The sequence below is a fragment of the Felis catus genome, chromosome C1 (assembly GCF_018350175.1).
Source record: "Felis catus isolate Fca126 chromosome C1, F.catus_Fca126_mat1.0, whole genome shotgun sequence".
NCBI lineage: Eukaryota > Metazoa > Chordata > Mammalia > Carnivora > Felidae > Felis > Felis catus.
In genome coordinates this window covers 16,501,152-16,627,158 of record NC_058375.1, presented here as the reverse complement: position 1 = coordinate 16,627,158, position 126,007 = coordinate 16,501,152, and the positions used below count along the sequence as shown (strand labels likewise).

Here is a 126,007-nt window from a genome sequence, read left to right as displayed (position 1 = left end):
CCGCACAGCCTGCAGGCGAGGTGCAGCTAAGGAAACTGAAGCAAAGGAAGACCATCGTCATTCGCCTTAGATCACACAGCTGGTTAAATGCTAGCGAGGAGCTCAGATCCAGATCCACTGGACTCTAAAACCCACTTCGTTTCCGTGCATCTTTCTTCGTTATAGAAGGGGGGAAGATAGCTCAAGGTAGGAGCCCTTTCCTAGCACCAAAAGCCTCAGACCAACTGCTCAGACCACCTGCCTCAAAGATGTAGTAAGCCCTCTGTTACCAGGAGCATTCAAGCAGACACTAGCTAAAAGCCGTGCAGGGATGCCACGAAGAGGGGGATGTTGGGGTAGAGGCAGCAGATTGGACTAGACTTGGAGAGGCGAACTCAAATGCTCACGTGAGACGGGCAGGCAGCCCGATGAAAGCAGCTAGGGGAGTCTTTCCAGCTTCAGCCACCATTGCCGCGGGGATGGGGGCCTGATTTTCTGTGTTTTCAAGAGAGGTCTCATAACTGGAATTTTTATGTGGTTATCTCCCAAGGTACAAATCTGGCAGTGAATGCAAACCTTTTAATAACAGCACAGTGTGGGCAAACCCGTAGGTGAAGTGGCCACAGCTACCAGGGCTCTAGATCTCCCTGCGGGGCACCCCAGATGGAAGAGTTCGTGGCTGGCAACTCGCTCCTGGAGCACGGTGGGGAGTGAGCAAGGCAGGACCGGAAACTGCAGACAGAGCGCAGGATGCAGTCACAAGCACCTGTGGGCATCTCCTACCCCGGACCAGGGCTCCCAGAAATATTTGTTGATGGGAGGAGGCTGGGGTTCTGCATTTCCAGGTCGAGGTGGAGCCAGCCAAACCTGGGTCTTGCCCATATTGCAGTCTTCTGGAACTGGGGGACCTTGAAGGACCGGGTGAGCGTGAGGGGCCATTCTCTGTCAGGCAGGGGTGTGCTCCATATTCCGAACCTTCTCTAGCAAGATTAGAAATGTATCTCACCCGTGTTCCGTGGGGGGTAAGAGTGGCTTGTGTTCGGTGGTCTCCTCGCCCTCCGAAACTCCCAGGGTGTCCCAGCCCAGGTGTGCCCTTTCCCAGGGTCTCTCCCTCCCACGCCCTCCCCTTCCACCTGTCCTATGTTTCCAAGTGGCAACTCGCCCACCCACCAATGGGAAGGAAGAAGCCACTAGACCCTTCTTCTAGAGAAGTGGGTGTCTCAGCAGAACCTTCGGGAAGAGGGGGCCTTCCTTCCTCTCCTGAGTGGTCAGGCAGGCAGGGCAGCTGGGGAGGGGCCCTGGGTGAAGGCAGGGGCAAGGCTCCCCAGTGTCATGATCGCCGTCACCGTCACCGTCAACGCTGTCATTCATTGTGCATCTCCCAGGCTCGACTCTGCATCCCTTCTCTCACGCACTCCCTGCTTTCTCCCCATGTTCAAGGCTAGGAGAGGAAGACTCTGGAGGCCCTAAGGATGGGGTGGGAAGCTCTGTGAAGTGCACCGGCAGGACTTGGGATGCTTGTGGCTGGTGCGTCTCCCCTCCCTGACTGGATTCTGAGCCTCTCGAGGGCAGCGGCCACGGAGGGTCCTGGCTGGGTGCTCCGGGAACGTTTGCTGAGCGAGTGAATGAGTGAGCAGCCGGTCAAGGGGCCCACACCCCGCTGGCCAAGTGATTGAGGCCACGGTTGCTGAAGGCCATGCTGGGCTGCAGGACAGCTTGCTTTCTAGATCGCTGTGCAGGTGTGCTAGCCAGGCCTGCTAAGTGGGCTTGACCTCGACTCTCCAAAAGGCGAATCTGAACAGCGCCCAGCCTTGTGCCAGCACGTGGGCCCCTTGGGACCTTGCTCTAAGGGACTGGTAAGGTGGGGGTGGGGCTCCGCTTCTGACTCCTTCCCCCACTTCACGGCTCCTCCCCCCCACCCTTGACTTTTCCATCTAGGAGTGGGAAGGGGAGTTGCAGGGAGCCTCACACAAGCCCCATTATATTCTCCATTTCCTGGGAGAAATGCCCTCTCAGAAGTACTTCTCACTTCACCTTTCTGAGCCTCAGTTTCCCTCTCTGAGGATAGTGGGGATGTGTACCAACTCGAAGGGTTGCTGTGAGACTCATGTGTAGTCACAGGTGCAAACACGCGTGGGAACCTGTAACGAGATCTGAGATGGGGCGCCTGGGTGGCTCAGTCAGTCGGGTGTCTGACTTCGGCTCGGGTCACGATCTCGCGGTTCGTGAGTTCGAGCCCCACATTGGGCTCACTGCTGTCGGCGCGGAGCCCGCTTCAGATCCTCTCTTCCCCCCGCCCCCCGCTCCTCCCCCACTCATGCTGTCTCTCTCAAAAATGAGTAAACAAAATTAATAATAATAAACGTTTTAAAAAGAGATCTGAGACGGGAAGGTGCTAACCGTGTTTTAGAGGATGGGGCTGGCACGGGGCAGTCCTACAGCCAAGGGGAGAACTCCACAGGGCACCCCTTCCCGCGTAGGTAGGAGGGATGCTCTAGCAGGAGGTGGGTGGGTGTGAGTGTTGGGGTAGGGGCAGTGGAGAGTGGTTAAACCCCACCCTAGCCCCCCGCCCCGGACATCCTGTTGCCCCCAGGCCGTCTCCCTCAGACTCCTGATGAGAAGCCCACCCCACGGCCCCTTCTCACTCTCCCTGGGTTTACTCTGTGAGGGGACTGGCTGGAGGGTGGAGCCTCTGAGATCTTAGGAAGAGCCGGATTCCTAGCATGAGGCCCCTGTTGCTTCCTCGCTCGGGGCCTCAGTGTTCCCATCTGTAACGTGCCCCCTCTACCGTTTTCTTCCAATGGGCATTTCTAAAGGGCATGAAGGGCTCTACCGTTTCTAATGGGCACGAGATACGGCCCTGCCCAGGAAGTGCTCACAGGCTGGAGGGGAGACGGGCACCGGGGCACGCGTGAGGAAGTTCCTTCCGTTACATAGGGAAGAGTCACCCGGACCGCGGGCAACGTGTTGACGCTTTGTCCTCTGCCTCTAGAGCCAGGGCAGGAATGCCTAAGACAACCCCAGCAGATGGAAAGGTCGCGTGTGCCACCTTTTTTTCGCTTTTCTTTTCTGGTAGCCGTGTGACCAAAGTGAGAAGAGAAAGAAAAGAAAGAACGGAAAGAAAAGAAATAGGCCAGGTTAAATGGGATAATGTTTGTTGAGTGAATGTTGCCTGGTATGCGATAGTCATTTACCAATCCGTTCGCTAATTCCACAGCTCCGTCTTGAGCACCTCCTGGGGCGCCGCGCAAGGTGCTGGGATTAAGACGGTGAACCACGCAGACGTGGCCCTCCTTCTCACAGAGCGTCAGCCTAACGGGGAGGCAGATAATTACACAGGCAATTACAAAATCCCTCTCCACATAAGGGAGCATTTCAGAAACGGTAGGCACCAAAACTTAAAATAAAATTTACAATTTAAAACATTTCAAAAAAAAAAAAAAAAAGAGTCCTCTTTAAGCAGAAAATACCGAATGTAATTTAGCCCTTGCTCAGTGGCTCAGAATCGTCACTGTGAACAAAGGATCATTGCATATTGATGTGGGAAAGGGACTTTGAGATGAGTTAGTTCAAGCCACTGGTGGTGGGACAGCGTAAGACAGAGGTGCCTTCAGGACCACGGGTGGGGGACCTGCTGGCCCTGTTCACTACATGCCCCCGGGGCTTCTCTGCTAGAGGGTTCCGTGTCTTTCTTCTTTCCCTTCCTGCCCCTGACAGTTCCCACCTGTCTCCTGAGTTGCTGCTCCTAGTGTGGACTAAGAAAAAATGAACGCTTATTAGAATTGTATGTAAAGTAAGACTCAGTGGGCTCTAAGTGAGGGACCTCCCTGTTGGTAAAGACTGAGTTCGGTGCCCATGGCTGTGGCTGCTCAGAGGTCCCTTCGCTGTATTTCTGGCTGTTCTCAGGATATTTGTTCTCAGGTTGGAGGGTAAATGAAGTGTTGTTATAAATACCTAAGAGGCTTATTAATGGCCGGGCATGCACAGACTAATTGCTTCCTCCTGTTTCCACATAATCAATCACTTCCACCGTGTGGAGCCACAGGCGGCAGCAGAACGCGGTGGAAGGCAGACGACACCGGGATGGGCCTCCGAGCTCTGGGCTGCTAACTCCTTGTGCACAAGTCCTTCCTGTCCTGGAAAATCAAACCATGCCATCCCCTTGTGCCTCATTCCCCTGACCTGGGCTATCTCCCTCTCTCCTCCCCCTCCCAGGAAACTTCTTTTTTTTTTTTTTTAAGTTTAATTATTTGGAGAGAGAGACAGAGAGACAGACAGAGAAAACATGAGTGAGGGAGGGGCAGAGAGAAAGAGAGGGAGAGGGAGAAAATCCCAAGCAGGTGCCTCACCGTCAGCGCAGAGCCCAGCGCGGGGCTTGAACTCACGAACCTTGAGATCGTAACTTGAGCTGAAATCAGGAGTCGGATGCTTCACCAACTGAGCCAGCCAGATGCCCCCACCCCCACCCCCAGTAAACTTCTTGAAGGAATCGTGTCTTCTGTGGACCCCACTGCTTTCTCTTTCAGTCTCTCCTCATCTCGTGTCACCTCCGCCACCCCTCAAACTCCACCTGCCCCAGACTCACGCCCCACGGCTCTCTGCCACGTGCCTGGCCCTCACCCAACATTACTGCCTACCCAGCTGTACAAGTCAGGAACCTGAAGTTGGTCTTGTACCTCCTTCTCCATCGGCCGAGTACCCAGGACGTCCCAAACCCTTGGGTTTTACCACCAAAACATACGTTGCCACCTGCCACGGCCACCAGCCTGTGAGCCTCTGAGCCCCCATCACCTCTCACCAGGGCGACTGGCCTCTGTGCCCCTTCCCTGGGTCCCTTCAGTCACACCCCCCTGCTCCTTCCCCGCCGCTGATGAGAGCCTTTCTAGAGCCTTCCCCTCTTCTCTCTGGACAAAAACCCAAATCTTTATCACGCCCTACAAGGCCCAGTTCAGGTGGTCTGGACCCTGGCACCTTTCCAACACTTCCTCTTCCCTCTCGGTGCTTTCTTGAATGTGCCGTGCCCCTTCCCACACGCAGACTTCATCCTCAGTTCCGTCTTCTGGAACATTCTCCTACCTCCATAACTCCTGTTTGTCCTCAGGGAGCCACACCCGACCCCTGGCCCAGGTCAGCTCCCAGAGAACCAATTCTGCCTGCACATATGTGATTCCTTGATTCAAACCACCTTCTTATGAGAGCAGGGACTCCCTCTGCCCTTGCTGGGCACCAAGCCTTTGACACTTGGCACACGGGCAGCCTTCTAGAAGGACGTTTTTCCTCATCCCTGGCTCCCTTTGTGAGGCCTGGAGCTGGAGCTAGAGTCTCTTTGCCACTAACTGCCTGTGTGACTTTAGGCAAATCTCACGACCTCTCTGGGGCGCTGCTCAGCCTGGGGGAAGGTCTCTAAGGGCTCCCAACATCTAGGATGATATGTCGCAATATTCACTCTGCTTGTTAAGCTAAACAACAGCCCTTTGAAGTAAGTTCTGTTATTATCTGTACTTTATATATGAGAATAATTGGGAGCGGGCGAGGTGACATATTTGTCCAAGGGGCCACAGCCACTAAGTGGCAGGCTCAGGATTCGAACCCAGATCTGTGTTTCCAGAGCCCACACGCTTAGTCGTGAGGCAGTGGGAGGGCGCAGAGCGGTGGCTGTTCAGATGAAGGGAAAGTTCGGAACTTGGGGTCGGTCATAGGGAGGGAGCAGATACCACGGGGGCTACTGATCTGTGGGTCACCGGGTGGGTGTGCTGACCCTTCCCCCAGACTTTTGGGGGAAGATAAAAGGAGCTCATGGCCCCGAGGGGAGGCCACCGTTAGGCCACCACAGGGGATGGGACAGGGAGGTTCTGCCACGTCTGGTGTCTACAGGGCCTCGGCCCCTGTCAGAAGGCTGGATTACCCAGCCAGGCCCGGGGCCAGGGCCAAACTGGGCCTGACCTCTCAGCCGGACAATGGGGTGGAGCGGGGACCCTCCCTGTGGAGCCTCAGGATAATGGGCTCCTGGCAGCAATTGAGGGAAAGTCTCTAAATGTGTTGGGAGGCGACAAAGAGCTTGGGCTCTGGAGTCAGACCTGCTGGAATCCCGGGCCTGACCCTTGCTGTGTGCTCTGTGGGCTTCGAGAAGCCACTCCCCCTCTTTGAGCTTCAGGCCCCGCCCTGTCGAATGGAGACGCCACCGCCTGCCCTTGTATCCTGAACGTTAAAAGGGTCCCTGGCACCCAGGGGGCCCTCCTGCATCTCAGCCTTTTGACACCCCTCCCAACATCCCTCCCCCGCCTCAACTGCCCCCAACCCGAGACCTCCCTCAGGGAGCAGGAGGGATCAGGCCACGGCTCATTATCAGAAAGAGGAGTATTAATATCCCTGATATTAAAAAATAACCTTATCATCATTCTGCCTTGTCGGGAGGAGATGAGCCCACATCAGCATTCTGACAGATGGGGAGCAGCTCTCTGTGTTTTCGGGTATTTGCGGGAGAGAGGGAGAGGGAGGGAGGGAGCGTGCGAGCACACAGTGTGTGAGAGAGCGAGCCTGGGTGACAGTGACTTGTGGATGGGGAGGCCGGGGTTTATGTGGGTGTGAGTGCAGGGGTGGGTGGGTGGGTGGTGATGGCACCTCTCCAGAGCAGAGTTTTAGGAGGGTGACTTGGTAATACCCATTATTGAAGGTATTGAAATGCTAAGCAGCTCTAAAGATCTATGTCTGATTTTCATTAAAGCTGCTGAGGCAGAGGGTGTGCTGGGAGGGCAGTGGCTGCCTGGGCAGGTCTGATGACAGGAGCCAGAGCCGGGGTCATGACCACGGCGAGGTGCCTGCCGCCTTTCCCGGCCCACCACTATTATCGTCACTAGTCACCGCAGCCCAGGGGAAACCCTGGCCCTACACGAGGACGTCTTGGTCACTGAGCTGGCCCCTGCTAACCGATGGCTGCCCCCCCACCCCCCCGCACTCCATGTGGGCAAATCGCCCTCCCCCACCTCTGGGGCCCACGTGCTCCTCTGTCACATGGCCAAAGAACCCCTGTCCTGTCTCCATCTCGTTCCTTCCGTGCATGTTTTCTGAGGCCGGGCAGTGTTGGGGCAGGATCCGGGGCTGCTGGGAGCGGAGGACATGTCCACTGCTCTCCGGAAACTGCTAGTCTGACGGCACAGACAGATCCAGAATAGGCCATTTCCTGGCGGTGGGTAAGAACTCCTAGAAGCTAAGGGAGGAATGCTAAACAGCAGGGTGATGGTGTGCATGTGGGAGGGAGGAGGAGAATAGTCACAGGCCCAGAGAGGGCAGCTGACTTCCCCAATGTCACACAGCCAGCAGCAAGTGTGGGATCAGAACCCAATTTCCGGGGTCCAAGCCCAGTGCCCTACATGAGACCACCTCGTGAGAGCAGCCAGAACGTGGAGAAAGGGCAGGGCTATGGGTTTGTTCACGCCTTGGGGCGAGGCACCGTAGGGGAGCCTGTGTCCTGCTCCCCAGCAGGGCAGGAGGAAATAATCAGCCAGAAGGGGTCGTCATTTGTGAGGCGTCCACGGTGGGCTGGATGGTTTGTAGTTCTCCCTCCAGTAACCCCACTCCAGGGCCTCTTACATTAGGCCCCCAAAAGACTCAGAGCCGGAGAGCAAGCTGTCCAAGGTCACCCAGCCAGGAGGCAGCCAAACTGAGATGTGAACCCAAAGGTATCTGACCCTCAAACCTGGGTATGTGTCCCGCTCTCGGCCAGACAACCCCCTGGGGGCAGGTTTCTTGGGAAGGAGACAGAACGTAACTTGGAAGCTGGAGACACTCAGTGGCTTGGGGTCACCTAGAAAGGAGCTCCCAAGGGTCTAGTTTGATTTGGAACTGTCCCCAGAGCAGATTTACTCCCTGGGATACAAGTGGAAGAGGGGCTGAGAGCCCCGGGCTGCTGGGGGCCCAGGCTGTTTGAATTCTAGCCAAGCTGTTCCCGTTCTGGCCCAAGGTCATTTGTTCGGGGAAGAAAGCTTCTCCGTCCTGCGAGCCCCGCCCTCTCTGCTCTGAGCTGGGAGCTGGGGGAGGCTGAAGGACAATGTTCCCGGTGGAAGCAGATTACCCCGCGAGTGTGAGGGGCCGGCTGGGCGGGATGGCACTGTGGTGACAGATCCATCAGGCGCCTCTCCGAGGGGATGTTTCCTGGGGCTCCTGGTGACAGCCTCCCGGGCTGTGGAGGGAGTGCTGATGAGGTAGAGGCAGCCTGGCCCTGGGGCTGGAGACAGTGATCCAGCCCCTGGCCTCTGGGCAGGGCCTCCTCCTGAGAAGCCCCAGAAATCACCCAGCCACCAGCCTGGTCCCAGCTCCCACCAACCTTTCATTGCATCTGGCCCCTCTTCAACTCCACCCCCTCCCCCACTCCTGCCCACAGCCTCCCTGCCTCCAGGTGCCCCACCTCCAATCCTGCTCCCGCCCACTGCCAAGGTAATCTTTCTGGAACACCACATGCCCCTGCTCACCTGCCTGCAGCGGCCCTACTGCCCCAGCAGAAGGCTTAGCTCCTTGGCCTGCAACGCAAGGCCCTTGGCGGACTGGGTCTGGCTTCTGCTTCTCTCTGGGGCTCCATCTCCTACTCTTCTCTCTCTGCTCCGGACCTTTGCACATGCTACTCCTTCACCCCCATGGGGCCTAAAGTCTACTTCTCCCTCAAGTCTCAGCTTGGACTCACCTCCTCCTTGAGGTCTTCCTTGACCTGAAACCCTGCAGCCCGGGTTGGGGTGCGGGGGGTGGGCAGGTCCTCGACACTTATCCCTTGTCATCCTGGTCACTGTCACTGTGTTCATCCTGACAGCTGGCTGCAGTAGACTCCCACGCCTGCAGGGCAAGTGCTAAGTGCCCACATTGCCTCGCTCCCTCCGGCTCCGCCCAGAGCATGGTAAATGCCTGTGTGTCCATCTCACCCACCAAACTGGGGTGCCTTATGTGTACCCCCTTTATAAAGAAAGAAACAAAGACTTGGAGGGGGAGTGATTGCTCGAAAGCACCAGCAGGGAAGTGGCTGAAGTGAGTCAAGAGTTCAAGGATCCTGACTGCCCACACTCGATGCCGGATCCCACCCGCCCTCGGTATCTCAGCTTCTGGGGGCTGTTGCCCAGTTCTGGCTGGAGGTCAGCCCTGTTCAGCCGGACTTTGGCAGGGACCAGCCCCCCCACCCCCAACCCCAGCAGCCGTGGGCCTCTGGGCCCTGACAGTTGTGACCAGCTTTCCATGGCGGCTGGAGGTGGGGGTCGGCCGGGGCAGGGAGGAGCTGAGGCTTCCAGGGCAGCCAGGAATCCAGAGCCTCTCCTCTCTGGCCCTCCTGGCCCCTCAGCCCCTCAGCAGACTCCTGGAGCTCCTGACCCCACCCAGTCCTGACCTCTGGGCTCCTGGACCCTGCCTGCTGCAGATGCCATAATTCCGTCCTCGTCCTCGTCCTCGCATTTCCCACGGCCCTCAGCCCCGCCCCCCACCCCTCTCCAGCTTGCGGGCCGTGTGGTGGCTGGGGTTGGGGGTGGGGTGGGGAGAATAAGCATTTCTGACCCTGGATCCTGCCTGAAGCCCTGCCCCCAGCCCTCAGTCTGGGCTTGGGCTTGTTCCGTCAGCCTGTCCCCCCCCCCAACCAGAGCTTTGAACCCCAACATGGAGCTTAGCACTCTGGCCCCACCTCCTCTCCCTACCACTGCTGAGGGGCTGGGGGGGCGGTGGGGGCTGGGGATGATGAAGTCGTCTCGGAAGGAAGAAGCTAAAGATGTAAACGAGCCCGTGAAATCCCCGATGACAGCCGTGACCACTGTGGCTCCCGCCATTAAACACGGAGCTTTAACGGCCCCTGAAATACACCTGGGGCACTTGTCGGCAGCTCCGGCACATGCGGGCCGTGCACACAGCGTGCAAACGCGTGCGTGCACACACGGTCTCGGTGAGCACCACAGATGGGGAGGATAGGGGACCTCGGGAAATGGTTCCAGTGGTCCCCTTGGCCGAAGGATGGGGAGACCGGGGTCCGGGTGGAGGCCCAGGCCGGCTTCCCTCGAGGCAGCCTCCTCTTCCAGACGGCACTTTGTGTTTGCACCGCGCTCACCCACCCCCCGCATCCTTCCCGGAGGCTTCGATGTGGGTCAGCTGCTGTTTAATATCCATGCCTCCTCCGGCCCCACGGCACAGCCTCCGAACGTGCAGCGCGGGGCCGGGCACACAGCAGGCACGTGAGGGAGGTGCCGACGGGGTACGTTCGGCAGCACCAACCATCAAGGAGAATTCCCGAGACCTGAGACCTCCCCGCGGTTGAGTTGAAAGCTCTGGCTGGGGGGCCTGGGCTCTGAGTTCTGGCCTTGCCACTAACTCCTCTGCGTGACCTTGGTTGGCCTCCCCCTGTTTGGCATCAGTTTCCTTATCTGCAGAGTCCCCGTCCCGCCCCGGTCATTGGAGCATCGAACCCGTGGCTCCTGCAGCCTGGCCGGGAATGGCGGCCCCAGGCCCCTCGGGGCTGAGGAGGCTCCGTCGGGGCTGCTTCCTCTGTGGGCAATCATTCTTCACACAGAACTTAGCACAGGCACGTGGAACGGGAGGGACGGTTGGTCTGAATGTCGCCAGCAAATCCCGAAAGGGTGAATTTTCAGGAAGCATCTGGGAACCTCTTCTGTGTCAGTTCCCCACCACGAGAATTCTGTTCCTGGCTCTCGCTTGCCTCTCCAGGCGAGGGTCTCGCCACCCCCACTTCCTCACTCAGAGAAACAACCGCTCGGAACTTGCAGTCTCCCCCCTCTGCCGCGGCCAGCAGACTCCTCTGCCCTGCCCGTTTGCCTGGTGAGCTCAGCCTCGGCCTGCCCAAACTTCTGGTCTCCAGAAAGCCCTCCCTGGTTCCCCACGTCTGGCTCGGGTGCGTCTTCGGGAAGCTCGGCCTCCCGAACTTCTGCCGTCACAGAGCTGAGCACAGCAGCACGTCCTTGCTGGCTGGGCCGTGTCTCTCCAGGCGCCTGGGAGTGTGAGAAGGCGGGCGTGGGGTCGCCCCCATGGCTGGCCCCAGCGCACGTGGGCATCGACACGGCCTTGCTGAAAGAATCAATGACCCAAGAGTGGCTCGGGCTGGCAGGTCTCTGGTTCCCACCTCATGACTGTAAAGCCCACCTGAGGGCCTGCCACACGTGGCCGTTTCTGGGGCCCAGATGCCTTCCTGGGCTGCCCGTTCCGGAGAGCCCAGGGCTGCAGTCAGTCTCGGCCGGGGACCGTCCTTAAGTGCCGGGCACAGGGCCGGCGCGAAAAAAAAGCCAGCCGCTCTCTCCCGGGCACCATTTCCTTCCAGGGCCGGCCCCTCTCTCCGGCTCGCCAGGGCCTCAGGGCCCAATCTGCCGTCTGTCTCACTTACTGTCGACCTTCCCAGGGGTCACTTGTTATAGATCACAGGAAGCAGGGCGCCAAGGACTTTTATTTGAAAGTTCTTGCACAGAAAGCTGCCCATCCTTGCCTGATGGTAGCTTGTGACAAGACCTAACTGCAGAGTATTATCTGCGGTGGAAAATGTCCGGCAGGTGGGGGACAGGTCATGGTGGGAAAGCAGGCAGGCCGTGCTGGAAAGCGTGATGGCTCCGGGCCAGCGGAGAGAATGGCGACAGGCCCTCGTTCGGCAAAAGCCACGTCCGCCAGAAGGGACGGACACGGGGGCGGGCAGAGGGTTGCCAGGGGAAATGTAAGTGCAGGCGGCTGGCAAGGGGCAGGCTCAGGACAGAAGTCTGGACCCCGGGGTAGGGCACGCTGTAGAGTGTGTAGAGGGCGGGGGGGGGGGGGGGGGGAGGGGTGGAGACAGTAGGTGGGGAGGGGCTGTGAGCAAGCCACTTAACCTCTCTGGCCCCCTGTCCTCATCTGTAAAATGGGGACAATAGTGGCTTCCCCACACGGGGTCCTGAGGATGAACCGAGTTACCACAGACACAGCTCAGAACGATGCCGGACGCGGAAGTATTTGCCGTGCCCGTGATGACCACTGCCAGCACCCGTGCGGGCTGCTGTTACCGCCACAGAGACGGTGACCCCTTACCGTGTGTGCAGGTGCCACACAAGTGACCGCTCACTTCACCCTCACACCCTGTGTGTACAAACTCTCGTCTGGGCTTGCAGAGCGGGCCTAGGGTGGTGGTCGCCTTCCCTGGGTCACCCAGGGAGCAGCAGAGAGACAAGGACCCCAAAGCAGGGTCTGTGGGGAGCCCACACTCAGCCCTCTGCCCGGGGCCTCCTCCCTGACCCTTAGCTCCTGGTTCCCAGCAGCTTGGGGCTCGCTGGCGCCCCGTGGGCAGAGGCTGGTGGCCTGGTGAGGCTGGTGGCTGACCCAGTGAGCGTACTCTGAGGGAGCCCCCGGGGGTGACCACTGGAGGCGGGGCGTGTGGGGAGCCCACTCCCAGTCCCTGGCGTGGTGGCCCCGTCCACACCCTCTGGCCACCATCTCATTTTAACAGCAATGGCCAGCTTGCTAGGGGACTTCAAAGAGAGTATTTGAGGAATTTTAGCAGCTTCAGCAAAACTCTAATTTGAATTTCAGGCGCGGGTGTGTGATTTCCTCGGTGACAGCTCCGAGGAATGCTTGGCTCGGCTGTCATCCAGTGGGGCCTCCGCTGGCTGCCGCAGCCGCCTGCCTTCCCGAGGAGGAGAGAGACGGCAGGCTGAGAGGAGCTGGGGCCCCACTGGAGCTCAGAGAGGGGAGGCACACGCGAGTGACAGGGAGAGGGCGGGCGAGGGAGGGGACCCGAGAGCAGAGACAGGAGCACAGAGAAGCAGGAGGCTTCGGAGGAGAGAAAGGGAGTCCAAACGGGGGGAGGTTGGGGGACCTGGGGGGAGGAGGGCCTCGGAGAACAACAGAGGCGGGAGGCGGGGAGATGAAACCCAGAGGGGAAGAGGCAAGAGAAAGGGGGGAGGAAGACAAACTGATGGCCAACATCCGGACTGAAGGAGCAAGAGAGACCAGACCGACAGTGGAGGAGAGGTGGAGGAGCCCGAGCACGGAGGTGGAGATGGGGACACAGGAAGACAGCAGAGGGCAGGGAAAGACAGGGAAGGGAGGAGGGAGAGGGGCAAACTGAGAAGGATGGGGTGGTGAGGAGACCCTGCGAAAGATGCCCTCAGCCAACCCCCATTCGCTAAGTGAGCTCAGTGCCAGGCCCACAGGGGTTGCAGGGGGATCTAGACAGGGTGGGGGGGCAGTGAGTCTGTCCCCCAGCGCCCCCCAGAAGCCCCTCCCATCCTAGCTGGGGGGCTGTTCCAGGGGTGAGGGGCGCTCCCATTGAGGCCGCTCAGAACTGCCTTCCACCTGCACCTGGGCCCTGCAACGCGGACCTTTGGGGCCCTATCCTAAGGCTGTGAGCCAGATGGGGCTCATTTCCCATGGAGCCCTCCCTGACACCTGTGCACCCCCCACACTGACACACGTGTGCACATACACACGTGGGCACACACTCACCGCCACCCCCAACACACACATACACACACACACACAGCATTGGGAAGGAGAGAGGAAAGGGAGGCACAGAATGAAAGAGGGATCTGGGAGCAAGGGAAAGGTCAGTCCATCTCTCTGAACTGCAGGTTCCTCCTCTGTGGAAACCCAGGAGAGAACAGCACACGTCCCGTGGGGTCCTTGGGTGGTGAGATCAGATAATCAAGCAAAGGGTTTAGTCCAGCGCTGGCTCAGATGATTCTCAGCCGAGGGGACACCCATCCAAGCGCAGGGACCCTGGGTTCCGAGGTCTACTTTCCCCGTGACGTTGCTCCTCCTGGGGGGAAGAGGAAGGCAGCACCCCTCCACCTTCTCCTTCCAAGCTTCCAGGCAGCTCCACAGGTCTCCACCAGCCTCAGAGCCCCTGCGGCTGCAGTCCAGGGTGGGGAGGGACTACGAGGGAGAGGCAGCCCGCAGTCCCCGAGGGGACCAGAGTGCTCCTGGGTGCCTAGGAGGGAAAGCTCGGGCGCAGGATCAGATGGGAGTTCCAGCCCGGCACTGTCCAAACCACTGTGCTAAGCAGCCTCTGGCCGCGTGTGGCTATTGAGCACTTAGAATGTAGGTGGCCTGAATTGAGATCACTTATTATGAAAAAAATATAAACTATCTCATGAGTATTTTTGTATCGGTTACATGTTAAAATGAAAACAGTTTGGATGCATTGGTTAAGTAAAATATATTAGTCTCAGCTGTTTCTCTAAAAATTTTTTTTTAACATTTTAAACTTATTTTTGAGAGGCAGAGAGAGACAGAGCGCCAGTGGGGGAGGGGCAGAGAGCGAGCGAGGGAGACACAGAATCCGAAGCAGGCTCCAGGCTCCCCAGCTGTCAGCACAGAGCCCGACATGGGGCTCGAACTGACAAACCATGAGATCATGACCTGGGCTGAAGTGGGATGCTTAACTGACCACCCAGGCACCCCTAACCTGTTTCTCTCTTTTAATGTGGCTATTAGAAAATTTAAAAGTCTACGTGGCTCATATTATCTTTCTATGGGACTGCACTGTTCCAGAACGTCTAGACATCCAAGACTCTGAACCTCCATTTTATTAACGGGGAGACTGAGGCCCAGAAGGAAAAGGACTTGCTCCAGGTCACACAGCTGCAAAGGGGCATCTAGAAGATTCATGCTTAGGTCTCAGGGGCAGAGCTGGGGAGACAAACACTGGCATCGACAGACCACCAGTTCATCGGCATAGTTCTTGACCGTTCCAACACCGGCAAGGAGGGTGAGGAGCTTGGACAGGCTCCTGCTGGGCAGTCGCAGGGTCCCTACCTGGGGTCCGGGCCCTCCCCCAGCATGGAGGCCAGAGAAGCGACGATGCCACTGTCACCACTGAAGGAGTGTCCTCGCTTAAAAAGCGGGAAAAAGGAAAGGCTGACCCACGAGCAATTATGAAGGCTGTAGTCTTTACCTGCTTAATAAAAGGCAGCAGGGGCGCCCTGAAAACATGACCCGTCCCTCGGCTAACACCCTCTGGGGACCCAGCAGAGGGCTGTGTGAAGAACAAAGCCCGCGTCCCAGACCGAAGCCGGCTGGGTGACCTCGGGCCACACCATTAGCCTCTCTGGGTGCCAGCTTTCTCATTTGTGGCCTGGTGTCTAAGAGTGCAGGCTTTGGAATCGGACGAACCTGGCCACCAGCTCTGCCATTATCCATGACCCTGAGCCAGCCACTTAACCTCTCTGGGGCCCCAATTCTTCATCTGGAAAGTGTCTGACTCCTACCTCAAAGGATCGCAGGGAGGATGCGCGGACGACAGCCGGGCGGTGCTCAGCCCCTGCCGACACACGGGAACAATGGTGGGGCACCTGCATTGTCCGGGGCCCTGGGGATCCCACAGCGAACAAGGCAAGTCCCCGCCCCTGCGGTGCTTATGATGCAGGTGAGGAGAGAGGCCAGTGGGTACTTGATCAAAGTTTCGATCGTGATAAGTGCTGTGAAACACCAAAGGCGGGTGGAAGGTGGACGGTGGCGTGGGGCTGATCTCGGCAGCGTGGACAGGGACGGCTCTCCGGGAAGGAGGCCTCTGAGCTGTTGTTCCTATCAACACGATCCGAGAATCCCGGTGTTGGAGAGGTCTACAAAGGCCGCTGACCTCACAGCCCCCCACCTCCCTAGCCCCCCCACCCCCACCCCCCAGGAGCACTCTCCCAGCACAGCCGAGAGGCTGTGACAGTCTCAGCCCCACCTCCCAGCAGCTGCGTGATTCTGGGCAAGTTCCTTTACTTCTCCAAGACCCCGTTTCTTCACCTGGATAATGGGGGACACCCGCAAGGCTGCACTGGCTCCTGGCGAGGGGCCCTGAGGTTCTCATTCCACCCACTGATGCCGAGCAGGCCGGGCGACAGCCGTGGGTCCCAGGAACAGGGAAAGGAGAAGGTTCAGCCGAACCACAGAGGACAGATGGGCATTCTGACCCAGGTTCGGGGAGCAGGGAGGGACTCCTCCTTCTTGCCCCAGAGGTGGGGCTGGGCAGAGTGGTTGGCAGGGGCCATTGGCAGTTTGATAACCAGAGAGTGACAAACGAGGGAACGGTGAGTAATGGAGGCTGGGGAGGCCGGCAGAGGCCAGGTCTCCGAGGGCCCTGCCTGGCTGACTGAGCCTCCAGGACTTTCTCTCAGGTGCTGTTGCGGGTGGAGCCAGGGCACCGCGAAGTCGGATCCCTCTGACAGTTGAAAGGCCTGTGAAGACAGCTTTAGGGCCCCTTGGGCCTTCCCTTTTCTGGTTTGGGGTCTCCAGGGCCTCCTCCGGCTGCCCCCCATCCCACCTCCTCAGTGTGGCCTCCACTTGGAGGTGGCCCCAAGGACAGTTAGAGATTGTGGCTCTTGGATGGACAGCCAGGGCCACCCACGGGAAAGCTGAGCACAGAGGGCCTGTTAGGGCCCATGCATCTGCTTTCCTAAACCCACCCCTACCTGTGTCTTCTCACCCCACCCATGCCTTTCAGCCGGTGGGTTTGAACCCACCCGGCTCTTCCACTTACTATCTGTGTGACCTTGGACAAGTGACTTTGTGCTTCAGTCCCTCACCTATAAAATGGGGAGATGGGGTGGAATCTTCGTGTGTGTGTGTGTGTGTGTGTGTGTGTGTGTGTGTGTGTAAGCTCACATATCTAGAAGCCATGACCCATGGCTTCTGTGTGCCTCCCACTTGGTGAATACTGTGTGAAGAGGAAGGGGGAAGGGACTGTGCTATTTCCCATTTTAGAGACAGGGAAGCTGAGACTGGAGGGAGGTGGTGGCCTGCCCAAGGATACTCACTCAGCACATCAGGGGCACAGCTGGGACCAGGACTCAAGTCCTGTTTGGGCACATGGTCTAGAATTCTTTCCACCATGTCAGGTGTCATCCAAAGCAATATCTCGAGTTGAGGGATGAAGCTCTAATGGGGAGATTCCAAGCATCAGCCAGTAGCACAGCATTATTCTGAGGACATGACAGAAAGATCTTCTCAGTCTCCCCTAAACCCATTCCGCACCCCACCTACCCAAAGGAATCACTCTACGTAGGCATCTGCATTCTCTGCCCCTAGACAGGATCTGATGGGCTGGCCTTGCCCAGAACTGTCTTATCCACCTGCTGAAGTCCCGTTTGGCCTAGTCTCTGGAACCTTCCTGATGCTAGGGCCCCACCTCCACTCCCTGCCCCTGGCATGGCCCTTGTCATCGGGTATGATGATTGCCTATTTTCTTCGTCTGCCCCTTACTAGATTGTGGGCTTAAGGGCAGTGTCCTTTTGCTTGGTCACCTCTGTCCCCAGCACCAGAACTGAGCCCTCTATTATTGTGTGGTCAAATGAGTGTGTGCTCTAAGCCCTGACACTCCCTCCCTCCCTTAACCTGGTGTTTCTTACTCTTCTATTCAGTACTGTTCCCCAAGGAGCCTTGTAAGACATTTTCTCCCCTAATCTCCACCCCTATGGAATCAAATACTACAGATAACACTGCATGCCTGTGTATGCACTCTACACGTGTCTGCAGTTTACGTAGAGAGTATGATTTTGTCACCCTCCCACAGTCAACTGCCAGCCCTCTCAAGCATGCACGCTTTAGCTCAAGTCACCTGTGAGTCCTGTGGACGGTAAGCCACCCTGGCTAGGTTGACTGGATTGCTTCAACACTTAATCACTTCCGGGTGAAACATGAAGAGGGCAAAATGAACGTCAGGGCGCATTTGCTGTTCTGATGGGTGTTCCGGGAGCAGGGAGCTCCGCCTGAGCCGTGGGGGCCCAGCTCAGAGGAGGGCAAGGGCAAGCCGGCCTCGCTGGGGTACTGGGAGGTCTGAGTTGGTGAGTCTCTTGAAGGTTGTCTGGTCCAAGCTAATTTTACCGATGGAGAGACAGACGCCAAAGAAGGAATGTGGAGGCCCGGGGGTGAGAGTTTGTAACCAGCTTGTGAGTCTGTTGAGGGGACTCGTTCTTGGGCCATCAATGGGACCAAGATGTGCAGGGCATGGTGGGTGGATGAATGGATGGACAGACTGACGGACAAAGGAAGGTCAGGCTGATGCCCAGTCTCCTCCCCGCACTGAGGAGGTGAGAGTCCCAGCTGCAGCCCAGGCCTCTGGAAAGCTCTGGTGATGTCAGGTGCCAGGTAGGCCTCCAGAAACAAAACAGGAATGCCGGACAGAGTGACCTCTAACTCCCCTGACTGCAGACTCTTGCTTCCCCTGCCTCCTTTCCATCTCTACTCGGGCATTTCACAGACACCTCAGACCGAGCCTGCCTCGAAGTCAACCCGCCGTCTTCCCTCTGGGACCTGCCTTCTTGTGGTTCTCCCCATCGCAGCACACAGAAATCTCATGAGTCACCCTTGGGGGGGGGTGTCTCTCTTTTCCCCTGAGACCCCACGTCCGGTCCATCAGCAGATTCCACTGGCTCTGCTGTCAGCATCTGACCCCTCTCCACCACCACCCTGGTCAGGCTGCCGTATCTCCCCTTGCCTGGCTGACAAGCCGCTCAGAAACTTACTTAGGTCCTAGCCTCATTTTCATTTTCAAGTTTCGAGCAACTCTGCTGTGATGAGATATGGCAACAGCCCCAAAGCAATCTCCCAGCACTCACCCTTCTCCCCATACTTACTCTCTACCCACAACCGCAGCACCGCACCCAAAGCCACCACCACCCAGATCCTTGACATCACCTAGAACGTCCTACATACTCCAGACCCCAATTATTTTTCTAGCTTTATCTCCCACTACTCCCCCACCGCCCTTGCCCACTCTGCTCTAGCCACATCGCCTCCTCCATACTCCTCAGACAGGCCACGTGTACTCCTGCCTCAGGGCCCTTGCACTGGCCCTGCTGGGGGGCGGGGTGTCTCCCCCAGACACACAGCCAATCCCTCAAAACCATCAGATCTTTCCTGAAGACACTTGTTAAGTGAGGTGGCTTTTCCTGGCCTCCCTCTCTAAAACTACATTTGCCTGATGTTGCCAACACTCTCCGTGACGCTTAGCATTATTTAGCATACTATATACTTCAATTATTGTCTGTCTCCCATACTAAAATATGAGCTCCATGAGAGCAGGGGTTTTATTCTCTTTTGCTCACTGCGGTGCCTGTAGCACTTAGAACACTGTCTAGCCCTTAGTAAGTGCTCAATTGATGCCTGTTGGAAGGAAGGAAGGAAGGAAGGAAGGAAGGAAGGAAGGAAGGAAGGAATTCTGGCTTAGGGACGGAGAGCAGTGTGGAGGGGCCATGCCTGTCTCAGGAAGCCTCTGGCATGGCATGATCTTTGTTCTTTGGCCTCTTTACCTGCTCTTTTTACTCGGTCACTCAGTAGAGGCCCAGGGCTCTGTGGAGGGTTAAGACACGAACACAGACCGATACCACACAATCCATTTCTGTGAGAAACACAGACTAATTCATAGACAGGAGGCACAGAGAGGTGTCCGGGGCCTGGGAGGAGGGGGGCTGGAGTGAAGCTAGCAGACTTGGGGCTTCTTTGGGGGGTGCTGAAAATGTCTAGCGGGTAGAGTTTCAGTGCTGAGAATGTTCTGGAAATGGATGGTGGTGACAGTTGCGCAACAACGTGAATGTATTCAATGCCGTAGAATTTTGCCCTGAAAAATGGCTAAAATGGTAAATTCTTTTGCTGTACTTTAGCACACACAAAAAAGGCAATAAAAAAAAATGAACAGAGATTACCACATGCTCAGAATCGTGGGCTGCAGAAGGTATCAGATGAGTCCGGAAGGCACTGTGGCTGGTGTGACCGGGGGCAACTTTGTGGAGTGGGGGATATTTGGGATGGGCCTTGAAGGACGGGGAGAAGGAGGGTGGGAAGATCTGGCAGAGGACGCGGGTGGGGGTGGGGAAGAGGACGGCCAGGAGGTAAGTCTGGCCCTGTGTATGTGTGCTTGGCTGGGGGTACACGTGGCCCCACACGGGGGACCCTGAAGCCCCATCACCTCCCCCTGCCCCCTGGCAGCCTGGACCTGAGCTCCTGGAAAGGCTCATGGGGAGGCTTCTGGCCAGGAAATAGGGGGCAGCCCACGGTACCCAGGGAATCCTAGGTCCTCGGGCCTGCTGAGTGGCAGGGTGAGGACGCCCCCACTAACGCAGGGTTCAGGGCTTCTTCACCCGGCCAGGCTGGCATACCCTGCAAGACTCTGGGCCTTGGGCCCAGACTCCCCCTGTTAGTGCCGGGGCCACGATGTCTGCAAGGTCAGGGCCGAACGCCTCGCGTGGACGCCCTCCTCGCCATTGCCCTGTGGGCACTAGAGTCCACATGACAAAGCAGAGTCTCCTGCAACCGCTGCCCTTTCCAGGCTCAGGCCCAGGGGAGCTAATCACAGCCACCTACCGAGTCCCTTGTCTGCCGGCACCGCACGGGGGTCTTCATGGGTATTACTTTATAATCCCGAGGGACGGACAAGTACTGGTACCCTCCCCATTTCACAGGCAAGGAAAATAGGGCTCAGAGAGGCTACATGGCCTGCCCAAAGCCAGAGCACTCGGGTTGGCATGTGACCGTCTGACTCTCAGTCCCTGAGCTCTGGGCTGGCTTCAGACCAGGGCTCGAGGGATGGCTTGGCCACTGTCCCTGTGTCCCACTCTCCTCCTGGGGCAGCGCCTCCCCCCAGCTCTGGAAAGCTTCCTTCTTCCTAGGCCTAGATGGTTTTGTCACCCGTCCCTGCCAGCTCCTGGGGGGCACGGTCTCCAAGGCCCCAGCCCTCCCGAGGTGAGGGGAGGCAGTGCTGCCCTGGACGGAAGCTGCCGCAGGAGGCTCCCATTGGTGCCACTCTCAGCACCTGCGCCAGCATTTTGGCCCAAAGAGGACAGGTTTCCCCTCCCATTGAGGACAGGAGTTCCTCCCACGTCTGTTCCCCACGAGTGGTTATGAGGTACTTCGCTGCATGCTTGCCCCAGGCCAGGCTCGGTGCTCACAACACTGCAGGAGCAGCACCCGCACAGATGAGGAAACCGAGGCCCAGGGAGAAGTCGCACAGGTGCGGGTTGCAGAGCGATGCCCGGGACCCGGACTGCCCCACTACCAGAGCTGTGCAAGGAACCACAGACTGCTAGACTGGGGCCCTTAGAGGCCGTCTGGTCCAGTCACCGGGGTGGGGCCTGCGGCTCGTGGGTGATGATGCATCCAGTTTCCCTAGGACTTCTGTTCTACATACATGCTGACACGTTGCCACAAATCTTGTTAGTTCCAAGATAAACAAAAGTCACGTGTAAGTTTACGGTATGCTTTAAAAAACTGTTTAATTGAGGGGCACCTGGGTGGCTCAGTCGGTTAAGCGTCCGACTTCAGCTCAGGTCACGATCTCGCGGTTTGTGAGTTTGAGCCCCATAGGGGGTTCTGTGCTGCCAGCTCAGAGCCTGGAACCTGCTTCAGATTCTGTGAATCCCTCTCTGCCCCTCCCCCAACTCACACTCTGTCTCTCTCAAAAACAAACATTAAATAAAAAAAATTTTTTAAATGTTTGAGGCAAGTACCTTCTACTACGGTAGCCGTCACAATGCCACCGACACAGGAAGGTGAGCCTGCCCTCCGAGAGTGTGCCTGGCCCCCACGGCTCACTCTACGTGGACATTGGCTGGCGCCCGGGGCAGCACGCTCAGTGTAACCGTGTCCTCTCAAAGATGGGGCAGGCAGAGGGTTTCCTGGCTGCCCCTGGGGCAACTTCTCATTTGTTTAGCTCTGGTCTGGACTTTGTGTTCACACCAGGGTGACCCTTCCGGCAAAAGCTGGCTGACCTCAAATTCCTCCACCCTGTTGAGCTCCAATGTACCCACCTGCAAAATGGGCTAAAAGTAATGTCACTAGAGAATCAGCATCCCCGACGGGGCAGGGAGAGCCCCTGGTATCGACGCTGACTCGAATGACGGCGGAGGAGGGGACAGAACGGGGATGGTGCGAGCCTTAGGCGCATACGGCGAGGGACACCCTTAGTGAACAAAAGGAGGCACTCCTGACCTCGCTGACACCGTCCACCGCTCAAGTGCCTGTCCCTCCTGGCACTGGGCACCAGTGGAAATGTCACAGGCTTTGGGGACAGACTTGGGCTTGAATTTGGGTTTAGCCGCTTCCTGAATGTCTCTCACTGAGCATGACAGCCACTAGCCACATACAACTATTTAAAATGTAGGGGCGCCGGCGTGGCTCAGCCAGTTAAGCGTCAGACTCCTGATTCCAGCTCAGATCGTGATCTCACCGTTCGTTGTGAGATCGAGCCCCCCATGGAGCCTGCTTGGGATTCTCTCTCTGCCCCTCCCCTGCTCACAGGCACGTGCTCTCTCTCTCTCTCTCTCTCTCTCTCTCTCAAAATAAATAAATATGTTTAAGAAATAAATTAAAATAGAAAATTCAGTTTCTCGGTCACACTAGCCACATCTCAGGGGGTCAAAGCCACATCTGACCAATGACTCCCACACCAGGCAGTGCAGCGCAGACCGTTTCCCTCATCACAGGGAATCCTACCGGGTAGGGCTCATCTGGTGACCCGAACGGGATGCGATGTCTGCGCTGGGGACGACGCGCATACGGCCCGGCCCGAGGCAGAGGGCAACGAATGGAAGTACTCAGCCCGCCCCGGCCGCGAGTGCTGAGCAGTGCCTTTCCCTGCAAAGTGCACGTAATACTGGGTCGGGCTGCTCGGATCGCCGTCCTGCTGCGGACTTACTGGGTGACCAGGTGAGGTCGCCTCCCGGAGCCTCAATTTCCTCATTTGCAAAATAACAATTCATGCTCTTTTAGCCCCAGAGCACTGCTGCCAGAGCCGAGCAAGCAAATGATTCCAAATGCTCTGAAGGATGGGGGCCACGGTGACAAAAGGGACAGCAGCCCAGTGGAGCGGGAAGAGCCCACGTCTGGTGCCAGACACCTGGACGCAACTCCACCTCTGACCAGCCGAGGACGCCGGAGCCCAGAGAGGCCGCGCCTGAGCTCCTTCGCTGCAAAAGCAGTAACGACGAGACTTAACCTTCCGTGTTGCCGTGAGGCCGGATAACGACCCGAGGACACCAGAGCGCCACGAAGAGTAGGGCCTTACGGGCCTGCTGTTACCCGTGCAGGGAGGCCAAACACTAGGGAGGCCACGCCGGGCCAGGCGTTTGCCACCTGGTCTCCTCGCTGCGCTCCGCCGGCCCGAGTCCCGCTCCACCGGCCGGGAGCCCTCCCGCTGCTCCAAGCCGGCACACCCGCGGGGGACAGAACTGGAGGCACCCAACGGACCAAGACACCCTGTTCTGCTGATGCCAGAACAAGAGGCCACAGGGCCAGGACCTCGGGGTGTGTTCCGAGCTGAGAAGCCGGCCTGCGGTTGGTGGCACGCCCCTGGGCCGCAGGCTGTAGCTCCAGGCGGCTCGGCGGTGAAGCGGGAAGCAGCGGCAGGAGCGTGGCTCCCGGGCATCCAGACCCCAGCTCTGCTTCTGGTTTTGCGGCTCACCTAGCCACTCAGGTGTTTCCTGAGCCCCGGCCACGCACGACTCCAGGGGAATGGGGCACAGAGGGGCGGCTGAGGAGGCCCTGCCTTCCGGACACTCTGTCCAGCTTGCCCTCTTTTCCCTCTTCCTCCCCCCCCCAGAAGCCCACTTTGCCTGAGCTTCAGAAGTACCAGTGGGGTCTCTGCATCGGGGCAGGGACCACTCCAGAGCTCTGGGGCCCCTGTTAGCATGAGTTGAATTTTTTTTTAAAGTTTATTTATCTTTGAGAAAGAGAGAGAGAGAGAAGCAGGCAGAGAGAGAGGGAGAGAAAGAATCTCAAGTAGGCTCTGCACTGCCAGCGCAGAGCCTGATGTGGGGCTCAAACTCATGAACCATGAGATCACAACCTGAGCTGTAATCAAGAGTCGGATGGATGTTTAACCGACTAAGCCACCTGGGCGCCCCACGAGTGGTATTTTTTTATTGAGCACTTTCGTTATATGTGTTACCTTTAATCTCCATAATTACCCTAAGAGTTTTTATTACCTCCATTTACAGACAAAAAAAAAAAAAAAAGAAAGAAGAATCAAGCTAAAGAGAAGCTAATACCCAGGGTCACACATCTAACAAGGGACATAGCAGAGTATTGAATTTAGATCTGAATAGCTCGGAAGGGTGGCTCTGAACCACATTTCATATAGTGTTCTAATGAGATACTTTCCAATAACTTTGGCTGCTGTTCTGGAAAACATTTATCTTTTAGGAGCCCAGGATTAGGGGAGAGGTGGGGAAGTCAGAGAGGCCAACATGCTTCCCGGAGCTGTGTGGGTCCAGGAACCACCCTCGCATACCTGTGCCAGGCTGTGTAGGCCTCTGCTGCTCCTGCGGGGCTCAGGCTAGTCAGGTGACTGTCCTTCCACGCTCCAGGGATTGGAGTGAGCCTGGACTGAGGTGGCAAGTATTGACTGAGGGCTGGTGAAGCCGGGGTGGGCCCTTGGCCACAGACCAGCTAGTCCCAAAGCCAAGGCAAAGGGCATGACACCACATTTTTAGCGGATAAAAGCGGAGGTTTAGGCCTGACTGGCCATCTCGGGAGGGATGGGGGGAAGGGAAGGGAAAGGAGACAGCAGGCAGGGAGCCTTGCTAGGCCCTCTGACAACAGTCCGGGTAGAGCAGGCCGGGCTGTCAGGGACTGGTAGTATAGCTGACTGGATGTTTTCTGGCCGACTAGGTATTAAGCAAGAAATGCTTGGCAATTTTTTTTTTTTAAAGGTTTTATTTTGAAGTAATCTCTACACCCAACGTGGGGCTCGAACTCACAACGCTGAGGGTCAAGAGTCACACGCTCTGCCGACGGAGCCAGCCAGGCGTCCCAGGCGAGAAGTGCTTGGATACAGCGTCCACGTAAGAAAAAGCTCTGGAACCCCTGCTCACCAGCTCTGTCGCCCATTAAGTGACTTCTCTGCTGTTGGTTTCCTCACCTGTAACACGGGATAACAGCAGCGACGTCACAGCGCCGGGGAAGTAAAATTACACAAAGCTCTGTGTCCCAAGCGATTATTATGAGAATATTTCAAAAAAATATTAACCACGCCTATGTAAAAGAAAACAGAGAGAGAGAGAGAGAGGGAGAGAGACAGAGAGGGAGAGAGAGAGAGAGAGAGAGAGAGAGAGACAAACACAGCATTTATAGGTACTTCAGGTCTCGGTCTGGACCGGCATGGATGCTTTTGGTTCTCGCTTCTCATAAATAATCTTTGTTTGGGCAACATGACTATCGGTCCCCAGCACGACCCGACCTCTACAGCATCTGGCGTGGGACGGACGCCACAACAGGACCTCAGAGAGCCCAGAACTCCAGGGAGAACAGACCTTTTGCCATCAGGCACCAGAGGTGCCTGGTTAACTGTGTGCACGTGTGCGTCTCTGTGTGTGAACAGAAACGATGATGTACGGTTCTTGCCCTTGAAGGGGTCACGTTTTAGTGAGGGAGGATCTTAAGTCACCCTGTGACAACCTGATAACCCCATACTCCCAAACCCACCCTCGCTCCTGCCTGACATGTCTCAGCCCATGGCGTGCGCGTGCACAGCCGCCCTGTTCCCCGTCTTACCTCCGCTCCCTGGGCTCGCAGGCAGCTCCAGCCCCGGCCTCTCTGCAAGCGCTGGCTTTGGTCTGGACCCTGTGTCGAGCACAGAGGTTCCGACCTTAAAAGGAATGAAAAGCTGTTCGGTCGTGCGCCAGCCCCGTGGGCCCTCTTCCCACCCCCTGCCCATTTTTATCAGACCCTCCTGACGGCAGGTCTATGAAATCTTCCCTGGAGGGGGCTATGGGTCCCTGGACTGACCTTGTCCTGATGTGTTTGATCAGCTGTTTCTGGCCTACGCTGGGGGAACCAGTGCGAGAAGAGTGGCAGGAGTGGTGTTTGATCAGAGCAGCTGGGGAGCTCTGGGCCTGGCTAGCTGCTCTGAGCCTTCTGCTAATCTCTCCTCGGAGGACAAAGGAAGGAGGATGTTCTGATAGACCAGCCCTCAGGTGGCCCGGGGAACAGCCTCGCTGGCAGGGGGGAGATGTGGGAGGGGGTTTCTCCCCGAGGGGCACGAGGGCAAGCCAGACAAGCAGCATCTACCAAGCACTTGAGTGCACCGTCTGGTGCGCTAAGTGTGCAAACAGACGCAGGTGTCTTAGTGGGCACGCGCTGACTGACAGGGCAGAAGATGGCACCGGGGCACAAGAATAAAGCCTAAAGAATGTTCACAAGAAGAAATAAACCTCCTTGTGGGTTTTTAAAGGTTTTATTTTTAAGTAATCTCTACACCCAACATGGGGCTCGAACTCACAACCCTGAGGTCGAGAGTTGCGTGTTGTACCCACCAAGCCAGCCAGGCACCCCCGAACCTGGCTTCTATGCCCATGTCCTAGACCCTCTGTTCTAGGTGAAGCCTTGGGTACTGGAGTATTTCTCAGTGAAGGGTGAAGCCCTTTGGTCTAGGACAAGTTCACACAGAGGCAGTCAGAAGCTACATTTCTCTTTACACCCAAACACATCCCTGAGCATAAGCGTGGAGGGTAAGAGAAACAAGGAACAGGAACACTCCAGAGGCAGGGTGGGAAGACCAGACATCATTACATACTCCGTGTTCCAACTCCCTGGTTCTCACTGGGTGCTGCCCCCACCTGTGCTCAGACAAGATTCCTCGGCTGTGCTGCTGAGGGGCTCCGACAGTCCCTGCTCCACTTGGGATGTCCTGTCCCCCTCTAATCCCCATTCACTTGGGTCTGGGACAGAGGCCCCGGGATTACACGGTACGGCCCAGAGAGGGGAGTCTTACCTTGGTCTTGGGCACCCCGGCACTCTATTCCAGGCCCTCTACCTTAAGGATGTGTTGGACGTACTCCTTCTTGCCCTTCTCTGCCCTCTCCCCTCAGGCTCTTTAAACGTGTTGCAAACATCATTTCCAAAGCATCTATATGCTGGTAGAAGTTTAGGAAGGCCTTGCCCAAGGTCATTCGTCTAGTTAGTCCATGCCCTTCCCACTGTGCTGCTTAGCTTCCTACAGCAGCCCCCAGGCCCAGGGCGGAGATAACTGGACTGTCAAGGGATCACTCGGCCCATTTCCCACCTCTGCACACATTCACCTTCGTGGCTGGAGCCCAGGGGTATGTTACCATTATCCAGAGCCACCCAGCACCCTGTAAGGATTATGGCTTACAACAGAGGGCTCCAGCCTCTCTCCAAAGACCGCTTAGGCAGGGGCACTCCTTCATAAAGGCCCTGTGGGCTCTGGACAGGGATCCACTCGAGCCACTCCAGGACTGTCCCAGGAGACGTGAACACAGAGCCACCCTGCCCGCCCGCCTTTCCCCAGCCTCAGGGCTGACCTGACCTTAGAGGACCCTCTGGATACAACGCGCCTCCCTTTGCCTTTCACGCTGATTCTTCCCGCAGAAATGAGGTACATCCTGCCCGTGTGCGGCCTCTCGGTTTCCTCGTTGGCTGCCAGCAACGTGACATTTTCAGCTATTTACCACAAAAGGTTTCTGCTTATTTTATACTCATCCGCTCAGCACTTTGTGCTTTGGGGCAGTTGAGATTCAAGAGATAAATGAAAAGTGGTGGGTGTTAGAAGGTTCCCCGAGGGTTCAGAGAGAGAGAGGGAGAGAGAGAGAGAGGGTGGGAGGGAGGCAGGGGGAGGGAGGGAGAAGAGAAACATGAAGGTGCAGGAATGGACACCCGCCTCAGTGGCAGCCATCGCAGGGACCGGCTGACCTCCACGTGAAAGACTTCGCGAACAATTACCATCTCAACGCTAAGCTCATTAAAGGCAGACCTGGAACCTCCCTACAGTTCGGTGCGGCAGTATCCCCCATTATAGATGGGAGTGGGGAGGGGGGAGGCTGAGAGGGTGTCTCCCCCAAGGTCACACAGTCAGAAAGTGGCACAGCTCGGACATACCCAGGTGGCGCACCTACACCCATCTCTGAAACACCGCAGCACACTTGCTCCCTGGGAAGAGGGCTTCGGAAAGAGCCTCCACCCGCCCCCGCCCCCCCCCCCCCCCCCCCCCCCCCCACTGCAGGCCAGGCCATGCTCACGTGGCCTGAAGGCACAAGAGCCCCGAGGACACCAGGCCTATCAAGCCGGTGCCCATCTGACAGCTGGCCAGAACCAAAGAGGAAACAGGTCTGTAACATCACAGTCCATTTGAAACTCAGGCAGCACAAGATGTTCAAAGTACGTATTTTATTTATACAGAATAGTGCAAGTTAAATGAAAATAATGGTTTGTAATCTAATTTACACAGCACCAGGTGCTGGCTAGTTGTCCTGACCGTGGTGGGAGGCGTGGCTGGCCTTGGGAAGAGAAACGACGAACAGTTCCACGGTTGGGACGCAATGTGAATTAGCCCAGGAAATAATTTTTCTCAACGTGATCCCCAGAACACAGGCGGCTTCCCTCGTCCTTAGAGGCACAGCTGTATGCGCAGGAAGTTTCTGAGTTCTGGCTGTGCTTTGAGCCTTTGGCCCAAGTCCTACCAGCCCCAAGGTTTTCCATGACAACAAAACAATCATCATCAACTTGCTTCCGATACCCTCTTCGACCCACAAATCTTACTGTTAATCCCATTTCTTCCCTACAACTCAAGGGACCCTGGGATACACTGGACCAAGCGGAGCAGGGCTGAGGCTGCTGCTCTTTCTTTGGGAGGAATAATTAAAACATCCCAGCAATTTCTGTCACTGTCCAGCTTTCCAGTCCCGATTTAATAAATGCTGCTTGTCCCCTACAACCGTTCTATGCGAGGTTACCAGTTTCTTCCATCCCTTAGGCAATTCATAGATCTCAGGCACATTGAGATTTAAAGGCACAGCCCTCCCATCTCATTAATATGTCATCAGCCTGTGGAGACCGCGACATCACCTGCAGTGAGAAACTCTCAGGGCCCATCTCATCTTTCTCGATTCTGAGAGTACACCTGGTTTATTGAAAACCGTGAACAGAGTAGGCCACTTCCCCCACCCCCCACCCCCCGAACCCATTCGCCCTGTCGGACTGGACCTCATTTTGTCCCTCAGCACCTGACCATCAGAGCTCTTCCCTGGGGCATGTGGCCAATGGCCGTGGTTGGTGGGAGAGGAGGGTCAGTGTTTCCGCACAGAAGCCCTGGACGGATCACCAGGATTCATCACGGAACCCAGGATTCACAGCATAGACCCCGGCACTCGCCGGGCTCAAAGGCTTCTAAACATAAAGCTTCTGAGACAGAAGAGACAGGCTCTTTGCCTCAGCCCCTCTGCTGCCCTGCCGGCCCCAGGTGCTGCTCAGGTACTTGGGACAGTCCCATCTTCCTCGGGCAAGCCTTGCTCTTGAATCTCCTATTTGTCGTCTCACTTACCTGGGATGGCAAATCCCGTTCCATAAATGATCCCCATTATTCCCACAGAAGCAGACTCCAGCTTGGAATCTGCCTGCCTTTCCACTCCTCACCGGCTGCTCCACGAGCTCTGGAAGCAGAGAAAGTCTGCGGTCCTACTGAACGTAGCCGGGAAGCCCACAGGCTCCTCCACTCCACCGCAAATGCGCCAGGGTTCAGCCTGGAGGCCAGCAGGGCGCACCCCTGGCAGACACCTCTGCCATAAGAAAGCAAGTGACGGGGACCAAGGAGAGCACAATGACCATGTCCTCTGTGGCAGACATTCAGAAGGTCTCTTGGGCAGCAGTGGGAGGAAAGAACAAAAACAGCAGAGCTAGAAAAAGTCTTCCTACAATTAAAATCCACGCTTAGGCATCTCTGGGGAGGGACACTGTAAAATCACCACCACGCAGTGCCCTGCAGAGGTCCACTCGGAGCAATGACTAAACTCAGGATGCACCTTTCCTCACTGTCAGAAGCGGCACAGGGTCCGTGCCTCCTGCCGAACGGGCCACGGGGCAGGCGCGCACCTAGCACAGGTCCGACCCCTCTGTTTGCTCCCAGCCAGTGAGCTGCGGGTCTGGCGATTCTGGAGGAAATGTGTGGCCGTGCCACAATGTGGGGCTCCACCGGAGACCTGAGAAAGGATTTCTCGGTACTTGAAAAGATCTGGAACTTGGTTTCAAAACTTCAGCTTTCCTTCATCAGGAGACTTTTTTAAAAAGAAAAATCACTTTTCCCTACAGGCCCTTAGCAATTAAGTTTCTATTTGTTTTTCTACTAGAAGGGATTCTGACGGCGCTGCAATCCCCAGCCACCGCCGAGGCTCGTGAGGAGCGGCACTCTTATCCGCCGAGCTGGCCCCCGTGGCCCTGTAGGCACGGGCCACTCCATTCTCTCCCGGAGGGTTTCGTCTGGTCCCAAGGGGCGATTCGGTGCCACTCTGCCAGTTGCAGATCGAGAGCTCTCCCGGTCTGACAGCTCACAGGACCGCAAAACCTTCAGAAGAGACCACCGTGGCAGGAGCAGTGAGGGCTTCACGTGGAGGCCACGTCTTAAGGGTTTGAGCACCATCTTCTGGTCAGGTTTTGGCTTTTGAGGACTTGCCTTTGAAAACTTCATTTACTCCACAATGGGAAGATCCCTGAGCCGACAAGCTCAAGTGACTTGCATATCAAAACGAGGACACGAGTGGAGGCAGGAGCAGTTAGCTGCCTGGTGTGCACAGGCCTGCGCTGGAGCTCACCGCCCGCGCTTGGCCAGATGGCCGCAGCGAACGCCCTGGTCAGCGGCAAGGCTCCGCCTTCCACCCTTCCAGCGGGGCGCGGAGGCGGTGAAGTCCTCACCGGGTCCCAAATTGACCCCCTGCCCCTGCTTGTACGGGGTGACGCGAAATGTGCTCGGCGAGGAGGCGTGGGCTTGCGGGGGGCCGACGCAACTGGGCACTAGCTCCGCGGGGGTCAAGCCCCTCACCGTGGCAGGGAGCCCTGCCTGCTGTGTAAACACTGCACTAGCAGACTGCGACCTCCTGGCATCGAGGAAAGGAAGACAAATGCTAGTCGTTCCCTCCAAACGGCGGGAACCTACATCCATCTAATTGCACTTCATAATGGATTCCACAAACCATTAATTATCAGATTATATTTTAGGAACCGCACATAAAAAACTTGGTGAAATTCAGACTCCAAAGGCTCACGACCCTGTGGTAACAGCGGCAGCCTGGAGAGTCGGACGACAGGCCCCTCGCAAGGCAGGGGGAGCGTGGCCGGAGGAAGAGCCAGGGGCAACCACGGGCACCACTGCACCCGGCCCGGCACTGGTTCATTGGCCGTAACACCAGCTCCAGAGTGAGGGAGCCAGGCTTGCGGGCCACGTAGGCATTTCCCGCTCTGACTGGAAATAGGGGTGAGGGGAATGCGGGAAGGCTGCGGGAACCAGCCTTCAGGTACAGAACACCACGGAAAACATCGTGGAAAGGCAGGGATTGTCTTTGCGGCGGGACGGCCCCACACTGACTGCTTCCCGCAGAAACACGGCAAGGCCTCGTTTGGGGAAGGGCTGACGGTCCTGACGAGGTGGGACTCGGCATGGAAGCGAGGCCTTCCCGCGTTAACACGCCGCTCCCCACCCACCGGGAGTGGGCTGGGCCTCCGGTGCAGATGGGAGGATGACAGGGTGAGGAAGAGGCCAGTGTGCACCAGCCTGGGGGTCTCTGGATGGTCCGTTGTGCTTTGCTCTCATTTTTAGACGGCCAGAAGGCACCGGAAGCCCCGATCTGTGGGCCGCTGTCCCCCACATCCCTGCCATTCTGCACAGGGAAGGCTGCCCCCGATACGTGACCACCGTCCCACAGGCACCTGCCATTCTGCAGGGAAGGCTGCCGGCACACAGCCCCTCTCTGGTGCCCTGGCCACCAGCTCCCGTCCCACTGCTCATCACAGAGGCCACTGCAGTAGGCCCGTCCCCTCTGAAGGGCAGCGGTGTCGGTGCCGATGACTCCAACACTGTTGGTTCTATGAGACCGAAGTGAGAGTGTTCCGGTTGGTGGAGGCTAAGATGCCCACTACTCGGGCCAGCCGGGGGGGCGGAGGGCAAAGGGCAAAGCTGCGGAGCGTTCTCTCTGCGGCAAACGCAGGGCCCTCCCCTGGATGGGCAGCCGCTCACTTGGCCTCGCCACAGATGAGGGTCACGGTACCATCTAGCAAATCCTCCACGGTCACCGCCACAAGCTCAGAGCTGGTCTGAGATGTCTGTGAATCCGGCAAGGTCACAAACACCTGTGACCCAGCAAGCTGGGTCTCCTCCAAGGTGATCACCTGCTCCGTCGGGGCCGCCGGCTCTGGGGTTTGGATCACCTGAAAGGGAAAGACCGCGAGACCGCTCTGGGCAGTGTCCACAGTGGGCTCCCCAGAATTTACGTGGTTTTCGTCTCATGCTGTAATGATGATATTTATGTTTTCACCTGAGGAGAGCAATTACATGTGCCTAATGGGAAGAGGCAAGTCTAACACAGCAGTGATGCAAAAGAGAAGGCAGGCAAACAATTTAAATAACTCCGTGTGCTAAATTGCTATAATTTAGCTCAGTACGCCATCTCAGGGTGCCCGGGCTCTATGATTACCCACCGGTGAACACGGGCTCAGTTTCTTACACTGGGTTTTCCTGTCTCGAGGATCACGCTGCAGAGGGGAGCGCCACTGAAAGGAATGCTACTGAAGGTGGCCGGTCTCAGGCTTGACCACAGAAACGGAAAGACTTATCGGAAGCCTTGGCTTGCCAAAGGCGGTGTCTCTGGCCCTCAGTCAGGCAAAGAGCCTTCCTTGGAGGCTGTGTGGCTACAGAACTTGGGAGCAGGGACGAGTGGAGGCAATGTGACTTCCGTCAGCTCCCTCGTGTGGCTCCCCAGGCTGGCAGCCCCCCCTCCAAGGCCACACGGACTTCTTCCAAATCCGGGTCACCTGTTCCAGACGGCCTTCCCATCCCAGGGAGAGCCAGTCTGTGGCGAAACACCCATTTCCCGCCCGGACCTCCACGCTGATGCTCGTGGCCTGTGGAGCTCGGGACAGCTTGGTGCCCCCTGATACTCTGAAACCAGAGAGCCCGTAGTGGGCACAGCCGCCCTGGCCCTTGAGAATCAGCCCGGAGTGAGGAGCAGAGCGCTAGACCTGAGGGGGGGGGGTGGGGGGGAGGAGGCCAAGCTCAGTCACCTGTCTGTGCTGTGGGGGTGAGGGGACTAATTCTGAGGTCTAATAAAAAATTACCCGGGATAGCAGTTTTCAAACTGTTTCTCCTTATTCTTTAGCATCAGAAACCTTTTTCTTCCCCCTCTTCATAAGACATCATAACTTACCAAGAATCCTAACATATAAAAAAGATCAAAGCAGAGCCATCCTGGGTGACACAGCAGCAGGGACTTCCCTGGAGCCTGCCCACCTGCCTTGCTCTCTGCTCGCACAGAGGCCCGTAAGAACACGGCTCACAAAGGACTCATCTGTGGGGCCGGACAGCAGGACGTTCAAGCAGTTAACGCTTCCGTTCCAGTCCACCCACAGACGATCGACAGAACTGGGTTTCTTTTCCTCCTCTACCCACCCTCGCTGGAGAAGACAGGAAGAGCAGGAAGAGGACCAGGGACACAGACAGGGGCTGGAGCAAGCTTAGTTTTGAAACATCAGAAGAGGCGAGCTTCCCCCCCGGGAAAGGTGAATGGCCTGGACACACCCAATGTGTTTCGAAGGTGTCTCTGGCCCTGAAGGTGGTTGGTCTCAGGCTTCAATGGCAGGGGTCCCGACAGAGAGCTCACCCCCTCTTCTCTGAGGCCTCCCGCAGCTCCTGCCGTACCCCAGGGTGTTTTGCAGAAGATGGGGAGTGTGTGAATGAGGAGAAACCAAGCTTGTTGTGCTTTTGGAAATTCTCGTCCCAGGATCCCTCTACCCAGGGGCCATCTGCGTGTGTTCGCCAGGAGACTAGAATTTTCTGTTCTGTTTGCTTAAGAGGTTCAGAGAGACTCTTCTACAAGGCCCTCTTGGTCGTGAATATAATTACTCATGGGACCCTCTGGGAGCCCGAGAGAAAGGCCGGGTGGCATGACAGAGCTGCCTCTAGAGAAGCCTTAGGAACCCCGTGTTAGCACCCTCGTATCCGAAGGCCCCAGCATCACCTGCCCCACCTGTGAGGCTGCTGCTTGAGTCTCGGAGCCCGTCACCTTTGGGTGTTCAGATTCCAAGTGGCCATCAAGCTGGGCCTGCGAGGTGAAGAGCTCCCCGCAGAGCTCACAGGGGAAGGTGCTCTCCGACTGCTTGAAGTGCTCCGTGGTGACGTGGTGTTGCAGTGCTCCCGGGAAGCGGAAAGTAGCCGCACAGTACAAGCACCTGAACGGCTGCGACCCTGGAAGAGGGGGACACAAGGGACGGGCTGGGGGTGGAACGACTGAGAGAAGGAAGAGCAGGGACAGGGGAGAGGCCGCGCGGCCGGGATCAAGGTGCAGACGCAGATGTAGGTTCCGAGGGGCCTGAAGCTTGTAGCTTTGGGGGATCCTCTTTAGGAAAAGCAACGCAGCGTGAAAGATACAGGAATGGGCCCCACGCAGGTGAGAGGCTCTGCAGCACAGCACCAGCACCAGATTCAGGCTCCAAGTGCCTCTGCTGAAGCCCATTCTTCACTTAACTGCAGGTAAGGGTGCTGCTGATACTACACTTCATCAGGTCCCAGAGGCACATTTTAACATCCCTGACGCGGAGCCAACGGCATCTCACGACTGCTGCGGGCCAGGCGGCGGGCAACGTACAATTACCAACGGCTGCACGGGGACGGACGTCTGAGGTGGCGGCACCAAGCCCTGCGGAGTGTGCGTCCAGGGCTTCGAAGGAAACCCCCGAGACGGGAGCAGCGCACGTTGCTAGCTCACAGGAACCAAATGGCTGAGGAGGGACGCGGTAAGCGGTGGACGCTCAGCTACCTCCCCAGAGCAGGACAAAGGGGGCTAGTTTTCCCTAACGCTCCGGGGACCAACACCGACGGCCTGCGTGTGTCCGTCCCCGGTGCTGCTGATGCGGAGCAGACATCACGCACGACGACACACGCCCTGGCGGTCAAACTGAGAGCTACTCTGAGAAGCGGCTGCTCACCGTGATTTCTGTCTACCTTCCTCCCGACGCGCACACACAGGAGTGGGTACAGCCTACGTCACATTAAGTCCCAAACGGCACTGAGAATGGCCTGCAAATTCTAAGTGACAACTAAGTATAGTTTAATTGGCAGCAGTGTTTCTTTCTTAATGGCTCATTAAAAACTAGCATTTCAGGTTTGATGAGACACAGCCCTGACTACGATAACCACAGTGGCGCTTGAGGGATGCTCACCGGGGTCGCGCCTCCCGTGTTCTCTGGGTACGAACACATTCAGTTTGCAGTTACGCCGTGAGGAAGGAGGCACTACGATTGTCCCCGTTTAATAGATGAGGAAACTGAGGCACACGTTGATTAAGGGTCCTGGACCGCACACCGCACAGCCATGGACGGTGGAGAAGAGCATCCCCGGGGCGGCGGGGCCCAGGAACATCGTAGAAGGGGCACTGACCTGAATGCTGGCACTTGATATGAACCTGCAGCAAAGCCGGTGTGGGGAAGAGCTCCTTACACTGGTCACACTCGTGGAACTTCGTATCTGCGGGGCACACAAGGAAAGAGGTGCTGGGAACGAACAAGAGGACGGCCCTCTCGGGCTGGAGAGGCACAGGGCTGGGGGTGGCGGTGACGGCGAACACTTAGCCAGCGTCTCCCCGGGGCCGGGAACCTCGTGCCTACGACCTGTTAGTGCGGTCTAGCGTAAAGAGCACCAGATCGGAACGGGCCGCCCGGAGGAAAGCAGGGCTGCCGTGAGAGGGGAAGGAGAAGGCACCCACCAGAGCTCAGCGTGCGCCTCGCACACAGGAGATGCTTCAAGCCCGCAGTGATTACCCCGCAGGCTGACCTGCGAGGTAGGTATTAAGAACTTTCCGAAGAGAAGGAATCTGGCTCAGAAGAGAGCGGTCACCGGCCGAGGTCATGCAGCCGATCGGTGCCGGAGTCAGGAGCCCACCCAAGCCCGTCCGCCACTTCCCGGGTACCATGATGAACCACTGTCGCTCAGGGCCCCGTAGGAGCTTACGGTGCTCCAGGCCTCTGGGTTTGAGAACCACCGCCACTCAAGCTGCTGCTCACCGTTACCGACGGGCCAGTGCGGTGGCGTGCTGGGACAGAACGAAGGCAGTTGCCACACCACACCACAGCCCCGGAAGCTGGGGTCATGGACAGAGCTCAGGATGCTCTCATCTAGCCACTCCACCCGTCAGCTCCCACCCCGTCTACAGGCACCCGAACTTCACCTGCATGCTCTGCTTTGATGTGCTTCTTGTGTTCAACGGTGTTGGAAAAGGTCTTGTCACAGGAGCCGCACTGGAGCGATGAAAATTTGGAAGATCGATGATTCTGAGCGGCAAACACATCAGGGTGGTGGGTCCGGTTGTGGTACCACAAACCAGACAATTGCTGCAAGGAATACGGCACATGTTAAGTCTTGGAACGTTCCAACAAGCTGGAGAGTTCACCAGGCCCTCGTGAGACCAATGAGCTTATGGGTGTAGACCCACACTCTTACCTGTCACACTGAGAGCCCACGTGAGCGGAAAGGCTGGGGAACAAGGCACCCGTGTATTTGCCAAGAGGCTACTATGGGGCAGGGCTCAGCCTGGCCCTTCAGAAACTTTTCACCCCTCACAACAAGCCTATGAGAGAGGGGCCAGACTTTTCTAGCGAGGTGGAAGCTGAGGCACAGAGGGGCTAAATGATTTGCCCAACATCATATGATTTAGTACAGAGCAGGGCCAGGATTCAAACCCTGGCCTTCCACCTGGAGTGTGTGGGCTGTATCCCACTGCCTCCCAGAGGCCCAGGGAAGCAGCAGAGACCCTCCTGGAGCAGGAGCATTTGTCGTCCCTGCTCCATAAGCAACTGCTACTCCTTTCTGGGCTCCAGAACAGCCCCGAGACACTGTGCCTACAGTTCCGCTTTCCTAGAGGCCAAGCCCAGGCCTTACTCAGCTCTGTAACCCTGATGTCACAGCACCAGCCCGGCACAAAGTTAGCGCTCCATTTCTGTTGAGCTGAAATTAGCTGCTGTGCTTCTCTCCGTATACCCAAATCTTACAGTTGTCACAAGAACCACAGTTTTCTCTGTAGTTTTAGAGTTGAGTTTCTCGTATGTGGTTTCTTTTTAGTTCCATATGGGGTTTCCCTTCAATCATATACCAAATTCGAAGGTGAAAAAGCAGACCCCCTTCCCTGGGAGCTACACAACAACCACCACCCAGTAACTGTGCTAGATAAGGGAGTTCCAGGCAGTGTTACGCAGCCATCGTCACTCTCACATCCCTTGACACACAGGGTCAATGGGTTCCACAGAGTGTGAATGTCCGCAGGGAAAAGCAGCATTCGGTTCGTGACAAGGCTGAGACCTGAAAGGAGAGGTGTAGGAATTCTCGGCAATTAAAGCTCCCAACAGCATTACTCTGACCAGATCACCCTAGAGAGTCTGAGTAATTACAAGCTGCATCCTTCCCGGGAAGCGGCCACATCAGCATCTCCAGGGCTCCCAGCAGATCGAGGGGAAGGCAGCCTGGGGACAGGGGGAGGCGCTCCTGGCAGAGCCTGAGGTCACCTGGTAGGCCTTGTTGCAGATCCCGCAGCTGAAGGGCTTCCCCCCGACGTGGGTCACCATGTGCCGCTCCAGCATGGAAGGGGCGCTGAAGATCTTCCCGCACGTGGGGCAGGGGTGGTACTCCTTGGAGTGGACCTCGTGGATGTGCTTGCGATGGTCCTGCAGGGTGGGGAAGCTCATCCGGCATTTCTTGCAGTCGTAGGGATCTTCTATGTCTGGTGCCACGGGCCATCGTGAGAAGAGACGGAGGGGAAAAGATAGGACAGGCAGCAGTGAGACGCGGGCCATGTGCAGCTCCAGGTGCCAGACTCCATTCAGACGTCAGGCACGGCCGCAGACTCTGAGGACCAGCGGCGAGCGCGGTGGTCACCTGACTGCCCCCTACCTTCGTCCCGGGAGGAGGGACTCCCCCGAGGCCTCTGTACTAACCACCTCTGCGGCATCAAGCGGTTCATCCCGATTCCTCACGTTACACCCTACAAGTAAAACTCCGCGTAAGTACTTTGCACGGAGTAGTGCCCTTGCTCTTTCCCTGCTCGTGGTGGGCATTTCTGAGTTTTCTCGTTTTCTACAGAGATTTCCAGCAAACTCCCCGGAGCATGCCATCTCCTTAATTGTCAGCACATGACTGACAGGAAGAAGGCTTCCTCGCTCCTCGCCTTAGACTCAAGAAAAAAAACATTTTCAATGTTTAATGAGTGCCACGCGACAGGCATGTGTTAAGTGCCTTACACATATTAACTCCCTTTATCCTTCCGATAATCCTACGAGTGGGATCTATTATCATCCTGTTTTAGAGATTAGGAAAAGCAAGGCTTACAGACTGCCTGCGCAGTGACACGAGTGGGAATGGGTGAGCCGGGTGGCAGTCCCAGCTCTCATTCCCGCGGCCCTGCTCCGAGCCACCTGCTTAACTGGACATGCCAACCCTGCAGTGAGGCCTCACAAACAAGAACCAGCACCGATGCAGGAAACGTGTGCTGTCCCTTTGGCAGGAAACTTCAGTTTATTTTTTCGGAAAGCAACAGAAAGCAGAATGTTTTAATCCTTTGCCCACGAGCCAATCCTACACGTGCACCGAGTCAGATTAATTCAAGGATCTGGACGCGCAGCAGCACTCGGTGTCATCAACTAGTTTCCCTGTGGACGTGAGCCCTTGAAATCTCAGTTTACGCTGCTGCCAGGGCGCTCTGAAGCGGTTCTCCGCAAGCCACGATGCGGGCCTGTGACACAGGTCAGGAACAGTTCAGGAGAGGGGCCTGGATGCTGGCCTGCCACGGGGACGCTTCCTAAGACCCAGAAGTCTTTGGGGGTCCTCTGAGTCCTGACAATTGACCGGTCCCGCCCTCACCCCTCTCCCCGGTAATGCTACCAGGAAAAGGAGACCAGAGGAGCATGGCATTCAAAAAGGCAGAAAGAACATAAGATGATGGCACTAGATCCAAGCCAGATCTCACTCATCTGGGAGCCTCACGAGCTGGACGTGGGTACCCAGGAACACCTCGGGGGAAGGGGGCAGCCCTGTGTATGCCTCCTGCATCGTCCACAGTGTCCAGCCCCGGGCTGGGCACAGAGGAGCCCCAACAATGTCCTTTGCCAGCTGGCAGATAACAGATTTGCATGGGTCGACATTAAGTACATGTTTGTGAGGCCCTGTGTTTGTCGACAGCTAGAAACTGGTGTGTGGGAAACAGAGGCGGGGAGGGGAGAGGAGAGGGGAGAAGGGAAACAGAGGTAGGGAGGGGAGGGGAGAAGGGAGAAGGGTATGCAGGGTGCATGACGTGCTAGAGAGACCGGCTTTGACGGTGACAAATGGCATCTGGGAGGGCTGCTTTCATCCAGTAATAACATCTGGCATTTAGCGAGCATTTCTGTGTCACGCTTTACACGGGATACCTCACTAACTCTCACAGCGATCCAAGGTGGCGGCATCACTTTCTCTCATGTACAGAAGGGGTACGGGAGGCTTAGAAAGGTAAAGAAATCTGCTTAAGGTCTCAAGGAAGAAAACGGCAGGGTCAAGATTCAAGTCCAGGCCCGTGTGATTTCAGAGCCCAAGCTCCTCCTAACTCCCGGGGACACGGTGTTGATCACACGCCTGCTGCTGGAGAAGACGCAATGTGGCCAGCCACACACCACACTGGCCATCTCCAGAGGCCGGAATGAGGACGGAGTTTTCTTTACCTTCCTATGTGTGTGTCGAACAGTAGCACGTCTTTGTATAGTGCCAGTAGAAGGGGACAAAAATGGGGGCAGACCCCACTGACCAAGTGGCCAGGGGAGCCCTGGAGAGAGAACGCGGGGCAGAAGGCTTTCAGGGCGGTGTGAGCAGGGACCATGTACAACGGTGTGCGTGAGCTCAGACAGTGTCCGGCCGCTCCTATGGGGAAGGCGGGTAGGGCTATGAGATGAGTGGGGGCGGGAGGGGGCGTGGAAAGAGAAGCTCGGTGGACTAACGGGAATATTCTGGTGCTCTGCAGCCTGTTATCAAGGATCTCCTTCAAGCATAATTTGCCTCTGTCAGCCAAGCAGTACTAGGTGGGCTAAAAAGGAAGACAAGGAAACAGCGTGGACGTTACACGATGACACGTTAAAATGGGATTTTTCTTGGAATAGGAACAAGGGACTCGGTTTTGCAGGAGAATAGGGGAGGGGAAGGCAGCAAACGGGGCTGGCTCTGGTGGAGTGTCACTTTCTGTCATGACTGCTACGAGCCCTCTCAGAGCCAGAGCCTGACATCCACTCCACAATCTCGGTACGTACTGTGAAAGGTGTGCAGGTGGATGGACAGGCCATTGGCTTGCCGGAAGCCCTTGCCACAGTCCCTGCAGACATATGGCTTGTCCCCGGTGTGGGTCCTCACGTGGCGGGACAGCTCAATGGACTGGGCGAACACAGCATCACAATACTGGCAGGCATACATTTTCCCTGGAAACATACACGAGTTTACCCATTAGAAACAGCACCAGACATTTACGGCATTCCTAAAACAAGCTCACACTGCAAGGCACGTGGTGGGGAATATGATCTGGGAGAGGACATTAAACCACAAGCAATTTGCAACACACCGGGTGAGAGGTCTGAGCCCCTCTATCAGACGGCGGCACACACACACAGCTGATGGCACAGTGTGGTCTCTCTCCCCTGAGGAATGAGGACAGAGTTCTCATCACACAGACCACCCATCTGCTAACCAGGCCACCCCAAGTATGGAAGAGCTCATTCCACTCCCAGGAAACAGATACATCCTCATGCGCAGAAATTCTCATGCCCAGATACATCCTCATGCCCAGGGTCTGGATCCCTTGCCACAGCCACAGTGCAGAATTGTGACTTCACGTAAAGGTGACAGACGGGGACTCAGAGAATGGAAGCCTTCTCCCGCTGACTTGCTATAAACTTATTATAAATCATTTGGCTTCTCTATTTCCTCATGCACATTATGAGAATACAATGACCAGACTGCCAAAGACTGTTAGAAAATACAGGTACAGAGCAAGGCTCGGACGCCGGCATCTGTAAGCCACTCGACCAGCTGTGCCTCCAATGTCCATTATGGGCCAACAGAGAAGTGGAGAAATCAGTGAGGCCAGGGTCCAGGTCCCCCAAACCCTAGGGCCTGCTTCAACGAGAGCAATCAATGCCATTTTCATTGTTCACATGTTGGGCTTTGAAATAAGATTCGTTAGGGAAAAAAGGGTTTCTTCAATCAAGAGTGGAATTATTAAGAAGCCCAGGACTCAGCCCTTGGCCTTCCTTATTCACACTTTGTAGAGAACCTTATCTCGGAGCTCAGATGCCATCTGTACCCTGACGACGCCCACGTTTTTGTCTCCGGCTCCCAGCTTTCCCCAGAACTGCGGACCTGCACATCCAACCGCCCATCACCCTCCTTCTCCACCTGGAGGTCTAACCGATACTGCAGACACAGCTCCCAATTCCCTGTCCCCAGCAACCCCAGCAACCCCAGCACCCCCCACCCCCACGCGCTCCAGGTTCCTCACCACAGTGAACGGCAGCACCATCTAGTACTCAGTTGCTCAAGCCAGAAACTCCAGGCCGCCCTAAACTCCCCCCTCACATCGGCACCCAGCCCAGCGTGGGTCCTGTACTTCTGTGTCAACAACGCATTCTCAAACATGAACATTTTACAACCGCTCCTAGCACGGCTCCAGCTGAGCGCCTCATCACCTCCACACCAGATGACTGGCCCACCTCGCCTCCCTGGGCACACTCTTGCCCTATTACAGCTGACAGGCTGGAGTCGCCAGAATTAACTCCAAAACCCCTAAGTCACATCCTAGGGATCGTCTGCTCACAACTGTCCTATGGCTTCCTGCTGTAGAATCATGGCCCTCAAGGATGTCCGCGTCCTAGCCCCTGAAACCTGGGAATGTGTCCCCTCACATGACAAAGGGGGCTTTGCAGATATGATTAAGTTAAGGATCTTCAGATGACAGGATTATCCTGGATTATACCAGCAGACCCAACATAATCACCAGGGTCCTTGGAAGAGGGAGCAAGGAGGGTCAGAGGAGGAGGCGGGATGAGGGACACAGAGGTTGCAGCGCCACGGCCACGAGCTGGGGAAGGCAGTCAACCTCTAGAAGCTGGGAAAACAAGGAACGAGCTCTGCCCCGAGCCTCCAGAAGGAACACACCTGCCAAATTTTGACTCTATGCTCGTTAAAACTTCTTTTGGCCCCCTTACCTCTAAAATGGCAAGATAATACGTTTGCATTGTTTTAAGCCACTGTGTGTGGTAATTTGTTACAGCAGCAATAGAAACTAGCACTTTCTGCATAACAACCAGTCCCGACCTTGACTTACAAGACCCTTACAGGCACCTGGGTGGCTCAGTTGGTTAAGCGTCCGACCCTTGGTTTTAGCTCAGGTCGTGATCTTGCGGTTCGTGAGTTCGAGCCCCACATCAGGCTCTATGTTGACAGTGCAGAGCCTGCCCGGGGGGGCGGGCGGGGGGGGGTCTCCATTTTCCCTCTCTCTTGCCCCTCCCCTACTCGTGTGTGTGCACACGTGTGCTCTCTCTCTCTCTCTCTCAGAATAGACAAATAAACTTAAAAAAAACAACTTAGAAAACAAAACAAAACAAGACCCTTACGAGACCTGGCCTCTGGCAACCTCTCCGGCCTTACCTCTCACCCTCGTCTCGTTTACGCTGCTTTGGCCCCTTCTAGTTTCCTGTGGTCTCTCAAACAGGCAAGGCTCATCCCCACTTGGAGACGGGGTTCTGCGCCTGTGAGGCTTTTCTAGATCTGCCACCGGTTCCGGCTCTCACTTCACTCGGGTTTCCACACAAACCTCATTTCATCGAGGCCTTCTCTGACGACACAGAGGGCGCCCCACCCCAGCCCTGCCGCCCTCCTGCTGCTCACCCTGCTTTACTTCTCGTCAGGGCAAGTACTACTATCTGACTGTATATTACAACTTTGTTCATGGTCTCTCTTACCCAGTGGGATGTAAACTTCACGAGAGCAGGCTGTGTATAGTGACTCTGCCCCTGCTACCTGGAATCGTGCTCAGGAAAGTCATTCAGTCAGTAAGCGTTTACTGAGTGTCTATCTACTCTTGCTAAGTACTTTTCTAAGTTCCAATAATACGCAGTGGTGGGGGGAAAGACTAACAGCCCTACCCTCAGGGAGCTGGCATTCTGACAGGAGGAGACTCACTAGAAACACAGTAAATTAATGAAGCAGATAAGATAGCCAATGACAAGTACTGTGGAGACAAGCCACGCAGGGGAACGGGGGGGGGGGGGGGGGCTGGGGCTGAGATTTCACACAGGGCGGTCAGGAAAGGACTCACGGGAAGAAGTGTGAATAAAGAGCCGAAGGAGGTGGGGAGGGATGAAAAGCATTCCAAGCAGCGGGAAGGACAAGAATGCAGGGCCCACGGCAGGTATAGCGGAGAACAGGGTGTGGGCAGGGGAGAGGTCCCAGGGGACCCGGTCACACGGAGCCTGGCAGGCTATCGTTAAGGCCTTCAGATTTTCCACCAAGCGAGGCGAACAGGCTTCGCACACAGGTTTTGAGCAGAGAAGGGGGAGGATATGGTTTAGTTTTGAAAGGATCCCTGGGGCCTGTGGACCGAGAACACAGTCCGGGGAGAAGGGGAGAGCCAGGACGCCAGTTGGGTGGCTATTCCCGCAGTCCGGGTGAGAGGACGGTGGGACCGTCACTTCCACAGAAATGTGCCGAACGATGCAGAGAATCTCCCGAGAAGCCTTCTCTGACAACACACCTCCCCTCTGACTGGACTAGAAACCCCTCCCTCATTCCTCCATCTCCCTGGTAGTGTTACTCCCTGTTCCAACGGCACCCGTCTCTTTCCCAGACACACCCTAGACCGTCAGCTCTGTGAGCACAGGACGTCCAGCTTCATCACTCAGCCCCTGCCGCTGCGAGCGCCACAGCAGGTGCTAAACCAAGGTTCTTCTCCCGCTTGAATTCCACCTCGAAGCCCAAGGAACCCCTGGCTTTACGTAGATTCCAACTATGAAGTCACCAGCCCAGGTGAGCCAGCCTCCCTTCACAAACTCTCACCGGAGCATTTTGCACACCTGTGCACCTATGTACTCCTGGTCATCCGTGTGCCCACGGGCTGCACGGTCGCTGTTTGTAAGCTACCTGAGATCTTTATCGTGCCTAGATCCACGGGTTTTTAGGCAATTCATACAGTTAAAGTTGGCAGGGAAAATGAAGAAATTCTCCACGCCTTGCCTTCCGAGTGCTTCTTCTTGGTGTGGTAGGCCAGGGCAGAGGCCTGGGTAAAGGTCATGAGGCAGTGCTTGCACATGAACGGGCGGTCCCCAGTGTGAAGGCGAAGGTGGTTCTTCAGGGTAGAATTGGCCGCAAACTTTGCCCCACACTCTTCACAGGAGAAAGGCTTCTCATCAAAGTGCTCTGTCAGTTTGTGGTACTGCATGCCTAGGGACCAGAGGGACACCAGTAAGCAGCGTGATGAAGCCAGCAGGAGGACACGAGAGCACTGTCTGAGACCGGGCCCCGAGAGGAAGCCCAGCACGAACCACAGGACAGCAGGCCACGCTCCCTCCGACCTCACACAGCCATGCTGCTCACCCACCCACCGCCCAGCACTCCAGAGGTCACCTCGGTCCCACCCGTTTGGTTCAGGCACGAAGTGTTCTGGGTTTATCTTTCCCATCCCCTCTTTCTCTTAAATAGGACCTGCCACAGAGGAACAAAAAATCACTTTACGTTTCATTAGGTTTCCCCGACATCTGGGACAAGGGTAAACAATTTTGGCTATACACCCCACGGTTTCTGTGACTTACTTATTATCGAGAAACAAGTAACAGCATGGAAACCTAAGAGTCGAGTGTTAAATAGCTGGCTGTTATTCTGAATAATAATGGCCACAGTTCACGAAGTCCTAACTCTGTCGTAGGCACTGCACGTCAGGTGTGTAACCGTATTATCTTAAATCTTGACAACAATTCAAAAAAACGGGTGCTATCAGGGCGCCTACTTAACAGGTGGGGAAGTTAAGAGAGCTGACGCCAAAGCTCATGCTCTTCTCAAAACATGACCCTGCGTCTGTAGGAACCCGCTCCGTTCCCCAGGCCGGTCCACGGCCCTCACTGCATACGAGACACAAGGCCTGGAATCCACACTGTGATGTCCAGAATTATCACTCTCTTAAGTTACCTCGCCCGCCTCAAAGTACCTGAGGCGTGGGCAAATTCTCTCCCACAAAGGTCACATGTCACTGGAAGCCTCTTCTTCTTCTTCTTCGGGGCATCGGGCTCTCCTCCTCCACCGTGGGCCTCCAGCTGATGTTTTTCCAGCTCCTTCTTAGACTCCTTGGTCTCACTGCACTCCTTACACTGCACCTGTTTGCTCTTGGCCACCCGGCAGCGCTTCATGTGCACCTTCAGACGGCAGTAGAAATGGAAGCTTTTGTCACAGGCCTTACAGACGAAGCTCTTCTTGGCAGGGTCGGGGGAGGCAGACGTGTTTTTCGCTTGTGGCTCTGGCAAGGAGCCGGTCTCTCCTTGACTGCTCTGCTTCCCAGACCGGCAGCCTTCCTCCGCTGGCTCGGCTACCTTCTCATCTGTTCTGTCGTTGGCTGCGCGGGGAAATTTACTGCTCACTTTCCACCTTTCCTTCTCTCCACCTTCCTGAGTAAGGAAGCCTGCATGTAAGAGAAATCACATGGCTCTGGAAATTCTCCTGTGTTTCTACTTTGCTTCCCAACTTTTCTTCTTAGGATACACTGGAGACTACTTGAGACCCTCCTCAGACTCTCAAGTGATACCCTTGTCATCCTGACTCGCCGATACACGTAAAGAGCATCGCTTCACACGTAGCCTAGGACTCCTCCAGGTACCGAGAGCATACAGAAGGAGTAGGGCAGCAATGGATGAACTCTTGTGCAAACTACTGCCTCTTCTCTCTAATAGGGAAACCACCCGCGGGCCTGACAGGACCCCCACCCCACTCTGTTCCTTACCAGTGTATGCCAACTCATGCATGACAGGCTGCAGGCCTGGGAAAGATCTGTGGACACTGCACAGGAGGGAACATATTTCAACGGCCGCGACAGATTTTTCCGTGGCTCTGCTCAGCACTGCTTTCAGGGAAGCTTCAGGGCTGGCTGTCTCAGGGGAAATGCTCAGAATCTAAATGAATACCGGGAGACAAAGGTTTGTGGTTAGTATCAGCAGTTTTCTCCATGGTTTTCAACTTAAGGGAAAAAAGCTGATTTCAGGAAGGCACTGCTCTCTCTGTAACAAGTTTACATTTCTTGTGATAAATGTAGAGAACCCTCTTTTCCCCAAGAACAGGGAAATTGGCAAAATTAAAAAAAAAAAAAAAAAGAGACAGATGTCAAGGCAAATGTGCAAATACAAAGAAGGCACAAGCAAGGAAGCATGAAGCATTTTCCATGAGAAATATCTTCTCAGAAACCAGGAGTCTCCAAAAGAACTTTTCTAGATCTTAATATTAAAAGCTTGGAAAGCTGTAGGATTTGGTAGCTGGTGGTTCTGTCTTGAAGATCAAGATCATTTTTCATAATATATAATTGTCTCAACGTCTGGAAGTGATTCTGCATGATCAGTGGCCTCACATTTTTAGACACTTAGATGTACCCTTTTAAACATTTTCTTTCATGAAAAAACTCAGCTTTTTAAAGAAGGTTCAAATAGGGGCTTTAAAGAGGCCAAGAATATGATTTCAAAGCCATCCTCTTTCAGAATGTTACAGCTATCAGCAGAAAGAGTCAGTACACTGAGAAAATAAAGCTAAAACCATCCACAGATGGCCAAATGGAATTTTCGTTCGGGAAGACATTTTATTTCTGCTCTTTTCAAGCCTATCTAAATAAACCTGATGTCCCTGGAGGCAGGCCTGAGACTCATTAGCGAGGCTCAAACTCATCAACTGCAGGAGCCCCATTCCTGAAGCACGAGGCGAGTTGGAGAGAGCCTAGTGGTACGTCTTTCCTCTGAAGCCCCGAAGAAATACGCACCACCTTCGTCACATCTGAGAGGCCAAGGTGGGGCTGTCACCTGTGTGGACAGAGCTAGAAACCAGCCCTTCTGCACACCATCCACGCCTACTTGGATTAAAAAGCACTACAGGTGAACCTGTAGTTGAATTTCAGTCCCTTTAGAATTCTTCCCCCCCTGGAGAAGCACACGATCCTGGGCTGGACAGCCATGAATCCCCCCCCAGTCCCCACCTGGTTTTTCTGGGATGCGGGCCACACCGAGAAGCCTTACAGAAAATGAGCTGGCGCTATTTGCTACCCCATATGGGCAAAAGCTTTGTTCTATCTATGTTTATCTTGGCTCTTCCTAGACGCCAGAACAGAGTATGTAATAAGACCAATTTTACTCTCCTCCCTTTGAAAGCAGTTGCGTCTTAGAACGTGTTGAGGAATAGTCTCATGGTTCCCTTTGAGTTTACCTAAGTTTAGACAAATGAAATACAGCTAGGTTTGAGTCACATGAGCCTGGGTTCAAATCCTGGCTTCAACTCTGACCAGCCAGAGCATCCCAGACATGCTACGGAACCCTTTGGAGCCCGGGTTCCCTTATCTATAAAATGTGGATGACATCACCTGCCACACAGAGTTGGGAGAATAAAAAAACAAAGAGGTGCCGCGAAGGGTTGGCTCAGCAGGCAACAGGCACTCTGCGGAATTTGGTGTCTCTCTTAGGAACAAGAGCATCCCAGGCCTGGTAGAATTCTCTGGAAAAATGTCTGTCATTCCCCCCAAACCACCCCAGCCCCCTCGCACCTCCTTCACAGCCTCTGCCAGCTGCTCCTCCTCTGCGGTAAAGCACTTGAGTCCAGTCCCTTGTTGGATGGCCTCTAGAATCAGTCTGCGATGCCTTAGCATGGCTTCTAAGGCCGCACTTTCTGGGTTGGTCACTGAAAGAAAGGAGGATTAAAAACTCATGACTGGAACTATGAACACCATTTTTCCTTCACTCCTTCTCAGCTCCACTCTTCATAGTGAGAATACACTTCACTGATCTTCTTCCTGGGGCTGGGAGTGGGGAAAATGGCAAACATCACTGCAATTACAGTATAATTAATATCAGCTTAGATTTCTGCATATTTTCAAAGGTTCACAACCCCCCATGTCCTTGAACAAAATTTCCAGTCCTTACTTCCAATGGTGGGGATGTGGAGGATGACCATAGAGAGCTCTTTCTAGTTTCTGGCAAGGCTGACGATAATCTCTACCAGGGGCAAAGCTAGGACAGAGATCAGGTAGCCTACCTGCCCGGAAGAAAGCATCGGCACCAGGCTCCCTTCGTATTTCCTCCATGAGCAGGTTCAACGGGCAGGTCTTTGTCTCCTGAGCCACCAGCAGCAGTTGCCAAATGGCTGTTGCAGAGACGGTCTGCTTTTCTAGAACTGCTGACATCAGAGAACTGAAACCACCCGAGCCAGAGTCCTGTTTCACAAGCTTCTCCATGACCTTCAAAATGTGGCACAGAAATACAGTGAGGGACTTTCTAGCCACCAGACAAGTGGCAAAGCTGCAAGTCGGGGTCCTGGGTTACAGTGGACGTATTTCTGGGGAGGGGTTTTCAACATTCTTCACCTCCCAACCTGAGAGACTTTTATACAAGACCAAGTTCTTCACACTTCCTTCTGAATGCCTTTCTTATTACTGCAGAAGTTACAATTTCCAACTTATCGCTGTGCCCTAGAAATTAAATCATCTTGTTTTCTTGCTCCTCTACTGACTCCTTAGCATTTCTCAATATGGCTGTGTGTATATTTATGTAATATAAATATATTTTTAAAGTATGCATATATGTTCATCTTTTTTCCTTCTCTCATTTTACCCACCCTCCCTCCCTCCCCCCTTCTTTTTCTCTTACCTCTCTCTCTCCAGGGGCTAAACCCTTCATGTGTGGGATCATTTTTAGTAATGTCTGGTTGTCTGTGAAAATCTCCAAAAGGTTTTCGTGATACCGTCTCAACAGCTCAGTCCCATAATCATCAGGGCTTGCTTGGACTGCAGGGATATTGGCAAAACAATAATGTTTGTGACAACGAAACACCCCTACAGGTTTCTCCTACACAAGGTTAGGGGAGCTGACAGAGGAAGAGAGCTGAAATGCCAGCGCTCTGTCTCCTCTAGAAGGCAAATTTGGCTCCCAGCTTGGGGCCTCATACACATGTGTTCAGATCTCCTTTGGTCTACCCTTAAGCGCTTGGTGCTTCAGGGTCGCAAAACCACTAATGCTTTAAAAGTCAGCGCTCAGTGGCAGAAGCTAGTGATTGCTCAACAGGGAGGTAATTAGAAGGCGCACTTGTAAGAGAGATCCAGAGGTACAGATTTAAGGGGTGTTACTCCTCGAGCCTGAGGTTAAGGATCCATGCGGCAATCCAAAACACTAGCAGGCATGACTCAAGACTCTGGTAGTGAAGCTATACTTAAGTTTTGTGTATATGCCCTTTGAGCCAATCTGTAACTCTCTCTTAAATGGTTATATTTAATTTAAAGGAAAACTAAAAACCATCAGGCATTTCCTTTAGCTTTACAAATATTCTCCTCTTTGGCCCAGTAACTCCACTTCTGGGAATCATGCCTTAAGAAGGGGGTGCCTGGCTGGCTCAGTCGGTAGAACACCAGACTCTAGACCTTGGGACTGTGAGTTCAAGCTACAGGTTGGGTGCAGAGATTACTTAAAAATAAAATCTTAAAAAAAAAAAAAAATTCAAAACACTTTAAAAAGGGGAGGTGGGGAGGCACCTGGGTGGCTCAGTGAGTTAAGCTTAGTGGGTTGACTCTTGATTTCAGCTCAGGTCATGATCCTAGGGTCACAGGATCGAGCCCTGCATCAGGCTCTGTGCTGAAATGTGGAGCCTGCTTAAGATTCTCTCTCTCCCTCTCCCTCTGCCCTTCCCCCCATTCATGCACGTATGCACTTTCTTTCTCTAAAAAACAATAAAAAATAAAAATTAAAAAAAGAAATGCTCTGAAGGGAAAAAGTCTATGTACAAAAGTATCTGTCACTATATAATTTGTGATGATGATGAACAGAACACTTAATATTTACTGAGTGTCTATGATGCGCTAATATCATAAATATCACTCATTTACTGAGTGTCTATGATGTGCTAATAAACGTGCTAAGTATTGTACATATATTATCTCACAGTGGCCACAAAAATTAATGTAATGGGTACCATTCTTACCCCCATCTGAGAGAGGAGAAAATGAGGTTCAGAGAAGTTAAATCGTTGGCTCAGGGTCATACAGCTACAAAGTAAGTCAGGATAACAAACTCAGGTAGTCTTTTTTTTTTTTTTAAGTTTATTTATTTATTTTTAAAATTCATTTTGAGAGAAAGTGAGCATGGGCAGGGGAGAGGCAGACAGAGAATCCCGAGCAGGCTCTGTGCTGCCAGTGCAGAGCCCAACGTGGGGCTCGATCCCACGAACCGTGCAATCATGACCTGAGCCAAAATCAAGAGTCAGAAGCTTAATCAACTGAGCCACCCAGGTGCCCCACGAACCCAGGTAGTCTTGATAGCCCTAACCATTACGCTACACGTACGCCTAACAGGGCATGAGTAATACATGATGTATACACCCTTATGATGGAAAACTACATAGCCTTCAAAAAATAGGGTTACAGGGAGTTTTTCGAAAAGTGGGGGAGAATGCTTATGGTACACTGGAGGAAATGATAAAATTATAAAATATCTCAACATTGTAAAAATAATGTGACAAAATAGGTCAATGTCTTAACACTAAAATAATCAAGTGGTAGGGTCCGAGGTTGTTTTCTTCTTTATTTTTTAAATTGTTCAAGTCTATAAGTATTCATTATTTCTGTAAGCTAGAAAAAAGTTCTCTCATTTTCCAACTACCCTTTCTCTGAAAGCCCTGTCAGTTTCAAGTGCTCTGGGACAGGGGAGAACTGGCTAGACTTGGCCCATTATCCTAAGGGCTGGGACACGGACTCACTTCCCCCAGACAGAAGGTACATGAGGGGCTTAAGGTTAATCCGGGGGACTGCCAGAGCCAAACAGCACTCAAATGGGAGTGGGAAAATCAAGATCTGAGTCTTTGCTGCTTGTATTTATCAACACAGCTTGTCAAAACCATGCGCTCTGTGAGCCTGTCTGAGCTCCTCAGACATTCACGGGTGCCATGTGGGGCAACCCTGGAAAAACCACACCTTAACAAACCCCGAACCACAGGAACATCATGAGGGAAACGTGATGGAGAAGAGCAATTCTCGGATTCCAGATCTTCACTCCAGAACTATGGAGGATCACTGATCTCTGACAGCTAGTTTCTGTTTCACGAGGGCATCTCTTACCATTATCTCATCTCCCCAGCATGGAGCCAAAAGGGTGTTTAAGCTCTAATTTTCTGGGAGAGGTTCCAGTCCAGAGAGCCGACAATTAACTAATACCTGTGGTGCTTGGCGAGGTGGCTAATTTCTGCAAATTCTCCAGCAGAAGGCCCAAGTTTGGGGACGTCGGTTTCACGGCCTGAAGGAGTTTTACCAAACTCTCTGCAGTCAGAGTCTTGTCTTCAGACACTCTGTGCAGCAGCTTTTCTATGGTCTCCTTGGGGGTCCCGCCCTCGCAGCAATTCAGGATCACCTGCAGCGGCAAGCAATCAGGCGGACACTGGTTACTAGCGATTCGCGGTGCATCTAACACGCCGCTGGCGAGCCCAGCAAAACGGGAGGACGAGGCGCCTGTCCCCGGTCCTCCTCTGCCGTCTCTAGTGCCACTGTTCCCACAGTCTCTTCTTTGTGTTGTGTCAGTACAAATCCCGAGCATTCTCCACACAAATAGCTCTGTGAGCATCCTTCCTTCTCAAACGCAGGTCTGTGTACATTCTTTGTCCCCCAGTGGTTTGCATTTTGTGAGAAGATTCCTGCACGAGGCCTATATGGCAGAGCAGGTAGCTTACCTCTCACGTTGTTCTTCAGATCTGATTTGTTCAGACACAGACACTGAGAAACAGACTGGAAATTAATGAGTACAGTTACAGTGGTTTTCAGCCTCTGTTCAGTACAGGACATGACCATGGTAAGAGGCTGCAGTTTCAGAGCAATCCTATTATTTTACTTCCTTTTACTTTATTGGCATGGCAATTTGAATGCCCAGATAAGTTACACGTTCGTCTGTGGCCTCCAAGATGATGGATTTAAAGTGCACTTCTGGATGGTTTTTCTCGTGGATTCTGCATTCTCGATCTCTCTTATCAGCTCTGCACATACATCAGCTCCAGTCGTCAGCCCCCACCTCTGCCCCCTTTTCTTCCTCGGTGTGCTAGAGGATTTACTGAGTCAAAAGGACACGGGGTTCCAGCAAAAGGTTGAAAAGTAAAACAGATGACTGTTATTATACAGCTGTTTTCCTATTAAAATAGTCCTAATGGACTACGACTCACTATGTGGAACTAGGCTCTTCTGGAACTGATAGATAATGTGGGAGATTATTTCAACACATGTAATCTACAGATTCCCAGTAACCAAATTTTGAGCTTTCCTTTGGGAAAATGCTAGCTTTCAGGAGAAACAGTGAAGCAGGTCTGTCACAGTTGCATGCCAGAGGATGCCATTGTCAAATTAACTCCCATTTAAAAGTAAATGTAGTTATAAAACCAAGTTGGTTTCACGTATACGAAAGGAACACCTATATACATACGAAAGGAGTGCATACATTATAAACTAAGCGGTCATGTTCCTCGTCAGTACAGAACACAGTCATTCTCTTTGTTTAATGTCTAATATGTACTAGATTTCTACTAAATGAATCATAATTTAAAGTGAAAGTGTCTCTATCTAAAACCCATACTGATTTCACTGCTATGTCTTAGTTCCTAAGTAATTCTCTGATACATAATGAGGCAGCCAGAAACTGTCAAGAGTGGGTACAGGCTTTAAAGCCAGACAGGCCTAGTAGGAACCCCAGTCGTAAAATTTATTGCCTGTGTGACCCTGGGTGAGTTATTTAATTCTTTGAACCTTATCTTCCTATCTGTGGAAGAAGAGAATAACAACAGCCCTTGCACAGCGGTTATTAGGAGTCTATAAAGTGAAGTCGCTATTTGTAGAGCCTGACATAACTTCTGGGACACATGTGATCTTTAAACGATAGTGGCTATTGGTATTATTAGGAAGCACTATGCCCAGCGGTTAAGAGAACTGTGCTTTGCTTAGACTTCCTGAGTTCCAGGACTGGCACCCAGCAGCTGTGTCTTGGGGTGAGCTGCCTAACCTTCTCAAGTGTCTGTTTCTTCACCTTTATTTTATTATCTTTTTAAATGTTTATTTATCTTTGAGAAAGCGCAAGTGGGGGAGGGGCAGAGAGAGGGAAATAGAGGATCCGAAGCAGGCTCTGTGTGACAGCAGCGAGCCCAATGCGGGTCTAGAACTCACGAACCGTGAGATCGCGACCTGATCTGAAATCGGGCGCTCAACCGACTGAGCCACCCAGGTGGCTCCTGTTTCGTCATCTCTAAAATTAGAGTAACATCCGTGACGGCATGGAATTGCTGCGAGGGCAGAATTGAGGAATGTTTCAAAGGTCCTCAGCACACAGTAAGCAGTAAGTTAAAGACAACTGTAGGGTTACCCTCCTTGTGACTGTTTCCAATCCTGAAGTAAAGACATTTCTATTCACCATTTCTTACAGAACCCAGGGTATGGATAGATGAGGGCCACGGTGCCTTGATTAGCATCATCCCGTAACAGGGAAAAGTTCTAAAAGGGCTGAGGGAACGCTCCACACCATGTCAAAACACGGCGGCGATTCGAATCAACATTCACCTCTACGCTCCTGCTTTATAATTTTGCTTCAATTTTCATGAGAAGAAGTAGCTTAATGAAGCTCTGGTAGAACCCCGATTCTAAGAAGTGTTTTTGCGATTTAGAACTAATTTAAGTTCTTCTCCTTCAGTCCTTTCTGTCAAGTAAACTGAAAGTGACAGAAGAAAACGATAGCGTGGTCTGTCTTGGTGCAGGGAATGCGGCTCCGTTCGGGCTCTTCCTACAAATGCTATTTCACTGAGATAATGAAACAGTTCAAAGGACACATTCAATCCAGCTAATAACGAAAAGGCCTGAATGAGTAATCGAATGAAATCCCTAAACAGGGAATCAGGTACTTCTCGAGCTATCAGCAACTTACTTAAACTGAGTGCCTGAAATTACATTTAATTTTAAGTCTCAGGAGAAACCAGAGGTTTAACCTTATTTCGTATATTGTCTTTCTCTAAGAAATTCAAAGGAGTTGTAATTTTGGAAACATAATTTATAGAACATAATTTTGAGATTATAGATTGCTCCCATTTTGTATGAAAAAACTCCAGTTTCAGATCACTGAAAACAGAGAATCTAGGTAGGAGCCAGTCTTCACTACTAATCCAGTGCTCAGCCATTCTACCACTACTTTCTAAACACTTTCTCTCCCCAACATACAAGCCACTTCCCATAGTTTTAAGAACTGATGCCACAGAAGTGCTCTGTCCCTATTCCTTCCTTCCAGATATAAAACTATTTTTAGCACAAAGTTGAAATCAATAACACCAACAAATACAGTTATCTAGTTGGCTTGAGAAGTCATGCTAGCAGTTTTATGAGGATTTTAGTAGCTGGCTGGTGGGAGAGTAAATTGGCACAACCTTTCTGAAGGGCAATTTGGCAAAAGAGAGCAAACACCTGAACATTTTGACACTCTGTTCCAAAATCTTACTTCTTAGAAATTACTCGAAGGAAAGAATTTGAGAGGTATGCAAAGATGTGCATGCAAGGATGTTCTCTGCCACCTCATTTATTATGGCAAAAAAAATCGGAAACAGATCTGCCGCAACAAACAACTAATGAATTATGGTGTGTCCATTAAACAGAATACAACGCAGCTACCAAAATCCAGCTTACGGGGACGAAGTGTAGTCGCAGTACAGTAAGCAGAAACACCAGGTTTGGGGCGCCTGGGTGGCGCAGTCGGTTAAGCGTCCGACTTCAGCCAGGTCACGATCTCGCGGTCCGGGAGTTCGAGCCCCGCGTCAGGCTCTGGGCTGATGGCTCGGAGCCTGGAGCCTGTTTCCCATTCTGTGTCTCCCTCTCTCTCTGCCCCTCCCCCGTTCATGCTCTGTCTCGCTCTGTCCCAAAAATAAATACAAAACGTTGAAAAAAAAAAATTAAAAAAAAAAAAAAAGAAACACCAGGTTATCCTGGCTACTAAGCCTGTCTCTGGGTGATTCAAACGAGAATATGTAGGGGCACGTGCTCCAAAATGTCAGCAGTGGTCACAGTGGAGTGCGAGACGGTGACAGATTTGAATTCTTTTGTTTTTGCTGGTTTCCCCACTTTTTTCTACCGATGAACAGTGTACCCTTTCTATAAAGAAGGAAAGTGTCATAATAATCACAAATGTGCCTGGACGTTTTGACCTTTGAGGCAACTTTTTTTTTTTTTTTAATTTTTTTTTTCAACGTTTATTTTTGGGACAGAGAGAGACAGAGCATGAACGGGGGAGGGGCAGAGAGAGAGGGAGACACAGAATCGGAAACAGGCTCCAGGCTCCGAGCCATCATCCCAGAGCCCGACGCGGGGCTCGAACTCACGGACCGCGAGATTGTGACCTGGCTGAAGTCGGACGCTCAACCAACTGCGCCACCCAGGCGCCCCGAGGCAACTTTTATACTAAAAACTCACCGAGTCGGAGCAGGACTGTGCACCCACCCACACATCTAAGCGTTTAATTGTACGCCATGACGTGCGAGGCCCTCAGCAAGCTGCTGCAGGGGGTACAAAGAGACGCGGATCAAGAACGTGAACCTCAGGGTGCTTTCTATGCAGCGGGCATAGAAACACTGCAAGGGAGAAAACGCTACGTGCCACAGAGAGGTTAAAAACTGTGCTACGCAGATTCAGGAGGGAGGAAGAAATGCTTGACACGGTTACCCTTCTCTCAGCGCCAGTTAGGAATTCCTCCTTGGCTGTTTCCAGGAACTCCAGGATGGGTCTCAGCTGTGTGACACACAGGATCAGGTCCTCTTTGTGTTCCAGTAACAGAGCAGACAAGGTCTTTCCCTCCTCTGTGCTCCCTGGGGGAGAAAGAGTTAGAGACACACACCAGAGAAGCTAGTCAATTTGAAGGAAATGACAGCGTGGTTTGTCAAGAGAGATCTAACGGAATAGGAAAGTGATTCTCAGCCTATTTTGAGCACCCGAATGCAGAATCTCTTTTTGGAGAGGAAAATACTTTATTATTCTGTTTAAACTCTATGAAAGGAAAAATGTTTCATTTATCTGTCGAAACACAAAGCTGCAGAGCCAGCCAGAGGTTAACTTCTGGTTGGCAAGGCCACTGCTTTGTACCTAACCCAAGCGAGAGAAACTTCAGCGGCAAGTGCTGCTGGCAAACCAGTTCACGTGACCTGGGCAGTCAGAACACTGACTGGGATGTGTGGCTTTTTGAAGGGCAGGAGAACACGGACCGTCTGCTCCAACTTCAAGGTGTCGGACTAGTTAACTAGGGGATAGAAATGGAGGCTCAAGTTTAGGTTGTATACATTTAACAGGCAGCTTCTGGAATTACAGGCAGAATTGATGTGGAAAATCACTTCATGGCAACTAAGCACTGGAGCAAACTTGACAGCATCTTCCCAGAATAAAACTCCAGCCACTTGGGCGGACAGGGTTTTCTCCTACCTTCTGGCTGCGCTGCTTGTACGTCTTCTGGCTTTCTGTGTGACAACGCTGCCTTTACTGCAGGATTGGAATCTTGGTATAGCCTCAACAGAGACACAACAGTCTGAACATCCAGGCTCTCATCTCTTACTTTATCCAGGATTCTCTGGAATGCTGAACGTCCTTCTTCACCCTCAAGACACCCCATTATAGTCTGTGAACACAAGTAACCAACAAGAGAGATCAGCCGGCCACAAGAACCCCATGCTCTTTGGATTTGGAGAGTGAGGCCCTAACCAGTTGATCCCTGCCTGTTTGGCCTTTCTGTGGTATATGGCATTTCTGTGTCCCTTGCATGAGACAACATTGAGTGGGGGAGACGGGGAGAGAGGAAGGGGGAGGAGAGAGGGATGCGGGGAGAAAATTAATCTTAAGCAGGCTCCATGCTCAGCACAGAGCCCGACACGGGGCTTGATCCAATGACTCTGGGATTGTGATCCGAACCAAAATCAAGAGTAGGATGCCACCCAGGGGCCCCGGGCTCCTCGGACTTTGTAACCCTGAAGCATTTGGTGTGGATAAGCACCAGCCTTTCTGACCCCTCCTTCTCAGCCTTCCTCACTGGCCTTCCTTCCAAATCTCTACCTATCAGCAGTACCAAAACCTGGTCTCAACTCTGTCCTTTTTCTTCCATTATGCTCTCCCTTTGGAAAAGCTCTCACACATATACTTTTTATATCACCTCTAGGCAGATCACCCTGAAAGCCAGCTCTCTAATCCGAAGCTTTCCGTTTAAGTCTAGAGCCACACAATTTCCCCCAGAAATGCCTTATCCTCCAGAGGTCTTGGCACCAAATGCCACCATCTGGACTCTTCTAACCCTGGAGTACTAAAATATCAGCAACTCTGGTGGTGAAATAAAACAAAATTAGCGGGAGGAAGGCCAACTGGAAAGAAGGGTTAATATTTCTATTTTAGCAATAATGGGTTTACTTTTAAAAATAAGGAACCGAAAGTTAATTTCACGTGCATAGCCTTTGTATTTCCAGTTGGCAAAACTACAGCCTACCTTTGATCATTTTTAGTGTCGATACTATAAAAGAAGAGTTTTTGCACAAGAAAGCAAAAAGTTATGGTTTTCTACACACACAGACAACATGAAAGGATCTCATGAAAATCTACACTTGCAAAATTCATCTAGATAGTTCTTATCAATTCTGGTAGTAATTACAGGTTTAAAATTTTTGTTGAGAGAGATTTTTATCCTTTTCTCCTCCTCCCAAATAAACAGGAATTAGGAACGAGTTAGGCTTTGTGTTTCTTGGCTTTGCTTGAGCTTGCTTTCTGATCACAGAATGGCTGTAGAAAGCCAAGTTAAACCTGGTTCCTAGGATTTTTAGTCAGGTACAAAAGTAAATTCAGATAAAACCCAGTTTAGGAATCCATATTAAGTGAATTAAGTAACTTCCAAGAACCTGAAGTCACTCATCTTGTCTCTATTTTAAAAACAATAGACAAACGAGATACCAACTCAGTTGAATGCTTAATCCCCTTCAGTCACATTTATTCAGCCTTCTGTACCTTTGTTGGTCCACCTAAAACCTCTTCAGAGAATGCCTTTTCCCTGATGGCAGTAGGAGGTAGGCAGCCTCTAAAAGGATCGCAATATCCCTGTCACCAGGTATTCGTGCCCTCAGGCTGAGACCGATGATATGCTTCTAAGGAAAAGAATATGGCAGGAGTCACGGGATGGCACTTCTGAGGCGAAGCTACTAGGACTTCCGTCTAGTCTATGTGGGCGTGGTCCGTCTTGGCTGTCGAGGCAGGCTGCCGTTTGGTGAGCTGCCCTACGGAGAGGCCCACGTGGCGGGAACTACGTCTCCGGCCAACACTCAGTGAGCGGGCTTGGAAGTCAGTCTTCAGAACCCTGCCAACAGTCACGTGGGTGTACTTAGAACGAGACACTCCCCACCCCCACTCCAACCCAGCCCAGGCAGGGGCTGTCTGCGGCCTTGGCTGATGCACCCTGACACAGACCTCCTAGGCACCTTGAGCCAGGGGCTCGGCTACGCATGCCTAGATTCCTGACCAACAGAAACGGTGAGGTCATAAATGTGTGCTCTTTTAAACTGCTAAATGTTAATCTGTTACAGGACAACAAATAACTAACACAGACCCACTCAGTGCTAATGCCCTTAGTAACTAATGGGTTTCTCCCTCTTCATTTTCCCTTTCCTTCCACTCTTTCTTGGATGCATCTTAACCGATACAGCGTTTAGCCGTCCTCTTCTATCCGAAGCCGGCGTTCTTTCACCCGAAGCTCTCTGAATATCCCGAATCCACCTCTCTCCAGTATCCAATTTGTCGGGCATTATCACATGAGCCGGTGGGGAAGAAAAGCTTTCATCAATGGTGGCATCTGATGTGCTTCTCATTATCCTCTCTGCTGTCTCCTCCTCGGCAGAACTGCTCAGCAGTGAAATTAAAACATTTGTTAACTTCATTGCTCAGCAGTGACGCTAGGGTGTGACCATCTGGGAAGATGAGCAGGGGTGGGCTGATGAAAGGGCCAGGAGGGAGCAGTCAGTTGCCTGGACAGCCCTGCTCTTTGCTCTTTCTTCCAGAACCTACTGGGGACCTGGCACCAGAGCCAGCATTTTAACTGTTACTCCATCAGCCTCCGAAGCTGCCTGGGGCTCCGCCGTGCGGTGAGCCCTTTTCTGAAATAGCGTATCTGCCTGAACAGAGGGTGTCACATATTGCGGCAGACTGAGGCTCACTTATGGCGATCGTGTACCAGAACTCTGAGAGATGAACCCAAAACCGAGTTTTGCTCTTTAACCATACACTTGGAATTCCTTGGATTCTTAGAGTTAAAGGTACTTCAATAAATTCATATCAATTTATGGTCACACATGTATTCACAGAGTACTTCGATTTATGAACGAATTACAGGTCAGTAGATTTAAAGATGGGACAGTTTCCTTTTAAAAATTTAATCTTTGCCTTGTACGAAGGTGTTTTAATTGAATTTACTTATTTTTCCCAACTGTCTGCCTACTGCCTGTGGGTCTGTTTGAGCTATGCTGTATTCTTGTTCACTCACTCCTCCCTTGAATGCCGAGCCAGATGATGGCACTAATGATACAGACCACACAAGCTCAACACCATCCCAGACACTGTGCATATATGCCGTCTCCTTAACCCCTCACATCAGTCCCAGGGGGCATTACTTCTACAACTACCTAAATGAGTCAAAGAGGTGAGGTAACCTGCCCAAGGCTGCATGGCCAGGAAGTAGAGTTCCCTGGAGGAAACACTGAGCTGATTCCATTGACCTGGAAACCTTTTCATAGTTCCAACTCCCAGATTTTGAGTATAACCAAATCCGTTTACACTGCATTGTACTGGACTTACTAGAATCAACATCACTTTGAACACTGGGTCATATCTTGACCATCTGTAGCATTCCTCCTGGTACCGATGATTTGTATATAAACTGGTACACAGTAGGTGCTTAATAAATACTTGTTTAACTGCATGAAATTCCCTTGCCATAAAACCAACAGCCCTTCTACCTATGGCTGCATGTCTTAGACTTAATAATTTGCAGAGAGAAGCTTTGGAAAAACAACAACTTATTTTCATTTCTCATAGGCCTTTAAAATGAATCCTATTAACTTCTCAACAGGGTCACCCTACAATGTCAGTGAACACAGTCCACAAGACACAGACCTGCACTTCTTGACAAACCTCCAAAGTAGTGACATGTTTGAAAACATCACATTCACATGGGAGACTTGTTTGCCTTTGAAACAAAGTTGAAGGAGAAAAAAATGCTACTAGATCTTAAGCTTTGGGAGTCTTTCTAGAACTTTAGGAGAAAAGTGGATCAAACAGCAAGGAAATCAATAGTAGAAGTTATCTCCTTATTCTAGTCATAGGTTCACTCTGCTATATACACAACTAATTAAAAGCAGGACGTGGCTAGGAATAAAGAAAAAAGACAATTAAAAGTTCCTGCATTACAGCTGAAAAAAAATATGAGCTTGCCTTTAAACAGAGGTTTTGCTCAGCTCAGCCAGAAAGCCTGTTAAGGTCAGGATCTGCTTTTTCTAATGGGCAGCAATATTACACGGAGATAAAGACAGGCAGAAGCCACTTTCCCATCCCAGCACCCAAGAGATTTCTCCTTAATCAGTTTTGGCTTTGGTTGCACACAACCCAAGCAGCCCGGCCTCCTCTCATGTTGCCGCAATCACCGCTCGGGGAATGGCTTTGCCACCTTTCATCATATATCTCAGGAAAGAGAATAATCAGGACACTAGTTGATGGTGTCTTCCTGAAACCCAGTCCAGGCCAGTTGCACACCCCATATCTGTGTTTCAGAAAAGGAACAGGCTGGTCCATCTCAACAGAATGCTCACAAGCCTTAACAAGCCTCAAAATTACACATCCAAGCACAGATTATTTTTAATGTTAAGCTGTCTTAATGTTATGCTGATTAACCAAATAACGACAACAAAAAGCATTCAAAGCTCCTTGGGAGCTAAAAATGTTTAAACAGAAAAATAACAAACAAGCTCCCAACCTTTACGATTGTAGCTGAAATGCAGACTGATGTTTCAAGTGAACAGTCTGCAGATGCTTTCAATACTGAGGCCTTCTGGGGATTCCCATAGTTTGGGGACTTCCAAAAAAATAATTACATGTGTGGCAGGACTTCTTTGCTATAAGGATAGGGATCCAGTCTTATTTCCTTTTCTTTTCCCAGCAACCAGCTCAATGCCTGGCACTTACCAGCTGCTCAGTAAATATTTGCTGAATCAGGGGTAAGCAAAGAGTAACACTTGGGAACAATGTGTGCTTGGTGGGCCCTCAAATCACTGAGAGGCAGCAGCACACTGTGACATCTGCCATCATACATGAAGAATTGTGTGAGCCATGAACTTCCCTGACAGTGCTTCTGAGAAATGTGGTCTACAGATACCAAAGCAGCAAAACGGGGAGCCTGTTAAGGACGTAGATTCCCCAAACTCTACCACAACCTAAGAATCAGACCCTCTGGAAATGAGGTTTGGAGGTGTAAGTTTTAACAAGTACACCAGATAATTTTTATATACACTGAACCCATTGTCCTAGAGACCGATGGCTTTGTACAAGACGCTACACCTGCAGTTCGGGAAGGTACTTCCAGGCGGGTAATGGTACCTATTTGAAAGCATGACTTGCAAATTAAGCTTAAAGAAACAGCGATCCATCTCATGTGTCAGAGAAAACGACCATGGAACGAGGATATTATAAGGCATTAAGTAAAAAACGCGTTTCAAAGTCAACTAGGCCTAAAAATAGAGAGTTGATATGTAAAAACAAACAACAGCAGTCACCACCAACTGAGCTCCTTCTATGTGCCTGACATTTTAGTGTGAGTTTTACATCAATAATCTTTATTAATTTGACAACGATCCTATAATGTAGGTGATAACATTCCTGTTTTACAAATTAAGAAATTAACGTTTATAGAGATTAAGTTGTTTGAGAGCACAACACTAGCAAACGGGAGAGCTGAATAAAATAATTGTATATCCACACTGGAACTCTGCTCGGGCATAAAAAAGGAATAAACATACAATGACATGGATAGACCCCAGAAGAATTATACTGAATGCAAGAAGCCAGACCAAAAAATATATATTGACTATATGACTCCGTTTGTATATAATACTCTAGAAAATACAAATTCACTTACAGAGAGAAAGCAGGTCACTATCACCCAGGGATGGGTAAGTTGAAAGGGAGGGGGGGGGGAGAAGGGAGAAGGGATTACCAAGGGCATAAGTAAACTTAAGGGTGATGGATATGTTCAATATCTTGCTTGTGGTGATGGTTTCAGGTTTTAAAACTTATCAAACTGCACACTTTAAATACATACATCTTGCTGTATGTCAATCATACCTTAATAAACCTGTCTAAAGGTAAGTTAAAAAGTGACAGATGGGGCACCTGGGTGGCTCAGTCGGTTATGCGTCTGGCTTCGGCTCAGGTCATGATCTCTGGTTCGCGGGTTCGAGCCCCGTGTCGGCCTCTGTGCTGACAGCTCAGAGCCTGGAGCCTGCTTCCGATTCTGTGTCTCCCTCTCTCTCTGCCCCTCCCCCACTTCACCAACTCTATATGTTATTTTAATCTGATGCTCTTTAGCCGTTTTTCTTTTTCTTTCTGTAACTGAAAGGTTTATTATGGACTATAACAGATTCCGTTTTAAATACAGCCACCAAGTGATTTGTAGAGCTCTTACTCTCATCTCTAAAACTGAGAAAAAATAACATAAGCCTATAATGATCCCCAACAGTGAATCAGTGTTCTTTCAAAGTATTATTAATGTTACTGCCATCAAAAGATTAGGACAAGAATCAGGAGGGGAAAAAATGTTGAATGAAACCATGTACAGCAAAAATTTCTTGAGCATTTGTTATTTGCCGCACATTTTAGGTACCAGTGTTAGAAAAAAAATGCTTAACACACAGTTCAAGCAAGTCCGTCCACAGGCAACACTAAAAATTTGGGTGTTGCTGGTCTAAGGGATGCTCTTGCTCCTCCATAACCAAAATTAAGTGGAGAGGAAGTCCTAAGAGAACAAATGAAGAGATGTGTCTATAAGCTATCAAGGTAACAAACTAGTGACAAAAATGATACACGGAACAGTTAAGAGAACATCCAAGTGCAAAAATATAAAATCATAATGTCCTTCAACATAATCGGTACAAAGAATACCAAGGATTTGTACCAAGATACCAACCTGTAACCTCCCTACCAGAGTCATCAGGGTTAACCCAGTCTTATAAAAAGCTTCTCTCTCAAGAAAATAATTTACAGCCAACTACTGATTAACCACGGTCAAAATAAATACTTGACCTTGAATTTTTTTCTTTTTTAAAGTAACTTGCTATGAATTGGGGAAATACTTAAATAGTAGAAGACATTTACTGCTTGGATTATGGTAACTAACAGCAACATGGGAGGCCTCCCCCACCTCCACTCCACCCCTCAGATGAGCCTACAGGCACAGTGCCCGCTGGCTGTGCCAGCCCCTCTCAGCACGGGAGGCACGGCTGGGTGAAGAGAGAAGCACGAGGAGTTCTAAAGTGGCCGTGGAATCAATCCTGTAGGTTCAAGATCTGAGGAATCAGGTAGTGGGAAGTCCACAGGTGGGGATGCGTCTTACCAAGATACTGAAAAGGAGAAAAGGTCAGCGAAGAAAAAGAGCATGATAAGCCATTGGGCGGTTTTCTGTCGGGCAATTCTTAAACATTTATACGTACATGACAAATGTGTACCATTTTTACCCTATTGGCAGTAAAACCCAGTGTGCAAAGGAACAGCTAGCTCTAAAGTCAAAGTGGTTTGGTCTGAATTACTGCTCAGTCCTACGAGCTCTGTGACCTTGGCCACGTTATATTACCTCCTTAAGACAGTTTTCTCTTCCATAGAATAGGGCTAGAAAAGAGTAAAATCCACCCTGGTGATTTCGGTCAGAATTAAATGTGATAACATGTGTCCCAAGTGTAGCATATTAAGTACTCAATAAATGTTCACCATGACTGTTTTGTGTCTGAAAATGGCTACTGTATTCCTAAACACTGACTATAGTTCACTATGTAAGGTTTGTATTAAATCCTTGATGTGCCACGTTTTGAATATTTCTTGTTGTTCTGCTTTGGTTTTTATCATTCGATCTTGATTTGGGGTTATCCATGACTACCCTCTGCTTCATTTTACCCTTGATTAATCAGGAGGAAATGGTATGATCAGTTAAGCATCCTGGATCAAAACTGGTTGAAAGCTGGGATTCAGGATTTGAAAGCACATTGCCTACTACTGTTGCAAGACGGCTCTTTAGAGACTACATGTTAAAAAAATTTAAGTTTGAAAAAATTGAGACCTGAGACATGTTAAAAAAATTTAAGTTTGAAAAAATTGAGACCTGAGCATTTTCATTGTTCTGCCCCATATGGAAGGCTGATCTGGGATCCAGAGAACACTACACCAGCAAATAAAACTCGCAGGACCTACCTCCTCCTGTGCACCTTTAATTTCTGAACATTCTTCTAGTCTTTTTAAAACATCCTGGGTAACCAAGAGTGCATCAGAGAAGATACTTTCATTTTCTAGAAGAAAATTCAGCTGACGGCGTTTCCTCTCATACTCTGAGTGCAAAACAAAACATAATAAAAAAAAATCAGTGATTCATTATTCGAAGTGATTTTTAAAAGTTTTTAAGCTGATGACCTTTAGGGCATACACTGCATCTATAACTGACACCTGACACATCAGTTATGGGTAACAAAGAACAGTGTCTCCTACAGCTTTTTCCTTTGTGCCAGCCTCATCCTGGTTAGAATAATGGGTAGACATCAAAACTGATACATCACTATTTCAGTATTGCTTTTCTGCTCTGTAGTTCATCTTCAGACTTCCAACACTCAAAAACACAAACACTTTTAAAAGAAGAATGCCCCAGGAGGAGTTTTGCTTCGGATTTTGTGTGGGACTGGACTGGATTTTGGGTGCCTATCTAGCAGTGGTCTTCAGTAAATTCATCACTGAAACAAAAGAATTCATGGGGCGCCTGGGTGGCTCCGTGGGTTGAGCGTCCGGTTCTTGGTTTCACGCAGGTCACGATCTCATTTCCTGAATTCGAGCCCCGGGTTCACTATGCACCGGCAGCCCGGAGCCTACTTGGGATTCTCTCCGTCTCCTTCTGCCCCTCCCCTTCACTCTCTCTCTCTCTCTCTCTCTCTCAAAAATAAACAAACTTTAAAAAAAAGAAACAAAAAATCCACAAGAGTCACTGAACATAGTAACTGACAACAGAGGGACGGATCACAAAACAACTATTACGTGAATGTTACCTGGTTCCGTGCTCGCCTCCTTCGCCGCACTAAAGGCTTGTCCGGCAGGGGAGGGGGAACAAACTTCAGCTGGACGAGGAGTCTCCACCGGGGCGTCTGCATTCCCCGGAATCTCCTGGGCAGTGGAAGGACCCACGCTCATCTCCTGTGCAGCCGTATGGACCGCCTCCTCGGTCTCGGCTTTCACCGGGCCCCCCGGAGGGGCAGAATCCTCCAGGGAACAACGAGGCTCTCCGGCACCCTCAGGGGAAAGGATTTCCACCTGGGGCTTCTCGGGCTCCTTCCTGAATGACTCTGAGCACGGTGCGGAGACATCCCTCGCCACCTGGCCCTGAACGGAGCAGCTTACGAGGTCGGTCAGAAGGTTTTTACAACTAACGGCCACGTCGAACATCTGCAGGCTGTCGGCTAAAGAGATGATTTTGGAGAAGTTGTGCTTGCCCACAGGCAGCTTGCCGGTGTACATCATTTCCAGCAAGAGGGCAAACTCCTCGGGGCTCACCACAGACGCGTCGATGGAGATGGTGTCGGTGTTGTCCAGCAGGGTTTTGAACAGGAGGCTGGCCGCGGCCAGGACGAGCTTGTGGGCCCGGAAGTAAATGGTGCCAATGGAAATGGTGCAGTCACAGAACTGCTGCTCCTTGCACAGGGTGTAGAGCTGCTGCAGCAGCTGCCGGCTATAGTTGGGGAGCTCCATCGCATCAGCTCTGCCCCGAGGACGTCTCCCCCTCTCTTCCGGAATCTGCTTTCTGCGGATCGGCGCTACATCCCAGAGAAACCCAGAAAGCGCCACGTTAACACCTCACCGGCACAAAGGGAGACGCCACGAACGAAACAGTCAGACCAGCAGGCAACTCACTCGTGCGTTTGACAAACGTTTCTCAACAGGGAGGGGCGCCGCGCCAGGTACGCTAAATTCACGACGGTAACCGTCACGCGCTGAATACATGGAAGCGACCACGCTTAGCGCTTCATCTGGAAGCTCTCACGGGATCCTCACGATGACTCAATGGAAACCCTCCCCATTTTACAGATGAGACTGGAGCTCAGAGGTAGTGAGAGAACCAGCCTGAGGAAAACAGCTGTTCAACAGCATATGCGTACCACCCGTGTCAGAGCGGTACGCGCCCCTGCTTCCGGTGAGTTCTCAGCCAAACGAAGAAGGCTCATACGGTTACATAAACGGATTTTCAATACGCCGTCCTCATCTCATCTGACCTATGTGCAACACAGGACACGGGTCATCACTCCCTCCCGCTGCAAACAAACACCTGTTTCACTTGCTCTTGCTCTCTCTGGTTCTCCTGTGACCTCACCACCCAGCATCCTTTGCTGGGTCCTCTGGGTCACACTGGCCTCTACAGTTTGGAATATTCCAGGACTCAGTCATCTCTCCTCCTGTCTTCTGTCCCATCTAGTTCCACACTTTTGAAATATCAACAAATCCTGGGGCACCTGGGTGGCTCAGTCGGTTGAGCGGCCGACTTCCGCTCAGGTCATGATCTCGTGGTCCGTGAGTGAGTTCGAGCCCCGTGTTGGGCTCTGTGCTGACAGCTCGGAGCCTGGAGCCCGTTTCAGATTCTGTGTCTCCCTCTGTCTCTAGCCCTCCCCCGTTTGCGCTCTGTCTCTCTCTGTCTTTCAAAAATGAATAAATGTTAAAAAAAAAAAAAAAAGTCAACAAATCCTGACTATGCAGTTTATCCTTATCCTGTCAGCTTGCAGGGTGACATCCCGAGCTCAGTCCTCTCCTCTGGAGTCCAGATGCACACCTCCAGCTACCTACTCAGCATCTCCAATCGGAGGCCTGAGAGGTTGTTTCAACTTGTATCTAAAACTCTCCTGCCACCTTCCCATTTTATAGCAATTTTGTCTTTCTAGCTGTTCAGAACAAAACTCAAAAGTCAACCTTGATTCCCGTCTTTTCCTCCTACTCCGTATGGAATCCGTTATAAATCCTGTTGGCTCTACCTTCAACACATATCCAAAACCCAATCACTTCCTGCTGCCTCCACTGGCTCTCTCTGATCAGTCCAAGCCCCCGTCCCCTATTACCTGGACTACGACAGCGATCCCTTCTAACCGTCTCCATGCCTCTGCCCCTTTCCAGCACCACCCCCAGGAGTCAGAGGGGTCTTCCTAGCACACAGCCACATCCTGTCCCTTCTTCGCACAAAGGCCTCCTGGGCTTCTGGTCTCAGAGTAAACGCCAAAAGCCAAAGTCCTCCTAATGGCCTACATTCCTCCTCATAACCTGGTTGGCATTAACTCTCTGATGTCACCTTCCACCCGCTCTCCCTCACTCATTCCACCTTAAGCACACTGCCTTCCTCACCGATCACGGAACACACTAAGCATGTTCATCTGCAGGTGTCTCCACACGTGTGCATGGCTCACTCTCACTTCCATCAGGTCTCTGCTCTAAGGCCCCATCACCACTGAAGGCTTCCCTATGTCCTTTAAATAGGAGCCTCTTCTCCATTCCGTTCCTCTTACTCTATTTATCAGCATAGCATTATCACCTATGACATGTATTTTTACTCATCATCGTGTATCTCCCTTCACTGGAATGTAAGCTCCTTTAGGGAAGGAACTTGTTAAAATCGTCTGCTATATCCCAGAGCTTAAAATTCTGCCTACACGATGTTGTTGATTAGATGGTGGCATGAAGAAACGAATGGAAGGAAAGCTAACGGCAGAGATTTGCACCCAGAAACCCAGCTTCGGAACAGGGGGGTCAGGCAGTTAGAGGAGGAGCTGACCGGCCTGAATAAATGAGTAGGCACTGACGAGGGGAAGACCGTGAAAGACAACAGGCGCTCGAAGCAGGGAGCCTGTGTGAGGCACATGAACAAGAAAACATCCCCAGCAGTGGTGAGGAAGGGGAGGAGGGGGAGCTGTAAGGATGTCAGTGATACTGGACAGGGAGTATCAGGGGCTAAATCTGGCAGGGGGTGTGGCCACAGATACATGGGCCATGCTTAGGAGCTTGGATTTATCTGAAAGGGAATGAGGAACACTGAAGGGTTTCAAAGGCTTTAAGTAGGGAAGTTGCATGGTCAGAGAGGCATCTTAAATGTATCATCTAAGTGACATTTGCACAGAACTGAGGGAGATAATGCTGGAGACAGGCTCTATTATTGCATGAGTTCAGAGATAAATCAATGAAGGCTTTGACCCGGAAAAGCGGCAAGAGAAGAGAGAGAAAGAGACAACCAAAAATATTCAGAAAATGTAACTGTCATGATTTAAGAGTCTGAGCGGATGCGAGGGAAGAGAGAGACAGCTCCTAGGTCCTGGTATGGTACGTGAAGGTGGATGCTGAGATGATCCAGACAACATAAGAAAAGTTTAGGGAAGAGGACATCCAGTTCAGTTTTGGGTTTGATGATCTTATGATCATAGCCAAACTGTGTAATCTCACTCGGATAAGGAAAAGAAAGCGCACTGACCGGGGGGTGGGGGGGGGGGGGTGGGGGGGACAAATGTCAGAATAACACTGGTTGCCTTTGTTAGCAAGATTGTGGATGATCCCCTTCTAGTCCACCACCATTTCTTTAATTTCCCACATTTGAAGCTGGCACATAAAAATATAAATATTTCCAAGTTCTGGTTTCTGGTCGGGCATGGAAGGAGCTTAGGAAGTCACCATTCCATCCTGACAACAAGTAAAAAGCTGAAAAAAAATGGAAAGGTCAACAACTCTTTTTAGATCTGTCAGAGAACCGAGGTCACAGGGCAAAACTGCTATCCCCAAATTGGAGAGAAAGACAGGCAGATTCGGAGAACTGCAACTTCTCAGAACAGAAACCCACCAACAGACACGTGGTGGGAACCACACCAGGAACAAAAACAAAAAAATGAAATTGACAAACTGCCTCAGGCTCAGGGTGGACAAGTCTGAGTTAAAAACTCCAGAGGGACCAAGTCATAATTTTGTGAGTTCTACCTGCAGGAGCTCTAAGGGGTGAATATAGGAGAAAAACCTCCTCCTGCTTCAGGCAGAGGAAGGGAGGGAACTAACCATTTTTAAATATACCAGAGCACTCTGTTCTTAACAAGGCCTAGTTTCAGGAGAAACTATTTTACCAGATTCATACCTAACTGCGGGAAGGAAAATACACTTCACCCCACTTTTAGCCATCCTGCCCCAAGATGTATGTTGGGGGGGGGGTTCTGAAAAACACTGGTGAAGTTCACAGACCAGGGGCACAGGCACACCAAACCACTGAGACCTAATCATCAGTTTATAAAACACTTCCAGCCCTGTACCTTACCACCCCATCAACTATAGGCTTATTTACCACAATTTCTTTGTATGTATGTATGTATGTATATATATATACGTGTGCATATGTATATACACACACACACACGTATGTTTTGTATTTACATAAATATAAATGCTCACTCATTGTATATTTATATATATATACATATACATATATACATGTATATACATATATATATTTACTTATTTACTTATTTTTAACGTTTATTCATTTTCTGAGAGACAGAGTGTGAATGGAGGAAGGGCAGAGAAAGAGAGGGAGACACAGAATTGGAAGCAGGCTCCAGGCTCTGAGCTAACAGCACAGAGCCCAACACAGGGCTTGAACCCACGGACCGTGAGATCATGACCTAAGCCAAAGTTGGACACTCAACCAACTGAGCCACCCAGGCACCCCTACCACAATTCCTTTTACCTGGTACTTTATGTCGACCTTTCAAGAAAAACTTTCAAGGGGCACCTGGGTGACTCAGTCGGTTAATCATCCGACTTCAGCTCAGGTCATGATCTCACAGTCCGTGAGTTCGAGCCCCGTGTCAGGCTGTGTGCTGACAGCCTAGAGCCCGCTTCAGATTCTGTGTCTCCCTCTCTCTCTGCCCCTCCCCTGCTCATGTTCTGTCTCTGTCTCAAAAATAAATAAAAACATTAAAAAAATTAAAAAAGAAAAAAGAAAAACTTTCAAGACATACTGAAAGGCAAAAATTACAGCTTTAAGGACTGAACAAGCATCAGAACTACACTCAAATAAGGAGTTATCTGACCAAGAAGTGTTTGGTTGTTTGGTTTTTTTTTAAGTTTATTTATTTATTTTGAGAGTGGGTGGGGAGGGCAGAGAGGGGGAGAATCCCAAACAGGCTCCGTGCTGTCAGTGCAGAGCCCAACGAAGGGCTCAAACTCAAAAAAAATGTGAGATCGTGGCCTGAGCCAAAATCAAGAGTTTGATGCTTAACCAACTGAGCCACCTACGCACCACTCTGACCAAAAATTTTTAAACACCATAATTAATATGCTAAGGGCATTAATGGAAAAAGTAGACAATACACAAGAAAGGATGAACAATAGAAGATGGAAATAAGAAAAAATGAAAAAAAATGCTACAAGTCAAAAACATAACAGAAATTAGGAATGCCTCTGATATGTTCATTGAAAACTGGAAAAATCTGAGGAAAGAATCTGTGAGTTTGGGGGTGCCTGGGTGGCTCAGTCAGTTGAGTGTCCGACTTCGGCTCAGGTCATGATCTCACGGTCTGTGAGTTCGAGCCCCGTGTCGGGCTCTGTGCTGACAGCTCGGAGCCTGGATCCTGCTTCGGATTCTGTGTCTCCCTCTCTGCTCCTCCCCCACCCACACTCTGTCTCTCTCTCAAAAATAAATAAAACATAAAAAAAAATTTTTAAAGAATTCTGAGTTTGAGGATTGATATAACAATAGAAACGTCCCAAACTGAAAAGCAAAGTGAAAAGATCAGGACAGAGTATGTAAGAACTGCAAGACAACTGCAAAAGGTAAAACATATGTTCAGTGGGGATATCTGATGGAACCTAAAGTAAAAGGAACACAAGCAATATTTGAATAATAATAACTGAGCATTTCCCCAAATCAATGTCAGACACCACACCACAGGTTGAGGGTGCTCAGAGAACACCAAGCAGGGTAAGCAGCAAATGTTACATTTAGGCATATCATATTCAAACTACAGAAAATTAATACTTAAAAAAAAAAATCTCCAAATAAAGGGGGAGGGGGGTGGGGAGGAAGACCACTCTACTTCTAGAGGATCAAAGATAAGAATCACCTCTGATTCCTCCTCAGAAACCACGCAAACAGGAAGAAGGTAGAATAAAATATTTGAAGTGTAAGAGAAAAAACCAACTTAGAATTCTGTACCCTGCAAAATTACCCTTCAAAAGTGAGGGGGGGAATAAAGCCTTTCTCAGACAAGCAAAACTGAGAGACTCGGTTGCCATTAGACCTGCCTTGCAAGGAATGTTAAAGAAGTTCTTCAGAGAGAAGGAAAATGATAAAGTACAGAAATCTGAATCTACATAAAGAAATGAAAAGCATTGGAGAATGAATAGGTGAAGGTAAAATAAAACATTTATTTCTTAATTCTTAACTGATATATAACTGATAACTGTTCAAAATAACAGCAATTTATTTGATTATGTATGTTTATGTCTTGATATACTTACATATATAGAAGTCAAATAAATGACAGCAATGATACAAGGGATGGGAGGGGAAAATTGGGATTATTTTATTAGTATATATGGTACTTGTACTACCTGTGAAATAGTATAGTGTCATTTGAAAGTGGACTTGAATTAGATATAAATGTATACTGCAAACTACAGAGCAACCACTAAAACAAGTCTGAAAAGGAGTATAACCGATATGTTAGGAAAGAAGTGAAAATGGACTCAGGTCAAATACTCAATTAAAAACCATGAAAGAATGAAAAAAACTCAGAAGACAAAAACAGGAACAAAGAACAAGGGCAACATATATACAACATTAGCAAATGTGGCAGATATAAATCAACTATATCAATAATCATTTCAAACATCAATGGTCTAAATACACCTATTAAAAGGCAGATATCACAACAGACTGAAAAACAGGACCCAAACTCTATGTTATCTGTAAGAAACCCACTTCAAATATAAAGACATATAGATTTAAAGTAAATCCACAGAGAAAGATATATCATGCTAGTACTAATCAAAAGAAAGCAGGAGTAGCAATATTAATTTCAGACAGAATACACTTCAAAGTAAAAAAAAAAAAATGATCAGGGATAAAGAGGGGCATTACAAAATAGAAAAGGGGTCAATACTTCAAAAAGAAATAATCTTTTACATGCATATGCCTAACAACAGAGTATCAAAACAAGGCAAAGTGAAAGAACTGCAAAGAGAAATAGACAAATCTACTATTATAGTTGGAGACTTTAAACATCCCTCTATCAAAAATGGACAGGTCCAGCAGGCAGAACTTCAGTAAGGACACAGTTGAAGTCAACAGCACTATCAGTCAACAGGGTATAATGGGCATTGATAGACTTTCCATCTAATGACGGCATATTAGACATTCTTCTCAAGATCACATGAACATTCACCCAACTAGACCAATTCTGGGCCATAAAACTCCCTTAACAAACTAAAAAGAAAGAAATTCAATCTCTGCTCTCAGACCACAATAGAATTAAACTAGAAATCAATGACAAAGAGATAGCTGGAAAATCCCAAATACTTGGAGATTAAACAACACACATTTTTCTAAAATTTTTTAATCTTTATTTATTTTTGAGAGAGAGAGACAGAGCATGAGCAGGGGAGGAACAGAGAGAGAGGGAGACACAGAATCCGAAGCAGGCTCCAGGCTCTGAGCTAACAGCACAGAGCCTGACGTGGGGCTTGAACTCATGAACCGTGATATCATGACCTGAGCTGAAGTTGGGACCCTTAACTGACTGAGCCACCCAGGCACCCCAAACAACACACATTTTTCTAAATAACACATCGGTCAAGAAAGAAATCGCAAGAGGAATTTAATTAGGGGGCGCCTGGCTGGTTCAGTAGATGGAGCAGGTGACTCTTGACTTCAGGGTCATGAGTTTAAGCCCCATGTTGGATGTAGAAATTTAAAAATATATAGGTCCTAAACTAAATGAAAATGTAAATACAACTCATCAAAATTTGTAGAATGCAGCAAAAGCAGTGCTTAGAAGAACATCTATAGCACTGAATGCGTTTTCAGAAAAGAAGATCTAAAACCAGTAATTTAAGCCTCCACCTTGGGATAGAACAAGAACAAAGTAAATCCAACTAAACAGTAGAAAAAAATTAGCAAATAAATAAATGAAATTGAAAAAGAGTAAATGCATAAAGAAAAATCAATGAAACCAAAAGCTCTTTCTTTGAAAAGTTCAATAAAATAAGTATGTCTCTAACCAGACTAAGGAAAAAACAAAAAACAAAAAAGGAAACAAAACAAAAAACACAAGTTACTCATACAGAAATGAAAAAAGGGACATTACTATAGATTTCACATAAAATAAAAGGAAAATCAAAAAATATGAGCAACATTATGCCCACAAATTTGATAACTCTGACAAAATGGATCAATTCTTTAAAAGATACAATCTGCCAAAACTCACACAAGAAGAAAGAGACAATCTGAATAAGCCTAAATCTATTAAAGATATTGAGTAATTAATATTGGAAACACGAGCCCCAGATGGGTTTACTGGTGAATTCTACCAGACATTTAAGGACAAAATTACACCAAATATCTACAATCTCTTCCAGAAGACAGAATCAGAGAGAATACTTCCTAACTCATTCTATGAAGCCAGCATTACACTAACACTAAAACCAGACAAAGACATTAGAAGGAAACACACACACACACACACACACCCCCACACACACACAGACCAACATCTCTCATGAACCAAGACACATAAATCCTCAACAAAGTATTAGCAAATCAACTCCAACAATATATACAAAGAATGATACACCATGATCAAGAGGGATTTATCCCAGGTATCCAAGGCTGGTTCAATATTTGAAAATCAGTAAATGTAATCCATCACATCAACAGGCTAAAGAAGAAAAATCACATTATCATATCACTTGACAAAATCTAAAATGCATTTATGATTAAAAACTCTCAGCAAGTTAGGAATAGAGAGAAACTTCTTCAATTTGATAAACAACATCTACAAAAACCAACAGCTAACATTATCGTTAATGGAGAGAAACTTGTTCTTGCTAAGATCAGGAACAAGGTAAGGGTGTCCCTTCTCACCATTGCTTTTCAACATTGTACTGGAAGTTCTAGCTAATTAATAAAACAAGAAAAGGACATAAAAAGTCTACAGATTGGGAAGAAAGGAATAAGACAGTCTTTGTTTACAGATGATCACTGTCTCTGTAGAAAATCCAGCAAAAAAATCAACAACAAAAAAACCCCTAATAAGCAATTATAGCAAGATTGCAGGATACAAGGTAAATATATGAACATTAATCACTTTCCAATATATCAGCAATAAACAAGTAGAACTTGAAGTTAAAACATTACCACTTAATTAGGACCTAAAAACAAAATTTTAAAAATGAAATATTTAACGGTAAGTTTAACAAAATATGTATAAGAGTTATATGAGGAAAACTATAAAACTTTGATGAGAGATCAAAGAAAAACTAAGTAAACGGTGAGATGTTCTATGTTCACGGATAGGAGGACTCAGTTTTGTCAAAATTTCAGTTTTTTCCCAACTTGATCTATAGACACAACACAATCCTAATCAAAATTGCAGCAAGTTATTTTGTGGATACTGATAAACTGTTTCTAAAGTTTATTTGGAGAGGCAGATTAGCCAACTCGGTATTGAAGGAGAGTAACAAAAACTGGAGGACTGACACTACTCAATTTCAAGGCTTACTACAAAGATACAGTAACTGAGACAGTGCAGTATTGGTAAAAGAGCAGATAAATCATCCCACAAAAATACAGTCAATTGATCTTTGACAAAGGAGCAAAGACAAGGCAAGATAGTATTTTCAACAAATAGTGCTACAAAAACTGGACATCCACATGTAAAAAAATGAATCTAGATACAGACCTCACAGCCTTCACAAATTTAACTCAAAATGGATCACAGATCTAAATGTGAAACGTAGAACTAGGAAACTAAAAAAACAACACAGAAGGGGCACCTGGGTAGTTCAGTTGGTTAAGTGGACTCTTGGCTTCGGCTCACATGTTACAGTGGTGAGATCAAGCCCCTGTGTCGGACTCTGCACTGACAGCACTGAGCCCGCTTGGGATTCTCTGCCTCCCTCTCTCTGCTCCTCCCCTGCTCACTCTCTTTCTCAAAATAATAAGAAAAGAAAAGAACATAGGAGAAAACCTAGATGAACTTGAGTACAGTGATGACTCTTTAGCGACAACACCAAAGGCATGATCCCTAAAAGAAATAACTGAGAAGCCAGATTTCAAATTATAAAAAAAAAAAAACACTTTTGTTCTGTGAAAGGTAACGTCAAAAAAATGAGAAGACAAGCCACAGCCTAGAATAAGATATTTGCAAAAGACACATCTATTAAAGGACTACTACCCAAAGAACTCTTAAAACTCAACAATAGGAAAACACACAACCTGACTAGAAAATGCACCAAACCTTAACAGACTTCTCACCAAAGAGATAGATAGCAAGTATAAGAAGCAAATATAAAAACAATGTTCAATATATGTCATAAGAGAACTGCAAATTAAAGCAACCTATTACAATGGCCCAAATCCACAACATTGACAATACCAAATGCAGTGAGGATGTATAGTAACAAGAACTCCTATTTATTGCTAATGAGAATGTAAAATAGTACAGCTGCTTTGGAAGACAGCTTAGCAGTTTCTTAGAAAACGAAGCTTACCTTTACCATATGATCCAAGAATTGTGCTCCCTGGTGTTTACCCAAATGAACTGCCCACACAGAAAGGTGCACGCAGATATTTATAGCAGCTCTATTAAGAACTGCCAAAACTTGGAAGCAATCAAAATGACTTTCAGTAGGTAAATGGATAAATAAACTGTGGCACATCCTGATAATAGAACATTATTCTACACTAAAAAGAAATGAGGAACGAGCCATAGAAAGACATGGAGGAAACTTAAATGCATATTGCTCAGTGAAAGAAGCCAATTTGAAAAGGCTATATACTGTATGAATCCAACTATTGTATTCTAGAAAAAGGCAAAATTCTAGAAAAGGCAAAACTATTGAGGCAGTCAAAAGATCAGTGGTTGCCGGTGGTTGAAGGAAGGCAGGGATAAATAGGTGAAGAACAGAGGATTTTTAGGGCAGTGAAATTATTCTTTATGATACCACAATGGTAGATTCATGTATTATACATCTGTCAAAATCCACTGAGTGGACAATGCCAAAAGAGCACCCTAATGAAACTATGGACTTTGGGTGATAATAAGTCCAGGTAGGTTCACTGATTGTAACAAATGTATCACTGTGTTGTGAGATAGTGGGGAGCCTGCGGGGGAGGCAGGGTTACGTGGGAACTCAACTATACTCTGTACTCTCAATCTTGCTGTAAACCTAAAACTTCTCTAAGAATTAAAGTTCATTTATTTAAAAAACTTCATAAAACGAATGTAAATTTTTCGGTTCTCATCACCCCAAACCTTATCTATATACCGTGGTATTGAACATTGTGGAACATTCATGAATTCATAGAATTTTTTTTAGCTTACTCACAGTATCTTTAAGAATATCTAGCCCTACTGTTTGAATACAATTTGTCTTAATATCTGGATTATAAAAATGCATACTTTTTTTAAAGAAATAAAGTGCAGACTGGGAGCTGACATGTGACACTAGTAGCTGCAGGGGCAGGACTGGAATCCGTATCTCCTGGTTTTCTAGTGGAAAACAAAACAAAACAAAACAAAACAAAAAAAACAAAACAGATGCTGTAAGATTTTAACGAGGCAAAAGTAGGAGCTATATTTTTTTTAAAAAGGAGATAGTTCTTAAAATTTGTAAATTAACTTCTTTTAATAACTGAGAATAAAATCAGAACAAGAATTCAGTGTGCAGACAGCACAAAGTATAAACTACTAAACAGGCACTAAAGTTTTTCTAAAAAATGAATTATATCAACAGAATGTGCCTTTTTTCCCCTAAGAGCAAACATAGGCCTTATGGATTCAGTATATCAAAAGACTTATCTGGATGTACATTAGATCTTTTTAAACATTCTTATTAATATGAAATAAGTGACTGAGATTTTATTTTCAGGAAAAACTAAAACATACTTAAAATGTCATTTTTGGGGGGGCGCCTGGGTGGCTCAGTCAGTTGAGCTTCCGACTTCGGCTCAGATCATGATCTCACGGTCTGTGAGTTCAAGCCTCGTGTCGGGCTCTGTGCTGACAGCTCAGAACCTGGAGCCTGCTTCAGATTCTGTGTCTCCCTCTCTCTCTGACCCTCTCCTGTTCATGCTCTGTCTCTGTCTCAAAAATAAATAAACATTAAAAAAATTTTTTTTTAAATGTCGTTTTGGTAATTTTTTCTAGGGAAATTATCCACATCTTCCATCAGATTAAAAAACAAAAGATCTACCAATGATCCAGAGGGAGGTATTTTAAGCATTAACTACAGAATCTTGTAGTCAGAGCTATTTCATATTTTTGTCAACAACTAGATTAGATGAGAAAATGATAGAATAACTATAGCAGAATAAGCAACTGAGCAAAGTTAAAAAAAAATTGAACTGAACTCTATGGTTTACCAATATACAGACACTAAAACATAGTTATCAACCTGCAATAAAGGGAGAATGGAGGTAGTTAAGGCAGAAAACATCCAAGGGTGATCAAGGGCTACTTAATGAATGTAAGCTAGCAATGTTGAAAGTTGCAAATTACTGAGATTAATAGGAATACTAATTAAAGAGCGGACTTTTGGCAAAATGGCACACTGAGCTGGTGTAAATGGACCTTTTCTCCCACTTCATACACACAGAAATGCTGGATAAAACATTTTAAAAGTGCTTTTAAAATATACAGTCAAGCTTAAAAAAAAAAAAAGAAAAAAAAAGGAAATCCCCAAGCACCTAAAATGAAAGAGACATCAAAATCAAAGCTGGAACAGTAAGTGGATGTTGAGACCACGGTGACCCACAGGGGTTTCAAACTCCAGTCCAGGCCCTGGGCTTGGAGGAGAAAGCCTTAATCCTCACATGGAGACTAGAAATACAGCTTCAGGCAGGTAGAAGGTGGGTGAGTTGAAACTGAGACCCTTATGTAAAGCCCAGAGACTCAAATATCTATCCTTCCTTGATACATACACTGTCTGAAAAAAATCTCTGCTCACTGACTCAGGGAAGCAGCAATAAAAGTTGTTAATTATCTATGCCTTAAAAGGAAAAGGCACCCACAAGAAATCTAAAATGTAGGCCTATGCCATACAGAGGCATGTGTAGGTATGCAAATCTGTATCATACAGGAATCCTGAGCTGAGAAATTAACATCCAAACTGGTCTTTGACGTGCAGCGGAAAAAACCCAGAATACTTTCACAACCCAAGGCACAGAGACACAGGGAAGAAGAAAAACACAGAACAGAACTCACTATTACAAACCATATGAGGAAGACCCAAACATGAAAGGTAAATCTATAAAGGTTAACAGTAGAAAATGTCAGAGGGTGTCTTTGAAGCAGGGGTAGGGAAACTTCGTAATGCCCCAAATGCCAAAAAAAAAAAAGGGGGGGGGGAATGATGAATTTCACTGCATTGATGGTAAAGATTTCTATCAAAAACATGATTAACAGACAATGGACAAATGGTAAATCAGGAGATGATATTTGCAGAGTTTAAAGTCAACAAGGAGTTAGTATGAGATTTAAGTAATTCCTGCAAATCTTAGGAAAAAAATTAAAATTCAAGTAGGGGTAAAAGGAGCAAATGATATAACCAGGCAATTAAGAGAAGGAAAAGCTTACTTTTGATTAACTGACAAGTAGTAATTGTAGTGGTTATAACAGCAGTAATAAGAGCTGGCATTTATTTGATGCTTATTATATTCAGGAAGAGTTTATTATATTCAGGAATATGCTTTACATATATTAATTCATTCTGTCCTCTCAACAACCTGATGAGGCAGATTCTGTAATTATCCCCTTTTACTGATGAAGAGCCTAAGGCCCAGAGAGGTTGAGTAATTTCTCTAAGGTCTCACAGTAACACATGGTAGAACTTGAATTTGAATCTAGGGTGCCACTGGTGAGTATATAAATTGATACATCTATCCTGGAAAAACATTCTGGTAATATTTAGTGAAATTTTCTCTGCATATATGCCTTGCAACCCAGTAATCATACTCCTGCATACATATCCTAGAAGAGTTCTTACCTGGGTCCATAAGGAAACATGGCCAGAAAGATTACTGGGGCATTGTTTGGGTAGCAGGGAGATGAGAGGCAGTTTAGATGTCCATCACTAAAAGACAGGAAGGAAACGCACTGGATGCATACTATGGAAAATAGTGCATTAGAAAGAAACAACAACTAGCTACTCAGACAGAACGTGGATAGATACCCAGTGTTGAGTGAAAAACTAACAGCCAGAACGAGATCTAGAGCATAATAAGCATTTATATGAACTAAAAACGCATAATCTAAATAGTACTATTTGTTAGATAAAGCTACATATGTAGCTAAAGACATTTTATCCAATACATTAGAGTGGGTACCTGTAGCAGGGGAGGGCAATGACGGTAGGTGTTGAAGGTGAGAAAGAAAAATAAAATCAAACAAGAGGGGCCTTGCCCAGATAAGAGAAACGCTACAGTGTCACAGGAGGAGGCTCCCTACACCATCCCCAAAAGGCAAAAATAAAACTAAAAAGTCACATGAGATGAATCATGAGAAGGAAAGACATTCACCGCAATAACCAGCACAAGTAGCAGCCCCAGGAACTGAAAATCATAAAAATAATAGAATACTACGAAAAATGCCATAAATTGTGTTTCATTTTAATGAATGAAGAGAAGTCATAATCAAGGAACAAGATAACACGGAAAAAGGATAATCAGATATGAAAAAGAACCGAAAGAACTCCTAGGAATAAAAACTGAAATTAATGCATTCATCCATTGATAAAGTAAATAGACTAGATACAGTTAAAGATAAAATCAGTAATTAAGAAGAGAAGTCTGAGAAAATTACTCAGAAGATGGCAGAGTTTATAAAAACAGAAACATGAAAGGGAAGCTAAAGGATACAGAAGACAGAATGAGAAGGCAGCGCATGCATCTAATAGGTGTTCCAGATGGGGGCGCCTGGGTGGCTCTGTCGGTTGAGCCTCCGACTTTGGCTCAGGTCATGATCTCACAGTTCCCGAGTTCGAGCCCCAAACTGGGGTCACTGCTGTCACCACAGAGTCTGTGGTGACAGGCTCTTTCTTTGCCCCTATCCAGAGCTTACGCTCTCTCTCAAAAATAAATAAATCTTAAGAATTTATATGTAAGTGTTCCAGATGGAAACAATGGAGAATGTGTAGAAGCAATCTAAAGATATTATTGCGGAGCTATTTCTAGAATTAAAGACGAACATGAGTCTTCAGAATGGAAACTTCAAAATATTAACAACAGTGAGAAAAAGAAGTTGTAAAAAAACAACAACAACAAGAGAAAAGACACTACTTACAAAAGACTGACAACTGGACAGATACAGACTTTTCATTTAATAACAGATGCCAGAGGAAAATGCAGTAACAGTTTTTGAATATTAAGGGAAATAACAATCAAGTTTCAACATCCAGGTCACGATAAAATTGTCTTCAAACAAACAGATACAGACGGTCACCGGAAGAATTACTTTAAGAAGGAAACTGAACCAAAAAAGGTGGGGTGGGGGGGATAGAATGCAAGAAAAAATAGCAAGTGGCAAGCAAAGAAACAGCTAAAATAAACCGGAAAAGTTAAAATCAGGAAGACTAACAACACCAATGTTGGAGATGCCGAGTGACCAGACTCTCATACGTTGTTGGTTGAAGTGTAAAATAGTACAACCACCTGGGAGTGTGGAGGTTTCTTACAATAAAGAATAAACTACTAATAAATGCAACAACATGGATAAACTTCACGACGATTACGTTAAGGAGCATCTGGGTGGCTCTGTTGGTTAAGCATCTGACTCTTGTCAGGTCATGATCTCAGAGTTGTGGGATTGAGCCCTATGTCAGGCTCCACACTAAGAGGGGACCCTGCTTAATAGTCTCTCTCTGCCCCTCCCCCATGTGTGTGCACTCTTTCTCTCAAAATAATTAAACATTTAAAACAAAACAAAATGAACTATTATGTAAGTCAAAAAAGTCAGGCACAAAAGAGTACATACATAGGACTCAACTTATAGGAAATAGAATTACAGGTAAAACTAATTTACAGTGATAAAAATGAGGAGTGTGGAGGCTGTGGGGATGGTGTAGGGAAGGGAATGGAAAGAGACACAAAAGAACTTTCTGGGGAATGGAAATGTTCTACATCTTATCTTGGGTGGTGTTTAAAGAATAGCTATTTGTCAAAACTCTTCAAATTTAATACCTAAGCTCAGTTGTTAATTATATTTCAATAAAAAAGAAATTAAGAAATGTGTTAGGATACCGAAAACACACTGACTGTGTAAAAATGGGTACTGGAAGGAGAGGTTAAAAACAAGGTAGAAAAATGACAACCGAAGTAGCTAGCATTTACTGAATGCTTACTATGTGCCAGGCATTGTTCGAAATACTGTGCATAAATTAACTCATTTAATTCTTTGAATAATTTATGAAGCAGGTACTCTTGTCCACATTTTACAGATTAAAAAAAAAAAAAAAAAAAACTGGCACAAAGAGGTTACATTACTTAACCAGGGTTTACACTAATGTGTGGCAGAGCTAAGGTCCAAACTCTGGTAGCCTGGCTCTCAGGTCCCACATTCTTAGAAACCCACTGCCTCTCCGAAATTAACAGTCAACAACAACACGGGAAGAGCAGAGAAGGAGAACAGAGTCAGGGTGTTCCAAGGGTCAAGAGGGTGACTGATTGACTCTAGCCTTTGGCCTAAGTGAAGTGTTAACAAGTAAGGATGTAGGGGAATAGAAGCAAGATTAATATTTGCAAACAAGGGATACAAAAGAGAATAATGGATATGGGATTAATCAACAGCAAGTGAGAAAAGGGAGAAAGAAAGGCAAGAGAAAATCGTATTAAGTAGATAACAACTGCAGATGGCAGAAAGAAGTCCAAATGTATTAGTAACCACAACAGAAACGGACTGAACTTTCTTGTTAAAAGGCAGAGAGACTCTCTGATTGGGTTTTTAAAAAATCAGCTATGTGTTACTTGTAAGAGAATTAATGTGTGGGCATGTTTACACTTGAAATGGTGCTTAGCGCATAGAAACTACTCCATGTGTTAGTGGTTATGACTATTAGAAAGAGACTGTGGGTCGTCCTCATTAGTTTTCCAAGTAGCCTCTGACAGGACAGCTGAAATATCTATCTACAAATAAACAATTAAACTGTATCATCTCTGCAGACTACTTTCAGGTACAGAATGCTGTTATTAAATAAATCTAATATATAATCATGAGGGATACACTGGTGATTTGGGGGCTGAGTACTACAGAGGCTAAACTATACTTTGCTGATCTCACAAAGATCGTAAGACGTAAGAGCCTCTAACATATATTTTACTGTTTCCCCTAATTCCCTTTGTAAAGATGTGAAACTGAACAGAGAGAATACAGCACTAGATACGATGTTGTGAAAGCGTATCTTTCAGAGTTAGAACACTGCATGTTGGACTCTTAAGTGAAGTCCTGTAGATTCTTGGATAGAGGCAAACCTAATTTATGTTATTAAGCACTTACTGAAATTGCTGGGCTTGGGAAAATTGTCAGAGGTCCCAAGGGAAGAACATTTAAGCAACAAAAGAGCACCAGAAAGATGGCTGTTCCTCAAAGGAACAATATTAAAGCCTCAAGAAAAGACTATACTGATATAGAATAAAGATACTTAGAAAAAACTTAATTGGCTGAACCGAGTGCTACGTAACGACCCAAAACCCAAATGGGAATTCAACACAAAGTGGAAACTAGGCCAGCTTTCTAAAAGGAGCACAAGGAATATTTATTTACTTATTCATCCATTCATTCATTCATTCACTTATATTTTTATTCTGTCTACTTCCAAAAAGGATTTAGGGGCACGTGGGTGGCTCAGCTGGTGAGTGTCTGACTTCAGCTCAGGTCACGATCTCATGGTTCGTGACTTCAAAGCCCCACATTGGCTTGCTGCTGTCAGTGCAGAGACCACTTCAGGTCCTCTGCCCCCTCTCTCTGCCCCTCCCCCACTTGCACATGTGTGCACTCTCTCTCTCTCTCTCTCTCTCTCTCTCTCTCTCTCTCTCAAAAATAAGTAAACGTTAAAAATAAAGGGATTCTTGGGGCACCTGGGTGGCTCAGTCGGTTGGGCATCTGACTTGGGCTCAGGTCATTATCTCACCGTTCGTGAGTTCAGGTCCCGTGTCAGGCTCTGTGCTGACAGCTTGGAGCATGGAGCCTGCTTGGGATTCTGTGTCTCCCCTCTTTCTCTGCCCCTCCCCCTCTCGTGCTCGCGTGCGTTCTCTCTCTCAATAAATATTTTTAAAAATTTTTTTAAATAAAGGGATTCCTTCACTTAAAAGAAAATGAGAAAAACCAGAAAAGGCAAAGGTGAGAACTAAGTCATAGTTCATAGAAAACACAAAATCCCTTCAATGAACAAGGAAGAATACAACAACACTAAAGGCTTATTCTCGATATGCACTGCTTACTTTTAATAATGTAGATGTTCTGAAATCCACAATTGCTGGCAATGTCCTTACAGCAAAAAAGCTCAAAGGCCTTTCTTTGCTGCTACTGCTAGAGAGCAGTCGGAGGCTCTTTTCTGTCCGTCAGGAACCAGACCTCCCCTTCCCGGATTTACTACACTCACCTCCCGTCCGTCTTCAGCCCGCCACACGCCCGTGTCATCCAGTTACTAACTGTGGGTCATCTGCCTTTTGTTTACTCAGCACACTGCTAGGTGCTGTGTGGGAACCAAATGAAATATAAAACAAGATCTTTGTCCACAGGGAGTTGGTAATAAAGCTGACCCCGTGCTGGAATGCTTAAAAACAGAACTCTTAAAAAGACTCAATCCATAACAGACCAGAAGAAGGAAAGGAAGAAGAGGAAACAAAACAGACCGATCCCAGTGAGCGGCAAGGAAAAGGAAAGGAGCTAGAGCTGGGAAACGCAAGTGAGGTGCGTGGCAGACACAATTTCGAGAGGCCAGGGCGAAAGGAAAAGAACTCCAGACAGAGGAGGAACCACGATCAGTTCCGGAAGAGGCACGCTTAGCATGTATGCTAGAAACAGTGTATGTGTTCAGGCAACTGGCACTGCACTTGGCTTTGGAAAGACATCTAGTAACTAGCTGCCATCAATCATTACTACGGACCCCAGGCTGGCTAGGGTGGGTCTCCAAAAGCACTGGTGGAAGAGAAGTATGGAGCACAAGGGCATGCAGGGTTCGAGAGCCCAGAAAATAAGCAGAGGAACTTATACTTGCTTTGAGGGAGGAGCTTCTGAAATAGGAATAACACAATTAAAGCAGAGCTTTACCAGTGACAGGAGGGACGGACTGATCAGGAAAATGTTTAGCAATGGAAAGAAAGGACAGGCTCCTCTATTGTCTATATTGGCTGTCTACATAGGTTTGTTGCCTTAGACATCCTGTATCATAGAATTCCCTGGAGCAGAAGTCGGACCCACCTCTGCCTGGATTTGTGTTCCAATATCCAAGAGAGAAAAGCCACTCTGTGACTTAATCAAGGGTCCTCCATTCTGGTTCCCCTAACAATTCTGCACTCCCCTTTGGCATACCTATTTCATGGTCTGAGATATCTCTCTTATGGTCTGGCTCAATGCAACCATATCTGCTTAAAGTCCCCCCCCCCCCCCCCCCCGCCCCGTCACTGTTGATAACCCTTTCTCCTGAATAAAATCTTTACCTCTACCTTGATGCCTATGCTCTGCTGGAACCAGAGAGCTGGAAGAGACCTTGGAGAGCCCTATTCATCGCTTTCAGCAAACAGAAGTTCATTACTTTATCTATCACGTACTCTTGTCGCATGACCAAATGACCTTAGTCCAATCTCTTCCCTTTTTAAGGGAGGAAACTGAGGTCCTGAGAGGCTGAGTTGCTCTTTGATCCAAGTCGGCTTCAACCCCGTGGCTATTTAGTCTCACAAACAACCAGAGTCAGGTGAAATAACAGGCACTCTCAACATAATTAGAGCAAAGATCACACATTTAGAGACAAGAAATGGGGCATTTGCTTCACACAAAAAGATAATTTAAAATGTAAGGTATCTAAGGAATCAGCTAAGTTAAAAGAGAACCACTAGCAATTATTTCTGAGAATACAAGGTGGATGGGTGAGGTCAAAGAAGGGTGACTGCAGCTTTTCGCGGGCCCAGATTTCTCAAGTTCAAAAGCAGCTGTCATTTGGTCTTGTCTCTTACACAGAAGGCCTGAAAGGCAGTAATGTGTAGTGTGAGGGATGGAGGTTTCTGCATTTGGCACTCCTGGATTCATGGTAGTGTCTCCTTGTATGTATTGCCATTGTTGTTTCTAATGGCATCACTACCATCATCATTCCATTCCAAATGCTAGTCTACCACAACTATTCCCGTCCTTGAGACTTATAGCAATACACGAATGGCCTGTGCGCTTTCCTAAGATACATCCTGGTCGCTGGGAACTCCAAGTAGCCTGAACAGCTCCGAAGAACGCCAGGAGTGAGCATTCCAAAGTGGCCGGCTGCGTCAGGCATAAAATTCACCTGCGGGGATTTGAATGCTGTCCAGTGAGCAACGTGGCAGACGCAAAGCAAGCATGATCTGGACACGCTATCTTGCTTGTGTACTAGGAGTTATACCAAACTCCATTTAATCTCGTTTACAGGTGGAGACTAAGGCTCAGACATGTTAAATGCCTTGTTAAGGATCATGAGTTAACGAGGCAAAGAAGTGAGTGCAGGTCTCAATTCTCAAACCATGGTTCTGTCCTCTAAAATGTGAAGGCCTTGCTGGATGCCAAGACCTAGCTACCCCTTCTGCAGATAATTCTCCCTTCCAAGGGCTCAGAAGCCATTAAGAAGCACAGCTGTCAACTCTTGGTTACTTAACAAGTATACTTACAGTCTCACCCTGAGGGAATGGGTTAGTGAGGAACCACATCCACTGCCCCACCAGCTCAAGAGACCCTATTTTTCTCAATTATCAACTCATGTCTCATGACAGAGTTAGCCCTAATGATATCCTCCTGCTCGTTCTTTTCATAGTCTGTCAAACTACATAGGAGTATTATTTATCAAATAACCCCTAATAAGAGCTACTAATAATTAAGTACTTTACTTATGTTTCTGAGCACTTTTTATGTCACCTCCTTTAACACTAACAATCCAGCAAGATAATTAAACCCAATTTACAATAAGTCCTGATAGTGGAAAGGTTAAGGAACCGGCCCAAGATCACACAGTAAATCAGTAAAGGAAATGAGATTTTAATCCAGTCTGCCTGACCTAAAGTTCTTGCCTTCTATCCACAGAAAGATTTCTTACCTGGGATCCTGTCAAAGAGAAGATTCTGATCCCGAATTTCTGGGGTGGGGCCTGAATTCTGCATTTCTAATAAGCTCCAGGTGATATGGATACTGTTGGTTCAGGAACCCACTCTGAGGAACAAAGCACTATATACACGAGCCTCCCTGTTCTCCACTTTTTCCCTATCAAATTATTGTGTTTTAAGCAACTCTTCATCTTTTTTTTTAAATGTTTTTTTTAACATTTATTTATTTTTGAGACAGGGAGAGACAGAGCATGAATAGGGGAGGGTCAGAGAGAGGGAGACACAGAATCCGAAACAGACTCCAGGCTCTGAGCTGTCAGCACAAAGCCCAACGTGGGGATCGAACTCACGGACCGCGAGATCATGACCTGAGCCGAAGTCGGGCGCTTAACCGACTGAGCCACCCAGGCGCCCCACAACTCTTCATCTTTAAAAAGTCTCAAGTCATCTTCCAATCCTTCCCTTTTGCACCTGCCTTTGGCTCCAATCAGAAAAACAGACACCATAATCGCTCTAGGAATACAACCTACCAAATATGGAGGACTCCAATTACAAGGCCTGAGGTAATTAGATCTATGGCCCCGGCACCAACTCCAGTTCCTACAGAACACATTCCAGTGATCTGGTCTACAAAGCTAGTGCGGCCTTCCTGGCTGCTGCCAAAGTAACTGGGGGGGTCAAACTGCCCCTGATCTAGAGTGGTCAACTGAACCTGGTTAAGCGTTGGGAGGGCCTAGGATGGCACAGCCAATCGATGAATGTATGCTGAACCGAATACAATGAAGAGATCTCTGCTTAGGACACTCCGTATGGGTTACTGTGATACTTCCTTTCTAGCCACTATGCCATTTATCTTTCCCCACAAAATCAGACAACTCTATTTATCTTCCATAGCCTTCTACCCAGATCCCCTGAAAACTGTAGTAAACAGCATTTCAAGGCCTGTGTTCTCTTCTGTGACACAGAGTCTAAAATCGAGACTCAATATTATGTGCTGTCCTGACATCTGGTAAAATCAGGAGAGCCTCAAATGGCCCAAGCACAAATTCTGCTACCCATTCTGCTCTGGTAGACAAGGTCCCTGAGCCAAACAATCCTCCTTATCAAAGAGACTAAGGTTCAGTTCCTGTTCATCCCTGAGTAGTGGGTTTCAGTTCCTTGTCAGCACCCCCCCCCCCCAATTATTCCAGCAAGCCAATGACATCCTCTAGCAGAAACCAGGGGGCGCCCCACCCTCTTGATACCACAAAGCCTGCCTCCCACAGCCCCTGGTTGTTTACTCTGCTCCCGAGGGCAACCCCATATGGTCCTGAGTAGCAGACTATGTATGTCCTCCTCTGGGGCTGTGAGTACACGTGAGTAAAAATCCGTCAGTCTCATTTGCCAGAGTCCAGTGTTGTGCACTCCCCCATAACCCTGGGGCGGGGATCCTTCCCTCATCAACAGGATGAATAAGAGGTGATTAAAACATCTGTTTTGCTCAATCCACTGGTCTCGGCCCTTTTGATACGCTTGAATCTTTTGAATGCCTTTGGCAAGGTCATCAACTGCTGCAAGATGGCAATAATGTCCAGCATCGTGCTAAGCACTGTCCATACACTTTCCATTCAATTCCCCTAACATCCTATGAGATAGATACATTATCCCTAACGTACAGATGAGGAAACTAACGTCTAACAGCCTATGCCCAAGACCATACAGCTAAGAAGTCTGGGTACAGTTCAAATGCAGATGTGCTGACTCTCTGTTCTTCATCACTACCTTAGCCTTGACAGCATTTCGGGGCTCAGCAGCAGCATTCCTCGGTGCCGCTCACAGATAGAGACGCACTGCTAGCTGGCCCGACAGCAGCACCTGCATTTGAGGTGCCTTGTTTCTTTTCCTGGTCTCTACTGAAAGATGGATGGAGATGCGTATCTGGAAAGAGTGCTATGGGAACAGGCCGGCTGGCTGGCTGCCAAGAGAATTCCCTTGATGGCTTGAACTTGATTTACCAAAAGGTCTAGTCTGGTTGTCAACCTTGCAGATACAAACCACCTATCCTATAAAAGCCTCATAGTTCATCGGACTTCGGAAGGCTGGATGACACGGTCCAAACTCATATAAGAGAAGAGATATAAATCAGAAAGTAAATTTATTAGTTCATTTGTTAGTGAAATAGGCCTACTCTTTACAGTCACCTGTGAAAAAGATTCAAGCAGCAAGGTCAAGTACCATCAGAAGAGACTGTATGCTACCAACATGTAACGAAAACAGGGTTCATCTGTCTTCGCCACGCGAGTAAGTGCCTGGCGCCACACTGGGCAGGTAAGAGTCTGAGGGCCAAGGTACACTACGCAGGCACCGCCAACTGACACTGTCTTGTCCCTTCTATCGCCGAGTTCCTGGATCCTTCTGTGGCTCCAGTTTCTCTTTCGATAGAGCCGGACTCAGCTTTGTCTCTGAGGTAACCTGGAGCACGTATTTAATAGCACTGACCACGGGCTAATTTTTCAGTCTCTCTCAGGACGTGAGCAGTGCGCCCCTGGTGCTCCTGCCCACAGGTTTTCCATCCTGTGCTCCGAACATCTATCAGATCAGAACTGGCTCCTCCAACAAGCTTCACCCAATGAAGCTCTCAATTCACTTCAAACTTATCCACCTTCTAACTTCTATCTGGCTCAACCACCGGACATGGCCTATCCCTGATTCAGTCCTCACTCCTTCCCTTTCCCTCTGTCCCTCACCTACTCCCTACTCTGCACTTCTGTCACTCTGCCCTCCTCTAGCCACTCCACCACACGTCCCTAATTAAAACTTTTTTTAAAAAAGTATCTATCAGTACCAAGTGTACGTGAAATGACTCCTGATGAGAAGGATAATAAAAATCAAGAGAATTGTGCAACTCTGAATTATCTTTAGATAACTTAGAGGGGTGCCTGGGTGGCTCAGTCAGTTAAGCTCAAAGGTCATGATCCCATGGTCAGTGGGTTTGAGCCCCACATTGGGCTCTGTCTTGACAGTTCACAGAGCCTGGAGCCTCCTTCAGATTCTGCGTCTCCCTTTCTCTCTCTCTGCCCCTCTCCTGCTTGTGCCTTCTCTCTCTCTCTCTCAAAAATAAACTAATTGGGGTGCCTGGGTGGCGCAGTCGGTTAAGCGTCCGACTTCAGCCAGGTCACGATCTCGCGGTCCGTGAGTTCGAGCCCCGCGTCAGGCTCTGGGCTGATGGCTCGGAGCCTGGAGCCTGTTTCCGATTCTGTGTCTCCCTCTCTCTCTGCCCCTCCCCCGTTCATGCTCTGTCTCTCTCTGTCCCAAAAATAAAAAAAAATAAAAATAAAAAAACTAATTTACATTAAAAAATTTAGCCTCAGAGGGGCGCCTGGGTGGCGCAGTCGGTTAAGCGTCTGACTTCAGCCAGGTCACAATCTCACGGTCCGTGGGTTCGAGCCCTACGTCGGGCTCTGGGCTGATGGCTCAGAGCCTGGAGCCTGTTTCCGATTCTGTGTCTCCCTCTCTCTCTGCCCCTCCCCCGTTCATGCTCTGTCTCTCTCTGTCCCAAAAATAAATTAAAAAAACGTTGAAAAAAAATTTTTTTTTTTAATTTATCCTCAGAGACTATGTAATCCAGGCCTATCATTCCATAGATGAAAAGACTGACAGAAATTAAGGGACCTGCCAAATCATGTACCCTGGTAATGGCAGGGCCAAACCCAGGACCCGAGTTCTGGGCTTTCAAGCCAATACTTGAACCAAAACACCAAACTCCTAAATATACACATCAGGTGAGGGGTTCCGTGGGGAGGGCTTCCTAGGTATCTCACGGACTGGTGGTCACGAGCACTAGGTGTTGTCATACAGCACATTTACTATTTTTCTTTGAGTGTTAAGTACCAACCACTGATATCTCTTTCAATGAGAAAATAATTACCCTCAAGCCAGAAAACTGCCGCAGTGTCTCAGGGAATATGTGATTGCAAATTCCCCAATCCACTGTCACCAGTAAGACTTAAGTTGGATCTGTGACTTAACAACAACAAAAAGAAAAACCACATTTCTAACATGACTATTTAAGATACTTAACAGATAACATTTAATGAATATGTAATTGAGATCATGATGGAGAAGGCCTTTTTATGCATAGAGGAAACAGAAGAAATTCACAAATAACCAACAGATGTGATTACATAAAAACATAAACTTCCAAAACCCAGCATCAATAAAACTAAAAGATAAATGATATGTTACATGAAATGAAAAACAGTTAATATTAGAATAGAAAGATCACACAAATCAATAAAGAAAACTAACATTTAAAATTTTAAAGATGGACAAAGAAAAACAATTTACAAAAGAAATAAAAAGTTGATTTTAAAAGTTGGTCCTTCTGAATAATTAAAGAAATGCACATTAAAACATCCATACCGGGGCGCCTGGGTGGCGCAGTCGGTTAAGCGTCCGATTTCAGCCAGGTCACGATCTCGCGGTCTATGAGTTCGAGCCCCGCGTCAGGCTCTGGGCTGATGGCTCAGAGCCTGGAGCCTGTTTCCGATTCTGTGTCTCCCTCTCTCTCTGCCCCTCCCCCGTTCATGCTCTGTCTCTCTCTGTCCCAAAAATAAATAAACGTTGAAAAAAAAAAATTAAAAAAAAAAAAAAACATCCATACTATTTTGGGGCAAATTAGAAAAGTTTTGCAGTGATAATATTTAATTGAGAAGCAGTAGTTTTAGTTTTATTCATTTATTTTTAAATGTTTATTTTTGAGAGAGAGAGAGAGAGATAGCAGCGAGCATACATGTGTGGGGGAGAGCAGGAGTGCGGGGGGACAGAAGATCCCAAGCAGGCTCTCTGCTGACAGCAGAGAGCCCGATGTGGGGCTCAAACTCACGAACCGTGAGATCATGACCTGGGCAGAAGTTGGACACTTAACCAACTGAGCCACCCAGGTGCCCTAAGAAGTAGTTTTGGACCATGCACTCTTGATCTGGTTCAAAGCCTAACTTAAACACTTACTCAGTGACTTTGGGCAAGTCACTTTAATCACTGTGAGCCTGAACATCTTTACAGTTTTGTTCTGAAGATGAAGTGAGACAACGCAGCTGAGGTGTTTTAGCAAAGTTCCTGTCAACAGTAGATGCTCAGTGTTAGCTGCTATTATCATATTACTTGCATTAATAACTCAAGGAAAAGGGGCGCCTGGGTGGCGCAGTCGGTTAAGCGTCCGACTTCAGCCAGGTCACGATCTCGCGGTCCGTGAGTTCGAGCCCCGCGTCAGGCTCTGGGCTGATGGCTCAGAGCCTGGAGCCTGTTTCCGATTCTGTGTCTCCCTCTCTCTCTGCCCCTCCCCCGTTCATGCTCTGTCTCTCTCTGTCCCAAAAATAAATAAACGTTGAAAAAAAACAATTTTTTTTTAAAAAATAACTCAAGGAAGGGACCACTGAGACAGGTACCCACATGGTACGGATGGAAGTATAAACTGGTAAAAATCCTTCAGGGAACTAATGCGACAAGTAATCTGCTCGTCTAGAGCTATAAGAAATGTCTTTGCTCTGGGAAACAGTATGGAGGTTCCTCAGAAAATTAAGAAGAGAACTACCCTACGACCCAGCAATTGCACTGCTAGGCATTTATCCACGGGATACGGGTGTGCTGTTTCGAAGGGACACAGGCACCCCCATGTTTACAGCAGCGCTATCAACAATAGCCAAAGTATGGAAAGAGCCCAAATGTCCGCCAATGGATGAATGGATAAAGAAGCTCTGTGTGTGTGTGTGTGTGTGTGTGTGTGTGTGTGTGTGTGTGTGTCACACACACACAATGTAGTATTACCCAGCAATCAAAAAGAATGAAATCTTGCCATTTGCAACTACGTGGATGGAACTAGAGGGTATTATGCTAAGTGAAATTAGTCAGAGAAAGACAAATACCACATGACTTCATTCATGTGATCATTAAGATACAAAACAGATGAACATAAGGGAAGGGAGGCAAAAATAATATAAAGACAGGGAGGGGGACAAAACAGAAGAGACTCTTAAATACAGAGAACAAACTGAGGGTTGCAGGAAGGGTTGTGGGTGGGGGATGGGCTAAATGGGCAAGGGGCATTAAGGAGACACTTGTTGGGATGAACACTGGGTGTTATACATAGGGGACGAATCACTGGATTCTACTCCTAAAATCATTATTGCACTATATGCTAACTAACCTGGATGTAAATTTTTTTAAAAAGTGTCTTTGGAGACAGACATGAGAATCTGGGTGCTAAGGGTGGTCATGTGCCCTGTCTGAATGGTTTTATCAGAAAGTTTACATGGCAGTTGTATAATTATAGATAAATAAAAAAGAATGAGAAGCCCATGACAGAAGACAAAAAGATTGTTTTAAATATGTATGCCTTTAGACACTTATAGGAATCTATCTATATACAAATAATCAGAGATATAATTAAATATTTATGTACACTAAACTCAGAACAATAGCATCCCTAGTAAAAAACTGAAAATGTAGATGTATAATATGAGGAGTGTGTGTGTGTGTGTGTGTGTGTGTGTGTGTGTGTGTGTGTGTGTTGTTTTTTTGTTTCTTTGGAGAGAGGGCAGGGGGGAGGACAAGAGGGGGAGGGGGAGGCAGAGGGGGAGGGGGAGGGAGAGAGAGAATGAATCCCAAGCAGGTTCCATGCTCAGCACAGAGCCCAACACAGGGCTGGATCCCACGACCCTGGGATCATGACCTGAACCAAAATCAAGAGTTGGGTGCTCAACCAACTGAGCCACCCAAGTGCCCCTACAATACGAAGTTTTTAAGTAAATAGGGTATACAGCCATATTATAAAATATTATGCAGCCATGAAAAATTAGGCTGTCTATAGAATACCTATAGCACAAGCAACCAAAAATAAATAAATAGGACTTGATCAAATTTAAAACTTTTGTGTATCAAAGGATACTATTACGGAAATGAAAAGATAACCCCAGAATGGGAACAAATACTCTCAAGTGACTTATCTGATAAGGGTCCAGCATCCAGAATATATAAACATAGCATATCAGAGTACAGCATCCAGGACTCTTACAACTCACCAGTAAAAGGACAAATAAGCCAATTAAAATCAGCAAAGGATTTGAATAAACATCTCTCAAAAGAAGGTATACAAAATGGCCAATAAGCACGCGAAAAGATACTCAGCATCAGCTGTCATTAGGGAAATTAAGATGGAAACCACCGCGATACCACCCCGTACCCACTAGGATGCTGCAACAAGACAAGCACACACAGACCGAAAGTACAAGGGCTGCTGAGGAGGCAGAGAAACTGGAACCCTCATACGTTGCTGGTGGGAACGTAAAACGGTGCAGCCACTGTGGAAAACAGTTTGCAAGTTCCTCAGAAAGTTAAACAGAGATACTACATGACCCAGCAATTCCAACCCTAGATCTAACCCGAGAAAAATGAAAACATACATCCACACAAAAACTTGTACACCAATGTTCACTGGCACATTATACGTAACAGCCCAAAACTGGAAACCCAAACGTCCACCGACTGATAAATGAACAAACAAAATGTTGTCTATCCACACAATGGAATATTATTCACCCATAAAAAGGAATGGAATACAGAATACTGTTACAGTAGGGGTGAAACTTGAAAACATTATGTTCTGTGAAAGAAGCCAGGCACAAAAGGCCACACACTGTAGGATTCCATTTATAGGAACTGTCCAGATTAGACAGATTCGTAGAGACAGACAGTGGATTAGTGGATGCCAGCTGGGAGGAGGGGGAGTTGGGGAGAGAATGCTAATGGGTACGGAGTTTTGGGATTTTTTTTTTTTTTTGGAGGGATGAAAATCTTCTAGAATTAGAAAGTGGTGATGGTTACACAGACTTTTAAATTGTACACTTTAAAACAGTAAATTATACGGTATGTGAATTATATCTAAATACATTTTTTTAAATTAGGCTCTTGAAGATTTTTAATAACATGAGGAAATGCTCTCAACATACTAAAAGGAAAAAAAAAACCCAGCATGCAACTGTATGTATAATTCCAATTTGATTTAAAAATATATGTACATGCATATACACATTTGCATTTAAAAAGACAGAAAATATATCAAAATGCTAACAGTCGGTTCCTAGGTAGTGTCATTATGGGGGACTTATTTTCTTCTTCATACTTTTTTTAATGTTTGTTTATTTGAGATAGAGCAAACGCAGGAGGGGCAGAGAGAGGGAGACAGAGCATTCCATGCAGGCTCCACCCTGTCAGCCCAGAGCCCAATGAGGGGATCGATCCCACGAACCCTGAGATCATGACCCGAGCCGAAATCAAGAGTTGGACGCTTAACCAACTGAGCCACCCAGGTGCCCCTCTTCTTCATACATTTCAATTTTTTTTATAGTAAATACATACTATTTTTATAAGAAGGAAGTTGTAAAACAGAAACCCAGGTAGGTCAGTCTGGCTTCAAAGCTGGTGTCATTTCCAACATGCTGTTCGTTCATTAAACACGTATTTAGTTCCTGCTCGGTTCCAAGCAAAGTTAAGGAAGATATAATCTCTGCCTGCAGGGCATTTACATAAGTCCAGGGTGGGGTTTGAACCTGAGTCCGCCCACCGGGAAAGAGACCGTATCCTCCTTAAATGACAGGCAGCGCTGTCCACCTGCACACCTTCTGGGGCAGAGGGCCCACGGCTGCGAGAACAGTGTAGCTTAGTGGTTAAAGGATGGAGCGGGAGCCGGACTACTGGTGCGAAGCTCGACGGTCCGATCACAAAGTGTGTGATCTCACGGGGCACCAGGGTGGTTCAGTCGATCAAGCGACCAACTAACTCTTGGTTTCGGCTCAGGTCACAATTTCATGGTTCATGGGTTTGAGCCCCACATCGGGCTGTGTACTGATGATGCGGAGGCTGCTTGTGATTCTCTCTCTCCTTCTGCTTCTCCCCTGCTTCTGTTCTCTCTCTCTCTCAAAATAAATAAATAAACTTAAAAAAAAAAAAAAAAGCCAAGGTGTGTGATCTTAGGAAAATTACCTAACCTGCCAGGGACACAGCCTCTAGGGGCACTAACGGTTCTCTCACTGGGCGGTTAGAAGATTAGAGTGAACATACCTAAAGCACTGGCATCATGCATGAGGACACAGCAAGTGCTCAATAGATTCATTAGCGGCTAGCCACTATCGTCACCATCCCTGCCACCACCCCACCACCTGTCGCTCAAGGGGGTAGAAACAGAATGGATTAAAAACCACGAGAAAGCTTGTTTTCCACATCTCAAAACTACCATCATCTGATTCTTGATAAGCCTATAATAACCATTACATTAAACCAATTTCTTTTTCCACATTCTCTCAACGTCTAATGAAACTCTTCTTTTGAGGCATTCCACAAAATACAATGAGCTAGAACATCAAAATGTCCAGTGCTGACAAACTGCTTGTGTCCTCTTATCTTTGAACTCATAAAAACAAGCGATTTTTTCAAGGCTATTATAACGGAAGGTGGCTCTGAGAGGCTTTTCTGTCTTTCCTCTGCCTTTCCGGCCACGCTGCTCTGAGTCAGGAGTTCACCCAGGATGACTCTTCGCAGGCCAAATGCAAAATCTCTGGAGCAATATGACCGCCTAACGAGTGACTGGGGACGGTGACTGCATTCCACCTACTGTGACTCTTCCAGCCGGCAGAGGAGAGTCTCAACAAGCAATCATCACTCCGATGCTTTCCTATCCAATCTCTTAGATGTTTAAAAAAAAAAAAAAAAAGGCCCTTGGCTTTGTCACTGGTACTGATAGCAGTCTGTAGTGACCTGAAGACGTGGGTAAGTTCCGAGTTTTCACCAACTTGATTGCAGGAGTATGCTTTTCTTCAGCAGGGAGTAAGAAATCTGGACACACAGTATAACACAGTACCAAGGCTCAGATTCAAAGACACCCATTTAATGGAAAGACTAAAGACCTCAGGCAACTACACGATACCAAGCCAGGCCTTGTGGCTCCAGAGGCCGTGTGCCTAACAGTAAGGGCTGGAGGCTCTAGGGCCAGCCCACCCGCCCAGGGGGTGGGTCACAGCACTGCCACTCTCACCAACTGCGTGACTCTAGGCACGTGACTTAACTGTCTAGTCCTCAGTTTTCTCACAGGTAAAATGGAGGTTTTAGTGCTTATCAGTGGGGGAGCTGTAAGCACTAATAAGCCACTGCATGTACATGAGTCAATACACGTACAGGACATTTCCTATAATATGGGAAACATTCATTAAATGTCAGAAGGAAGCATAAAAACCCACCTACCAAAATATTTAGTTTTCTAGTTCTTAGGTTGGATAATCAGTTCACAGATGTACTTTTTTTTTCAAAGTTTATTTATTTTATGGGGCGCCTGGGTGGCGCAGTCGGTTAAGCGTCCGACTTCAGCCAGGTCACGATCTCGCGGTCCGTGAGTTCGAGCCCCGCGTCAGGCTCTGGGCTGATGGCTCGGAGCCTGGAGCCTGTTTCCGATTCTGTGTCTCCCTCTCTCTCTGCCCCTCCCCCGTTCATGCTCTGTCTCTCTCTGTCCCAAAAAAAATAAATAAACGTTGAAAAAAAAAAAAAGTTTATTTATTTTTGAGGGGCGGAGGGTGGACAGAGGATCCCAAGCGGGTTCTGCGCCGACAGAAGAGAGTCTGATGCAGGGCTCGAACTCACACACTGCGAGATCAAGACCTGAGCTGAAGTAGGACACTTAACCGACTTGAGCCACCCCGGTGCCCCCACAGATGTACTTTTTGGAACTCACTCTGCTTCATTACTTATGTAAGTTACAAATCTACCTTCTATATGTCAAATATTACGTAATTCTTTTTTTTTAAATAATGGACTTTATAGACAACCATGCTGCTGGTTTCAAACAGCCTGTCTAGGATGGGAGGCAGCTAGGAAAGCAAGATAAAATGGGGTGGGTTAGGCCTCTCATACCAAAGAGTGTTGGGCTATAATCTGAGAGAATTCAAAGTCTTAAACTCATTGGAAGTTAGCAGGAGATACAGGAATTTTTGAAATCACCTGGTCCAACTCCACATTTTGTAGATGAGGAAACGGAGACGTTGACAAGTGTTTTAAGATCTTCCAGTTCACTAATGACAGAAATGAGACTCTTCCTGTTACCTGTGTTTTAGGTACATACTCTAAATGGAAAGCGAGAGAAAAACATTTTATTTTTTTTTTTATTTTTTTTTTTTCTTCAACGTTTTTTATTTATTTTTGGGACAGAGAGAGACAGAGCATGAACGGGGGAGGGGCAGAGAGAGAGGGAGACACAGAATCGGAAACAGGCTCCAGGCTCCGAGCCATCAGCCCAGAGCCCGACGTGGGGCTCGAACTCACGGACCGTGAGATCGTGACCTGGCTGAAGTCGGACGCTTAACCGACTGTGCCACCCAGGCGCCCCGAGAAAAACATTTTAGAAAGGGAAAAAGACAGTTTGGAAGGGTTAAGGTAGCGATCTAACAATAGGAGGTAACACTGCGAAGTTTATCATATCCCAGGCACTGTGCCAATCACTTTGCATGGTAGCCTTACATAAATTTGGCACAACCTGTGAGGTAGCCACTATTATTAACTAACTCCGCTTTCCAGAAAGTAGAAGCCTATCGAAAGTAAACGGCATGCCCCACGTCACAAAGCCGGTGAGCGTAGAGTCTGTAAATGAACCCACACTGTCTGACTCCAGAGCCAGAACCTCCACCCCTGGATGTTGCCCACGCGTGAGAATTGAAAAAGCAGCGGAACTCTTCGTGCCTCAGTCCTTCTCCTGCTTTTTGGGTAACTTCTCTGTTCAGACGCAGTGCAGATGCACAGGAAATTAAGTGGGGTTTTTGTTGTTGCGTGATTGTTTTTAATTCCAGGATAGTTAACTCATTGTTATCTGAGTAGAACACAGAGATTTAACAATTCTATATAGTACTCAGTGCTCATCATAAGTGTACATAAATAAGGTGCTTTTAAACTAAGAGGAGATAACAATAATTTAGAGCCTACTTGTTCTGTGCTACGCGAGGCACCACACAGACTCAAGGGCCCCAACCTGTCCAAGGCCACAAAGCCGGTGATAGTGCTGCTGGGGGAGGTGGAGCCCACGCAGCCCTCGCGGGGCTCCACGGCCCCATTTCCCAGCCTATTCAGAGGACGGCGTGCGCCTGTCCATCCAGCAGCTCTTTACTGAGCTCAGCCAAATGCCCTTAACTAAGGCTTGTCCTTACATAGAGAAGAAATTCAGCAAAACCCTGCTCTCACAGAATGCACAGCAGCGGTAAGAGAACAGACTGCTTTCAGCCTGGAACCCTACTTTCCTTGTACCTCAGCAGTCGAGTGGCAGAAGCAGCAAGGACTCTGGAGCCCCCGCCTCCCCCATCACTGTCCTAGGAGACCACACGCATCGGCCAGCCTTCGCTGCACCTCTGTGCACACTTCACAGATGAACTCCATTCTCCTCTCCTCCTAACGCTGGAAGCTTTTTGTCTTCAAAGCGGGAATTATGTTCATCTCTAGCTTTCTCTCATTTACCACCAGGTAGTATGACAAAAGGGTTAACTTGAGGAGCTAACAACAACAAAAATGCAAAAGAGGGTAACTCCGCTACTGCCTCTACCTTTGGGAAAGGGCCTATGGGATTCCACAGTATGTGCTCAAAAATGTCCAAGGAAGACATGGAAGATTCTATCCTCAACACTTCGCTGCCTGAGAAAAAAAAATCCAGAACCCTAGGGGCCAATTATTCTGCTGCCTTGGACTCTGACCTTAGGAAGTCTCCTTCTGGTCTGAACCTGACTGGAACTGAGGGCCGCGGACAGCAGAATGGCGGCTATGTGCGCAGCCGGTGACAGCCAGCTTCAGAGCACCATTCACGAGCTACCACACCAAACCCACGGGATAAATGAAGAGTGGCAAGCCTAACTGTGATTTAAATTCGTAAGTTCCTACTCCGTTCCCAAAATCATGCCGGGAGCTGGGGACTCAAAACACCGGCAGGCTTTTAAAAATCAAGTAACACTGGGGGCGCCTGGGGGGCGCAGTCGGTTAAGCGTCCGACTCTGGTTCTCGGTTCAGGTCATGATCTCACAGCTCATGAGTCTGAGCCCCGCATCAGGCTCCGCACGGATGGCGTGGAGCCTGCTTGGGATTCTGTCTCTCCGTGTCTCTGCCGCTCCCCCACTTGTGTGCACATGCACGTGCGCTCTCTCAAAATAAAAGAAAATTTAAATTAGAATTCAAATCAAGTAAAAGCGAATCGCACTAATAAAAGTAGACCGAGAGGAGGCAAGGAAGAGCAGAGCATGAAGAGAAGCAGGAGGGAGAGGGAGGTAAGAGGACTTACTGTTTGCAAACAGAAGCGAGGGAAATCTCGGTGACACGAATTAGAAGGGAAGACTCCTGGAAAAGTACCAGCTGGAGTTCAGAATGGAGTGGCTCTTGACTGTCTCCCCTGCTTCTGCTTTTCCCTGGCCAGCTGGGAGTTTAAAATTTGAAGAACAATCTTAATAGGGAGCTAAAAAGAGCTGGGTTCTAAACCGGATTTTAAACTTTGTAACCTTGAGTCACCTTAATCTTTCTTTCAAAACCTGTTTCCTCAACTGGAAAAGGGAGGTGACACCTATACAGGAGCTCATAAAGCTATTCACACTTTTGTATGTTTGAAACTTCCATATTTCAATGGAGATACTCATACCTATTGCTTAGTTGCTATGAGGATTACAAGAAGTAATTACAGAAAATACGTAGCCAGTGCCGGGGACTTTGTAGTATTCAATGGTAACTATCATTATCAACATGGTATTTTTTAAAGTTCTGTGATGAGGGTACGGAGAACAAAACACTATGAACCAGTGAATTCACTGCTGCAGAGTGTAGACTAGGAATGTCTGGATGTCTATACAAGGACAATCTTCCCATATATCGGTCTTACAGGCTCACTCTGTCACCCACTTTCGTCTTCCCCTTCCTGCTTTATTCATTCACTCAACAAATATGCATTGACTGCCTGCTGTATGTAGGACACAGAGCTGCATACTGAGAATGGGAACCGGAGGAAGAAAGGAGGAGACAGTAACAGGAGAGGATGACAGGGACACCTATGAACCGTTTGAAATGATAAAACGTTTTGAGTATGTCGGTGTGTACACTCCTCTGAGAAGTTCTGGAGAGATTCTAAAAGGAATTTTTTTGTTTTAAGTTAAGAAAATCTAATAAACTTAACGGAAAACATACAAAACGTACACAGGGAAAAACATAACACTCGTGAAAAATCACAAAAGTAGCCTTGAGCAAATGGAAACACAGGCCACGATCTTGGATATGAAGACTCAATATCATAAAGATGTCAGTTCTCTCTCAGCTAAATTTAACATAATCTCAACAGAAACACCATCCAGTTGTTGCTGCCTGAAACTAGACAAACTGATTATAAAGTTTATATGGCAGAATAAGCAAGCAAAAGCAGCCAGGAAAACATTAAAAAAGAGCAATATGAAAAAACTGGCCCTTCTGGATGTTAAAACAAATTACAAAGCCTCTAAAATTAAGATGGTTTCGTAACGGCATATGAATTGGCGAGCAAACTAATGGAACATAACAGAAAATCCAGTAAGAAACCCAAACGTATACAAGAACGTAGTATCCAGTAAAAACAAGATCTCAAACCAATGGAGAAAAGATAAGAACTTTTCATAAGTAGTGTTGGAATGCCCGGCTGGCTAATGGGGAAAAGATAAAATTGGATCCTTCCTCAAACCAAACTAAATGTCAAGATAAATTCCAAATGAATAGGAGCCTTAGATGTGTTTAAAAAAAGGGGGGGGGGGGGAGGGGGTGAAACCATACATACACTGGAAGAAAACATTAACAAATTCCCCATAAATTAAAAGCAGGGCAAACTTCCTGGGACTCAAATTCTAAAGCAATACACTGTAAGACCCATAAATATAACTATATAAAGATGAAAAACCTTTGTACAGCAATAAAACAACATATGCAAAGTTAGGCATATGACAAATTGAAAAAAATATTTTTGCAACTTATGGCACAGACTTTGGGCAGATACCCTGTATCTCATTAAAGGAGAAAACAAATTTAAACTATAGTGAAACATTTCTTACCTAACAGATGGGCAAAACTCCCCCAGAACTTTGGTAGCAAGACTCCAGAGAAACAGAGAAGAGGGATCAGGCATCAAATAAAAACTTCTGTGAGGGGCGCCTGGGTGGCTCAGTCGGTTGGGTGTCCGACTTCGGCTCAGGTCATGATCTCGCGGTCCCTGAGTTCAAGCCCCGCGTCGGGCTCTGTGCTGACAGCTCAGAGCCTGGAGCCTGCTTCGGATTCTGTGTCTCCCCCGTCTCTCTAACCCTCCCCCACTCTCACTTTGTCTCACTCTGTCTCTCAAAAATAAATAAATATATATAAAAAATTTTTATTAAAAAAAAACTGTGAATGAACATAGTTTTGATTTTGAACCCACATAAATGGTTTACACAGTTAAAAAACAAAATTAGATTTTTAAAAGCAATTCTTAAAAGTTTAAACCAAATGAGCCTGTTGATAAAGCTTATCAAATTGGTGGCATAAGCACACAGAGAAATAAATACATCAACTGGCCTCAGGGCAGAATCTGACAACACATTTGAAGTAGCAGATAGTCTAAGGACAAGGGAACCAACAGAAAACTCACACAACACTCAGTGATCTAATGATCAGTGCAGTTAGTGGGATTGCTACTGGGCTGGTTAGTAACATGGCCAGGAAAATCCAGCAGCCTTCAAAGCCTCAGAGTGTGACCCACTTGTCCAGGGAACGATAAAGTTCTGTGGCCCATTTGAGTGTTACTGGCTAGTGCCCAAGTAGAAGAGTGAGAGGGAAGGGAAGAGAGTAAAATGAGATTTGAACACACCCAACCAGAGCTTGAGGGCAGCACAGGCCAAGCCACTAACTGCATTTACCCTGAGGGCAAGCAAGCCACTTGGACTTTTAAGGAAGGGGGTAACAGAGTAACATGTGATCTGTGCTTCGTAAAGATCACTGGCATCAGTATACAAAATGGATTAGAGAGGAACAAAGGAAGAAGCCAGCTGGACAGCTAGGAGGCTGCTGTAGTCATCCAGGACAAGAGATTACAGTAGCTTTAAACCAAAAGAGAAAGGGGACATCAGTAGACTTGTAGCCTAAATAAATACGTGCTAACTGCAGGTAGGGAGTGGAAGGAGGGTGGGAGGCTGACAGAAAGGGAAGAATATGCGGGACTCCCAGGTTTCTGCCTTTTGCAACTTTGTGGTGCCATCCGAAGAGACTTGGAACTGAAGGTAAGTACCAGGTGGAAGAAAAATGGCGAGTTCACTGCTGCCAGAGCCCCTGACATCATCCTTCAGGGCTGGTGGGGACAAGGAGTTAAGAAGGAAGATCCAATAACCAGGCTGCAGTGTTAGAAAGCTGAGAAACAGATCTAACAAGCAGGTCAGATAACCTCTTGCAGTATTTTCTCAAAATCAGAAATAGAACCACATACCGTTCACTTTGTTTTTTCTTTTAATGTTTACTTTTGAGGGAGAGAGAGAGACTGCATGGGGGGGTGGGGGGGGGCAGGGAATAGGGAGACACAGAATCTGAACCAGGCTCCAGGCTCTGAGGTGTCAGCACAGAGCCTGACGCGGGGCTAGAACTCAGGAACCGTGAGACCATGACCTGAGCTGAAGTCAGATGCTTAACCGACTGAGCCACCCAGGTGCCCCTCGCTTTGTTTTTATATTTTAAAAAAATGTCACGTAACCAATATCTGGAGGCTTAAAAGCTAGTAATCCTTTGTTTCTAATCTCCTCTTCCTTCTTGGGCCCTTTCCTTCATAAAAACTGAGTTCGTAAACCATCTAGAGTCCCAGAATCAGACTCTCAGGCGGATAACAGAGGTCACTCACACAAATACCTCCAGGGACCGGAAAGACATAACGTCTCTTTAAATGTCAGCAACTCGCTGTTAAGCACTATTTGGGCCAAACAAACCGGCCCACGGCAGTTTTCTACTGAGGTCCCACGTTTACAAAATGTCCTAAGAAAATGACTTAAAACAGTTCCTTCCTTTTCTTTCCATTTGAGTACTAATAAATAAAACCAGAAACTACACCAACGAATTACTTTTTCAGAGGTCTTAGTTTAGATAAGAAAGAGAAGTTTGGCCTCAAAAAGAGCTCTTTCTTTCCCTCCATAGATACACAGGGCTGCCAGGACAGATACAGGGGCAGCCTCCCTCCTCCTTTGCTCCTCGGTCTCTGCCTCCGTGAATCCCTCTCCTCTTCCTCTCTCTCCTAACCTTACTTTCCTGTGGTCCTGAGGAACCGCGTCCATTAGCAAGAAGTGGATTCCTGGAGCCCGAGTATTAGGCTCCTACCACTGTTCCTTTCACCAGCAGGGCAACGGCTACCAAGGTTGCCAAGACAACGCACTGCCATTTCAACAGTGTCCTATAAAATCTGAGGCATTTCCAAGGACCTCACTGGGTAAATACCCCTATGAGACAGGAACACCCAACTCTGCTCGGCCACTTTAGAGAAGAAACAAGGCCTGGAAAGATACTTTCAAAACTGAAGTCAAGACCACACAGCAGTAAGAAGTAACTGGTTTCAGGCGGGATTCATCACCACTTTGGTTCACTGGTTTTTCTTCCATGTGACGTTTCACTGTTGGCTCTGCACCTTTCGAGGGTCAAGGATCCCTCTGAGACCTGATTAAAGAATGGGCTCACTCCCCACAAAAACGACAGACAAATCTGCAGGCAAATTCAAAGGATTCGTGAATGCCCCGCAGCTCAACCACTGACCCCAGTTTAACAATCTGGGATCAGCTAGAATGTATGTACTTCATCTAAGGACAGGAAAAACTTGGGTGTCATGAATTTGAGGATTTGGAGTTAAATAACAACATCAGGGAAATACAAGGAAAGCCGGCGTTCTTTCCTTACCCTTCTCTCCCTTGAGGGCTGCAGACGTCTCAAAACTGCAAAGGTCTCTGCAAACGACACACCACACCCTCTGCAGGACTTCAAGACAGTGACAATCTCATCTCCGAATTTAAATGCCCTTAATATTTAATTCTTTCCTCTACATGGTTACAGCTTGCTTTTTTCACATTATCGGGATGATGGCTTTCGGAGGCAGCCTATTGGAGATCCAGAAAACCATAAATTCCAATTCAATTTCCTTGTGAAAATCAAAGAGCTCACTGGCTTGAAGAGTTGAAAGCGTCTGAGGGGTCACTGCCTTCCTCCAGGGTGCTGGTACAGGCAGTGTTCCAGAAGGGTAATGTAAACACTCAGTATGAGGCAACGGCATACCAATTTGTTTTCCAATCTATTTTATTTCAGTTCAGAGCTTCTTTGCAGACAGATAGTCCACAAAAACAACCACACTTTGGTTGTACTCAGTCTTCTTCAATCTCCAAAAGCAGTTGAGTATTGCCAAAGCGTGGCTCGTTTCCCTGCGCTGCCCGTCTGCAATGAGGCTTTGAACTGAAATAAAATAGATTGAAAAACAAATTGGTATGCCCTCGCTCTCCCTGCAGTTTTATATTATCCTTCAAAACTAGTGTTACCACCTTCTCTTTACTGGAACCCAACAGACCCAAATAACAGAGTAAAACTGCAACACTTTAAATGTGCAGGTCCCACCCAAACCTAAAATAGCAACTTAATGCTGGGCTTATTGTTTAACATTGCATTAACATGCCACTCTCCGTCCTGTTCCGTGCTCCATTTGCCGGGCTGGATGACACCTTCTAAGGACACGTGCAATCGGGTTACTAGACGCCGTTTAAAGCAAAACCTGACACTGCCGATCCTCTTACACGGTCTGCTTGATTTCTCACTGCCTCTGCAATTTTTCACGTTCATGACCCCAAATACCTTCCTATTTTTACCAATTCAAAAAGTCTGTTACTTGCTTTAAAGCGTCCAATGCCCTGCTTAAAGTATGCAACATTATTTTGAAAACTTTCAGAGGAAACCAAAAATCATTTGCAAACAAACCTTGAAATGACCACCAACTAGAAGAAACCTGTAATTTTCTTACACTGCCTTAAGAAAATGCACACGCCTTCAATGGAGGAACACACTAAAATAATGAAAAGTACTCTGAATAGATAGTTGTATAATTTGGTTGAAAAAAATTTAAAACTCGTTTGGAGGAGTTCCTCTCTCAACAAGCACAATGAGAAAAAATAAGAGCTGTTCCTGTCGCCCCCAAAGATAGAAGCATACACACACACCCTCAGCTTTGTTGGTAACATAATCCTAGACTTTTGTTATTATTTAGCACTTTAAATACATTCCATTTGGGGCCCAATTTGGTTTTCTCTGATTGGAATTCAGCAACATGTGTAACAACAACAAAAAGGAAACAGCAAACCTGTTATTACACTTTTTCTTATTTAATCCACACAACAACCCTTTTCAGGAGGTACCACTATCCGCATTTCACATACTAGACCATCTGTAACCGGCCCACGGCACGCAGCTCTCCCAGCAGTAAAGCTGGCTTGAGGGCCAGCGACTCAGAGCACGGGACCGAATCACGGCACCACTACTCACTTCTTTCAATCCTTCCAACACCCCACATTCTTGCCATCTCACAATCTCTGATCCTACTAAAAAGTTCTTCCTTCCCAGTTCTCTCCCTTCTCCCTTCTTGCCTGGACTGGATTCTCGTCACTCAAACAGGTTCGGTTTAAACTACCTTTCTCAAGTGCCTTGCTGGGCCAGCCCGGTAAGAGGGGTCCTCTGGGTCAGCACTGTTTTATCACCTTTATCACAGTTGCCACTATTTGCCTTAGACACGAGGCGTTAGGTCCATCTTGCTCACGGTAATCGTAAGGCCCAGCACAGTGGGGTCTGGTACATAGCAGGCACTCAAATATTTGATCAACAAATGGCCTGAATTGTTTATTTAATACCTACCAGACTACAGGCTGTGGGCACTGGCTAGCAGCTGATACAAAAATAGGTAAGGTGTGGTCCTGCCCTGGAGAGCCTCCCAAGAAAAGGTAATTAACAGACGGAATAATACAGACTGGTGTGATCAGTTGAGGTTCAGAACCCAGCTCCCTCGTACATTAACTATGTAACCTTGGACATTGCTCTGAATCTCAATTTTCTCATCTTTACAACAGGAATATTAATACTACCTTCGTCACAGTGTTGGTGAGAGAGCCGAATGATATTCCATGTAAATAGAGCACACAGTGCTTTGCAGAAATCATTTAATAAATACGAACTAGTGACTTTATTATGATGCTATGACAGCTGTATTTGAAATTAGCTTTGTTTACAGGTATACCATCGGTCCAAGACCCTGCTGAATTTAAATCCTGTGAAAGGGCAAAGAGCTTGTTGATCTTGTCCACCACTTTTCTTCCAGGGATTTGAATCATCCTTAGTACATAGTAGGTGCTAAAAAAAAACCCTGAAAGATTCATGAATGCATACGTGCAGGCAAGGGGTGTTCTGAAATCGTTTGTTAGTTCAACTAGGGATGAACAGCTAAGTTTGGGAACTACTGCCATGAAAGAAATGCATCTAAATTAGAAAGTAGGGTGTGGTATAAATTTGATGATTTCGCTATGAAAAACTTCACTTCGAGGGTGTAATTAGATCTCCATAAGCCATACAAAGATTTGGAATGCGATTTCAGGGAAGAACCAAAGAGCCCCAGGTTGAGACTTCAAAGAAGTTCCAGCAGTATGAGGCGGGTCACAAAGCAGAGGGCTCCCTAGAATGAGCTCCATCTGCCAGACCTATAATCTAGGACACCCTTAGGAAGCTTAACCTCAGAATCTGGTATTCCTGTCTTAAGCGGAAACATGGATACTCACTTAGGAAACGTTGTTAGCAAAAAACCGCTGGGTATGAATAGAAACGAAGCACCTTATTGTAGGCGCTGGGTGGATGGTACTGTTACTAAAAACAGTGGGAAACAATTCCCACATTGATTAACAGATCAGATCAATAAGTCTAGAGCTTTAGGTGCATGGGGTAGTTTCAAGTCGAGTTTCCCTTTCCGTGAGAAATGATAAGAAGAATCGCCGGACAACGCCGCCCAGTCTACTTGTGTCTAGGGCAGGGGCTGGCACACTTCTGGGCAGGGGCTGGCACACTTCTGGGAAGGGCCGGACCTTAGGTATTTTTGGCCTTGTGGGCCATGCCCTCAAAGCCATGCCACGTCTGTCGCAACAACTCAACGTAGCCCTCGTAGCAAGAAACGAGCCACAGATGATATAAAACAATGAACATGGCTGTGTTCCAACAAAATTTCACTTGGGGACACTGAAATCTGATTTCATATGCATTTCGCAAATTACAAGAAAGTCTTCTTTTTTCCCTCCCAAGCATTTAAAAATGTAAAAACCGCTGTTAGTTCCCCACAGACCAAAACGGGGTGGGGTGGGGTGGGGGACCGGGGATTTGGCCCCAGGCCGGAGTTTGCCGAAGCCTGGCGCAGACTTGGCAGGAGGGGGAAGAGACTCGAGAAGCAGCAGCGAGGAGGCCTCGGATCGCGCGGTGACGAGCGAGGGCAGGCCCCAGGCGGGGGCCAAGCCGGGTGCACCCCGACGGGGCCCCGCGGCCTCTCCCCACCGGAGACTTACAGCCGAGCCTGCGCTCGGGGTGGGAGCCTCCCCAGGGGGGTCCGCGTCCGGGGCAAGAGGAGGCGGCTGCGACTTGGCAGAGCCCCACGGAGTTCGCCACGCCGAAGGGTCTCAGCGCGCCCCTCATTTGGGGCGCCTCTCGGGCCTCAACAGCTAAAGGGGTCTCCACGCTGAGTCCCAGCCCCGTTTCTATGGTTACCTGTTCAGCACCGATTCAAACTGCCGTTCTTTATTGACAGCGCCATAGAGGACACGAACACTCCTGCCCGAAGGGAACAATAAAGCTTTCTCCATTCAACAGCGGCAGAGACGCCAGAAGGCGGCCATTTTGAGGCCGGCGCGTCAGGAGTAGAGCGGCGAGGGGGCGGCCCGGCCTGCCCCGCGCGCCGTGGTCACGTGTCGGGGGCGGGCCTCGGGGGGCGGGGCCTGCGTCGAGCGCGCCCTCCACCAATGCTAGGGCGCGGGGGCTAACCGGTTGTTAGCCTGTTCTCTGACCTATGACCTTAGCCACTCCCTCCCCTCCCCACACTCTCTTATGAAAGTTTTGATGGGGTTCCACGGACTCTCGCTTGGGCAGTACTAGAGCGGGGATCTTGTTTCCAGAATGGCACAGAAGTAGACACAAAACGGTTTCTCTACATTTTTCCAAAACATGTTCACGTGCAAGGCAGAGACGTGACCTGAGCCGCGTCCCCAGACGCATCCTCATAGGTGGAGAGTCTTGGCACCGCTCGGACGGGATAGGCTACCAGGGTCGTATCAGCCAATCGAGGTGCCCGGAAGGCGTTTTGATCCCGCCTTTCCCTCCTCCCGCTCAGGAATTTAGGGTGCGTGTTGCGGGGGGGGCGGTGGTCATAGCTTTTCTTCTGCTCAGTTTCTTTCACACGCTTTGTTGCACAGTGAGCGTTCCACGTTGGAGCTCCTGTTGCCACCCTCGTACAGCCAAAGAGATTAAGTCAGATCCAGACAGTATCAGACACATTAAGTCACATCAGTGCTGGCCCACTGAACCTCACACTGTCACTCCGCCACTGACGCGCAGCCAATTTTTCTGTCACTGCCAGTCATGCCACCCAAATCCAGCAGTCTCAGTACAATGCCGAGTTCCCTCTGTGGTTACAGCTGTTACATCCACAGTGTCAATATTCGGTCGTTCTGAGAGCTGACACTGTCAGGCTGACTCCCACTCCGTCACCGTTTTTAATCACAAATTCAATCTGCTGGGCAGAACTGTCACTTGCATTGTTGCTGTCGTTGGGTTCATTATTGTTTACTGTCACTGTCCGACCACAGGCGACCACTGTCAAGGACTACAAACTTCAAACAGTTCTGTACAGTACAGCAATTGGACTCTGTGCCCAGCTGTCACCCTTTCGGTTGTTTTCACTGTCATTGTCACTCAGCTGCTTTCACTGCCCCATAGTCAAGCCAACATTCAGCAGGCCCCTACTGGGTACACAGCTGTCCTTGTTACTGCCCGATTAGTCACTTTCACTATTATACTCTCATGTCACTGTCACGTTCGGGGTCAGATTTACTATAGCTGACATCCAGTCACTCTTGTAGTCACTAGAGCCGCACCACAGCTGTTGTGCCCCCTAATCACTCATTTCCACCACCTCTGCCTTGTCCCTTAACGGGAGCCCCCAATACACAGGGTTGCCACATTTAGCAAACAAACCACAACTACCTAGAATGGTACTTGGCACGTAGTAGGTGCTCAAAATATATTTCCCAAATTAATGGATTTTTTATGTTTTTTAACGTTTACTTATTTTTGAGACAGAGAGAGACAGAGCATGAATGGGGGAGGGTCAGAGAGAGAAGGAGACACAGAATCTGAAACAGGCTCCAGGCTCTGAGCTGTCAGCACAAAGCCCGACGTGGGGCTCGAACTCACGGACTGCGAGATCATGACCTGAGCCGAAGACGGGCGCTTAACCGACTGAGCCCCCCAGGCGCCCCAAATTAATGGGTTTTTTTAAATGTTTATTTATTTTGAGAGAGAGAGAGAGAGTGCGAGCAGAGGAGGGACAGAGAGAGAGACCCAGAATCCGAAGCAGGCTCCAGGCTCTGAGCTGTCAGCACAGAGCTCAGTGGGAGCCTTGAACCCACAAACCGCAATATCATGACCTGAGCCGAAGTTGGACGCTCAACCAACTGAGCCACTCAGGCACCCCAAAATGGATTTCTTTTAATAAAAAAAAACAAAAACAATATTATTGGCAATGTACTGTTTGTAAATGTGAATGGCTTGAGGTTCAAACATCTCAAACAGTAGGCTGTCCTCACTGTTCCACTTAACAACACTCTGCATCCAACAGGCACTAGGAGAAAACATGAGAAATGTGCCTACCAGGTACATGAATCCTGGGACCATGGTTACAAAGAATAGGATTCCTTAACTTTGGATTTCTTATTTTATTTTTTTTCAACGTTTTTATTTATTTTTGGGACAGAGAGAGACAGAGCATGAACGGGGGAGGGGCAGAGAGAGAGGGAGACACAGAATCAGAAACAGGCTCCAGGCTCTGAGCCATCAGCCCAGAGCCTGACGCGGGGCTCGAACTCATGGACCGCGAGATCGTGACCTGGCTGAAGTCGGGCGCTCAACCGACTGCGCCACCCAGGCGCCCCATGGATTTCTTATTTTAAAAGGAATGCATGTTGGGGTGCCAGGTGGCTAAGTTGGTTAAGTGTCCAACTCTTGATCTCATCGCAGTTTGTGGTCTCATGGTTCATGAGATCAAGCCTGTGTCAGGCTCTGCACTGAGTGTAGAGACTGCTTGAGATTCTCTCTCTCTCTCCCTGTCTCTCTCTCTGCCCTTCCCCCACCCTCTCTGTCTCAAAATAAATGGACATTTTTTAAAAATGAAAGGAATGCATGTTTATTGTAGAGTGTTTATAACATATGGGAAGGACTCTTTTGCCTCTGAAGGATTGTTTTAGGATGTCAAAGAATACCCTCCCCCAGCACCCTCACACACAGTCATGGCTACAGTTTTCTCCGTAATTGTTCACTTGAGGTTTTGCATTATTGGAAATTTTCAGGGGAATTTCTTGCCTATAGCTGGCCCAGCACGTGGGAGAAGAAGAAAACAATGATGGGAACCTCTAAGGACCTCATCTCTCCAGAGAGCCTGAAGGATTTGGAAGAAATAACTTGTGCTTCCCAGTTGCCAGAAGGACCAATCCTTGAACCTAAAGGAGGAAGGTACCTGAAAACTTTTCCCCCCTTTCTTCTACCTTGACAGAGAATGTTCCCAGGCTCTGCCTGAGGTGACTCCAGCTAAACTACCAGCTGTTTCTGGAACGGCTACCACATGCCAAGGACATTGAGGTCAATGGAACACGGTCACTGCCATAAGAAATAGTACAGCCTTGGGGCGCCTGGGTGGCGCAGTCGGTTGGGCGTCCGACTTCAGCCAGGTCACGATCTCGCAGTCTGTGGGTTCGAGCCCCGCGTCGGGCTCTGGGCTGATGGCTCGGAGCCTGGAGCCTGTTTCTGATTCTGTGTCTCCCTCTCTCTCTGCCCCTCCCCCATTCATGCTCTGTCTCTCTCTGTCCCAAAAATAAATAAACGTTGAAAAAAAAAAAAAAAGAAATAGTACAGCCTTCACCACTTCTACTGCTAATAGCCTCACTCTCATTCTCTGCCAGGTACAATGCCAAGCTCTACCTAGATATCTCATTTAATTCTCCTAACCCCTGGCAGAGGTAAGTGATATTATTACCTTTATTATTATTATTATTCAAGAGAAAACAGATTCAGGTGTGCCTGGGTGGCTGGGCTGGTTGAGCGTCTGACTCTTCGGCTCAGGTCATGATCTCAGGGTCGTGGGAAGGAGCCTTGTGTTGGGCTCTGCACTGAGAGTGGAGCCTGCTTAAGATTGTCTCTCTCCCTCTGCCCCTCTTCATCTCTCCCCCCTCATGCTCTCTTTCTCTCTTAAATAAATTAATTAAAATAAAATAAAAACCAATTCAGTGACGGTGACGCAGCTCCTAGGCAATGGAGTTGGGGTTTAAACCTAGGAAGTCTGACTCTGGAATCTTCACTTTTTCCCCTCAGAATAACTTGAGGGTTTTATGAAATATATGTGTCTGTTATAAAGAGTTCAAGGATTACGGGGGGAAAAATGGAGAAGAGATTTAAAAACAGAATCACTCTAAATCCTAGCACTTGACAATAACGTATCATTATAGCTGAGCATTTCTCCATCTCTGGCATATATATGTAGGTGGGTAGATGGAGGGGTAATAATGATAATGATGAGCTTCCCTCCAGTATGCACTATGCACTGGACACTGTTCCAAACACTTTCCATGAATTAACACATTTAATTTGCTCAGAGAGAGGTGGAGAGACATAATTTTATTAAAAGGAACTCATTTAACATACTCAGGGTTCACAGCAGCAGCCAACCACCCGGTGATGTTTTTCCCCAAATCTGGTTCTTTTCCTCAGTCTTTGCTCTCTTCTCCCCGCCTCCTAATCAAATCCTAAACCCAGAGTCCTTGGGCTGCAAAAGCTGAGTCTTTAAATAGCACCCTCTGCACAGCTGCTGCCCGGTCAAATGTCTCTGCTGTTCCCTAAGGCGGTGGCGGTATTTGTAGAAGTGAAATTTGCTAGATGCTCGGCATACCCTTTTTATTTGTTAGGGTAGGTATCTGGGCTTTGGCTTTCTTTTTCCCTGGCTTTTTAAGTGTTCAAATTCACTCCCCTTTTCTCAAATCCAAATGAAGCTTGGTCTTCAGATCTTGCCCAGTGGAGACCAGCTAGTCTCAGATGAGAAAGCTGTTGGAATTTGCCGAATGACTCAGAAAGGTCAGCCGCCTGCTCATCCATCCGACATGACAGAAGACGCGGAGGAGGGAGACTTTCTCGCTGCAAAGGGGCTGCCCCGGCCAATGGAATCTGGGGCCCTTCTGTGGGTCTGGCCCTACCAACATCTGACACTGTGAATGAATCCCTTGCCTTGGTTTCCCCCCAAACAAAAGGCACTCTTGCATTCAGGATGATGAAATGAAATTGACATCTCCATGGAGATGGGCCATCCACAGAAGCTATGATTTTCCAGCCAAGTCTGCTTCTCCTTAGCTCAGAGAGGACAACCCACCCACCATTCTCTGCCCAATTGCGGGTCAGACACATGGAGGTTGTCCCTGACACTTCTGTTGCTCATGCTCAATCAGTCCCCCAGTCTTATTGATTTTACCTCTAAATATACACTCTCCATTTCCACGGACAAAATCCAGTCAACCTTTACCTCTCACCTATTGTGACGTCCTCATCCTCCAGCCTTTACTTCACTCTGCACATGCAAGCCAGCCTAGTTTTTCATGTCAACTTTATCAAGAACATTTTACATAAAAGAAAATGTACTCAGTTAAAGCGGAGTTTGGGCAAATATATACACCTGTGTAACCACCACTATATCAAGATATAGGACATTTTTTATTTTTTTAGGGCAGTTTTAGATTCATAGCAAAAATGAGAGGTAAGTACACAGATGTCCAATATTCCCCGGCCTATACCCAGTGCATAGCCTCCTCTCTACCACCAGCATCCCCACCAGAGGGATACATTTGTTACGGTTGATGGACCGACATTGACACATCATTATCACCTGAAGTCCACAGTTTACATGACCGTTCACTCTTGGTGTTGTGGATTCTGGGGGTTTGGCCAAATGTAGAAGGGCATGTATCCACCATTATCATAGCATACAGGAGAATTTCACTGCTCTAAAGATCCTCTGTGCTCCACATATTCATCCTCCCCCCGTCTGACCACTGACCATTCACTTTTGGACTATCTCCATAGTTTTGTCTTTTCCAGGATGTCATATAATGGGAATCATACAGTATGTGGCCTTTTCAGATTGGCTTCTTTTACTTGGTAATATGCATTGAAGTTTTCGCCATGTCTTTTCATGGCTGGATAGCTCATTTCTTTTTATCACTGAATAATATGCCATCGTTAGTTGAGTAGTGTCAGTCCTCCTCCTTCACAATTGGGTTGTCTAATCTGGGTCTTTTGCCTTTCCATATAAACTCTGGAATCAGTTTGATCCCTTAGATATCAGTGGTATGGGACATCTAGAGTGGGTTGGAGTGGGGTATTTCCTTTCCCCCCGACAAAAGCACCAAGGGATTTTTCTCTCATATTCACTAGTAGAGCTCCAGGAGGTAAAGTAACAAAAACGAATATGACTAACCTCCCCCCATGACTGGTCCCTCTGGAGTTTTTAACTCTTAATTAGACTTGGCCACACTGAGCCTCTGGCTTTTTGTCAACTATAGTTCGGGTTTCCCTGTCCTTACGCTGGTTCCCGCCAAGGTTTCTGTTCCTGGGTTTCTGCTCGGGTAGGTTGGGATTCTCTGTGTCCACCTGTCTGTCTCTCAACTTGGGGGGCAGCAGTTTTCCCTGTGACCTCACTTCTCTGATGAATCTAAAAAGAATTGTTGATTTTTCAACTTATTCAGCTTTTTATTTGTTAGGACAGAGTAGCTATTTCCAAGTTTCTTTCGTGCCAGACTAGAAACCAGAGTCTTAAGGCATTTCCATCACCTGAAAAAGTGCACTGTTCCCTTGTGTCCCTTCCCTGTTCAGCTGCCCTGCCGCAGCCCCCCAGCAACCACCGATCTAACTCGCTGTCAGTATAGGTGACTCTTGTCTGTTCTAGAATGTCAAATAATCAGATTACATAGTATGTAGTATCTGTGCCTCACTTCTTTCACTCAGCATAACTTAGCTTCATCCATGTTGCTAAGTTTATCAATACTTTATTCCTTTTCATTGCTGCGCCCTTTGGTTTTGATAGACCACCATTTGTATAGTCATTCACCTATTAACTTGGGTGTTTCCAGCTTTAGGGTATTATGAATAATGCTGCTGTGAATATTTGTCTACAAGTCTCTGTGTAGGTGTGTGTTTTTGTTTGTCCTAGGCAAACACCTAGGAATGGAATGGCCAGATTATATAGTAACTATTTATCTTTATAAGAAGGGACCAAAGAGTTCCCCAAAGTGGCGATAACATCTGTGTTCCCAACATCAATGCTGAGAGTTCCAATTAATCCACCTCCTCGTCATCTATTGTCAGTTATTTTATTTTATTTTATTTTTTTTAATTTTTTTTCCAGCGTTTATTTATTTTTGGGACAGAGAGAGACAGAGCATGAACGGGGGAGGGGCAGAGAGAGAGGGAGACACAGAATCGGAAACAGGCTCCAGGCTCTGAGCCATCAGCCCAGAGCCCGACGTGGGGCTCGAACTCACGGACCGCAAGATCGTGACCTGGCTGAAGTCGGACGCTTAACCGACTGCGCCACCCAGGCGCCCCTCATATTGTTTTTTTAAAGTTATTATTGAGTTATAGAAATTCTGTATATATTTTGGATACAAGGATATAAGTTCTTTATCAGATATAGGTATTGGGAATATTTCAGTCCTGGCTTCCCTTTTCATTTTTTTTTTTTTTTTTTTTTTTGATGGTGTCATTCAAGGAGCAAAAGCTTTGGATTTTGATGAAATCCAATTTATCAATTTTTCTTTTTAAAAGGAAAACCATTGGGGCGCCTGGGTGGCTCAGTCGGTTAAGCGTCCGACTTCAGCCAGGTCACTATCTCGCGGTCCGTGAGCTCGAGCCCCGCGTCAGGCTCTGGGCTGATGGCTCAGAGCCTGGAGCCTGCTTCCGATTCTGTGTCTCCCTCTCTCTCTGACCCTCCCCATTCATGCTCTGTCTCTGTCTCAAAAATAAATAAACGTTAAAAAAAAATTAAAAAAAAATAATAAAAGGAAAACTGTTAACACAGTGCAACTACTTAAAGGGGGGAACCCTGGGGCATTCTGCTAAAAGTTAGGAACAACAAGGATGGCTACCATCACCATTATTATTATTTTTTTTTAAGATTACTTTGGATGTATGACTCAACACAATTGGATAAGAGAAAAGAGAGATAATAGGATTATAGATCTGGAAACCCCCAAAGAATCACCTGAATAACCTATTCTAAGAAAAAGAATGAGAGAAGGGAGGGAAAGCTAGAGAGGATGGGGAAAGGGAGAGGGAGGAGAAGGTGGTAAAGTAAGTAAGCTGATGATGTGTGAAACAAACATGCAGAAACCAACTAGAAGACAAAGGCCCTCTGCCTTGGACTGGGAATTCTACCATCGGCTTCAGTTCTCAGGCCTTTGGCCGTGGACTGAATTATACCACTAGACTTCCTGGTTCCTCAGTTTGCAGATGGTATATCATGGCATATCTCAGCCTCTGTAATTGTGAGAGCCAATTCCCCAAATAAATCTCCTCTTATATATTCCTATCCCTATCTTGATCTCTATGCTATTGGTTCTTTTTCTCTGGAGAACCATGACGGATGCATTAATGTGTAAACTTTACACAGAACCCAGTTATAAGAGGTAATGGAAGAAAAGAGTGTATTTACAATAGCAACAAAAGATAAAAATACCAATGTATAAACTTAAAATATTAGTGAAGGACACAACAGAAAACTTGAGCAGAAAGACAGACCATTTCCTAAATAGCAAGAAGACTAAACATGGTAAAAATGTTGATCCTCAGCAAAACACACCAACAGGGCTTTGGGTTGTTTTTTGGTTGTTTGGTTTTTTTCCTGCCAAGAAGCTGATTATAACATTTAAGTGGAAAAATAGACAACAAAGAATATGGAGAACCAGCCCTACCAGATATTAAACTACATTCTAAAGTTTCAGCAATTGGGGCGCCTGAGTGGCTCATTTAGTTAAGCGGCCGACTTCAGCTCAGTCACGATCTCGAGGTTCGTGAGTTCGAGCCCCGCGTCGGGCTCTGGGCTGACAGCTCGGAGCCTGGAGCCCGCTTCGGATTCTGCGTCTCCCTCTCTCTCTGCCCCTCCCCCGTTCATGCTCTGTCTCTCTCTGTCCCAAAAATAAATAAACATTTTTTAAAAATTTTTTTAAAAAGTGTCGGCAATTAAAATAGTGGGCACACAAATAGACAAACAAAACCAATAGAACAAATTAACAAGTCCAGGAACAGACCAAAATCACATAGAGGAATTTAGCATATGCTAAAAGTGTAAGAGACAAGGTAAATTTTATAATTAATGGTGTGGGGATAATTGGGTAATCATTTGAAAAAGATGTTTTATCTATATCTCACATCTTATGCTAGGGTAACTAAAAATAGATCAAAGATTTGAAGCTAAAAAATTGTACACATTAAAGTCCTAGAAAAAAGTGGACAAATTTCTTTAAAACTGTGAGGTGGTAAAATTCTTTTTAATTGACTCAAAATCCAAAAACCAAATAAGAAAAGACTGATCAACTTAACCACATTTAAAAATCACGAACAAAGACTGATCGATTAACCACATTTAAGGATCACGAACAAAGTCTAAATATAAATGACATCCTGGGAAGGGCATCTGGGTGGCTCAGTTGGTTAAGTGTCTGACTTTGGCTTAGGTCATGATCTCGTGGTTTGTAAGTTTGAGCCCCACTTTGGGCATACTGCTGTCAGCATGGAGCCCAGTGCAGATCTTCTCTGCCCCTCCCTTGTTCATGTTCCTCCCCACCTTCTCTTTTTCTTTCAAAATAAATAAATGAACTTAAAAAAAAGATGACATCCTGGGAAAATATATTTGCAACTCATACTACAAAGGATTAATTTCCCTAATACATGAAGAGCTTCTAGAAATTCATAGGAACAAGAACAAAACTCTCTCCAAAGTCTTAGAAAAATGGGCAAAGATGTGAAAAGACATATCACACACACACAAGAAGACACACAGACAGCCTATAAATACACAAAAAGATGCTCAACCCATTCATAATATGAGCAGTACAAATTAAAACTCCCTTGGAGTATCTTTTTTTAACACATAAAATTGGAAAAAATTCTGGAAATGTGACCATGTGATAGTAAACAGACACTCTCATACACTGCAGGTTGGAATATAAATTAGTACAGTTCCTATGTAGATTAACAATACTTATCGCAATTTTAAAATGCATTTTCCCTTTGACCCAATAATTTCACTTCTGGGTATTCATTTTATATATGTACCTGCCTGTGTACAAAATGGCACATATACAAGGTTACTTACTGAAATAGTTCATGAAATAGGAAGAAAATGGAATTTAAACCAAAAACAAAATGGCTTAAGTATATTGTGATGCATTTATTCAATGGAATACTATGCAGCTTAAAAAAAAAGTGAGGAAGCTCTAGAATTCTTGTAAGGAAAGAACTCCAAATATATTGCTAAAATGAAAAAGCAAGATACAGAACAGCAATCAACAAGCGTTTTTTTGTAAAAGGCCAGACGCTAAGCGTTTTCGGCTTTTCGGGCCATGTAATCTGTGTTGCATCTACTCAACTTGCTAACCTGTCATCGTAGCAGGAAAGCGTTCAGACATATATAACTAAACAGGTGTGGCCAGATTTGGCTGGATTTGGCCTCCTGCAGTGGTTTGTCAGACCTCTGCCCTGGATGTATGGCTTGTTATTTTTGTGTAAATGAGTGTGTGTGCGTGTAGATGAGAATCTATATTTGTATTTGTTTATATTTGCATAGAAACATTGAAAAGATACATATGAAAAACGGAGTGTGTATCAGTTAGGGGCCAATAGGGAGACAGAAACCAGGGAAATCTGAACAGAGAAACTTTAATATAAAGAATTATTAGGGGTGCCTGGGTGGCTCAGTCGGTTAAAGCGTCCGACTTCAGCTCAGGTCATGATCTTACGGTTCGTGAGTTCGAGCCCCGCATCGGGCTCTGTGCTGACAGCTCAGAGCCTGGAGCCTGCTTCGGATTCTGTGTTTCCCTCTCTCTCTCTGCCCCTCCCCTGTTCATGCTCTGTCTCTCTCTGTCTCAAAAATAAATAAAACATTAAAAAAATTTAAAAAAAAAGAATTATTAGCTAGTCATGTAACTCATATAATATTAACTAATATGATGTCAAGAATTATTAACTGATAAAGGAGATTAAGTCCTCAAAGGGATAGAGAGACCTCTGAAGCCGTGAGTCCAACAGAATGGTCTGAAATACTGGGTGGGTTCTGTCTGTACTGCCCAGCGTGGTAGTCATTAGCCACATGTGGCTATTAAACACTTGAAATGTAGCTACTGTGATTGAGGAACGGGGCTTTTAATTCGATTTTATTTTAATTAATGTTAAAATTTTGTTTTTCATGTTGATTTATTTTTGAGAAAGAGAGAGCGTATGAGCAGGGGAGGGGCAGAGAGAGAGGGAGACACAGAATCTGAGGCAGGCTCCGGGCTCTGAGCTGTCAGGACAGAGCCTGACACGGGGCTCAGACCCAAGAACTGCGAGATCATGACCTGAGCCAAAGTTGGACGCTTAACCGACTGAGCCACCCAGGCGCCCCTAATTAATTTATGTTTAAACCTAAGTAGCCACACTGGACTAGTGGCTACCACATGAGCAGAGGTGTGGGGAGTTGCTGCCAGCTCTCAGCTGAGGAATGTACTCAGGGAGAAACAAACTTGGAAGAGCCCCTCACCCTCCCCCCCCCAAAACTGAGATTTGCACCTCATTGGAGAGGGTATAGCTGTAGCCCACAGGATACTGGTATGTACTTGCCACTGGGTTTCCGGCATACCTTTGACAGAGAAGTGCCTGCTAATAAGGAAGCCGCCACACGATAGAAGCCAGAAAGCAAAGCACCAGAACTGGAAGAACAGTACCTTCATCAAGACATCAAAGCCAAGCTTCTTTTCATCCTACTTTTCCATCCTCAGTGCAGCAGACTCATCCACAGACCAGCTCCCCTCCTAGACACAAGAGAGCTCATCAGCTCCAGGCTTCCCATTTCTCGGAGAAAGATATCTTTCCCCAAAGCCCCTCATCCTCTACCTAATCTATCCGGTTAACCCTTGGACAAGGCGGGTGTTAGGGATGCCAGCCCTGTGCAGTTAGAAATCTGTGTATAACTTTGAACCCCCCAGATTGTAACTACTAATAGCCCACTGTTGATGGGAAGCCTTGCGGATAACATAAACAGTCAATTAGCACATATTTTGTATATTTATGAATTATACAAAAAAGTAAGCTGTAGAAAAGAAAGTATCATTAGGAAAATCCTAAGGAAGAGTACATTTACAGTACTGTATTGCAAAGACTCCTTGTATAAGTGGACCCGTGCGGTTCAGACCCGTGTTGGTAAGGGTGAACTGTACTTTTCTGCCTCACTGCATCATATACTCACATCTGAGCTAATCGCTGACAAGGAACAGGGAACCACTGTGTTTGGCATCGGCCAGATCTGGGTCACTGTCCAAATGGCTCTCTAAGGCTGCAGGAGGCTACGCTCTCTTGAAATATGTGACCAAGTGGAGAAAAATGGGGGTATAAGGGAGATGACGGCTGGCGAGGCTGTCAACATGCCTGCTCTTGCTATGAAAAACTTGATGCCAAAAAATTTGGAAAGCTTAAGCAAAATGCGTAAGGGCTTGGAAAAATATGAGATGCCCAAAATAGCACAACAAGAAAAATACAGTGTATATTTGTATAAAATATCCATTCACCCATTCATTCAATAAATACTTATTATTTGTTAAGTGCTAGGCACTCTTGATAAATGTGATTAGTAAGCACTACCACTCCCCCTCTGCCACGCCTCCTGACTCTCCCACACCTCCCCTCCCTACCCCCCTCACCCCTCCAAGGAAAAAAAAAAAAATCACCAGACCAGAATCATTTTGCAGGTAAATTCTACCAAACTTTTAGAGGACAGCTAGTTCCTACATCATTCAAGTTTTCGCAGAGAAGCAGGGGGAGGCGGGAGAGGGGGTGTCATGCAACCAATTTATGAATCTAGTTAAACCTTGATATTATAGAAGATAGGAACACTAATTTTAAGCTGTTTTTACTTATAGTTACAGATGCAAAATTCCTAACTCAAAAAAAACCCAAGTGGGATTTAGTTTAGAAATGTAAGGATGACTTAACAACAGATAAATCTATCAAGGTGTTTCAGGTTAAAGAAGAAAATACAGTATTTCAATAGATACAAGAAAGAGATCGATTTGTGATTAAAGTAGCTTTCTTAACCTCCTAAAAATTCTCTATTAGAAACTTACAACACACAACATATTTGATGAAAAGCAATGTCGACTTCTAGCTAACATGGAAACCAGAGAAGCATACATCCCACTAACACTACTGTCTAATGTAGTATTGGGAGCTGATATATGAGAGACATGGCATCACAACCCAGCAAGGAAAGAACGAATTATTTTAATATGTGGTAGTGGGAGAATTGATTCAAAATGTAAAGAAAGTGAACTTGGACTCCTATCATACACTATTAAAAAAAAAAAAGTCAAAAATACTTCCAGATGGATTCAAGACCGAATGTGAGAAAGCAAAGCTATAGAAGAAAAAGGTAGGCAAATGTCATTGTGACTTTGGAATTGGTAAGAATTTTTTTAAAGAGGAAAACCAAAGGAGTAGACTATTTCAAAATGAAAGACTTTTGCTCCTATCATTTAGATTTAAGGTTCAGCTCTGAGAGAAGTAAGCAGTCCAGAAATAAGTGGTCCATGCCAGGCATCAGGGACCCAGTCCTTCTATTGTAGTTTCCCTATCCTTAGCACAGGGCTCCCTACTCATGACCCAAAATGGCAACCAGTGAGGAAAAAAGAGGAAAGAAGGGAGTGGTTTCTCCATAAGACTATCTCCTGCAAATTTCCCATAATACCTTTTCTTACTTCCTATTGGCCAGAAATTAGTCACATGGTCACACCTTGCAAGGTATGCTGGGAAATATAGTGTTTATGCCAGAAAGCCTTGTATCCAGTTAAAAAACAGTTTGTCTTTAAAAAAAAAAAATTTTTTTTTTAATGTTTATTTTTGAGAGAGAGAGAGAGAGAGAGAGAGAGAGAGAGTGTGAGCAGGGGAGGGGCAGAGAGAGAGAGAGGGAGACACAGAGTCCAAATCAGGCTCCAGGCTCCTAGCTATCAGCACAGAGCCCCGTGCGGGGCTTGAACTCATGAACTGTGAGATCATGATCTGAGCTCAAGTCAGATGCTTAACTGACTGAGCCACCCAGGCACCCCCAGTTTGTCTATTTTAATAAACAAAGAAAAGGAGTTATTGATGATAGCTAATACCTATAGAACACAAAACAAAATAAAACGAAAAAGAAAAAACACCACAGAGTTAACCAGCAATTGAAAAACTTGGGTGCCTGGGTGGCTCAGTCGGTTAAGCATACAACTTTGGCTCAGGTCATGATCTCGTGGTTTGTGGGTCCGAGCCCTGCATAGGGCTCTGTGCTGACAGCTCAGAGCCTGGATCCTGCTTCAGATTCTGTATCTCTCTCTCTCTGCCCCTCCCTGCTCATGTTCTGTCTCTCTCTCTCTCTCTCAAAAATAAATAAACATTAAAAAATTTTTTTAAAAAACCCTGGGTGAATATATATTCAATACATATGACTGTCAGTGCCCGAAACCACCACATCAGAAAAAAAAAAATTCTATATAAAAATGTGGAAATAAAAGCAAGCAATTCACTGAAGAGGAACTCAGAAATCTAAGTGGCTAATAAACAGATAAAGAGATGTTTAACCTTAATAATCATAGAAATGCAAAATAAAGTGAGAAATAGATACTGCTTTGCATTCAAAGATAAAATATGTGATACTATCAAACTGTCAAAGATGTGGGGAAGATGCAACTTGTACGCACGACCAGAGGGAAAATTGGTGCAATCATTTTGAAGGGCAATTTGGAGGTATTTAGTGATATGGACAAAATGCACATCACTTTACACTGGAGATCCTGGCTCGTGTATAAACCCCAGAGAAATTCTTGCCTAAGCCCACAAAGGGATATGTTCAAGGATGTTTATTAGTTTATATAGCATTAATTTATAATAACAGAGTTGGAGCTAGCTTCAATGTTCTTCAATAAGGAAATACTCACGAAATATAATAAGTGTAAATGATGGAATATGACGCAACAGTCAAAAGAAAAGGACTAGGTCTACGTTAATCGGCATGAACAGATCTCAAAGAAGCAGAATGAGATAAATAGCAACATAGCCCTTGTGTACATGAAATATGCACACGTAATAATACCGTATGTTGTATTACGTAAATAGATATATATGTATCTAAAATGTGAATGCATTTAAAAGTGTAAATAAAATGGACAGAGAACCTGAGAACAGTGCCTATGGGGAAGAGGGAATGGAAGATGAACAGAAAAAAATTAAATTGAAGAAGAAAATAATAATAGATAAAAATAAATAATAAATATGTGCAAGATTAAAAGCTCCTTAAGTGTAGATCTGGGCTCAATTCATCTTTCAGGCCACAAAACACCCAGTTTTACAAATAACCGAGTGCTCCACAATGTTTCTGGAATGAATGGATGACTATTCCCCAAGCATAAAATCGCTGTGTCTGATGTGCTACAACATGGGATTTGTGCAGTGATTCATAGGAATATTTTCCTCTTTGGGGCTTGCATCATTTGCCTCCAACTGTTTAATCTCATCAAGCAGCGCGCCCACAATTTCGAGTTATTTCTTGTGAGGCCATTATCATTGCTGGGGTTTTTTGTTTTTCATTTGGAACTGTGTTTCGAAAGTATCTCTTTCCCTGCAGGTTTCGAGCCATCTGCGATAAAGAAGGTACTTAAGATTTCAATAACAACAAAAACAGATTAACTAAAGGTTTGCCTTTCATGTTGAGTGTGTTTCTGTTCAACTTTCAGGCGAGGCACTACAAAGAGTCTTTATTTTGTTTCAGTCGATTGAAAATGAGGCCTATGTCCTGGATGAAATGCATTTGCTCTCTTTTCAACTGTTTCCAAGTGTGGCAATCTCTTCCCTCAGATATTCACATGGCTTCGCTCACATATCTGCTCAAATGTCATTTTTTTTAGGGGAGGCTTTCCCTGTTTATCACAGCATCTCCGTTACTCCCTGGTTTTTTACTCTTGTTTTATGTTTCTTCAGGGCACTTATTTTTTTTTTTAATTGTTTTTTCAACGTTTATTTATTTTTGGGACAGAGAGAGACAGAGCATGAACGGGCGAGGGGCAGAGAGAGAGGGAGACGCAGAATCGGAAACAGGCTCCAGGCTCTGAGCCATCAGCCCAGAGCAGGGCACTTATTATTATATTGTACTATATGTTCATTCATTTATTAGATGTCCCCTCCCAAGAATGTGAGCTCCATGAGAACAGAGACCTTGTCTCCTTTGTTCACTGCTCTGTCCCCCCATTGGGAAAAGTGCCTGGAACAGAGAAGGTGCTCACTAAATGTGCAGGGACGGCATGAATGAGGAATTTTCTGAAGGGTTTTGTAAAAATGTCTCCCTTTACTCCAGTTCAGTATATTTTTTTTATAATTAACCCAAAAAGCATTTCTCCATTAAAAAAAATTTAATATTTATTTATTATTGGGAGACTGAGTGTGAGCAGGGGAGAGAGCGGGAGACACAGAATCCGAAGCAGGCTCCAGGCTCTCAGCTGTCAGCACAGAGCCTGATGCGGAGCTTGAACTCACAAACTGGGAGATCGTGACTTGAGCCTAAGTAGGACTGTTAACCGACAGAGCCACCCAGGCACCCCCACATTTCTTCCCTTTGCTGTTAATCTTTCAGCTCTGTCTTTATGGTTCACCTAAGATTGATTGAGCTCCTACCATGTGCCAGGTCCTGTGCTCAGTGCTGGGGGTTCTGCGGACCCTGCCTCATAATTTTTGTTTCTGCTTTCACAAATGACACCGACCTCACCTTTCTAAAATTGGTATATGGGTATTAAAAGTTTACTCCGTGCTAAGCACAGACTGAATCTCGTTAACATCCATTATCTTTTTCAAACCTCCCAACAATACTATGAAGTTGATATTATTAGAGTGTTCCAAAATTTCTTTCCTGGAAGCATGCAGTTTGTGAGCAACAAATAAAACAACGGAATTATCTTGTCAAAGCCAGATGGAGGCTTCCAGAGAGCGGCATCCAGGGCACAACTACGTGGAACAGGTGCAGAGCCCCTGCAGAGCCTCCCCGCTCTCCCCCCACCTCTTCCCCAGGGGCTCTCGATGCTCTTCTCCCATCAAGCACACCTTTGCCTTCAACTTCACAGGTTTATTTAGCAACTGTCTTATCACTCAAGGCTTTTGTACAGAAGGAACACAGACATGCAGGGTCACAAGGGCTTTAAGACATATTTGAAAGTGATGCCAAACTGTTTACACGCAGTCGCCTTTTCCATTCTATGCTCGACACTGCCCCTTCACGAGAAAGGACTTTTGATATACCTTAGTAATTTCGACATCATTTTAGAGACAAGGAAATTGA

The 126,007-nt window shown here is 48.0% G+C and overlaps 1 protein-coding gene and 1 long non-coding RNA gene across 8 annotated transcripts; one reads left to right on the top strand and one right to left on the bottom strand.

Annotated features, from left to right (window-relative positions):
- Nucleotides 1–28,056: 28,056 nt before the first annotated feature.
- On the bottom strand, nt 28,057–109,030 carry ZBTB40 (zinc finger and BTB domain containing 40). 7 transcript variants are annotated; one of them, XM_023258285.2, is made up of 20 exons: nt 108,862–109,030; nt 100,367–100,498; nt 98,056–98,177; nt 65,522–66,283; nt 64,683–64,816; nt 56,634–56,826; nt 55,884–56,026; nt 51,372–51,564; nt 48,820–48,956; nt 48,209–48,410; nt 47,721–47,854; nt 45,927–46,095; nt 45,141–45,608; nt 44,174–44,380; nt 40,201–40,365; nt 37,438–37,652; nt 36,108–36,270; nt 35,321–35,407; nt 33,912–34,129; nt 28,057–32,097 (listed from the first exon to the last, which is right to left on the bottom strand). In XM_023258285.2, the coding sequence occupies exons 4-20, from the start codon at nt 66,216–66,218 to the stop codon at nt 31,903–31,905; spliced, it is 3,720 nt and encodes a 1,239-aa protein (XP_023114053.2). In that variant the 5' UTR covers nt 66,219–66,283; nt 98,056–98,177; nt 100,367–100,498; nt 108,862–109,030; the 3' UTR covers nt 28,057–31,902. The 7 variants fall into 7 exon arrangements, with proteins under 7 accessions (XP_023114053.2, XP_044891203.1, XP_044891204.1 ...); XM_045035268.1 differs by lacking the exon at nt 108,862–109,030 and adding an exon at nt 108,663–108,788; XM_045035269.1 differs by lacking the exons at nt 98,056–98,177; nt 100,367–100,498 and adding an exon at nt 104,989–105,534.
- A 99-nt stretch (nt 109,031–109,129) lies between these two features.
- On the top strand, nt 109,130–115,762 carry LOC123379508. Its single transcript, XR_006583985.1, has 4 exons — nt 109,130–109,489; nt 111,714–111,876; nt 112,323–112,379; nt 113,406–115,762. It is a non-coding gene; the product is annotated as an uncharacterized LOC123379508 (long non-coding RNA).
- Nucleotides 115,763–126,007: the final 10,245 nt, after the last annotated feature.

Bases quoted from the DNA above. Each gene is read 5' to 3' on its own strand.
- ZBTB40 (XM_019836362.3), bottom strand. From the start codon at position 108,789: ATGAGGGGCGCGCTGAGACCCTTCGGCGTGGCGAACTCCGTGGGGCTC. The intron at 48,411-48,819 runs GTAAGAGAAAAA...CACATTTTGAAG, and splicing joins TAGCCCCTGGAGAGAGAGAG to GTCATGGAGAAGCTTGTGAA. The intron at 32,098-33,911 runs GTGGGGCAGGTG...TTTCCCTTTCAG, and splicing joins CTCAAGCAGCAGCCTCACAG to GTGATCCAAACCCCAGAGCC.